A 144,179-nucleotide genomic window follows, 5' to 3' on the forward strand; every position below is an offset into this window, starting at 1 on the left:
ATTCTTCAAAGACTTCCTCTTGCATATCATTTGAACACAGGCTAGTCCCTTCCAACATAAATTCTGATCCCATGGAAAGAAAGAAAAATCTAAGGCAACACTTTGTAGAACAGATTTATTGTTTTATTTATTTATTTGCTACAATGATGATCAAGGTCAGTTGGGGTAAATGCTGGCTATACAGTTATACAAGTAGCTGAATTGCTGTTACAATGGGAAAGAGTTACTAGGAAATCATAGTCAATGGAACTAAGCTTATAACTGAGATGACTTATGCTGTTATAATAGCTGAAATGAAAGAAAATTACTGCAGCACATTTGCAATACAAAAGTGCACTTTTAAGTGAACAAAACATCGATGATGACATTTTTCAGACAGTAATTTAGAGGCTTCTTTCATTGCAGTTATGTTACTGACAATCATTTTTTAAAGTAAGGTAATATTTGAGGAATAAACATGCATCTACACTTTCCACACAGAGCAGAAGGAACAAAAACAAATACGGTGCAACTTTCAGAAAATCTGCCCCAGGGTCATGTAAGCACATGTCGCTATTGCTATAACTTTTTTTTTTTGTTGTTTTTACTGGCACAGCATTAATCCATGCTAAGGGACTGAAGATTATCAGACAACTTTGCTGACCATTGCTATTGATTCTAATGTGCGAGTACCTACTTTAAAAATATTTAATCAGCGTAAGTTCTTTTTCTGCAACCTAATTCTATTCAGAAAATAAGAAGGTTGCACTATATCTATGCTAATCCTAGTCATTTTAACAAACATCTGTCCTGCATGATTTTTGTAGTATAACAGCTGGCCACATACAGTTACTTTTTTGAAAGTCCAATAGAAATGAAAGCATTTACTCTCCAAAATGAACATTTGAGTACCGTAAAATCCCACAAAGAACGAATATTCCTGAAGAAAATAATGGGATAAGTTCCACAAGGAGGAAGATTAATGTACTTCTACTTAAAAAACCAGACAGCACAGTTAACACCACCACCCTCAGTGATAGTTTAGTATAGCTGGAGAGAATATGCATGTTACCTGCTTTTTCAGTTAAAAGAACAGCCCACTGAAAGACAGTCTATTGAAGTAAAAAATAAATGCAGATTTCTATTTTAAGTTAACATGTCTGTCAGACACGAGACACACACCTCGTGTCTATGTACCATGTATATGCACCGACATATACAAAACGAGATATAACACATTTAAATATCTCTATGTATGAGTGCATGTTAATATATGTAGGTAGGCAGACATAGCATAGAATCAGAGTGGTTTAGGTTGGAAGGGACCTTAAAGATCATCTTGTTCCAACCCCCTTCGATGGGCAGGGACACCACCCACTAGACTAGGTTGTATCAGGGGAACCTCTATGGGTGACTCTAGAATGTTGTATTTATAAGTGTGTTTAAACAAATACTGTCAAGCCTGATGAGCATTAGCATTAATCCAGTCAAACTATTTTCTATAATGTAGGAAATAGCTGCTGGGTAACAATACCACAGCATTTTAAAACAAAAGAAATTTCTTTCATCCTATATTTAAAATACTACCAAAATTTTATTCTGCAGCTCACAACAAACATTTGTTTCAGTGTTCTTCTCTGCTGCACTCATTGCCTCCATCTTTAACTAACTGAATCTTTTTTCTGTTTCCACCCATGAAAGGCTGCGCTCCTTTATTTCTTCTCAAGTTCTGGCAATTTTTCCATGATACTTATTGAGTAGTTAGGCTACTTGGTGCTGTACTAAACCAGTTGATTGGACGAGCAGAACTAATGCCTCTGAGAACAGAATAGATATTTTTTCTAAAATTCCATTTCTGTTTGATTGCAGGTTAAAATAAATTGCAGAGTTGTTGGCTTCCTCAGGAAAGTGGAGTGACAAAAAAGGACAACATCTCGGTATTCACAGAAGGAAGCAGAGGTTTCCTCAGTGTAACCACAGAGAAAAGAAAACCTAAATCTCACTAAGACCAGCTATCATCATTTATGCAGCCAAAAAAGATGGCAAGTATCCTAATATTTTTTAATTAAGGGTAAGTGGTAGTCATACTTCAACCTTTTTGAAGCTAGTAGAAGAATCTAGAAAATTAACCTGTTTGAAAATTCTTGCATCTGTTGACTGCAGAAATGTCAGCCAACAGAAGTACATAAAATGAGGCCAGACGTGATGGAACTCTGGGATGTGGCCATTCCACAATGCAGTTCAGCCATGCCCTGAGAAGACAACTTCCTCTCATGCCAAAAGATCTCTTCACCTTCAAAGATGGTATCAGGATTTCATAACCAAATACCAACCAAGCAAACAAAAAAATGGGGCTTAGGAGAGGGTATCTCTTGGTCACTCATGTAAAGAAGTTATTTAGTAGAAATCATCAAGATCCAGAGAGGATATGACTTAGCATGCTGGGTCTTTCTAGAATGGAACAGGTACACCTATTAACTTCTGATCAAATCACTCAAGGGAATGAGAAATGAAACATGAGAGAAGATACATTACATAGGATACTTTGTACAACTTTCAGAAAAAGCAATATCCACAAATTTAAAAGTTATCTGTAACTAGAAAACCTAAAGTGCATTTTCTTTCACAACAAACAAGATGAAGGCGGCTTCAAAATGCAATTTTTCACTTTTTAGCACTCAACAAATTATATGGAAAGAGCAGCAACTTCTAAGCCTGTGAACCTAAATATGCTTGACGATACAGGTATCCTGCATACCTGAACAATAGAGATTTTACCTTGCACGTTTCAAACTTAGCTACAGGTCAACTAATGGCTCTGCTGATCTTCAACATACACTGTTCAACCAATACTAAAAAAAAACCCTCCAATAATGGTATGTAGGAGACATAGTTTTAATAATGTTGATCAAGTAATTTGTCACTAGAAGTCTAAGTCCGTTCCAACACTATTTTCTCTTTTATGCTTTTTTCCTCTTACCTACATCATACTCGAAGAATAGCTACGACCCTCTCTTCGATTTGAGCCTCAGTCATTCATTTACAGTTCATAGGCTACTTTCCCTATTTTACTGAGATGTTGTAAAACATGAGGTGAAGTTTGCAAAAGCACTTGGATGGGAAATATGGGTGCTTAGCATTCCTTCAAGAATCAAAGACCAACAGTCAGTGTATGCTACCTAAAATTACCATAACTTACAAATTTAATAATAAGTTACCATGTCGCAACACATTCATTTTTGTTTAGAAGAAAATCTTTTCAGAAGGAACCAGACTTATACTGAGGTGCATTCAACCATATCACTGGATCTCCCTCTCACTACACACAAGGGCATTTGTCACATCATTACCATGTTATTCCCAGATAATTGTCCCAGCAGAAGCAGCATACAACCCAAGAGGTGTTCATTTGTTTTTACCTGTATTGTCAATAGTAGGAAAAATACATCAAAAATTTTCTAAATGTTCTGACAGAGAGCAACGGCAGGACAGATGTTTAGAAGAGGTTTAAAATGACAGGAGCTCTTTCCAAAGAGAAACAGCAAAGCTCAGTTTTTAATTACTTTATGTAGCAAGCTGTTAAGATTGTTACGGGGGAGTAGGGCGTAAATAAAACCTTCAATTTTTAAGCCAACACAGTGTTGGCTATACATGTATAGAAAAAAAAAATCTGGCATTTCATTTGAGACTAACACTAATTGAAAAATGTGAAGAGAAGAAATAAACAAAATAATAAGAACAAAAATCTACCTACTTTTGGGCCATGAGCTCATATATTGCAAAAATTAAGAGTATCCAAAAATCCATGGCTGCCATCATACATCTGCTTAGCTTAACACATGAAATGAGTCAGCAATTTAAACCTAACATACTTATCTAGCATCCCCATCACAACTGGCACTAATTAACCTTGCAAAGAAGTGGAAGATATTAATTCAAGTGGAGAGCCATGCTAAAACAACTCTGCTGCTTCTCTGTTAGTATAGTTACAGCCTTAATTGCCTCTGTAAGCCCTAATTGTGTGTACAGACTGAATATTCCAGGGAGAAACACCAACTTCCCTTTCCATTCAGAAACACTACTCTCAGCAAGACCTTGAAGCTGATTAGTACATATATTTTTCTACTCATGATGAATATGCTTTCTCAATACTGGAAAGCTTTTGTCCTCTATGAATATTATCTAACAAAATTTAGAAGCACTACCTCCAACTTGAGGATTCTCATGTCTTCCAAATGAGTAACTGGCCAATGGGTTGGGATATCTTTTTATAAGTAGTGTATTCATTTGGTTTGGGGATAGGGGCAAAGTGGATACGCTTTTTAATGTAACTTTTGTCCTGGAAGGGCAAAAAAAGGGCTGAAAAGCAAAAATCCCACCATTATCAGAACCGAGTCCCTCACTCTTTCCTTCTAAAGGCACAAGTTTTGTTGCATCTGCAACATCTTCCACTGATAAATTTTCTCATCTTTCAAGAACTACCAGAGAGAACATGAACAAATCCCCAGACTCATCTCCACACTCTCAAGAGGTAACACAGTCCCTGTTTCTCCTCCTACTGCTTACGTTACAGCTGAATGCAAATTTTATGCTGCGTCCCAAAACGTTGAGTCTAATAAAAACAGCACTTGAGGTCACAGCTTTGTGACACGAAAACTCCAGCTCACCCCTGGGCCTCAGTGAACCCGTACACAGCCTTATTTACTCAGCACCTCTTGCTGTGCAGTTCTCTACTCCACACACTAGAACTATCATCAACTGAAAACTGTAACATGCATTTTTAAAATCTTGGACACAAAACCGTTTTTGAGAAGCCCGATTAATATCTATTGTTAAACACAACAGTATAAATTGAGAAGCTTTTACCATTCTGGGTGTCCGTGCCCAGGTTTTGGTAGCCGGGGGCTGCAGGGGCCTCTGTGAGGTGAGGGGGGCTGCCCTCTGCCAGACACGACTGGTTCCAGCCGGTTCCAGCCGGTTCTGGCCAGCTCCACCAGGGCCCCCCCTCAGGGCCCAGCTGGGCCCAGCAGTGAGGCTGGTGGTCTGGGGGAGAGATCTTCGAGTTTTTTGTCTTTGCTTCTCACCATCCATTTTTAATTGGCAATAAATTACATCAATTTTCTGCAAGTCGAGTCTGCTTGGCCCATCACAGTCATTGGTAAGTGATCTCCTTGTCTTTATCTCAACTCATGAGCTTTTTTATCTTCTCCCCCTGTCTGTTGAGGAGGGGGAGTGAGAGAGTGGCTGGATGGGTGTCCAGGAGCCAGTCACCGAAAACACACCACAGAAAGACAGCAAAAAAATTTAAATAAAAAGCATACCGTGCTGTTTCACGGCATCTTCTGGAACAACAGAAATTCACATTTCATCTGCTATTTTTCAGTCAAGGAAAAGCCACATGCAGTTACGCATCGCTGTTCTCAGCTACCCTCACTTCTCCTCCACTGACTGATGAGTATGCTGCTGCCACAAAATCCTTCAAGCTGAATTACGAGAGAGACATTTTTCTCATTCCTACTTTGCTGATTTTTCTCTTTTCTCCCTTCTTTTTATTTTTCTTTCCGATTTTTGGAAAGACAACTTCTGTCAAACTCCTCTTCCCTTTTTTTTTTTTCTTTGCCACCTATCTTCTGATAGTTCCTTTTGTTCAACCCATTTCATTCATACCTTCTAAAACCAACTTTTACAGGAATAAAAACCAAAAACCAAAATTTATCAACCTGAACTTCGAAGTTAACCTTGTTTGAGCAGGGCATTAGATTAGCTAACCTCGAGAGGTCTCTTCTCAACCTGAATTATTCTCTGATTCTGATATATATATATATGTACACACGCACATATGCGTATATAGAGCTGCTTTTTGACTAGAGCACATATTCTACCTCACACTGCAAAATAAACGTAGGTTCATGGCATCCCTATTTCTGCTGGCCCACAGAACAACCTTGAATTTTTAACATTAGTCTCTGCTGCCCACTCCCAAGCAAGACGCTCTTATTCAGGAGGATTACCAGAATCAGTAATGGCCTTTGCTCCTGCATGGATTTATAGTATTTGCAAGTATAACTTGTGCAGCATTGAGATAGACAGAGTAAACAAGGCTATAACAAAGGAGCAATACCAATGAGTTCAGGTTATCAATGTCAAGCTTCAAAAGAGACATTTCAGTGCTGAAAAACTGAAAATCTGAACAACTGAACAGTTTATCATTAGAATAGGAAAAAATGCAAAGATGTGAAAACTTAGTTATGCTTAGGATATGCTCTTTGCTATTTGTTTTCATGCAGTAAGTTTCTTAAGACAGTAGAAAACTAATTGCTTACTAACATAAATAAGCACTGTGTGGCATGTTTGAGTATTCACTAAGATTTACACAAAAGCCAGAGAGAAAAAATACTGTGCTTTCAGGACATAGCATGACAGCGAGAGTCTGTCATAATGATAAAAGCTCCTAACCTTGCTGTCAGTTGATGTCTTGCTTGAAGTGGCTTTGGAGTTCAAATTCAGTGGAAACCAGTAAGATTAATTCTAGTATGCACAGTTCATTACCTCTCACAGAAAACACCATCAACAGAGTTTAATAACTTGTTTCTAACTGTTTTTGATGTCTCCGATAATAATTATTGATTATGTCAAAAAAATTACGTTTTGTATAAGATTATCACACAACACATACAGTAACTAACTGCCAGCTGATACTTTGCCAATTTGATTTATTAAGAATTACGTATACACAAGTGGCAGCTAATGTGCTGGCTGCCTTCCTGCTATGCCTATTCTGTCCTAGTCCCTCCCCTTCAATGCTAATCAGTAAGCAGAGCATAACAAGGGGATAATTACACATTGCTGCTATTTGTGCCAGGAGACTTTATGTAAATATTTTTAATACATTCAGTTACTTTTCTCTGTCTACAGGTTGTATTTTAAGGCAGAAGTTTGGAGAGATGCCCGCTTATGCTTTGTTGTTCGGTATTAACTTTTTCATACCATGTTGAAAATGATACTATTAATGTGCAATATACATTTTTAAAATTTATCTTTTAGCTTAAACCACATAGGAAATTTTTCTTTGTAGGCAACAAAGCAGTGAAGATACAATCACTAAAGGAACTTTAAATAGCGAGTGTCTGAAACTGAATTAAGATACTACATTTTTGTAGGCCAAAATTTGCTCAACTATTCTGTTACTTAAAGTAAGTCCTGTGTGAACTATTAATTTTTATATTTTGAAAATATCCATACGAAAATTACTTGAGGTTTTCATCTTCATTCAAAAAAAGCTCACAAACTCTGAGAACAGTGCAAAATTTTCTCAAAGTTAGACGTATAAAAAACTGTCAGAAAATTAGCATGTACGACTGAAAATATGGATAAATATGACAATGAGCTTAGGAGAAGAAGCAATAAACCTAAAAAAAAAGCCTAAACAAGACACTAAAGAGTCAGGTTATTACTAGAAAAGTTTGTTCCCTTTCTTTCTCATTTAAATGTTAAAAATAAGTTAGGAAGCAAATTAGATTCCAACACATCGCTTTTAAAATTATGATAAAATGTAGTAACTGAAAAAAAAATCTCAGAATAATTCATTCTAATTTGTGTCTACCACAAACAACAAAGTCACTTGGAAGCAGACCTTTATATAAAGTCATTAGACTGTTGCTATTTCGATGGGCAAGGTTTTTAATGAACCAATGGCAGCTCCCTGGTAACAATTAGATGAGATGAAATTAAAGCATACACACTCTTTAAACGATCAGTGGTGCTCCTAGAGATAACAGAGACTTAATCATTGTGTTACCTAATCGGCCGCCGGTCTGGGATTTACTTCACTGCAGGCTCAAATTTAGTATTTAACGTCCATCAATAATAGTGTGCAAATAAAAAAACATGTAAGCAAACTGATTTAATGTCAAACTAATAAGATTGGAAATTCCGCTTAAGGAATTACATGTTAGCCTTTATCAAATAAAATGCTTAGAGGGGAGGGTGCTTCCCTGCATTTACTGGAGTAGGAGATTTCAGTGGTTAATGAGAGGATCAAGACTAAATGTCAAAATAAATAATACCATAAAATCTTTATTTCTGATGCTTGCCAATTCAGAGTCACTGCTTTCATACAGCCTGTTGTAAGCAACAGGTTCATTGGCCAAATCTGAACTTCCAACAACAGTAAAATCTCATCTATCAATGTTCAGACATGAATCTGAAATCCCAGCATACCAAAAAAGCTTAATGCAATACCCAATCGCAAAATAATTACACAATGGTCAGAGAAAAAACAAATTCCTAAATTCACAGTTACTAACAGGTTGTTATGGAAGCTATAAGGAATATTTTTTAAAGCTTGAGACATAAAAACCTACAAATATACTAACGACTGCAGAGATCTATCCATGTTCTGTATGCAGCATGACAAACTACATTAAGTAAATGATGGATAATACGAGTTATCCTGTCTGCCTGATTATGACAGTAACTTTTCCCTTAATGGGGATCTGCACCTGATCAATGTTCAGGCAAAACATGGAAACTTATAACCAGGTTAGGAATTGGATATATTTAGCTTAAGTACTTAGTTTTCTTTCTTTCTTTGTAAAGCAACACAGTTGCTTGATAATTTTGGCTGTTTGCTAACTTCAGAAAAACAGTAAATTTTTGAGATTTGATCATCCTTCCAAATACTTAGGATGGAATTTCTGTAATAGGTTCCTACTTAGCATCTTTTGATTTTCCATTAAAAAAAAAAAAAAATCCAATAAAAAATCAGAAACAGTATGAAGTGACCTAGCTATGCCAATGCACCACCCAAGTAGAAATTATGTAAGTAGCAAAACTAAAAATTTCATTTCTTCTGTGTCCACTGTGCTATGGGACACTGCCATAATGGCAGCACGTGCATGCCATACATATATGTGTATATATGTTATCTTTAACCTAATAAACATATTGTGAAGACACAAGATTTCAATTTAATGGGCCAGAAGATACCTACTATAGCGGATTTAATGCTGAAATCTATGCCACAATGTCTTCATTGTATGTGTTACACAAACTATCTAGATAAAAGCCAGGTCAGGTGCACTCATGTGCTGACGTGCAGGTATATCCAGAAACCAAACAAGTCCCCTCCAAACATTTTCACGTCTTTGGATCAAATGCAAAGAAACTCTACAGCGAACCACTAGAAATAAGGGTATAGTAGTGACAAATATTTTTTGATGAGGTGAAGAGCTGATTCCCATCTAGAAGACAAGGCCTCTCCATCAGTAAAATCTCAAAGGGAATTCCAGGAGCTAAGTGGTGCTCAGCACTCAGGATATGGTCAACTTCACCAATAATGAGAGATTCCACATATTTTACTGCTAGCTAATACCTAAACTGCAAAAATAGGCAAACATTTGAACATAAATAACCTTATCATTTTACACTACTACAGCTACAACTCTATTTCTCAATAATTTTTCAGGCCTTCTCGTTTTACACTTCAGATTTTCTCTAGATACAGATTTACTCCAAAGGTACTACGCAGGACATTTTTAAGGATTAACCCTGGATAAGATGGCCTTTAGAAATAAACATTTTTTGAGATTATCAGTATAGTGGGAGATGATGAAGAAGGGAAGGAAAATTGCAACTTTCAGATTACCTTTAAAAATGCGCAAGAAGTCCAAAAGGATAAAAAAGAAGTATTAGAAAATGCTGGGTTATTGCCCTCTTATGTTTCAGCAAGATTTTCTAAATATCATCATGAGATAAATCAATTTGCAGCAGCTGTGGACAGCCTTAAGGGCTTGAACAGCTTAATTGGAGAAATGTTTTAAAAGTTAAAAGGCCAGAATCATGTCAAGTACATGAAGCAAAAATTCACAGATGCTTCTGAATGTATTCATTACACAGTATTACAAAGGATGGAATAAATGTAAGAAAAATTGTTCAAAAAGGATCATTAAAAACTAGTTTTATTGATGAATTCTAATCTAATACCTAAAATATCAATATAAGCATGTATATTGTATTTAAATCTATTCTAAAGTTTGTATTAGTAATTCTTAAGAACTATCCTGTAATATGTATTTAATGTATAGAAGCTAAATTTTTAGGTACTTAGAAATATAAGAGCCACTTAATTAAAGTCAGGATTGAAATTTAACAGTTCACTTAAACCACTCATCTCCTAATTTAGTTTTCTTCTTTATGTTGAATTTAGTGTTCATGCAGGGAGACAATCTGACTTTCATGAAGTTGAAGCCCAAATGCATAGAATATGAATAGGCACAAAACCTCTGGCTTTTAACTTCAGAGTTAGAATGAATATTTATCCTTTAGCTTAATTGCACATAGAAATAATGGTGCCTTTAAACGTATCTGTTTGCTAAGTAACTCAGACCTTCAAGATGAAAGCAGTGCAGGAGGAAAATAACGTCCAGATAAAGTAGCAATTTTACTGTTCGCTATTCCCTTCATTAAACGTGTGTTTTGCCTTTCCCATCGTCATCCCTCAGCAGTGCTGCTTATGAAGGAGACCAACAATGTTCATTACAAGCCCATCACTCCCAAGAAGGAGAGGTTCTTCAGCTACTGCTCTCTCCAGTGAAGTATGATCTGAAGTGTGGATAAAATAATAAATCAAAGAAAATGCTACTGTCTGGAACTATTGTAAGAGTATTAGAGGTAGAGGAGGTCATGAAAATTTTGATGTTTGGCCCCATTCTCACACAGCAGCTCAAATAACTTCAATGTACTATTCCAGAGTCGAGAGGCAATAAAAAGATCCTTGTTTACTCTTTGGTAGTGTAAATTTACTGCACCACAGAAAAAACAACAGGTAAGGAACAATGACATATATCTGTATCAATATTAATAATATACTTTCTGAATAAATACTCCGTTATTTATCATACAAAAAGGTATAACGTAGATTGCTCTAACAATGATTAGATTTATGTAGTATTTGTAGGTAGTTTGATTGAAAACGTTACCAAGGACCTCAGTTAAATGGGGTGTAGACTGTGATGCCCTCATTGGTCTACTTACAGTTTGTCAATCTAGTGCCAAGTACTCTGGTATTACATGGGATTATTTTTTCAGTAATGATTGTAATATTGACTTCTGTGCTATACTTCCATGTGTTGAGTCATCCTTGAGGCATCCTTCTGCTGGAGTTTGGCTGGAAGCCTGCACCACCGAAAACTCCTTCCCGAACTCCAAACCGTGACACAGGAAAGCCACCCAAATCCTGTTACCTTCTGGGTCTTCTCCACATCTCCAAGAATTATTGTTATGTGCTTTTGTATAAACATCAGCATATGATGCTGACACAAACTAAATGCAAAAGAACCAATCCCGGTCACTTTTTAACTAGTAAGGTCAACAATTGCTTCGCTTTAGGAAATCTTCCAATTGAGGAGCCCATTTCTACTCAGGAAATACCAATTTAACAGGGATTTAAGTATTTGCCTAAATTCTGTTTCCCCACTGTAGCAAGCCAAATTTAAGGTCGATCTCTTTTGTCATCTCCCAATCCATCTGCTTGCCAACTTATCTAGTCTCTATCAAAGGCCAGTAATCAAAAGCCTTTGTTGTTCTTTTATGTTGTACAATAAATAGCTCTGAAGCTGTTATAAAAATTATGAACAGTTGTAAAGCTATGACATACAAGTCCTCTACAACAAGAAACTAGAGTTAAAAGATGAATTTGTGTTCTAATTGAACTAATTATTGGCAAAGGAGATTGCAGGAAGCCCATAACATTGAACTAATTCTCTGTGGAATATCTTCTGCTAAAGAGGACATGAAGAGAGTCCTCACCTCATGTCACCAATTATTTTGGAGAATACAGAGCTGAATGTTACATAACTGTCCAAGAGTCTGCTTGTTTAAAGAAACACTTAATTAACAATTAAAAAAAAAAAAAAAGTCCTGTTGTGTAGAGCTGAAGTTTTAGCCTTTTTCAGAGACACAATCTCAACTGCAGCTGTGTGGCCTGTCTTCTGTTCTAGGATATATAGGTCAAACTCAGTCACTGCTACAACTTTACACCTACAGTTAGCAGGAGGCTGAAAAGATGTAGGGTGGGAATCGGGTGGTGCAGAGCAGCACCACTCCATTATTTTAGAACAGATGAGGATATCACTTTAAATCCTTATTAATAGATACACAGGGTACATACGATGGACCTGAGCCTCTGCTATGCTACTCCCAAGTTTCTGTCCTTGAAATTTCTTATAAGTAATTATTTTAATAGAATGATGTGTCTAAAGTATCTCAATTATAGCAATAAAACCAATCAGTATTTCCACAAAGTATTTGTACATTACATAACTGTTAGAGTCTCTCCATAGCTAATTCCAGTGCAAGCCCAAAAGCATGGTCACAGTCAGAAATACCCCTGAAAGCTTTTTCCCCCCAAAGAACACTTTTTCTCTTTTCCCATCTCATTCTAAGGAACCTTGAGCATCTCTAGCTTTAGGGGGTTTTCTGCATTTAGCTTTCTCCTTACTAAGAAATGCTACAAAATATAATATATGCAACCTCAGAGCTAAAAGGTGCACTTGCTTTTTTGTCTTCTGTTCGTAAAATCAGACACACACACACCTGCCATTTGCTTAAAAGATACAACTGGAAACAAATGGTTATGTTTGCAGTATCCATCTTTCTGTATTCAGACTATTAATCGAAGTGCACACTCCTGTCATTCTTATTTAGCCCTGACTAAGTTTGTACTCTCTGTTGCTTCCGTGGGCACTAAGCCCTTTGCATAACTTGCTGGGGGCAGTCCCAAATTTGCAGCCTCTGCTGTTGTAGTCATTTGCAGGCGCTGCCCAATTTCCACCAAAGGAGAGAGCAGCTGTGCTGCAGGCACCCTGGACAGTCTGGCTTCTCGCCCCCAACAAGGACAACTTTCTTCTGCGGGCTGGGGCAGGAGCAGCTAGCAGGAAACGTACGTGCAGCAGCACTTCCAGAACTGATCGTTTTAATTTACTGGTTGCTGTTTTATTTACGTACCTTCAAATTTGTTTTATCGTTTTCATTTTCTACTCATAATACACACAGGAGGAAAATGAGTCAAAAAAGTCGTATCAAAATAACCTTTCAGGTTTTTCATAGGTAGATGGGATATTCTGATATGGAAGTCCATTATTTTTCCATTTAGGTATTACAATATCCTTTAACTTACTCCCATTTTCCCTGCCTAATTTGCCATCTAGTTGCCAAAAATGTAGAAATCTCTGAGGGGCGTTTCTCTCATCAGCAGAAAAGGAACATTGGAATAATGACTTTCAGGCACTGGTGGCAGGCATTGTATTCTCAGAAGCATAAAATCAGAAATGGAAAAACTCCTAATAGGTCACCTAATCTATCTTTCTGCACAAACTGAGTTCTGCATAGTTGAAATATCCTCAATTTCGTTAAGAAGTTGCCTGCTTGGGATTCCATACGCAGATTTCTTTCCAGTAATACAGTCATACGCTCTTCCCCATGTCCCCTTTCAATCTCAAGGAGGAGTTGAAATTCAGAATACATAGGGAATGAAGGACGAGAGAGTTGTTACATTAAAAACACCGACTTCGCCTGACATAACCCAGAGTTTTTGGCTCTGTATGAACAGGAAAAAGTATTAGACTGGCATAACATTTCTATGGCAATAATTACTTTCTAAATGTACTGAAATAAATTTAATATTGATGAAATTCCATCTGATGCCAATGCAGTGACTACTGCCTCTCTAATACACCTCTCTAATTCTCATATCAGGAGGATAAGATCTTGAAATTCCTAAATAATGAACTTCCTTACACAGTTAGATGACTACTGGTATCTAAAGATATGCTTTAGCAGTTCCTCTCAGAAAAAAATAAAGATCTGTTTGCAAAAGCTAATAGGTCTACATTTGCTCTCTGCTTTGGTCTGCAACTTTTCAGTTACACCACTACCTTATTTGTGCTACTGTCATAAGAACTTAAAACATTAAATGGCCTCTGAACTGGACATCTGTTTAATCAAGTTACACTATTCAACCACTTCCACCAGCAGAAGTTGTGACAGAGTATCTACCCACATCCATATGGTGTCAGCAAACATCTCTACACCACAGATCACCAAAAGCTTTTAATACTGTCAGGAGTTCTAGGCCCCAGCCCCATGCCACCAGTGGAATAGCTCTTATTTTTTCATGTGCCTTGAGGATGAAGGAATGAATTGAGGGTGAAGGAACTAAAAGTCTTATCTTTCATTCAATAGCTGTTCCATGGATCTGGAGCAAACAGACACCTCACATGTTTAGCTGAGGAGCAAACAGTCACAGATGGATGAGAAGCTGACCTTCTAAAGCATCATTCAGCAGAGCTGAATTAGCAGAAAGGTATAAATAACCAGCTATTAGTATTGCAGCAGAAGCAGTGATTCTGTCATACTGCAAGGCAAGACAATCAGATTTTATTATTTGCATGTAATCACAGTTGCTATGGGTTAGACAGAAGTGAAGAGAGACAAATAAATTATAACCTTCTTGCAAAAGTAAAATCAAAGTAGTTTTGTGGAAGCGTTTAAATCAATGAGAGTTCTTCCCAAATGGGGCTTCTTGTATTCATTTTGACAGCACGGGAATTTTTTTCCAGATCACATAAAAGCAAAAAAGAAAAAGTTTCTGTCATAGCTTAAGCCAGCAGTTTTCTCCTAGAAATGTGTTTACAGTTTTAGTCTCAACAGGGAGGCATGTTTTGCATGTAAATAGCAGGTGGTTATGGAGAGTTACTTTGACAGCTAATGTCTTGAGCTGCCTTGACATCTGTGGTCTAATAGAGTGGCCCTGTAGTAAGTGAAGTTCCTGATGAAAGGCAACCAAATTAAGTGGAGTTTTTCATCTCAGCTTCTAGCCGGCTATACCACGACCATTCAAGAGGGAATGAAGAAATGATTAAAAAGAGATTGCACTCTGGCTCCAGTGGCAACTGACATAAATGAACTTGAAAAGACAAATAAGACAACACTAATTTTAAAGCCACAGTGGTTCTTCTCAGTCAGCATCACTGGAAATTGCATTGCTGAAAGCAGAGGTGGTCTGACTCTTGCCCAGAAAACAAACAACATCATGCTGTGGCAGAGGGCGAATGTCAAATGCACCCCAAAGAGAGAGAATTAAAATCTTTGTCATATTTATTTTTCTGTGTAGAGAATTAATTGCCACAGTGTTTATAACATCTCCTGGCTCCTGTGCTTAGGCTTAATTCACATTTTCTTTCTATTTCCTAAATTATAATCTGAAAATTACATTGCAGATCTCAGGAAGGTACATGATTTTCGATAGTAATGTCTCTGTGCCAAAGAACTGAATAGGCCATAATTTTTCCACACTGCAACCGTGAACTCTTCCTTTCCAGATGATGGCCTTTCCTGCGCATCTTTTCCTAGAAAAACTTAGGAATCCCACAAAGATGCCTGGGCAGAAGTATAGTTTACTCATCAGTCAAATGTATTCAAGGAGTATTAGAATACTACCTAATCGATGAGGCTCTATGAAACTACATAGAATGTACAACTAACTCATCCATAAAGGCATTTACTTATGTTTCTCTCATATGCAGATTAGGACAAGAGGTTTGCAGCCATTTCAATGATTTCACTGTTCAGCTACCAATCCATTCAGGTCCTTCTGACTGGATCTTTGCATTTAACTGGACAGCATTATTGTAAAAACAAAACTTACTCTTCAAAAGCATTTGGGGTACATTTGATGCTAGAGCTGCCCAATACATTTTTTAAGCATAAAATATACCTGAAAAAAAGCATAGCTTTTTGGCAAACATGGATTATTTTTTCCTCTCAAGAAAAGGTATTACCAAGATACTGCTGCTATCTGATTTTATGCTAATGTTTCAAAACACAAAACCATATGGTTAAGCATTACATTTTTCCTTGGAATTTTAAGAAATCTGGATGTTACATCCTATACAACTGTGAAATGAAAGGGAGTCCATGGAGCAGCTGCTGTGTTGCAGCACATTCCTCACATTTCCAGGGAACCCTCTCTCCAGAGAGCTTGTGAAAGCCCGAAGTGCAAATGCGACCATCTCCCCATAGATTTGCACATTTCCACGCCACCAGACCCTGCAGTGGTGTCAAATATTCTTTGCAAGAGAAAGAACAGTGTCACTGATAATGTTTTCTCTGAGAAACATCCTAGTTGAACAGGACCAAAGGTGAAAGCTGCATTTGAAACATGTAGGATCCATCAGTCTGCCAAGCTATAAACAGAATGACAGTCCTAAATATTCCTTAATTATTCTGATTCTACTTTGCCTTCATATTGGTTCTTGGCAAGTACACTCTATTTTGCCCTACAGTTCTGCTTCAGAGAAAAACTGTGTTTGTCCTGCCCCCTCTGTCTGTCAGAAGGATGCCACCATAAACACGGTGGTCTCACAGGGATCTGTCTTGACGGGTAATCTATTAAATGCTGCATCTATTAAATCTATTAAATGCTGCATTTTGGGGAAAGAGGCTATGTCTGCCTCTTTCCCCAAAATGCAGGTAGAACTAGAAATCAGAAGAATATCATACTAGCCCCTTCTTTTTGTCCCTGTATGTATCTGTTTGCATCAGTTGTATTATGTCCAGGAGCATTAAGAAGCTATGTACATGTAAGGCTTAGGATCTGTGGGGAAAGGAAAAGAAACACTGATTAGATTAGACTCAGCAGAAGATTAAAATACTGAAGCTCCATAGCAAAATCCTGAAAATCAACTATTGACATGAAGATAGTCCATAATAATCTCTTAAGTGTTTCTGCTCTGCCAATTATGCGCTAAAAATACTAAGAGTCCACATTTCACTCGAGGTAAAATTACCATGCAAGTGACATTTCTTCCTTTTGCATCTCATGACAAGACTTTGACTTAGAAGTCACAAACAATCATACCAGTTTGTTAAATCCTTGCCATTTCCTTTTTACTCTGTGGTCTTGACATAACATCATTAGAAATGATACCACTATAAATCCATTGCTCAGCAAAACAAGGTAACCATGTATCTTCCAAAAAGCAGGAAGTCACAATGGAATATTCGAATGCAGAGAAATAAAAGTGCTTGAGAGCACTAACAAGTTTCTACTCCGCTGAGAAATATAGAGGTGGTGGGAAAGTTGCATTTGGGAATTCATACAAACATGATGCAGCTCATGTGGCTACACAGAAACCGCTTCTGGGGCGTGATTTCACTCCTGCAATGTGCTTCTTCAAAAGATAGCTCTTGTATTGATTCAGATTCTACTACGTACTTACACTACCACCTTCCACAGACCCTATCAACCTTCTCACAAATCTGCTAATCGCACATGTCCTATTCAAATTCCTTCTCCAGAAAATTGTATGATCCCAACTGTAACAATAGATTCCAGGCCTCATCCTTCCTGAACATAAATAAATTTGAGCACTCCCAAGACAACAGATCTCTATTCATTTTGTAGGAGCAGATGGCCTTCACTTTGGGGTTGTTTTTTTTTCTCCTCGTCAGATCTAAAAAATCTAATCCTTAACAGATCATTGTGAAAATACTTTTGCATACTTCAGTCAAAAACTCAGCTATAATCTTAGATAATTCCTCATGTAATGAATGGTATAGGATGCATATACAATCATGTCTTCCCAGGCCATAGTGCAAGTTATATTTTAACAGCAAACTAGGATGTCAGTAGCAGAAAGCTGACAACTTTCTCCATCTCTCTCTCTCAAAAAAATCTGGGGACAAAAATTTCTACAGGGTTTGCGGAACTTATACCTCAAATCAAAACTAAAATATTATGATTTATTGTAAATATTATGATTACTCAGAAACACAGACCATGCAGACCAGTATCCTGCCAAAAGCATACCACAGTCACCTGAAGTTATTTTGTTATTATTCTTACAATTTTAAATTAAATTTCTCACTAATGATGAAACAAAGTATAACATCAGAGCTACCAAAAGAATTCTTTGAGATTATAACCACCTATGGGAAAATACATGTATGTCAGGTGTGTAATATATATCTGCATGCATAGCTGTGATTTATTAGAAATCAGCTATTCATCACTTAATGCAAGTTATCTGTTTAATGAATAAACAGGAAATAAAATAGAAAATACTTACTACAGAAGAAATTAATAGCTGTTTGTAACAACTTAGTGTATTCAGTCCAGAGCAATTCCTTTGTTAAACTATACTTCCACTTTATTAACCAATATTTGTCTTTCTTTGTGCCAAACACGCCTAACAAAAACAAATAAAACCAAAAAGTGAATGTTGCAAAGAGCAACATAAAATTCTGAATGAACATGTCAATACAAGCGTATCATTTCTGCAAAATCAAGACTCAGGTGGTACCAACTCTTCTTTGACATGCACAATAATGTTTCAAAAAAGCAATGATGTGCTTATACTAAAATAATTTTAGAATTCTATTTATTTTTTAAAATGCTATGGAAAAGATAGGATATTAAAAAAGTGTAATAATTTCTTCCTCTAGACTACAACTGCAAATACTTCTCAGTATAACACTGATTTAAAACCACTGCCATCTAGCAGAAAATCACTTACCTGAGAAAGTGAGTAGAGTGAATTCAGACTAGCTCTGAGGGAATAAAAATCTGTATCAGAAAAAATCAGTTCAAACCCACATTAGATAGGCTGACGATTAATGAGGCTAGAAACTAAATGCAATTTTGTTCCTAGAAATGGTCTTTGTCTGGCATATTGACAAAACAGTATATAAATATTATATAGGTATTGTCCTTGATGTTTCTTTTCCCTACAGAGAAGACTTCTGTGCTCAAGTGTAGCAGTCAATTATATTCGCATGCAGTTAAAACTAATCTTAAAGAGGTGTGACAGATTTTAACCTTAATCACTTTAAAGTTTGTTAAGATTAATGAAGCACATTTCCAAACCTGATGATGTATTTACTTTTTACATTAATGTACCATATTACTAATAAAGACTACATGTATTTATTGCTATTACTATACACTCTTGTCATAAAACCAAACCAGAACCCTTGACTGAAAGAGTTGGTTGACTTAAGATGTTACCAACCTTCGATGTTTTCACATCTCAGACCTCTGAGGGGTTTTTTTGTTTGTTCGTTGGTTTGTTTTAACAAAGGGCCATCAGAATATAATGTAGTTTTAATCACTTCAATGTCATTGCTTAATTAATGTTGAATTAAAATGTAGCATTTGTTGCCTATTACCAGTGTGTGGCATGTGTTCATCACATAGTGTATAAGATGAAGAATTTAGTACATGCAATTTTTTCCTGCAATGCATTCCAGGTACTGTTACTTCCTCTCTCTTGACAACAGCCAAAGTGAAACATTGGACAGAAGACAGGAATGAGTAACTGAACTGAGGCCAGCCTTCAGCATTTCACTTGGCATACTTTGCTCTTTCTTGATATTCCTTATGAAATTAATCCATCTCGCTATCACATCATGTTTAATTAGTAGTGACAACGATTCTCTGAAGTCCATTTTAAAATCAGAAGTTTCTAGGATATATCTGCACATTCTGACCACATGATCTATATTCCTTTTCCTTTACACTCCATTTATTAAACCTTGATACACAGTCTATCAAGTAATCCAGAGATGACCAACTTTTACATTATTTATTCAGAGTTTTATATCAGTTACCTGATAGTTTCATTACTGTTGCTCTATCCTGCAGAAAAAAAGTACCAATTAAACTGCTGATGATTTGTAACTACCAATATTATCTCAGATTCAGCCACAGAAAGCTTACTTTCACATCCCAGGCATTAGGATGTACAGTGCTGTTCCTTTTGGGTTAGATGAATGAAAACAAGAGAACTAATTACCAGCAACATATTACAATTATCTTAATCAATGTCTCCTTCCTAGTGCCTTCAGCTGCTCCATTAGTACACTGTGAAACCTAGGAGCGTCTCTCTTACGAAAGCTTTGTGAGGCAGACGGAAATTACTGAACTTCCCTCTCGGATCTCCTCAGATCAGATCCAATAAATTAAACTCTGCTTTGTGTACTGGGTTATGATGTCATCGAGAATTAACACACGAGTAACACCACCTATAAAGCCGGCTGCAATGCCAGTTGCCAAACAATGCCAGTTTGCTGTCAAACAAATTGCCACAAGAAAACAGAATTCTCCCAGTTATTTGGGTTTTTTTAACAAAATCCATTGCCATTTAGTAATCATGGTTTAATTGGATGCAGCAATTGCTCCATGTGGACTTTGTGACAGTTATAGAATGTTGTTAACACAATTTGAACGAAGCTGTTGCCCCACGAGGCCTGCAGAAAGGCAGCCTTTAATGGTAGTAACCTTCTGTACAGATTTAAGCAGGATCCCTTTTATTCTTTTATTATTACATGTGTGTGCAGAAATCACACAGTAGGACTCCCAGTCCCAACTGGGGGCTTCTACTACTCCAAGATAAATAAAATATGTGATTAATAATAAACACTAGAGCAACATCAGTACTTCATAAGAAAATGGAAAATACACTCCTGGAGAATAACCACGTACTTTACAATAACTCTACTTAGCATTCAGTTTTTCTTTTCACTTATAAACAACAGCAACAGCACAAAAGACGGCAATTTTAATTGTAAAGCAGCTTAATAATTTTATAAAGGGAGCTGTACTCCTGCTGTACATCACAGCATAATGAATTCCTTTTGAAATGGGAGAAGGAAAGAATAATCCCAGAAGCTGTAACAGATAAGATGAAATGCCATCCTAATGCAATCTGCATCTTGTTCCCGCCACAATAAGTAGCTATTTTTGTTTAGCAAATTGAATGCTGTGTTGTTCCCAATAACCAGAATGAGTATGGATGGGGAAGAATCTGCTTACATGGGAATAATTTTTATGTAATTATTAATGAAGTTGTTTATTGTTCACATTGTCTGTGCAGCCTATAAATGCCTATATTGAACATTCAGCAGAACTTAGACAAACCATTAGTCTAATTAGAATAGTGGGAAGGGATCAAAGAGACAAGAATATAGTTTCAGCAGCTTTTTGAATTTTACTTTAACCCAGTGGAATCCAACCTACAAATCTCAGGTGATTTGACAGACTTCAAGTCTCTTCTACTTATGTATCTCTACCTGACCTCATAAATCCTTCATATGTTTCTGCCCAAAACATTAAGACTTATACCTTAATATATGCCTTTTGATGAGAGTTATTTATGGCTTTCAATGTTGAAAAAATGGGTTTACTCTGAAAAAAAGAGACTTTCTGGCAAGACAGCTGAATTGTGAATGAATCTTATGGATTCCTCCAATTATAATTTTTCCTCCGAATTATAATTTTTTAATGCAATATGGCTGTAGGTGTGATATTTGAGTCTTATAGTCCAAACGTGGCTTATAAGCAGAAACATTGCCCGTACTTGAGAAGAAAGCTACCAGATTCAAAAGAGTAAACGGCAGTGAGCCACAGAAAAATCCTGCGTTTTCTAGCTGAGATTCCAAAAATGCTCTACTGTGCTAAGAAATTAAAACATGACTTGAAGATGGGTGCATGTTTTTCTTTTCTGTATGTACACAATACTTTTTTCACATAGTGTTTGGTGGTTAGAAATTTAATAATTAAGTCCATATATTTACTGCTTTCGATACCATATTCTTCACAGAAATAGCTATTGATTGTATGACTAAATTAACGTTCTTAGCAGTAGAAACATCACTTCGGCAGTAGTGGGATATAAAAAACAACAGTGGGGCATTTCTGTGGGGAGAGAAGCTGCGCTATGTGTAGCTGCACTCCTACATGCTACTATGCATGTAGGAGTGTATGCATGGGCCACCAGGTGAAGACATAGGTGAAGACTGGGAATCTTGCAAGGGTCTTAAGATTTTAACAATACGCTGTCAGAAGGATGATGGATGCCATCCCAGAGCTCAAAGAACTAGTAAGCCCATGAAAAACATGAAAGACACTAGAGTTCAAAGCACGGCTGCAAACAGAGGGATTTCAGAAGGAACATCAGTTATAAGTGTTCCCTTTCCACCTATTTTGCAGAGGTTTTATTTGTTTTGTTTTAACCCAGATGAGTTTGCTCATCCAATTCACAACATGACTCCATAAACAGTTGTGTTAGTGTAACTGAGGGAGCACTATGCTACAGCATGGCCCAGAGATGAATGGCTCTGGATGTGATGGGAACTCATGCTGAAGTCATGAGATTGTCAAACGAGGGCTTCTCTTCCACCTCAAGGAAAGTGCAGCACTATTTTCATTGCCTGTGACAAGTGTTTAAACCAGAATAAAGGGAAGCTGCAGCTTCACCTAGAGCTGAAAGGTACTTTGAATTTAAACTCCACCATGAGGACAGAAGCCAAAGCTAGCAAGAATGTTGTCGAGCTTCATAATATAACTTCAAGTGAAGTAAAACAATTTGGATTATGACAATAAAGCTTTAACCTGTTATAAAACTGAAATTGTCTTACTCTATGACAACGCAAATGATTCTGTAAGGAGTGGAACACAAAGAGCTCCTTGCCTCTTATGTGACTGCCACAGAAACTGGATGCAGCACTTGAGAGGGCGCGAATAGGTTCATTCTTTGCTGGTTCTTAAGAAGAAACTCAGTGGATTATCAAATGGACTTCCAGCCACGGCTCACCAGCCGAAAACTTGTCTTTAGAGATTCTTTAGAGATCTGCCATATCTTATATATACATGCACAATTCCTATAGATTTTAGTGGGAAAGCTAAAGACCAAATGTAAAGAGACGATAGCATCTGTGCAAGTTTTCGTAACAGCTATGAAAAGGTAGATTCAGCTGTACTTACACTTGCAGCTCAGTTACAGATGACGTACTGAAGTTACAGAACCGCTTGAAATACCAGGAATGTTGAAATCCTAACTACAAATATATAATCACAGAATCATAGAATGGTTAAGGTTTGAAGGGACCTTAAAGATCATCGAGTTCCCAACCCCCTGCCATGGGCAGGGACACCTCCCACCAGACCAGGTTGCTCAAAGCCCCATCCAGCCTGGCCTTGAACACCTCCAGGGATGGGGCAGCCACAGCTTCTCTGGGCAACCTGGGCCAGTGTATATCAGCATACCTTTTTGTAAATAATTTTGTAAGTTAACAGAAGCATGGGATGTAACATACCCTTTAACTGTGAAAACAACTGCAGAGAAGCACGTAAGAAATAATACCAAAAAGCATAATCCACTTCTCTCTCTTCTGATATTCTTTTTCTTAAAATACAGTAACTTCAGTCCCCATTTGAAACTTTCTCTTCCCTCAAATTAGCTGCCTAGTGCAGGTGAATTTCTTAGACTCAAAGTTTTCACAACTTCTATTGCTGATGATTTTTATAAAAATGTGCTATAGTTCCAAGCCCTAAGTAAGTGTTTTCTGATCCAACACTTCTACTATTAAGGATGAGTTTCTGCAGTTTGGGCAACCTTCTTTTACTGAGGCTTTCCCTGCAAGTCTAAATGAGCTTAGACTTCTGATAAAGAGTTTATCCCTATTGGACCCATACAAGAGCAGGTGTTTGCAGAGACAAAGAACAGCCTTTTCCAAATGAGCTGGCATTGGAACACACTATTTTAGTCAATTGGAATACACTATTTCAGAATTCTTAGGTTAGAATAGCAAAGCACTGAAAACCCATGATAACAGACTTGCTTACCTCTTGCTTCACAGTAGCTATAATTTCCGAAATTTTGCTCCAACCAGACAGCTCCAAATTCAGTTCTGGAGCAAACAGTGCCAGTTCAGTGGCCCTGTACTGTGTTCCACTGACCCAGAGCCTTGCCAGGACACTGGGAGCTCAGAGTAAGCTGCAAAATCCATCTAGATGCAGGCTAAATTACCTGTGCTTAGTTTTGTCCTCCGATGGCCAAGATTCCTCTTGGCAGAAAAAGAAAAGTGCTCCTAGTCCATGCTAAACTGCATTTAATACTGCAGCTAGCAAAGTCTAACTTTATTGTAAGAGAGGGACCACAAAGAAAAATTAAGTAGCAAAAGACTTAGGTTAAAAGTCTGGAATTCGGACAACAAGATTTCACATTTATGATGCTCAAGTGGATCTTCATATTTTTCTCATTTTTTAGTTCATTTATTAATTTTCACCTCGTTTTGAATATTTTAATAACCAATGTGAAAGAGACTAATGGTTTGCATTATGATGAAAGTACCAAAATAATATGCATCTCTGTTTTCAATGTTTAATTTCCATGATTTCAAAGGCATAAACTTTGTTAAAATCAGCCAAGACTTCACCAGGTATTTAAGCCATCTCAATTTTAATTGCAATTAGTTATTAAGTGATAGAATTATCTTTGTATTTTCCTTACTGTCAAGGCAAAAATAATCCATACATTACTGAATAAACCAAAACTATTTCAGCTTAGACCTCAAACAACAGATAATGTAATCTTTTAAATTCTTTCAAGAGAAACACCACCCCAACAAATCATATATTTTTCACCTTTAAATTGATTTTCAATATTGTTCTGCTTTATTTGCTATCTCTCCATGTTTTCTTCTGTTTCCTCTTTCTATTGCACTTCTTTTTCTGACATGTAATTTCCTTCTTGTTTTTATTTCACTTATTCTACTATTTTTTTCCATTTTTTTTCTATTATTTAATCTTTCTGTTTGTCAATTTTATGCAGTTTTTTTAGTGTGGCTTAGTGTTTTGACATGCCTTTATTGTTGCATTTATTTTTATTTACTTTTTTGCTTTCATTGTTCTATAGATGAGACACTATGCCAAGTCAAATCCCTTTTCAAATTTTCTTTGAATAAAAGATGAGCTCCTCTGGAATCATTCCAGATGTAGCTGCCAAAATGAACTGGTCCAGCAGAGCTTTCTTTGGATAGTGATAGTTTCACTACCACCCTAGCTGTAAGAGGAACACAAGAACTTTCACCATGAATCTCTTTTTTTTTTTTTTGTCATTTTCACTACCTTTAATTATCTCAGTCTATTGCATTTCAGACTCAAAACTAAGTGGAAAAAAGGCTTCCTTGTGCTGACTTTTGACAAATACCTACTGAAGGAGATCTTCAAAAAACAGTACTAGCGTGAACAGTAAAACTGAGGAAGACTGAATTCTTGCAGTTCTTGTCTGTTGGGATTCTCCCACGTCTACCGCTTTGGGTGTTTTGGGGTGTTGGCTTTTTGTTTGTTTATTTATTGGTTTTTGGGTTGTGTTTTTTTTCCTCTGCAGCACTTTTGTTTCCAGCTCCTACAACCTGAATATTTTCCTATTTCTGCCAGTGTTTCAAACCTGTTTAAAATGTGACAACAGATTCTAAAGTTTTGATTCTATACTCTTTTCGCCTTATCCAGTGCCTAATGGCCGGTAAACTGAACACTCCTTACGTTCGTACATACACGATTATTTTCCGTTCTGGCTTAAAAATCAGTTATTCCATTACAGATTGGCAGGATAGATTTTTTTATTATAAACAGAGTAATCTTTCTAGTAGTATTAAAAATATGCATAGTTGGATCAAAAAATTCTTTATTTCTTATTTATTATTCCTATTAATTATTCTTCTTATTATTTATTTCTTATGTAAAAGGTCAGACCTGCACCTAAACATTTTAATAGTTGCAAATTACCTGTGAAAACTTATGGCACCCCTGAATGAAAATAAATTACTTAAATGCTTTTATTGGAACTTGAATTATTACACTAAAGCTACCACAAGTAAAAGATTTCCACTGGGTTTCTGAATGTCCAACATGTTGATGGATCCCTCTGCACGTACTCAAACTATTATAGCTACACAACACCTGGACGTATTTAGTGCCTGTGTACAGATAAATTGAGGAATTCTTTTAATGCAACTTCTTTTATTGCTGCGTCTAACTGATGGGCATAGAAATCTCTAACAAGATGTTTGTGTATCACGAAGCAGAGCCTGCTGGAGCTGGCCTGAACCCAACAGAGTAGCACTAACCCAAGTGGGAAGTGTTGGACACATCTACCAAGCATCCTTTATACTGCTTATTTGTGTACATGGAGGGAGTCTAACACTTGTAAGCAGTTATTCAACTGACTTTCACTTCTGCAGAAAGTACAACACATGCACAAGTGCCAGAATTACTTAGTGGGCACAGAATAATCACATACAGATGCCACAGGTCATTCGTACAAAATTTTGTCCCAGAAATTCCAGACGAAAATGTGTTAGCTGTACAAACACAAGTCTGATTTGTGCTCACAATCCTAACCTCTGCTGATACAAAACAGGTATATGGACATGTATTGCTATATGATTTTGCGGACGCTTGAACACCGAATCCTATGTAGCCTCAGAAGCATAGCTCAGAAATAAAGAAACACCTGAGCTATTTTGAGCTGGTCTCTTGTCAAGGTAAAAAACCCCTCACAACGCCACAGCAGCATTCCGCTTTGATTCTGAAACATGTATCACTGCGGGTACAGGCACTGCCTTGTTCAGATCTAGCACAGTTATTTCTGCATGGCACCACACTGACACAGCTTTACATCCTTATGTTATGGAACATTCAAAGAGCGATTTCAAAATGGCGTAATACAAGCTAATTACGTTTTCTTTTGCTGTACTTTCTCTCCAGAGGCAATAATTTTCTTCTCTTTTGAGTTGTGATTTCCACTGTGGAGGTATCAATTTACATCGGCTCTATCTTGTGCTATGTCATGTTGTGCAGACTTCGAACACCATCAGAGAACTCTACGCCCATCAGTTAATTTATCAACAGGACAAGTGCTCTTGGGTGAACTGAACATTTAAGGATCAAGACAGTGGTTGCTCTAAACCTGAAGTGATAACTGGCTTTTTAAGAAAAAAAAAAAAAAAAACGGAAAGGATTTGAATCCTACACTATTTGTATTGTATTGCTATGCTGTGCTTTAATACCACTGAAAGGCACAATGAAAATTAATTGGTAATGCTCTACCACGAATGCCTCCAGGTGTGAGAAACAATACTAGCATAATGTCATTCCCAAGGTACTTCAGGAGAATAACACCAGAGCTAGTAGTCAGTAGAGCCAAATCTCCACAGTATTTAAAAACACTTTTATTTAGATTTGGCAAAAAGCTTCTTGGAAAGGAAAACACCAACTGTACTAGCAGCTTGTACCTGAATGTTTCTGAATCTATTCAGCCCACCTATAATGAATAAAAGTGTCAGTCAATATATTTGTATGTTAGTTTTTGAATAGCAAAAAAGAGAAACAAATTGGATGCAAGACACTACGATGTTTATAAATGCAATTAACAAAGAACACCTATATGCAGCCGATCATCATGCATCAACACATAGCACTGGCAGATATGAATTTGCACACATGGTACAATGTGACATAGAAATGAATAGACATGTTCAAATATGTACGCAGAAAGTAAAACAGAAACAGTATGTCTCTGCATCTGATATTCAATACTAAATCAAAACAAGGTGTATGGCTACATGACTTGAGGAAAAACACCTGTTAGCTTGCTTTTAGCCTGTTCTCCTCACCAGTTCTATCTTCTTCTCCAATGAAACTTACAGTCTTCCGGGTCACCAAATCCTGCTCTACTTTGCTCTAAATCCTGGAAAATTTCTTCCCTTGGAAAAAGTACTTTTTGTATTTATTTTTTAAAAGAATGGATTTCATCTCCAAGAAATATGAAAGAAAAAGAAAACTACTTTGTAGAGGAAAGCTATGTAACACAACAAACTTTGAGCACTGTTGTAATTAATTGCTGTATTTAAAACTGATAAATTGAGTATTAGGTTCTCAGTTAAGTTTTCATCTACAGAAACTCTGAGTTTTTCTCATTCATTTTTTAAAAACTTCACTAAAGCCTTAATACTAGAAATGTGCATTCCAGTACTCTTATGTTCACCATTGCGCGTGTATTTTAGGTGCCAGGTTCAATGCAATGAAACATGACAGATGCTGCCACATTAGACAGAAAACACACTTCCAGCCGGAGGAGCAGGGGGGACAAAACCCATTTGTATTCTCCTTTTTTTTGCATGTGGAAGACACACTTTTCAGAATGTAAATGGATCCTGTCTTCTGGGCTTCCATGTCCCAAATGCCTTTTCTTTCTTTGGATTCAAGACAACTGTTAAGGCTTTCCACTGCATACAAGGAAGAAACTCTTTTTCTTTTTACATCCCTCACTTTTTCCTTCTTCCCGTCATACCTCTACCCAGTGAGTAGTTACAGATAATGCAGGTTAGCAGACAAAGTTTATACTTACCAAAATTATATTCTCCTGAGGCCATATTTCAAAATTTTGTTCATTTGTACTGTTCCCTAGATTACAAATAAATGCATCGTGACATATTTTGTTGCCATCTGACTCCACCCATTAAAAATACTAATTAAAAAGAAATATGCTACAGGATAAATGTAGTAATTTAACATGTTTATTTTTACAAGCCAAGTACTTGAAGGATAGGTTGAGCAGATTCCTACTTACAGAATTTGACTTATGGGACTATCACACCTCCTGTGATATTACTGAAGAAAGAACATATAAAATGGTCTAACAGATTTACATGAATTTTTGTAGTGGCTCTGGCCATTATTGACATTCTTCAATTATCATTGACCTTTATGTTCTAGGACAAATACTATTCCCTAGAGTAGCCACTTAGAAGAAAATCTAATGTGCTGTTCCTGAACATGTCATTTTTATGCTACTTTAAAGAAGAAATGCTGCTTAACCAGCTAATTGCAGAAATTGCATGTCATCTAATGATAGCTCTTCTCTCTAGGAAACCTACAGTAAATTAGCACTGCAAATGGGATGGGGCGATTCCACTGTTTTCTAGTAGACTGTAAATGATAGATGTTCCTGGCATCTAGAAACATTTTTACTTTGTTTCCCAAAAGCCATAAACTCATTAGCATCTCATCATATTCTTGACTGCAAAACCCCGCAGCATGCACTGGACATCTGGGAAAAGCTGTAAAAGCAGATTAATCACTGCCTTTTTGTGATATGATGGAAACACAGGAAGGATCTCTCTACTCCTGGCAACTACATTTTTGTTATATTCTTCTAAATCTTTAATCCCTTTCTCTATCTGAAATAATGTTATTAACAAGATGCCTAATTTCTCATGCAGGACACTTTCCAGGAAGAAGTGAATTGATCAATAGATGATGCACAACTGAGGTGGTGAGTTTTCCCTTTGTCACCACTGTATCTACAGTGATTTTTTGCCAGACACGACCAGTCACGTAAGGGCCTTCTTGTGGGGTAACCACCTCAGGTACGTGTCATCTTTCTTCAAGGAACACCCCGTGTCTTTGTCACTGAACACAGGGAACTCACTTGCCGGCCATAACCAGAATCAAGTTCCCAGACGGGCATTTATCTGTTACTTTCCATTGCAAATGACACAAGTATCAGAGGATTTGATTAATGAAGAGTGTAAGACAGAACCAATGCTGAGATGTTAAGACAGAATAACAGCTAATAAAACCGTCTCTTTAAATACGCTTTCTAGTCTGTTAAATGATATACCTGCTAGCAGCAACAGATTTTTAAGTGACTTTTCAAATGACACCATCAGTTATCAATGAAAAAATGTTAGAAACAGCAGATATGAAGAAACTTTATCTACTAGATCCTATCCGCTGAGCTTTGGGTCCATTTCTGTATCATTTGCACAGTCAGTTTCTTATCAGAGGACCATATCACCTATTCCATCTCTGAGTCTGTATGCTGAAAGTTTATACCACACGTCTATGTCCTTCATATAAATACAGAATTTTCATTGTCAAATTATGCTCTAGATGGTCTTAAGAAATTGTGAACTGGTTTCTGTTATGAAAAGTCACAACATATTAAAATGTTACTGATGGAAACTGTGCATAAGAAAGAAAACCTGGGTTGCAAGTTCATTCAAAGCCTACACTATATTTTAAAACACATCAGACAATACTTCCTAATATATCTTTAAAGAGCATTTATCAAATTGTGGACACAACCCACCCAAATATACTCTCAAGCTCTGAGCTATGCCAAGTCAGGCTTCTGGGACAGGTTTAAGAAGAGAAGTCAGAAAATAGTATCAGTTTGTATATGTAACTGTGAATTCACATACAGTGGAATTGTAAGGAAATGATATTTTGAAGAGCAGAGGCCGGAAATCTTTAAACTTTATTAGAATTTCCTAAGAAACATTAAACAAGACACAGTACAAAGTATTATTTATCTAGTTCCTGATTCCAAATATTAATCACATAATTACTAAAAATGCAAAGAAAAGCCTGGTGAAAGAATACAAATATGAAATGATCTGTGGTTTTTGAGGAAACAATAGACAGCCAACAGCCCTATCTAATTTATGCCAAATAAAATTTTAACAAATCGTTGTTTCCTTCCAGTCAAAACAGTTGACAAAATTATCTCTTGGAGAAAGAAAAGACCTTCTCATTTTTTGACATGTTTATCTTTAAGACTTCAGCTTTAAATTCAGGAGACTTTAATTAAGTATCTAGAATTAGACTGAGCAGAACTTATAGCCCAGTTCCTCCCACACACTACTCCTCCACACTAATCACCAGGCATACCCTTTCAGCATACACTTATCTTCCCCTAAAGCAAACTTTCTGAAGGTATTCTGTTGTTACAACTTAAGCTGTACAGCCAGAACAAACGAGAAGCAAATCTCTAAACCTCAGAAGTTGACACTGTTGAGGATCATCCTGGTATCATCTGCTTTAGTTTCAAGAATTATCACACCATTATCTGCACTAGCTTTAGTCTCCAAAATACCTGAAAGAAAAAGCTAAGAAGAATCTTTGATGCTTGGGACTTATGTGTACATAATGCAAAAGCTTCCTTTGGTTTTAAAAAGGAAAGGAAGAAGACATCCCAAATGTGCTAAGGCTGCTTTTCAAATGTGGAAAGAAAAAGCAGAAGACATTTTGACTTTTCTGAAAACCTGCAGTCACCGCTCATTGGTTAAGCCTGGATATACATTCATTGATTTACCAAAACAGCAGCCTGTTTCCAGCTTTCACTGATTAAATAATAGCAGTGGTCGTAAGCCGGGTTTCTTAAATAAAGCAGAGTGTTCTTGGCCTCATTTTTCATTTTGCTGAAAACCTCTGCTATCAGATCTCCCATTTCAGCCCCTAGTATTTACATTAGTCTTGCAATTTGAGGTCATGTAGGAGTCTTCTATGCAAGTATCAATTACAAAGAGAGAAAATAAGCCAGATCTACATCTGATGTACATCAGGCTACACTGACTTATACCAGATCACTGTCTGACCTCGAAACACGTTAGACCCCAAAGCCCTGTTCATGTGTTAGAGAAAAATTACACAAATCCCTGCTTAGTCAGTATGGTTATGTCCAGCAGACACTTTAAAAATAAAAATAACAACTTTTTTATCAGATAATTTCAAAGAAAAAAAGCCAGTGACCAAAGAGATTTTGACTCAGTTTTACCTAAGCCTAACCTTTCATACATGCAAATAAAAATACGAAATAAACAAAAAACCCCACCACAGTGTATAACTGTAAAATTACTGAAGAGCAATTTCATATCATAAAATAATTTTCAGAGATATCCTGATGAATAATTACTGTCATATTTCTACAATGCAATTCAAATCAATATTATTACTGGAACTATAAGCCAACATATTGCCCTCTGGTCATGCTAAACGCAAGTTATTTTTCAAACTGCTGAAGTCAGAAGAAAAAAGCTATGCCTTTATTAAAAGAGCCCATTTTTACTAAATAGTGAATATAACAGCACCTGATTCTCATGTGAGTCTTTTGAAGTGGAGAACTCTGATCCTCCAACAAAGCAAGGGAGGCAGACACTGTAATCATCAATTACATCGTCAGAGAGAGCAAATTACATATTAGCAACCAAACCCAAATAAGCTGAAGGAAAACTGACACAAAAAAGGAAACCGCTCCCTTCACTTGCTTCCCCTGCTGCAGAGATAAAACAGGAATTGATCTTTCATAATTTAAACCAAAAGTAGGAAGAAGGGAAAAATCATGACATTCTGGGAACATTCTCCTTTGACTTGGATTACGCAAAGTATTTTACTCTCACATTAAATAGAGGTCACTCCTTATACGGTGGTAATATTTAAAACATGTTGAACACTTCATAAGCACAGAGAAAGAGATGCTTTAGGCAAGATTTAAATAAAATAGAAATTGATGGAAATAAACAGAGAAATCTAATATATACTTGCAGAGGGAAATGCGCTGTCGCCTTTACATTACATATTTTTCATTCCACAGGCAGCTCCATTTAACTGCAAAGAATTAGGTATTGCTCAGATTGAATAAATGATCTCAAGTCAGCAGTGTCATCATTAGTCCATGTCTCACCTATTTTCCTTTTTAGAATACAGCTCCGATATTAGAATCAATGAAAGCAGTGTGGATTTCTATGGACTTTGGATGAAGGTGGTTACACTAAGCATGTCAGAAGAAGGATACTGGAATCCATATGTAACACAACATAGCTTTTGATGTAAAACTCCAGTATTACTGAAGTCTGAAACATAAAAATTGCCCTTTTCCCAGCCCAAATCATCCTAGTCTGTTTCCCTATAGAGCATAGTGCAAGTATTAGATTATACGTAACAACCATTATTTATGCTACATATTTAAGTAATTGATCTTGAACTCTTGGCAAAATCACCAGAACCTGTATTTTATCATGCACTAAACCTGCCCGAATGGCAAGTAACGCTTGAGCGTTGTAATGTGCTTCTCCCTTCTGTATCTCTGTAAATCAGTAAACGGTGACAGATCTTTGTGATGGCATTTCAAAAATACAGAAATATATACAAGGTAGTTTACAATAACAAGCTCTTGGAAAGAAAAAAAGTGATAAGCCTAGACTTTACTAGAACATGGATTAATTTGGTGAGAAACTGTGCCATTTGCAAGCAGCTTGACTCACTGCATATGAAAAATGGAGTGGTGCTTGCTATCTGCCTGAATGAGCTTCTTGTAAACAAAGCATGGTGTGTACAGGAGATGTTCCCGTCACTGCTTGAGCTCTGTCTACCTTTTGGGGTTTTCTGAAACCTGGAAGAATGCAGAAAATAAGAACTCACACTTGAATGTTGAGTCCCACAGGCCCAGAAAGCTTATATTCTGTCCTGAACTAAAGCTTCAAGACACACCAAGAGGAGATGCTGGACAGAGTGAGGCCTTTTTTTAAAGAGTTCAAGCAGACTAAGGTGTGTGGCTCATAGCTACTGACCAGCTCTGTTCTGCAGATCAGTCTACATCTCAGTAATGTTCACAATACCAGCTTCCAACCCCGCCAACATGAAACCCATTGGGAAAAACCCCATGCCATTTGCCAGACAAACGCCAAATGCATATAATGCAAGTACCCACAGCGCTCACCCCTAGTACACAGAGTCAGCTTCCCCTCTGTTATTTATCATCCTGCTCCAAGAAGCTTATAAAGCTCATTCCTTAGGGTAAGATATTTTCTTAATGGGCAGCAAGTTTTGCCAGACTTGTGCTGTTTCCTAGTATTTTCCCTGGCATTATGTCAAAGAAAGGTTTTTAAGGCTTATATTAAAAAATGATGTTTAGAATGATGCTAGGCCAGGCCCTGAGCTGCTCTTAATCCTTCATATGTCTGTCAACTCCCACAGAGCTACGCTAATGCATACCAGCTGAGCAGCTGTCCTGCTCAAATAACGCTTTATCCCTTAATCTGATATAGGAGTTCTTCATCTAAAGCCATGCAGAGGCAGGCATGCGGCCATAGGAAAAGAGAAAGTCCAAATTCAAGATCAGGAACTAAACCTTTTTTCTTCACTGTAGTCAGACTGCTCTCCCAGCTTACATTACTGAACTCCCTATGATCATTTCAGTTTGACAACACAAAGAAAATCAGCACTTACCTCCATATCAGAGGAACACATCTAACAAGTACTTGACAGTTAATTTCAAATAGTTGATGTCAAGCATAATATCAAGAACTGCAGGCCCCGTGGAGCCCCAGTGTCTGTGTCCAAAGGAAGTCTCAAGGTCATCCCGACCAGCTCGTCAGGCAAGAGCTCCACACATGTACAAGAGCGGACCTATGGTCACCACTCTTCATCCTGCAGTCCAGCTGAGCCTTGCTCCTATGCTGAAGGGCCTGATGTAGGTGTCTGTGAATCAATAAGGTGCAAAAAACTGAAAAAAGTAACTGAATTTACACTTCAAGGATTTGAAGCATTTACTGGAAGTCATGGGATTGAAAAACCTTTAATCTTTCCTTTCTAGCCTATATATGAAGAAATTCTTGGCATGAGCCCTGTCGTATTATGGGGTAAAGTCAGTGGAAGGTTCTAATTGACTTCAGCTGTAGAATACATATGGGATGATGAAAACACTCCAATGCTACAAAGAGAACTGATGAATTCTCTTTTACAGATTGCATAACAAAAAGGTTTTGTGGAAAATCATCTCACATAATGCTATAAAAAAAAGAGAAGAGCTCAGAAAATATTCCTTCTCCTGGAGGCAACTGAATATTTGTACCAGCAAGGAAAAGGAGGAGAAGCCATCTTCTTTCTAAAACATTAAATCTGTTTGACCTTGGACACATACCACTTCACCTTTATCAGTCCAAGAAAGTCAAATCTATTTCTGTGGTGTGGTTGAGAGTGGGAAGTTTTAAGAGCTTTGAGATTCCTGCATGAAAGCCACTATAAATGACACTTGATACTCTCAGCATTTTATTAATTAGCTATTGATCAGAAAGTTCCAGGCTTTATGCAGCAGAAACTCACCGGACCGTGTACAGCTATACACTGAGGGAATAGCCACACAAACATACACAGCTATTGGTTTTTCTCCTCTCTTGGCTCCCTGGCAGAGAGAACTGCTTCAGCAATTTAAAGTTATGTTATAAACCTTATCTTCCTAGCTGCAAAACCAAATCATTTCACTGTAATTAAAAGAAGTATTGAAGATAGCACATCTTGTCTTTGTGAACTTGCAGGACAGGGCTTGAACTGTAGATGCATAGCTCCATATACAGAATTATACAATATGCAGGTATATATACAGAAGTAACGGAAAGGAGCAGTCTAAACCCTATGAATCATGACGGCTAGGGACAGGGAAAACTCTGTCTTTCCATATGCCCGACACTGGATATACTGATTAATGTTATGCAGTAGCTTATGATACATGATAATGTTTATTTACTCAAATTATGTTGCCCTTTGACCATCTCTCCTATTACATTTAAAATATTTTAAATCAAATAAATATTTTCTTTTTAAATTGAAAAATATTTTTTCCTAATCATTTTGTTTTTTCTCCCTCATAAACTTAAGGTGCTTCATATTAATAACATCTATCTAGAAAAATAATATAACTTTTTGACACATTCACATTCATTGTGATCAAATGTAAGACATTTTCTCACCAAAAAAGTTGAGGGTTTTCACAAAGAAATGCCAGATCACAAATGTTTCTCATATGGCAATGCTTTCTGCCTATAGAAAAAAGGAAATATCAGCTCCCAAAAGACATCTTCACTTTTGATAACTGCAATCATTTAGACTTAAAGTGGCTGACCAGAGATTTTCTTTGTGTGTGTGCGTACATTGTTTTTAAGCACTCCAACCCACAGATGATTTGAGCCAATATTGACCTTTAAATATCAGTTATACCACTTTGAGATAAATGAGTGTTGCTACTTGAGAGCTGTGTGAGGCACACAGCAGCAGGGGGAATGAGTGGCTGAACACAATCAGTAGTAGCTCTGATTAATGAATAAATACAGGTGGGACAAATGAGAAATAATTGAGCTTTTTTTTTCTCTTAAATGTCTCAGTCTACAAAAACCAGTGAAGACAAACAGTGACATTTTTAGCCTCTTTTCCATTATCAGGAATCACTGAACAGTGGGCTCAGCTTGTCTACTATTCAGTGCAGCAGTAAAGCCATAATGAAGGTGATGAAGAGGATTTTAACCGCTGTTATTTTCTCTACTGCATTCCATCATGAATATTTTAGCTTTGGCCATTGCCCAGGCTTGCTTGATGCATTTGTCGGACTTCTAGCCCTTCTGGGACAGGCCCCAATTCATGTGGGCAGCATGAAAAATAATCGGCTCCTGGAAGAGCAGAGAATCAAAGGCGGTTGCCATTCACTGCCTGTGGTGGTCTTTATGCCGCAGACCTACAGGCTGTGTTCCTTCAGCACACATCTCGGAAATGTTCAAATTAAATAAGCCATAGATTATTTCAAATTTACCTGAAGTATATGAGGACTTGGATTTTCAACTTGACTCTATTCTGTACTTCTACTGCCCACACACCCTTATCACCCTAGTTTCATTACTCTCTGCATCTGAATTATTTTTCTGGACAAATTGATGAAGCAATTCCTAAAAAGGAATGTATTTTAAATGTGAAAAGAGGTCTTATATTGTACAAAATTAAGCACTAGAATTGCTTCCGCTACTAGAACACACCACCACTAAAAACCACGACACAGCATGACAAACTAAACAAAAAAAATTTGGACTTCTAATAGCAGGGAGTCTTCCAAGAATGTTTTTTTTTTTCCCCAATAAAATGTTTCTAATTGAAGTAGATGATTATACAGGATATCATCAATCAGCAACATACTTGAGGAAGAAATTTACCTTCTGGGTAATGGGTGCCATTATTATTATTCACTTAAGTATTTATTGCCTTTTTCTTTAAAATCTTTGGTACTGGTCACTACCAAATGGAATACTAGATCAGGCTGATTCCTCAGCTAATCTGGCACAGAAACTCATTTAAACTTAATATCTGTATATTGTAGTGAAATATGGTAAAGTACAAAGGTGACCATAGGAATGCAAATAAAAAATAATATTCCAGGAAAAAAAAAAAAAGAAAAAAAAAAAGAAAAGAAAAGAAAAAGTATAAAGTTAATTGTATTTGTGAGTAGGAAGTATTATATGTAAAGTACTCCTACTGCCATCTGCACTTAAGATTTAATATAGTTTAAGGTCAAATCATCTTTAATGTGATGTGATGTGTGGATAACATGCAAATTCTCTAATGTAATGTTACAAGAATATACATAAATATTTCAAAACTAAGTGGAAAGACAAACACAATTCATCTTGTCTAAACACACATTCTCTTTTCCCTGCATCATCCTCCGTAGTTAAAGACTATGATCTACCGTAGACATTTCCAAGAATATAAATCTTGCAGTAGTTGCTAATGATTCTCTGGCAACAACAACAAAAATGAGAAATCTAGCTTTTAAAAAAATTCTATGAATGAAATGCAAATTCTGTTTTCTTAAGAATCAAGAAAGTGCTTCAGAGATTTGCCTGGAAGAAACAATTTATAGCCCTGTATGGAAGTAATAGTGGAAACGTTTTACTACTTATACAGCATTAATTACTGCTATCAAAAGGCATACCTATAACAGGTTATGGAACTTAGTTCATATACCAAATTATTCAAATAAATCTTTTACCACTTAAATCCTACTCTTCAGGACTATGTATAAGAGAAGAGTATATGCTGACATCTCCGATAAGTGGAGTTTATGAGAGTTTTCATGATCATGAAAAAGCAAATATTTACACACTGAAGTATTTACAATTCTACGGAAATCACTAAAAGATACATGCATATTTCCGAAGAGTTATTCTGGAGATAAAAGAGAAGCTATGACAAGTAACAGGCTTCATACTGCAGGTATTGCAAAAAGCTCTTGGCCCACGATATGTAGTAGGACGGAAGAATGATACCAATCTCCTCTGGGTATGAGTGTTTACCATTGATGGGTTTTGGATTACTATTTTCCTTCACAGTTTTCAGGTAGATGAGAATAGTGCATGAAACCGAGTAGGCACAGGTACATTATGTTTATATCACAAACTACTTGCACATATTTCCCAGGCAAACTCATTAGTTGTGAAAACACAATAAAATAGTATTTAGTCAATTTCCACCTATTTTGTATCTCGCACTTTCCTATGCCTTTCTTTTAAAGAGAGGGAAAAAAAAACCCCAAAGCTGTAAAGTAAAATTATGTGCAAAACCTGAACATGACTCCGATTTAAGAAGAACATACACCGAAGATGCCATGGCCCACACAAGTCATGTACTCTACTCAATTAGAAATTTAGAATTTGGCACACCCAACAAAATGGACTGTCTCCATTACACTAACCCAACAAATTTAACAAAATGAAAAATATTCCATTCCCATGCAATTGTTTGATTTGAGCGTGAAAGTTTTATCTAAAAGACATAATATTCATCTGTCACATACAATTAAGTATCTCTCATGTATAATACTACTTTTATATACATTAGCAAGTATATGGTACTGTTATGAATTCAGGGGGTTGTATATCTCTTGATCTAAGTCTTCGTTTAAGCAGGAGGGAACTCGATAAATATCTGACAATATGTAATGCTAATGTGAGGAGGAGGAGAAGATAAACTCTTATACTCTCTTTCCAACTTCCCTATTTCTCCATGAACTGATACGACTGTCACTTTCTCATAGGAAGAGGACCTATGAGCTGCAGCTGATTAGCACTCTAAAGACGGTTATTTCTTCTTTGTGTTTCAAAACAGAGGTTCACCTTTCAACTATATGTGAAGGAGAGTGATGGGTTATAAAAGCCTTGTACTTAAAATGAAGAAGTAGCTGCTGAATGGATGATAATGGGTAAGAGAGAAGTACTTACATTTGGGGGCTCAAGTCAGATATCTAGATAATTCAGCTATTTCAGTTGTAACTAACATGCATTACAGATGCACGACTGCAATTAGTTTTAAGTAAACCTCTACTATTTGTGTCTTTTATGAATACCAGTATCTGAATGCTGATATTCACATCATGTAACTCGTTACCGCTGACTGACTGGCAAAAGGAAGTTCACATAAATAAATGTATCTTCAAGCAATTTCCAGTAGAAGAGTAACAGATTTCATTCCATAGGTGTAGGAATATGCTACAGACTGGAGCAAGAATTAAGACAAAAAGGCAGTGAATATCTTTTCTAGAACAGCCTTCCAAAACAGAGAGTGGAAGAAAAAAAACCCCATATAATTACCTAAAAGAAAGACTTTGGAGTTTATCAAAGAAATTACATGTCAAAGGTGTTTGCAATAAGCAAGACTGAACTTGATGGTCAGAAGATTTCAGTAAGCCTTACCACATATCTTAACCTTGTAATTAAAATGTAATAAACCTCAGAAAGATTAGATGCAAACGACAAATGATTAATCCAAAAACTTATATTTGTGCTTTCCCCCAAATAAGGTATTTGCTATAAATTACGTATCAGGTATTTGGCAGAAGAAAGCTGCAGAAAAGGTTCTTCAAGGTCTCAAATTATACTGAAAGTGATCTGTTTTTTTTTTTTTATTTGCAATCCAAGCAAATCTTGTTACTCCACAATCATTTTATTTCCACCAATAATCTGAAAAGCTAACAATTGAAATTGAAATTGAAATTGAAAGAGCCTCATACAAATAGGGAAAGGATCCACCTAGACCCAACTCATCATCAGTATTTGAAAATGTAGTAAATGTGTCTACTAGGAAAATAAAGGCATTAGCTAGAAATCTTTATTGAAGAGATCAAAGACCTTCATATGGTTTAGAATGATCGATCATAATTAATCTAAGCGTTTATAATTATGCTGATTTTGGGTTTATATAGTGAGATCTAAACTGCTCCAATGTATTCTGTAACCAGTATCTGTCAGATAGTTGAGCAGAGCACCAGTCACATAATCTTTCTGTTCTTCAATGGTTTCTTTCCCTTTCCTGCTTGCATTTCATTCTTTCAGCTACTTCTTCTATTGCCCTTCAGTTTTTCTGGTTTTATTATGTTCATCATAGCTATAAATAAATAAACAAAGCACAATACTCACTGATTGCTATTTTATATGCTAAAATTCTATGACACAGTATTTCAGAGACAGAAAAAAAAGCCTGATCTCCAGGATGGAACTTGTTCTATTTCTGGAGTAACCACCAATAGCAAAAATCCCATTACAATAACAAAAGCTACATTTTTTTCAACAATGATCACAACAAAAGAAATATTCAAAGTCCTCCCAATAAAAAGTTTTCTTAAACTGCTTTAGCCTTCTATTGCATTGATGAAGAAATTTTGTATAAATTCTCCAAGGAGTACTTACATTTCTGGAGCAAGTTCACACAGACCTGCTCTAGTGGAGGTGTCCCCACCCATGGCAGGGGGGTTGGAACTCGGTGATCTTTAAGGTCCCTTCCAACTCTAACCATTCTATGATTCTATAGACAAGAAAAAAGAATCTCACTGTTTTACCTTCATCTTTGAACACAAAATATCCCAAAGTTTCTGGACATTTTCACCTCTTCTTTTCTCTAACAATAGAAAAAAATTACTGTTGCTCTCTCTGGCCTCTCAGTCTTTTGGTCAACTGCGGGACCTCCTGAAGAAAAAATGGCTGCAGTTTTAATGCATTCATCAGATTTCATCATTAACAGGCCTGGTGATTTTTAATTGCAGTGGTCATTGCTGCTCAGGTTCTCAAGCTTGACATCCAAGTCTTGCCCAACTACTACCTGTAACTTACCAGCTATGGATCCTCTCCCAGGGAGAATATATCTACACAGCTCTCCAGTGTGGCAACATACATACTGTTTGATGCTGCTTCTCTAAATATATCTAAAATAGCAGGATCAGAAAATAATCTTGTGACTGTATTCCAACAGAGGAAAAAAGAAACCCTCTGAAACCACGTAAAACATGCTTCAAAAGAGATCAACAATGCGAACTTCAGAGCTCAAGGAGAGTTTAGAGTGGATGAGTTCTCATGGGGACCTGAGCTGGCCCTCTAAGTAACTGCAATCCTTCTCCCAAGCCCTTCTTTTTCCAAGGGGCAGTCATTCTTGGATACACTGCTGGAAAGCTTAGGAAAGCTTAAAGAACTCTGGAACAACCAAACCAATACGATGGTGATAATATTTTCAGTTCCAACCGTGGATGACGTCTGGAAAGCAAGTGATAAAAGGCAAGAAGGAATGGCTAGTATATCGAAAACATCATTTGAAGAATACAATGTCTTCCCAAGTTTGTAATGTGCAAAAGTCCTGAAAGCAGACTCTGATTTCAGGTTTGTACTTAAGCAAACCTCAAAACTATGCTGATGCAAAACTAAGGCATTTTGGAAAAAAAAACCCCATAAATACTAGGTTTTTTGCTTTCTGTTTTCTCCATCGTAAATGTTGTATGTTCAGACTTTCATTTTATTTCAGGGCCTTGTCTCTGGACTTTCTGGTTTTTTAAATTAAAGACACTGCTCATAATACCTCAGAAGTTCACTTGGATTCAGACCAAAATGAAAAAAATTTAGAAAAAAAAAAAACAGGCAAAAATTTAGAGAGTGAAAACAAACTCTAAAAAATTAATAGCTTCTTTGCAGCAGTATCAAAAATGGAATTCCTTGGCCTCTGATAGTGTTGTTTTGATATGTCACAGCCTATTACATCAGTCATGTTCTGTTATGTTAATATATTGAGATGAATCACAGTAATGCCACAGCAGCCAAGAAATGTCAAACACCAATACCTTGACACTAAGTGAGAAGCAGGCCTTATGTACGCTTAGGCCTTTTGACTCTCCATTGCATATTCCACAAAAACACATTATCCAAGTTCCATGAACTTACTGGAAGTAGAAAGTGAAGAAAATTTTTCCCTCAGATGGATTTTAAGTAAAAGAATTGTAGAACTTGAAATACTGTAAGGTTTAATCTTCTTGGATTATCACCTCCCCGTTTTAAAGACAGCTGTACTAATTTATTCACCCTGTTGTGATGAAAAATCTTGTTAATGAGGTATGTAAGAAGGAATGATGGAAAGTCACTGAGAAAACGCAAGCATGTTTTGTTTCCATGATGTAACATGGACGTTTTGTTACCTCCAACGAGGTAACAAAACTACTGCAAGTGTGGAATTCTCTCTCCTATTTTTCCTAATGGATTATCAGCAATGGCTAAACCAGAAAATAAAATACTTGAAATAACGTACTCAAATTTAGGTGACAAAAGCACCTGTAATTTTAACACTGAGTCAGGTCACTGACCCGGCTTTTTCTTTTCAAATATCTGCAAAAAAAACACCCATAAACAAACAACTGGTTTGTGGTTGTTTTTTTTTTAAAAAAGTAGGACTAGCAAAGCAGACAGACTTGTGATTAAATTCAGTGACTGCTCTTACCTTTCAATACCCAGCAACTCTGCTAGATACAATGGTTCCCAATATTACAACAATCCTGTGTGCTGTACTGACACCACTTCTAATTTAAATATCTATCAGAAAAGCTAAAAGAAAGTCTTCACTTGGTCAGTTTATCAGATAATTTACATCTGTAGTCAAACCACCTCTTCACTTTCCTTTAGAGGATGAATACATTAATCTGTATTTTTATTGCTTGCTCTGGTAGACCTGAAGCACAATTTCCCTCTCCCCAGTTTGAGTAGGCAGCCATGTAGATGTTATCCTCTTTTTGTAGCACATCTTCCAGGAAACCAACCAGTAAGGTGTCAATGGCAAAGACTGGGCAATAGCAACTTCATGGACTCTTTACATTACTCCACTGCAAGTGTTAACCTCACACTGCATTTATATTTGGAAAGTTAGTCCTCTTGAACTCACTGCAGGCACTAAACAGACTCAGAGGGCTAGATTTAATAAGAACAACTTGGTCAGAGTAGCTTAAATTTATACAAGTACAAAGGGAAGTCGTTAGAGATGCAGTTCACATAAAAGCCATGCATTTATGCATTTCAATTCTGACCCTTGTTCTACTTTGGCAGAAGAACATGAGGAGAAGAAAAAAAGAAGATCAAAAGCTATGGAAGTTTTGCAAGAAGCCAAGTTAGTTCGTAAGACCACAGAACAAAGTAATGTTATTTCCTAAGCTGATGTGGCCTTAAGTGTCTTAAAAATGCCTCGAGCATGCCAGAGGCGAACGTCTCCTGCAGACCATCCTACTTCTTGTCTACTTTTTGTTCATTCATTAGAAGTTTTCCATGTCGTGTCTTGCCTACCTCAGTCTTCCCCCTGCTCTGAAAACACTTTAGTTATTTTGACAGAGTACGCCTGCAAAATGTGCTCTCGCTGCCACGCTCGCTCACCCCACACACGTGTATGCACACTTACCCATGGACGTGCACTTTTGTTGTATAAAAATGGGGTCTGTTTAATCTTTTCTTAAAAATGGCTGTTGTGATATCCTTTGCCTGTAGGTTTGCTATGCTTAACAGAATTACCAGCTGTCACTAAATCCATGTGTTGTTCATAAATCTAACTGAATTTTTTGGACAGCTGTTCATCTGGGCATAAACACATTCATGCTAATAGCTACATTAGCTCTACAAGTTTATTTGTTTGGTTGTGGTTTTTTAACTTTCACTCAGTATAATTACTTCTGACACTTCTCTCATCAAGTAAGTTTTTGTGCGTTGAGAGTTTTCTTACTTTCATTTGTTTTAAGCCAATCAACTACATTTTTTGTCGTAGCAGATGCTGTAACATGATGGACAGTCTGTCATAAACAGATGGACTTGGTCTAAATCCATCCTCAAAAAAGCTCCCCATCAACAATGAAGAGCTGGTCTCCTGGGAGTACCAGTCACCCCTCAGCACACCTTGCCTAGCGTTTAGTCAGCACAACTCCTGGGCAAATTTCAAACAAGCGACGACGAGTGTGTCAATAATAAAGGGAAGCAGTAGCAGTATTTTACCCAAAATATAGCAGTCTGCTTCTCTTCAGGCATAAGCTATCCATATTATGGGATACTGATAGCATAACAGATAGAGCATGGAGATAGAGCAGGATAATATTGGAGGGAGAGAGCAGGAAGGGACTGGGTTTGGATCACAACTGCTACAGTCAGAGAATCATTCAGCAAATGAAATGTCTCTGTCTCACATACCTATAAATCCAAAGCCAGCAAGAAATGGTAATCTATATTCTGCACAAAAGACATTCTTCCCAGCACTAAGGGGAATGGGGCAAATTTCAATTCTATTGAATTGAGTGATCTTCTGAAGCAGATTGCCTTTCACTTCTTCCCCAGGGCCGCTATCTTTCATTGTTCCCCAGACCAAGAATGACTATCCTGTATCATCACTGGAGGCAGCACAACTAACTACTGGCCACAGTATAGTTAAAAAACTAGTTATTTGTTTTGTCTGAAAATTAACTCATTTTGATTCCTTGAGATTATATCTATTTGATCATAAGGCACCCATGGGCTTTAACCCATTGCTTTGGATTTATGGATGCTCCGAGCATCTATGAATCAGATCCAATGTGCTTCAACATAAGCATCTGAAATAAATTCCTATGTATTAAAGTGTGGTTAACTTCTCTATGACGATTTATCCACTGCCATAAAACATAGTACAAGTTCATAAACTAGAAAAATTATCATTATTAATGATTATGTCAGACTACAGCAGAATGGTTAGGAACCCCTGGTTTGGTATATTTGCCACTTAAACTAAAGCGAACAGACAAAAGGATGAAGGGGAAAAGACGCAGAACACAAACGAAACGCCTGAAGTATGAAGGTTGGCTCACGTTTCTGTATACTTGTTTCAATTTCATTAAAGAAGCATGCACAGGTTAAAGAAAAATGAAAGTGGGGAGGTAGAAGAAAAAGGAAGAGGGCGGTGAAATGGATAAAAGAAAGGGAGGAGTAATAGGGAAGGATGGAAGACTGGAAGCAGGAAATGTTATGAGCTAAAGGCTCAATATAAGGGAAAATACCATTATGTGATGTTTATACACCAAAATTCGGACACGATCAATCAACCTGCCACTGGATGTCACTGTTCTTTGAGAGCTCAAAACATTTTATGGGAGAAAAAGGAGGAAAAGACAAATGAAAAACCCCACCTGTTTTCTACAGATTTAAGATGTAGAACGTTCAAAACTCTTAGATGAAAAAGTATTTTTTACATTCTTCCTTATAGCTTTACATCCAGAAAGGTTCTGTTTAGTAGGTGGATATCTGAAAAGAGCTCTGCAAATTGCTTGCATAAAGCCAACCGAACAATTGTACTGTAAAAGCATTCCTCAGGTATTTCACAGACATTATCTGAAAGAGATGGCACAGAAAAGAGCAAGTGGATTTTCCATTATTCCAATGCATTTACTATGTTCTGATGGACTGTTGTGATAAGGAGGCACAAATCAATTTGGATTTTACATTCCACTTAATTGCATATACATTGTAGTATTTTGAGGCTTTCTGTGCAATCTGTAAGCTGCCATCAGCACAATAAAGCTGCTTCTATCAGTTGCACCGCCATAACCAATTTTTCTAGGAAAGATGTATCTTTGTGTCTTGGAATCAGAATAAATTTTTGGTCGAAGATTGCTAGGGCTTGAATCAAGATCCACTAGACATTATAATTAAAGCCTTTTCTTCTAATCTGCCAGAATGAAATGGCTTAAAGCAGGCAGAAATCTTCCCATATACTTTCTCTTGTTAATACAGAGATGAAGTAAATGTACTGCATCAGAGCAGAATGAATTTTACAGTATTTCAGGATTGCCTGCCGCTGTAATTATGCTTTGTTTTACTCTCCAGGAAGCAAAGCAATACAGAATCTCCTGTTTTAGCAGTGAGGGATCTGGCAGCCATCTGCACAGTTCCAGAACAGAGCATGACTCATACATGAGAGAGATACATAATTCATGGGATGTTCCAGGGCTGTTGCCATTCTCTTGTGTAAGAGGTGAAAAGCTGTGTCAGCGAGGGGGGCTGCTCAGCAAATTGAGTTCTGTGTAAAGAGGCATCTTAGCAGAGATGTGGGTCCTTAGACGGGGCTCCTAACACCACCAGGGGACTCGGCAATCCAACAGCACGCAATGCTCAGCTCCGTGGAGTAGCAGGTTGCTTAAAGAATTGTCATCTTTCGCTGCAAGGTATTCCTAAAGCACTCCTTATCATCTCTATGTTTCAGGTATAAGTATCCTGGGAGTCTTGATGGTGTTTTATGGTGTTTGTGGAGTCAAAAAGATACATCACTGATACTGCACATCGCTGAAAATTTAAAATGAAATTTCAGAGGCAGGCAGGCAGAGGTGAGAATCATGCTGTCTGTTTCTAGTCACTTTTTTAGGTTTCTCCACAGGATAAAATGCAAAATAGAATGACTATGTTCCAAAAACATGAGTTATTCATACACGGTAAAAGATGTAGTGGATTCAAAAAGCCAGAGAAGGAAGTTCTTGAAAGCCTCCTTGCCTCTTCACTTGGGGAGCAAGAGCAACAGGGATAGAGAATATTGTCACTAAGATAACTGCCAGATCTTCTAGAAGTTGTTTTAGATTTTGTAGACACCTGTCTCTCCCTTAATGGCACCAGCTACCCACCATGCTTCCCAGAACTGCAGCAGAGGTGAAGTAGCAGTAATTATTTTGCTGTTGTCAGCCCATAGTCTCATAATTCCTTGTGAAAACTGGCATTTCATGTTCCAACTACCGAGAACATAATTTTCTAACTATCATCAGCTCACAAATCTTCTTCAGTAGAAGAACCTTTCCAAAAGTTCCACCATGGCAGTACTCTAAAGTATCCCTGGGTGACTGATTTTGTCAAGTCTAATCATCTTGGATAAGATAGCTGAGATTTCAATTTGATTATCTCTGGACTAGAGTTTGCTGAGGCGTGAGCTTTCAACACTAGGGAAGATTGTGTATAAGGGCACTGTGTTGACTGCAAAGGCTTGGTGATTAAATCAACTTTTTCAGGACAATTTTAAACTTTGCCAGGGAGACTCCCTAATCAGTGATCCATATAATTACTTTTCCACGTAGACTGAATGTTCACTAATGCTCTAAATATACAGATATCAGTGTTTAAGTATCCACAATCATAAATACTGCCAGATGCAAAATTTTCCAATGGGTTTTGTTTGGATAGAATGGTGTAAAATATGAAGGAATATAAAGACACTAGAAATGAGAAGACTCCTCTGCAACAGAGAATACATATTGGCGGAAGCTGCTACAGTGCTTGATTTCTACAGGGGAATTAAAGTTGGTGACACCCACACATATCCCCAGATGAATATTCTAGTCACTGCAGTATTGGTTGTTCTTGCTTCAGTATTTTCCAATGAAGGGAAAATTATGCCACAAACATAACCCATAGAAAGTAAAGTACTAAAGTAATTCCAGGATAAAACTGTACAGATATAATAAAGTCAGGAACAAAAAAATCTAAAACCTCCAAGGTTTTTTTCTCCCTGGACAGATAATTTCAAAATGTCATAGGGTACCTTTGCTGAGCCCCAGAGACAGAACGGTCAATCTGAGATGCCAAAGTGGCAGGTCAACACCACTCTGTCTTTCATTTTAGGTCACTGCTTCTGAAAAAACAAACACTTCTTTATGCAGATATGAAGTAACATAAAAATGTTAAAAGCTTTATGAGAGATATGTCTTTTTTATGTATGTTTTTTTCTTAATTAGCATCTCAGTAAAAGAAAGAGCAACCACATGAAACAGTAGACTTTTCAGTACCGCTAATACACCTGATTATTGTATTTGTCCATTTAAATCACCCAAATAACTCATTCACCCCTGTGGCCAGTATTCATTTTTATCTGTACCTAAGAAAGAATTTAACTTGAGAAATAAAGGCTTCTAACTTGGAGCGTTTATACTGTGCAAAATTGATCAACTGGTAATGAATTTTTTCATATGTGATAAGGAGCTCACACCATCTATTAGTCAATGCCCAGCCTGAGACCATTTACATGTTGGACATAGTATGCAGATTTAACTATGGGACTTCTAACACTTCAAATATTCTAACATTCCCCAATTTACAGGTATTTTAAAAAAGCACATAGAAAGTGTGTACTCCTCTTGGGGGATAAAAACATATTAGCTCCAGTCACTAAAACAGTAGAGAGAGTAGTCTATCGCTGTACCCGAGCTGCTAAACTGTACCTCCCAAGCCTCCAAGCTCCCTGTGCAAGCTCAGCGGTATCAGCACCACACGCTAAAAATATCCAAAGCAAACTGCCTAAAGAACCTGCAACGTTCTGTACCCAAATATCCCAACTGTACTCAAATCTGCTGAGTATGAGCCTAACAATCACAATAAGACAATTCTTCTGCATTAATTCTGTTCTTTGCACACATGAACTAATCAGCAGGGGAATCCCACACAGCCTTTATCTCTTGGCAATATTAAACTTTGGTAACACAGTTTGATCCTTCAGAAGCTTCAGCAGAAACATTATTTAAACTTATTGCCTTGGTCTTCTAGCTTTTATGTGTGCAAAGTAATAATACAATGCCATCAAGTGCAGTTCTAACACACCTTGCAATTATGGCATCAAGCCCTAATTACAATATTCTTGTCATTTTTTATGATGAGATTTTTTTGTTGCTTGTTTGAGTTTTTTTAGTTTAAGGGAATAGAAAACCACACAGAAAAGCATGGCTATGGATTTTAATTGCTGAGCCTTAATCACAAAAAATAGTGAGAAAGGGAATTAGCCAAATACAGTGTAGCAGAAAAAGTTACTCATACATATCTATGCAGTTTGCCATAACGACATCTGGGACTGTCAAAACTGGCAGCTGAGACTCTACAGGATGAAACTTTGAAAAATATGTACATTCTGAACTAGAGCTAAGTTTAACAATTTTTCTGCACTTCTAATTCTCAGTACCAAAGTCATTGCAGTAGGTAGTAAAACAAAATACCACCCTACCCCCCAACAAGGTTAGAACTTCAGCCGATGAAAAGTCCCCACTCCACTGACTTCAATGGATAATATAAAGCAAGTAAAAATTCAGTCCACACTATTAAATATGGGATTTACCAAATAACGTGGCCCTAAATTTGAGATTCAAGATAGTAAATAACTGAGAGACTATGGTATTCGTAGAAGAAATCACACTTATACAAGAAATAGTTCCCTTTGAGGAGTTTTAATTCATTCGATAATGCTTTTTAAAAGCATTTGTATTTTTCTATTTTTAATGTGGTGAGCTGCTTTCTGTGAACACCAAAACCTGAATTGAATTGTAGTTACAGAAATGTAAGACTGCAGCTGCTATTTCTATGCAGCATGTCACTTCATATTTTTTCCCTGTTATATACTGAACTAAACCAAAATTAATTTTAGAATTGTGCACATTTTTTAAATAACATTTTAAAACCATAACAGCTGACACCAGTAATTTAATTTCACTTTTCACATCTTCCAAAACGCGAGAGAAAATTTAATTCAAAGTCCGTTTCCTGAAAACTGTATCATTTACTTTTCTCAAAAGGATGTTTTTTAGAAGCAATCTCCTTGGTACTGTTGAGTATTTCCTGTTTCTAGAAAATTCTCTGTAATTCAGAGCAGATTACAAACTTCAAGAAAAAAAAGAAGAAAAAAAAAACAACAAAAAAACCAAACCTCACAGTAAAGACGAGGAAACAATCAAAATGAAGCCAAAAAGGTATAAAGTCAAGCATTACAGAAATGACTATAGTTCCTGTGAGAGATATGTTCTCCAGATGGTTTAGTATTGAAGGCAATACACTACTATTTAGATGTATTTTATGCTTCTTCAAGAAAAGTAATCCAGTGTTTCCCCCCCTTTCTGCATTGCCTGTTTCCCAAGAGTACTGCTCCAGGAGTAGCGCTCTCAGCTTCCGAGCCATCCATAATTGGTCCTCCCCCTCTCACGCTTGCTTGCATTCCCCCTCCGTACAGCACATTACCTCCATAACTTCCACCCATTTACTGACTCATCAAACACGTTGTCAAGCCTCATAAGCCTCACTAGAAGTAAACTATTTCCTTAGTACTCTTTCAACCTTTATTGCATGAACTGTTTTTTTTTCTTTTCTTTAATCATCTGCATTTGGAGACACAGATATTCATGCTATTGTAGTAGATATTATTTCTCTAATACATTTTATAGGTAAGAGGTGATTAACTGCTGGAACATTTCTACATAAAACTGCTAAGAGTTTCCAAACAAGTATTACTATTATAACCATAATATTCAGGGACAAAATGGCCTTACAAAATGTTTTCAATTAATTGTTTCACAAAAGGCCTGGATATTTTTTTCTTATTTTACACTGTACAAGATAAAAAATATGACTTGGGCATCCAAATATTCTTTACCATAAAAGTCATTAAATGGTATGTTGTTTTTACTAGTAGTTTGACCCCTTTCAAAGACTAGCAAATACTGAATTTTTCATTAAATTTTTTATCATCTCACAGTATGTTAACAGAGGAAATATTTATTACTTTCTTGTCCTGTCAAACATTCTGCATATGAAAAACAAATATAGGTAAAAGGGACAACCTGGGAGGTCAGATATGAGACAACAGCACTTGCTGGTGAAGCCTGAGTTGCGAATCTTTATCTGGGCTGCTGTTTAGAGCTTCTCTTGTGTATCTTGAATACTTTAGTCTTGCTTATGTATTATCCATACATATATTCATTACAACTATTTCACTGTGAAAAACTCTCTGATGCTGAAGCCTTCTGTCCCGAGCAGACACTGCAATCTATTATATACAATCTTTCCTAATGTCTAAATTTTACTCACGAGACACAGCGCAGTCATGATGTAAGCTGGCACACCACCCTCCAATGAAATCTATTTCCAGCCTCTTACCTGAGGGATGAATTGAAATCCAAGTGTACTGAAGTGCAGCTCAAGAGAGTCTGCTGGGCAAAATGATCAAATGATTTCTTCTTCAATCCCGGTCCTTTTTTTTTTTTTCGCTTTTGGGTCTCAGGAATAGTGTATAATAATAAAAAAATACATTATTAAGCTAGATTCAGATCTACATTGAGATTTTATTTCATGTTCTGCATTTCTTTTGCTTCTTCATTGTGCAAATTTAACAGTAAGCCAAATGCTTTAAGTTTCAAAGACGTTAGTTGTATAATTATACATCAGAGCATGACAGAAATCACACAAAGATCAGAAGAAAACCTCAAAAGAACTCATGTGAAGGAACACAGTTTCCAAACTTGGCAGTATTTTACATTACAAGACAGTACATTAATAACACGTCATGGGTGAAGTGCAGGTGAAGAACTTAGATTGAAGGGTTAATAACATCATTTCCACATCGTATTAGGCAACCTCGGCCAACTTCAGTTGTGCTTGTACAGCCACAAGAGGTCAAGTATTTTAGTTTTTACAAATAATGAAACACACCCTGAACACTGCTCGTTCTTCCTCTACATGGGAAACACTTAAACGAAAGGATGAAGTATTTCTTATGGCTAACGAGGATATTGTGAAAATACAAATTGTGTCAAATATTTCACCTTCTCTTTCCTCACAGCCAGTATGCTAACGAACTTCTGAGTAAAGGTCTTTGCATCTGAAGACGTATCTCCTTGGACTATACAAGATTAGGAAAAATAGAATCTACCCTGTGTTACATCTCTGAAAGAATCCAGGGGTCTAAAACCATTTTGCAATGCAATTATTGTACAATAGGCACCTTCCAGATACAGAAACTGATTTCACTACACCGCGGGGGTGGGCTTCCTTTCCAGTGTGCTGATACTTTTGCTGAGAAGGACAAGGCTTTAAAGAACTGGACTTTGTTCCGTGACCCTTCCATAGTCTCAGTGCCCTTCAGGGGCCAGTCCTTCTGCTCCCACAGGTAAGGCCCCATCATGGGACACCAACCACCCTACCTCCTGTCCGAGCTCTGCCACACAACCATCAGCTGAAAACTCACTTCTCTGTGCTTCAGCCCACCCACCTGGAGAATGGGAATAAGGGTAACTAATTTACTGCAGAAAATGCCACATTTCCAAACGATTACATCAAAATCTCAAAAGCAAATGAAACTAATCTCACAGCTAACTTCTGTACTACTGCTTTTAGCCTGGTGATTAAAGCCTGCAGGTTAGAATGGGAATTGTTCTAGCTCACTTCTCTAGAGACAACAGCAACCTCTAGCCATGCTCTTACTAATTTCCAGTTATTTATACTGCATTTCTCAAAAAAAAAAATGCACGTAATAAGTACCTGGGCTTCAATGGACCACAGTCAAATTTCAAGCTCTATGAATCTCAGCACAATTTTTACCTACTTCAAAATGATTTTATTAGGTCACTGGGGTTCCAGTCATTTACATCAACTGTAAAATGCTGAGGGACAAAACTGGGAAAGATCTGGAAGGACCTTCAGAAAGGACACAGCCACAGCAAGACAGACACGTTACATGGCCTCACCACATTTTGACAAGAGGTTAAATCCAGTCATTTGAACATACTTACAAGGCTTCTTCTAAGCAACTGTAGGAAAATAATGTGAAGGATGACATTAGAAATTGTTGGATTAAAAAAGTAAACTGAAAGAGTACCTTTGCACTACTCTATTCTAACATGGCGCATGGAAGATGAACACAACATGAAATGCTAGACAGAAAAAGTGGGGGATATGGAAAATAGTTCTTCAATCAAAATAAGCAAGCTATGCTGTTTTCCTGAAAGTACTCCAGCAGTCATGGTGGGTTTTCCTGTATTTGATGCCATAGCAACAATAATCCATTTTAAAAATTGTAGTAAGAAGGTAATATATTATCATGACAGCTGCGTTAAATGACTGCCTCTCCTGTGTTATGCTCTTGACTTTACACAACAATGTTAAGATGTTTTTTAACCAAGTTTTCAAGATGAAAATAACATGGTGTCAAAATATTTTTTCTACCCAATCAGCACTATTGAAAAACATCACTGAGCTTTGCGTTTCCATGACAACTAGTCTCAAATGTTACAAAACTGCACCAAATTTACTTACAAAGAAAGGTTCTTACAAGAAAAATTGGTTCATGTAACATACTATACCATACAAACTTATGTATGTAATGTATGCTCACAACAAAAACTGTTTTGGTGATCTTTTCAGTTTTCTAGATTTACATTTCTTGGAGGAACTTTTTGTATTTGGTGGGGACATAATATATTTTGTTTCTTCTCTGTTTTAATAAAACATAGATTTAGCTATGGATCGCTGCTTACAAAGTAGCTGCAAAACCTATAAACACAAGAATTTGAAACCATTACTTACCTCCATCAAACAAAGCAGGGGCAAATTTGGTCTGCATGGACAGCCATACAATTAAAAGGTAAAGAATATTATTCTAGAGTCTCCCTGTGTTTTTCCACTGAGTTTTTGCACCACCATCAAGAGCTGAGAAACTCAACTTCATTGCTTCTGCTAAAGACAGTCATCTTGTGATTCCAACGATTTGTGGTTAAGGAAAATAATCCCCTTAATAAACTGGCAGAGACGCCTTATCAAGCACAGTCTGCTATGGGATTAATGATTTGTTATCAAATCTAAAATCACTCAGATTAGTGCCATAGTGTGATTAGTGGAATAAACATCATTAGAGTATTATAAACCAAAAACTCAATTTCATAACCAATTACAAATTACAGTCTGTTTACAATGGATTACTGTGCATTTTAAGTGGGTTTTTTTATTAACAGTTGGATGGGGAAAAAACTGGATTTCCAGTACTATTCCACCTACCCTGTTAGTAACAAACTCTTAAAGCACACAGAAAAATTATAATGACAGTGCTTAAGTTAGGTATCCTTTGACAATTAACTAGAACTTCTAATAAATAGTACTACGCTTTTTCAGTAACTGCTATATGCACATTCAGGGACTCCGAGAACTACAAAAGGAATCAGAAAAAGGGGGGTTATAACCTGTATGAAGTGAAGTGGAAAGTCAAGGATTTAGAATAATGATTAACTTTTAAATGGTTATAGAATATTCTTCTAACTCATCTTTCTGCAGATATGGCTTTCTTTTGATTAAAAAAAAAAGAATTTTGATGTCACTAACAAATGGGTTCAAAGTCAGACAGAATCTCGGTTTTAATTGGTTGACATAACCCAAGCCGGTACTTTATTACAATATGGACATCAAATCAAAAATAGAAGAGATGTCAAAGAGTTGCTACATATTTGATTCGTTATTAAGAGACTTTATTACATCTGTCATTCTTGTGACCTCCACTATAAACATTAAAGAATAGTATTTTTCATGACTAAAATAGAATGAGAAAACTCTGAATTGGTGAGCTTTACCCAGAGGTGTATTTCTTGACCAGCATTGCTTTGAGTACAGTGATCAGGCTTTCAGAAAGCGCTTTAGAAGGCGCTGGTGAGACTGCACTGTGGCTAAGCCACTTCAGGAAAGATTGCTGAAAACCCTACCCACACTGCAAAGCAACAGCTCAGAAGAGTCATTCCAAATTACTTCTATGCAAATCATTACAGGAAAAAAGACTACCAAATCCACACACTTTGAAGCGATTTGTCTGCCTCGTTGTCAAGTTCTGGTGAAAGACAATTCTACTGCAAAGAACAGGATTCAATGAAGCACACCGTGATCAATCTAAATGAAGTATGAAACATAACATTTCTCCGCATTGATCTCACTACATCTTGCAATAATCATTCCAGCCTCCTTGATTGACTCTTAAAATGACAGCAAACATTTTTCAGAGAGACATGTCTATAGCATCAAATACGTTCTGGCACAAAGTACCCGTTATTAAGTATCCTTTAGAAAGTGATATTAAACCCCCATAAAAATAGACCAGATAAGACATATTCAGGTTCTGTCTAGATGATAGAAAATAGCAACAAACAAACCCCCACACAGAAGGAGAAATTCTGAGGAAATGACATTACTTTGTAAGGATAAAAGGAAGAATGTGCTACTGTAACTTGGCTTGACAGTTACTGACTAACGAATCGGCCTCTCTTGCCAGACGTGCATGAGGCCCTGGTACTCACTCTAGGCAATACTCTTACAACCATTAAGCAACAGCATTAATTTCTTTCTATTTAAGACTTACATCCACAAACAGTTAATTATTTACCAAGCAACTGAATACCAGAACAGTCACTCTAAGTTAGCTAAGTATAACCATATGTGCTCTACAGATGGAAGAAACAGGTAAAGAAACCTAAGCATGCTTTTTCACATGATGGCAGCATCAGAGAAAGGTGAACTTACTTTTGATACTCCAAAATCTGAAGGAATTATAGTGAAAACAATTAGAAATTTTTGCCTTTTTTCCTAACTGCTTTAAGTGCTTTGGATGCCAAAACCAAATGAGCGCGGCTTTTCTTTGTTTAGATGCAAAAGCAACCTCATTCACTCCTACACACAAGAAATCAGCCAAGTCAAGTGTCAACAGCAATCTTTCAATAGCAGTTCCTGAGTCACTCTCACAATACAGAGCTTCCATTCTGGGGTTTGAAAGGATAGTTAGGAGCTTCTGAAAAAAGCTACTTGAGAAAGCAAAATTGTTTGGGGTTTAAAAAAACATAACAAACAAAAAATCCCTGATACTGCAGCAGCAAGCTTTTAAATCTATAAGACCATCTCAATTACAAACAAACTCTAAGACCATGCAAAATAAATATTCAACCACTGATAATGATACAAAAAGTAACAAACATTTCTGTTAGTCAAATCAACCTTCTCACTGCTTTGCTAGCACATGTTTAGACCCCATTAAAGCATACCAAGGGCTGTCATGTAAGCAGATAGCACTGAGTCAGAGTCCACATTCCTCCGTTCTGTCCTCAACAGCAGCAAAGTGTGATTTGACACCGTGGCTGCAGAAAAAGGTGAGTACACAATGACATTTCTCTAAAGCAGGTCTCCCAACCTCTGGGGAACTGCAGGACAAGGAGGTTTTGAGCCAGAAGATATTAGTTAGCTCTGAACAGATTTTTCTGTGTTTGTGTACACCACTTTTGACCCATGTAAACTTTCATCATGTTCTTGTGGCAGAGTTCCCCCATTTGACCATACTCTTTTCTTTCTCCCGAGCCTGGCACCTCTTAATTTCAGTTGACGTGCCCTACTTCTTGTCTGAAGAGACAACGAACAACATTCCCAAGAGGTCTCATGTGGTGCATGACTTAGAGACCTCTGTTGTGTGTCTCAGCCATCCCTTCTCCTGGCTTATGCATCTTGGTGTGTATCACCAGCCCTAGGATGTAAGCCTTTGCACACGCTTGAACATCAATTTCAGCTTCCTCTGATGCTTTCATTATACTATGCTCTTTTTCAAATGGCAAGCAACAGAGGTATGTGAAGTATTCAAAATGCAAGTACACAAGTACACCACAGATTTACAAAAGAGCTTAATAATGTCCTCAGTTTTATTTTTTAATTCATTTTCTGATAAATCCTAACATTTGAGACTCTTTTCTGGCATTTTTTGAGAATTGAGCTGAAGTTTTCCAAACATGCTTGAATCAGTTAATTCATTTTACTGGGTTAATGATTTCAGAAAAAAAAAATGCCATCCTCCTGAACCTCCTATGGCAACATGGCACCTATTCTCTGCCTGCACTGCCAAGAACAAATGTGTTGTTGGGTTTATTAATGTTACCTGAAGCAATCTGTTGGCCTCACTGCCTCCAGAAAGTGGGCATGCCAAATTCACAAGAGAAATAATTGTTTTAATGTCTTTGTCTTGTTTGAATCTTCATTTCAGTAACTGCCCCCTCAAAATCTGAGAAATAATTTAACTAACTGATCACTAGCTTAAGAAAAAAGAAAAAGAAAAAAGAAAAAGAAAAAAAAAAAGAAAAGAGAAAAAGAAAAAAGAAAAAGAAAAAAGAAAAATTCCTAGCGTTCTTTCTCAACCTTTTCAGTAAGATATTCTCTACCTTCACTGATACATAAGCAAACAACAGGCTTTGTTAAATCTCTTTTATATGCAGGCCATTTAACTTTCTTTTGCATTCCCCAAATGACTTGGCCCCACCTGCACCCTTGCGAAGCCACTAGGACAAATTAAAGAGGGAGGGACTCATTTTCTAGGAGACAGTTTAATATATTCTCATCTTTGCCCTGTGCAAGACTTTTACCACCTTCTTAAAATTACTCTTGGGGATAAGACAGGAGCAGAAGGAAGGGATAGGGGCTTTTTGCCTCTACAAACAGCACTGCAAACTCTTCTCATCAGTTTGGCCAGAGAGTCTGGTATCGAGGATTATATTTCAAATATGATAATTAATTCCCTGACATAATTACAATCACCCTGACATAAAAGGTAAAGCCAGATGCTCCCTTAAAAATTATACACAAAATCATGTTCAATGCTATCTGCTGTCCAGATTTTTGCCAAGGTGTCGGGAGGACTACCCACTCCGGTGACTGCCCGATGCCACCACCTCGGAGCTGCCGCATGAAACTTTGGAGCACAGATGGAATTCTACAGAGACACAGAAGCACACATGAAATAGGCTGAAGTGAGCTTAATGCAGAAACAGATGTTTTGCAGTTCAAGACAATGATTGTGTGGCTTTTAACGCAAATTAAGCACTTCTCAGGGTTGATTAAAGCTGCATTTGTAGAGAATTCATAAAGACACTCATGAATAAAAATCATTTGCTGGACTTTGGTCTAGGGTAATCACTGAGTCTCTGGAGAGACAACTGCAGTAGAAGCATGAAATCATCTGGAATATCATGTTAAGCATCTTCAACATTTTAAAACTCAAAATATTCTTGATCCCATGTGTAGAATCAGACCCACACTGAAGTCACTCTTCTGCCTTTCTCAGGCCTTTAAATATGGCCAGGCAATTGAGAGAAAACAGTTTCAATTAGAGCAATTTTTATAGGCAAGTTATAAATCCATGAAACCAGGAGTTTATAATAGCAACACTGACGTAACTGTAATACAGCTTCACTATAATAAATCAGTCACTGGTCCTGTAAGTCACATGGTCTATAAATCAGAAATTTGGAATGTAAATCTCAGCACTTGTTCATAAATCAGTAATACTGATCAACAGTAGGAATAATATTTTGGCAGTAAATCACATTTGACAAAGATATTCCTCTGTGTTAGTTCACTTAACAATTGCTTAAAGTTTTATTTCAGAGATTCTCCCTGTGAGTCTCCTGAATGCGCCTGCTGTAGCCGGTGTTAGTGCAGACCCAAAAACGCAGCTGCCTCCCCCCAGCCTGAGACAGCTCTGGCTGCTCACAGTAACTCGTTAGTCCAGGGGGATCCTTTGTAAAGACATTTCTGTTACTAATACTAGTGTCACAATAGCAGTTAGCACCTAAATAGACATCCGACACTTGACCAACACCCCAGGTTCCCGCAGACTCTGCACGCCTACTTCAAAACCCAGTGCTCTTGCTGAGCCGCTGAAGCCCATGCAACCATATTCCCACCACCCTGAGTGTCCGAGCAGCAACAGGAGGTCTCAGTGATGCCTCTGCTGGTACTGCAGACCTGTCCCCAAAATTTTTTTCCACCTGAAAGGTAGACGGGTACGACAACTGGCATGGGATGTATAGGGAAATACATGTAACATGGTAAAAAAAAGAGGCTGAAAGACAGAAATATTCTCTTACTGGTTTGGGGTCATTAGTTACTACCCAGCTTAATGCTACAGCTCTGTAATCCCAGCTCTGCAGCAACAACTACAATTTTCAAGTGCATAACAAAAGTTTTGCCTTAAGAAGAAGAAAACAGCATGAATCAAGAAGTATTCTGGTTTATTTTCTGGTTTGCCAGTGCAAATTTGCCAATGGTTTTATTTAAAAGAAACAAACAGAAAAAACCCTGTGACATCGAATTTCAAACTTGTAAAAACCTTTTCTAGTGGAGTGAGAATGGCACTTTCTAGATAACACTTCTTTCTCGCACATGCGTTTATTTCTAAATTTTTCTAAAGTATATTTCTAAGTGAAAGCTATTTATCTCCTCAGTGCAATCAGTAAACACATACATGCACATGTTCGTTTAGAGCAGCTTTAACTTTCTGTGTTTACTGAACTCTGGGAGGGTCATCAGGGTTCAAGTTAACTTTTCTTCCCTCTATCCTTTGATACACACAGAAAACGTGGGAAAAGTTACTTGTTATTTATTACTGAATTTTGAAGAAATTATTGCTGAAAAATACCATTCTGCATCAATAAATAACAATGCAGAATGATATACGTTTCTTTCCTTGGTAGAACTAACGGCCTCTAATACAAACCAGTGCAATCACTGAGAGTCAGATTAACTTGCGTGTTTTCCTAAATTACACCTAATTCTGTACTTTCCAAGGACTTGAGATAGAGATTTCTCCTGTGGAAATATGTAATTTCCAAAGCCATACCTGATATCGCGACAGGAAATAATACACCAGAAGAATACAGTTTCTACTCTTAATACTGTTATTTCTTCAGTTTACAGGAACAGCACCCACCTACTGACTTGATAATGGAACTAAGTTACAAACCCAACTCATCTCCTCTTAATCTACTTGCAATTCTGGTGGCTAAAATGAGAAAATAAATTAATGCCATTAAAAACACCCCTCCAGATCTCCCAGGAAATTTGTACATGCAGAGTGAGATTCCAGGAATGACAAAGTGTTTGTCCTTGAAGAGGATGCTCCAAACCTGCCTGCCGCTGCCTTTCCCAGGGCACTACACATCTAACGAAATGAGCAAATAAAGGGCGGGGGAGATTCTGCGGAAACATCAATCTTAATAACATGGTCTTGTGCAGTCAACCAACAACCGAGAAGGCCTGATATATTCCTTTTGCTCTGGTACCTTCTTCCGAGGCTTCCTGTACAAGCACATGTTGGGCATAATATTTCACAGCAGTTATCAGAAAGCAGGAATTTAGACAGGATGTTGCAGCTCCCACCTCAAATCCATGGAAGTTCATGCTCTGGAGGCAGGAGAAGCATACTTCTGAGGCATTATGGACTATGAATTACCAATCTGTCTTATCTTGAAAATTAATATAAAAAAAATAGAGAAAGACAAATTAACTAGAATATCACGTAGAATCCTTGTGTAATTACAAGTTCAGATAGCAAGACTGATACAAAGTCCCTAGTTAAGCAGTGTTTTCATACTGGATTTTTGAGTAGCGGACAAGCCTTGTATGTTGTGTTAAAAAAAAATTCCTCTTTTTTTTTTCCCTAGTGACTTTCAGAGATTTTCAGATGGTTGAGGTTCTAGTATTTGTAAGAACATTCTTCCGTAACACAGACTGCCTGTGCTTGAATGATCTTACCTTCACAAATAACTGAAAAAGGGGAGTTATAATGGGAAATGTTAAGCAAAATAAGCGTAAAGCTTGCCATGCTATAATGAAGTAATTATGGAGTATCTATAGTTTGCCTTCACAATAAGCAATTTAAATCACAACACTTGTGATCTAACAGCTGCTGCTGTCTATTAATTGCTGAGAAACATTTTCTCTGATTTTGCTAGAACTTCTTCCTGGTGCATGTTGGTTTCTGGAGAGCTGTGGAAGAGGAGCAAGCCCTGTAGCAAACAAATGTTTACATAACTCAGGTTCCTACAAAATTTTAGGAAGTGTTAGCAGTTGTGTTTGTGTCTTTGCAACATTTCAAAATATTTTGAAATGGTATTAAAATCTCTGCCAAGCAATACATTTTAAAGATTCACACAGTCTGACAAACTGTAAAAAAAGTATTCCGAAGAATAACCTTTGATTCCAAAGGGAGTTTGTAACTGTGCAAGGAAATTGAAAGTATTCAATAGTTATTTGTAAAGAACTATGCCCAGACTTGTGAAGGATTTTAATAGCATGATATAATGTAGATAAAATATTTCTGCCATATAGGTATTTCCAAAGAATCTGTCAAGGATTCGAGACCAATCTCTAGTAATTTAAAAGATTATAAAACTGTTTCTGAAGTACACTTGAAAACTGTTAAATGCACGCAACTGTGAACAGGTAAAGTAGTTCCTTTTACAAGCTTATTCCTCTACCAAAGGCTAGATTGCTCCAGTGCATACTGGTTTGACACTCCAGAGGTGACTCTTTTGAACACAGCACCTAAATGAACCAAAGTTTGCATGTATTTGAAGGAGAGGATAACGAGGATAATGAAGGAGAGGTACGCTTCTTGTCACCAATGTGTTAACTTCACCTGAGCCCATCTCTTTTTTTTTTGCACAGGTGATTATTTTTGCTGAGTTATTCCTCCAGTGGATTAAAGAAATTAAATACAATTTATAGAGCAAAGCAAAAGAAAAGATGGAGAGTTTTCTGGAAATCAGATATCCACTTTTTTCCCCCATCTCTCCATGGCTTTATTGTCCAGGATACATTAGGCTTTTGAAATATAATGACATAAGCAGGTAAGAATTGTTGAGATCCGATCTTGAAGTTTAATATTAAATTATAAATAAAACTCTGAGGCAGATGCAACTCATGTCCTTCTCTGAATGTAAAGTGGGATAGGTAAACATTGGTAAATGTTACATATTTCAAAACACACGAAGTTTAATCAAATTAAAGCTCTATTTCACATTCTTTGGCTCTACTTCCAAGGAAATGTTCCTATTCTAACTAGCTGTATATTTATTCTAATATACAACACTGCAAAGTATCATCTTACTTCTGTTATTTGCCTGAAGGAAATTCATTTCAAATATGAAACTTTTACACAATATTTACTGTTCAAGTATTGCAGCTTTTATTAAATGGGGCCAGAGAGGATGCTGAGGGATTTAAAGAGAGAATTAATAACAACCATTGCTAATTTAGGCTTATTCACTACTTTATTGCAAAACCAAGGATGAAGATAGGAAACCAGGGATAATCCAATTGATACTAAACATTTTGAACCTATTAACTGTATTTGAACAAAACATTTTTAAAAAGAAGGCTACATAGCTAAAATAAGACACATAATCCGTCAGAGACAGCATACAAAATTAATCTTTTCCTTTCTAATTTGTGTTAACGGCATGCAGATCTGTCTTCCTTACCATATGATCTACCATGATATCAGTGAGATCTCCAATATGTTATAATAAAGACCAATGAAGAACAACTGTAATTCACAGAAGCTCAGGAAACAGATTTCAATTAACAATTCTTTAAGTAAGAACACTGGAATAAAACCAGGACCACGAGATAATTCAGATTGGAAGGGACCTCAGGAAATGATCTAGTCCAATCTCCTGCTCAAAGCAGGGCCAACTCATAGATCAAGTTTCTAAGGGCTTTATCTAGTCCAGTTTTGAAACCTCCAAGAAAGGTGGATGGCATAACCTCTCTTGGGCAACCTGTTTGAATTTTCAATTTTCCTCATCATAAAAAAGTTTTTCCTTAAATCCAGTCAGAGATACAAGGACTGTAATACAGGTATAAGGACTATAAATTTCCAAAATAAGATATACCTCCTTTATACAATCAATGGTGAGAAATGAGTCTCTGGTTTCGTTTCACAATTTAATGAACTAGTCTGCTATTTTAATACCTCTGTACAGAAAATAGAAAAGGTGAAGGGAAACCCTAAGTTATTGGAAATCCGTATCATTAAGGTGTCTCTTCCTTTTTCAGTAGACAGGGTGGATGCACTCTCTTTAATCCAACATGTACATTCTGAACTCAATCCAAAGTCTGTTGACTTTATACAACAACCATTTTGACTTAACTTATCCTTTCCCTAGAGTTACCAGTAATTCATTAAATGAAAAAACAATTTTGTTTCAGTGACCACCACAGAACATTTCATTCAAAACCAAGAAAGGCCAATAGATTAATCTAATTTAAGTATCTCATAAAAGGAATATGTAACTCTATTCATGTCAGCAGAAGAAACGAAACATTTGGCACATGTGCGTTACAGCAGTGCTCCTTACCATATAGATAATGCAGTAAAAACATCTCTACATGTAAATAAACAGAAGAACGCTATGAAAAATAGATTTAATGGACTTTGACCATTTATGTTTCTTACTCAATTGTTGTCTTTGTTCTTCAGTCTATCTGTAAAATCCAAATTTCTGAACAGAAAGCCAAAGCAAAAACAGAAGAGGAGGAGAGTGAATCTAACTGAAGCATTCAAAAGCCATTTAGGCGTTTGCAACATGTATGGATCTAAAATGTTCTGATTTTATGAAAATACTGACATAAGAGAAAATATTTCTCACGCAGTTGCTACTACAAAAATTCTCCATGAGTTTTCCTCATTTAAAAAGTTAATATTTAATTTTAAACATCCAAAGCAATCTGTAATGGATATCTTAATAGTAACTGCTAGTTCATTGCCACTTCTTTGCACAGTTCACATTATGCAGCTCATCTAACAAGCTCAGTACTACTGCCATAATTTCTGAGAGCATCTTCCACGTATACAATACTGTGTATAAATGCATCTTTTACATACATCTTCCAAGCATCCTCCAAAACACGTTAACTAATTAAAATTTAGAATCAAGCACTTGAAAATTAGTGTGTGTCAGAATTAGATCATTACTGCAAACTTAACAGTACAAGTTTTTATCATTTGTCCAATTCCATGATCACACACCATTTTTCCCCACAGGATCCCTACCTCACTGAACAGAGAGTTATTCAATATTTACTTCTAGCTCACCACACAATCCATGCTCTCATTTCTAATGAATTGCTTGCTAACCAAAAACTCCACTTAAAAACAAGAAACAGTTCATCTCCAAAGATTATCTGTAGTATTAATCAAGGTAGTATCTGAATAGTTTACAAATAATTAGTTAATTTTCTTCATAGCACTCATAGTCCATTTTAGAAATAAGAAATAGAAGCACAAAAGGTACTACTGTTACAAATCTTCACTCATTTTCTGTGCTGTATTAGTGGTATCTAACTGTGTAGTACTGCTGCTACTAATTATGTTCAAACCAGTTCCCGCTGTCTTGCACTCCAGAAGAGCCACCTCCATCCTCATGAACCTCCCAATGAAGTTGGCCACCATCACCTTTAAATACTCCTTCTCTAAAGAGGGAAGACTATTACTGATGGGAATGGACTGTTCACACACACAAAACCTGTTTTGTTCCTAGCCTGGAGAGCAGTGCTGCTTCTAGCAACTCGTTGCCTTGTACCTCCTACTCCTTCCCAAGCTTCCTGTGCCATTGTTTACCCTTCTATGTTTAAGTCAAACCATTCCCTCCAGCAGCAAGAGCAGAAATTCCTTCCTTTTTTTTTCTTACACTTGAAACCATTATAGTCTTTCATGTTTAATGGCTTCAGAAGACAACAGGCTGGCAAGCAGAAGTTTTGCAGGACTAGAAGGTGCTTTGCACACACTGATTTTTGAACAATCTACTTTTCACTCACCCTTACAGAACATGTGTATGAGATGTTCAAAGATCTGCTAACAAATGTGCACGACTTCTTATAGGAACAGCAAAAGGCATGGCCCTACACTAAAATAAACTTATGATCAAGTTTCAAGGTCATTCTGCAAACTATGAAATTTTTTCTGCCTGGATCACAGCATCACAGCAAGGTAACACCGCAACATACCTGAAAGTGGTAGAGTTTCTAAATTCTCAGAATCACATCTCTCTCCTATGATCCTCAAAGATGTTAGACTAAACCCCTCAAAAGTAATGATTCCTATACTTACTGTGGAACCTAAACGGAATATAGCAATTGAATTTTACCCCTAGTATTCTATGCAAGGCTTCTCTTATAATAAGAAGAAATAAAAATCCTGCAAGAACTTAAAAATAACCCTCTATGGCAGACTCCTTGCCATAAAAAAAATAAAATCTACAGTGTGAATTCTAAACCTGGCACCGAAGATGGAAACCTAACACAGAAGGTGTCAGGAAATCTTCACAACAAATGGAGTTACAGCTCCTTTAGAAGCAGCATGTGAATACAGCAGCACGAGTCCTATGGCTATTCTGTGGGTGATTTCGCACAAAGCTCTATATAAACTGACTGTAATTAAAGGCAGATATGCAAGACAAAACCGACATCATACTTTACCTTCAATTGTGTATTTCAACAAGGAACTTCCATGACTTCCATGACATTATCAGTCAAACAAAAAGGTGGAAAAGCAAACTTAACACTTAAGATTGACAAGGTACTGAACTTCAATGGAATTTGAAAACTTTTTTATTTTATTAACTAAATGAGAATATAAGTGCCTATGCTTCTTTCTTTCTACTAACAATCTAAACAGGTTTAGTAAGCAGTTAGAAAAGGTATTGTTAATACTAGTTATGTATCTGTTCTTTGTTATTTATAATGCATAGTAAATATATAACATAATATAATGCAGAAATACACAGTTGAAATAAACATATCCTTGCATTAAATAATTTAAAAATTACCATCATCATAAGCCTAAGCAATGCGGAAGAGAGCATCTTGTTCACTTTGTTGTAAAAAATCTTTTGTCGAACAGATAAATCTTATGTATTGAAAACTAGAACTGTGAGTTTTGTAATAAAGCTGTATAATATTAACTATAGTAGGTGACAATGAACTATATTAACTATTAATGGTTCTAATGACCCTTAGCTGGAATTATGTTCGAAGCATTAATGAAGGCATAACAGGTAGCCCAAGCAATAAGAGAAACAGAAGCCTGGACACCCGTGCCTAGGATGAGTGGTGTGAACTGCTTGAAGCTTATTTTGCCAAAGAAGAGCTGCACAGCACTGCAACCTGTCATAGCCTGGGCATAAAATCTGTTATTTGAGGCCTCTGATCTGTAAAATCTCAATTTCTGCACTGGTTCAAAGAATCTCAGTTTTTATAATTTAAAAATCAGGTTTTAGTTGCTCCCATCTTATATAAAACCTACTTTTGGGTAATTTGTCTTTTCCATTCATCTTTCCAACTACACCCCATTTTTCTTCTCCTTTTACTCCCCGTAGTCATCGATTGAACTATTTCCCAGTTACTGTTTCCCAGTTGCTCTCTGGGAAACAAACTCTTTGACTCCGTTCTAGACAGTCTCCAGCTCTGCCTCTGCTCCCTGCACTGACACTGCCTTCAACACAGTCTCTAATTACATCTCACTGTTTACACGTCAGAATTGATACTTGTTTTATCCTAACTGACCTGTCAGCCACTTCTGACACCCGTCAAGCCACCTTCTTTTTCATGATAACTTATCATCATTAACTTCTGTGTTTCTATCCTCCTTCTATTCTTCAAGCATTCCCCACACTCACTGAGGGCATTGAATACAACTCTGGATTTAGTCCCTGCTTTTTCTCTGTATCCTGGCTCAGGATGAGATCTCTCAAATGAATTATCTGCTTTATGTGACTACTATAGCCCCAAAATTTCACTCCTCTGTAGCAGTATGAGCTCAGATCCCATCATCTCTGCATCACACTTAGTTACAGGCATTATTGTCTCTATCTACTTAAAAAAAATTCAAGCTCTCTGATGCAAATATGTGGATGTACCGTCAAAAGAAAACCTTCAGCTTTTCTAAAGCTGAGTTTTCATTGTTCCCCAAAGCTTCCCCAAATACTTAACCTTTGGTGGTCACTGTGGCTTCTGATGCTGCTCCTGTTCACCTCTGATTAATACTCCTCTGTTTCACAGACACAGAGCACGAACACGTTATTTTTATGACTCCATTCTCTCTCCATTTGCAGGGCCTTACTGACTTTTCTTCCATGGTACTAAACACAAACCTATCTTCACTAGAAGTCTTCCAGAGTAGGAGTGATTCTCAGAAAGCAAGAAGCATGCTAAAATGGGAAATGCTGAGGGGATGAAATCTTTCTTACCCCACTGCTGCACTGAGAGGCTGAGTTATGGGAGAAATGGCACTTTTTACACAGAGGAATAACTGCCTTTCAGATGATCTGCCCATTCTCTCATTTTTTTCCTTCCTCTTGATTAAATGGTAGGAAGGTGTGATTATTCTTCTGTAATATGAACAAAAAAAGCCATACTAATGCATGAAAGCACATAAAAATACAGTACAGGCAGATAGTCCTCCACTACAATGCAGCAAAAAATCCCAAACCAAACCGAACAAATAAATGCCTACCACCACCAGATCAGATGATTCCATTCTCTCCCCAGATACTGCTAGTTCCAAACACTGCTGAATGGTTAAAAAATAAAATAAAAAAGTGTTCAGCAGCACTGTGAACCATCACAGGGGATGGGGATCCCAGCCCTCTTCAGGGAAGAGACTGTAAGGTGCTCTTCTGTGGTGCCATTTTGTCATCCTCAGACCAAAAATGTTCTTATGTGCTTATGTAGTTCCCTATGCAAAGAAATTCTCTAGATTGACGTGCAGAAACAAATCTTACAACTCGCAGAGAGTTATAAAGCAGGTATGTTTATAGCGACGCCGGGTGCAAGGGGGATCGCTCCTCCAAACTTGCACACCGGTTTGTAAAACAAGCGTCTATTTATAATGAAAAGCATACATATTCATTAATGTGGGCTGGGTTATTATAATTGATTCTAAGAAAAGGCGTTACTATTCTAATTATTTCTAGGAACTCATTCTCATAAGTCTCCTCCCCTTGCCGCATGCATACTGTCGCCTGGTGGTCGTGGGCCGGGGTCTTCTGGAGGAAGGCTCGCAGTCTTCTTCACCATGTACTTTTACCTTTGTCCTAGAATGCTGGGTTGGCTGGACCCCAAACGGCAAAACTGGTCCCGACCAGATGGACACTTTACCCAGACAGTTAGGTTCCTCCTTAGCATGCAGGCTGTTCCCGCTATCTTATACACGAGGCCATTTCTTTATCTTGGAATGCTGGGCTCCTGGGCTCCGAGCTCTGTTCTTTGCCAGGCTGTACTAAATCTACACTAACAACCTTTAACCATTCATTCTCTGAATCAAGATAATACCGTAAAATCAAATGATACCACAACTGAAATGACCAACAGCAATTACAAGACTCTTACATTACCACCCCCATTCCACAGCCTCACTTCAGTTTTGTGGTTTTTTTTCCTAATTAGGCTGAAAAGAATTTAGTTAAAAATGATCTACAGTTCCAGCATCCCCATCCAAAAATGTCGGCTTCTGGTTTCTCAAGAAAGAAATGTAAATCTTCAGGATGATCAGACATTTTCCATTAAAAATGTAGTTTTCCTCTGTGTTCAGTTTCCTTCAGTAAGTTTCAGCGACAATTTTTAAGCCGGTTATAACTACAACTAACTCAGAACAGGAATGGAACAAGTTCAGTGAAGGCTGATAACTAGTTTCCTTTAAAACTTTCTAAAAATAACCTGTGCCAGTTCTCACCATATGAACACTAGCAACAATACAAGAAATTCGTATTTCTACAAGAATACATAAGACAAGCTGTATGCTTTTGCTGATTAAAATATTTTCAAGAAGCAGTCCTTACAAGCATAAAGTTGCCTTCTTTGATGATCTTCTAGTCTGTCACCTTGTATAGATGTGTTATAATGGGTGTTCATAGAAGTTGTAATGGGTGGGATCATATACTAGTTTGAAACATTTACATCTCAGATCATGAATCAAAGTGCTGGTGCTCTATAATGAAAGATCAATAGTGTTTTTGTAGAAAGACCCTATAGAATTTTATAAATAATGAGCCTTTAGTAGACTGTGCAGACAACAGAGAACAAATTACATCTTCTCCAGAGGGTTTTTTAAAACCACCTCAAACGTGATAAATGCAGTGTGATGGAAAAGACTACAAATGTTAATATGCTGTGCAGCATAAAGTGCTCAAAAATTAGAAGCCAGTGCATTTACTTTCTCCGGGTTAATGGTTAAGCAATCATTTCATCAAGACATTTTCTCTTGCTACAGTAGCAGACTTTGCAGATGGCAGCAACGCATAATAACTGGTGGGGGTTTTTTCCCCAAAGGTGTTGATCGGGATATTTTAGCATACTTGTAGTTAGTGGAAATGCACTGCGTGTGAAACATGTAAATACCTTCACACATTCATTACACTTTACTCCTAAAAGTAATGAGGTAATATAGTCTTCAACTAAGACACCGTCTGTGAGTCACAGAAACAGCTTTTATTACTGAGCTTAACTTGCCGCCCTTTGGCAGGAGGGCTGTCAGAGACACCAGCCCTCAGCCAGCTGCCCTGGTGCAGGGTAGCACCTCTTGCTCCTAATGGCTGAGGATACATGTTGAACATCCTCCCTTATTTCTAATCCGTAGCTCTCTGCTGTTACCACCGTTGCTGCTGGGAGGTGTTTGTAATGACCATACACCCAAAGGGCAAAAAAATCATCCTTTCTGCCTCTCTTCTACCTCACAGGCCTCACATCCTTCCTCTCTCTTTCCTTAGTAGAAAAGAATCAAACTCTGACCTTGCTCTGGTCCCTTTTCTCTCCTCTCGCTAATGATGCAATATTCCAGCAAAGGAGAATGGGGCAGAAAGAATAGACCTCAGCAGAAATAGGGATAGAAGCAACAGCTCAATTACTTCTTCACAGACAGAAAGTTCAACTAGCAGTCACTCGTTATTCTTGAAATGATCCCTTGAATCATGAAGATTACCAAGAAGCCTTGAGAAAACGCCTAAGTATTACAACCCAAGGCTAAAAAACAGTCTGAGCCTTCAATCTGGGCAATAATGTCTGGTTAAGGAGTTTTCCTTCAGTGTTTCCCACCCAGCCATCCCAACATACCAGTGATACTCACTCTTACATCTCTTACAACTTGCTCTTAGCAAATACTGAAGTACTCAAGAGAAAGGGAACACTTGGGAAATAAAAAGGCTCTTCTACCATTTCAATCTTTGATTCAGATACTGTTAGTTATTAGTCTAGGATTATAACAGTTCCCTCATATTCCCTTCTATAATCTCTTGCTTACTCTAGAAATCTAAGATCACGTTAAAAGGTACAGGCCACTTGGTAATTACTGCATGAGATGGCTATTTGCCATTTGCCGCTTTCCAAGCCCACGTGGTTTTGTCTCTCCCTCTCGACTCCGTGCCTCCTCCCCATTCTGCAGGAGGAATCCTGCCCCCAGTAATCCACACCGGACTTTCTAGCTGAGCACACATTAATAGCAGATCACTGACCTCCAGGACAATCTTTGCAAGTTCAGGTTTTCAAATGGCATTTGGAAAGAACTAGATGTTCTCTTTGAGTAGACTTTTATTGGAGAAAGTCTTAGTGGGTTATGCAAGGCATGCAGGCTGACTGGAGTTTCTTCTCAGAGGTATGCTAGCAATCCAGTTTGGAGTGCCTTGCTATTTTAAATACTGTCAAGGAGGTTCAGAGTAAATAATGGGTGTCTTCCTATGCCACCTTAAATCAAGGCAAATAAAGAATAAAAACAATGCTCCAATTCATAGAGTTAAAGACCTTTATATTCTTGTAATCAATTGTAACTCAGAAAAATATGAATGCAAAGACTAACTCCATGTCTAAGATGTTGCAAGATTTAAGTAGGGGAAAAAAAACAGTGTTAACCAATAAACAAGATTCACCTGACTGCTGTATGGCAATGGACATCTGTGTTTAGTAGCTTAGAAGCAGCAGGGAACAAGGCATTCTTTTCTTGGTTCTGTCAAGGTCATGGTAGCCTTTATGCTCTAGACAGTAGTAGCCCGAAGTCATGCGGTCAAGTTTTAAGTTACTGCAAAACATTGATGTTAACTCATCTAAAAGAATACCTATTCATTTTGATTTATTTCTGGAAGGGACTTAGCCTACTTGGAGGCTGCAGTAAGTCACTAAATTTCATCAGCGGTTATAATCTCTTGGCATGGACTGAAAAGATGAACTAAGAGATACAGAGAGAGTCAGTAAAGTGAAGGTGCTAAACCAATCTTACAAATCTGCCCATCTACCTGCCTCAGATGAAAAGAGATACAGTGCTCACTTTAGCGGTTACGAATTTCAGTATTTTTGCTTTGCTAGTCAGTGTAACTCATGGGACCGTCTACTCTCCTTACGTTTCAGAAAACATAGCAAGCCAGATGTAAAATTCAGTAAGTTAATGAATTTTAAAATCAACTAACCCTAGCCTGAGTTGTTTTATATCTATATCTATGTATATTTACATAGGAAGACATATATATATGTAAGCACACACACTTAGCAATGAAAATATTTAAGTAAATAGTTTTAGTTTGCTTATATGAAGTCCCAAAGTTTGCTTTCTTCTTATAGAATAAATTATATTTTACACAATGAAAACAATACCAAATTACAATTACACAATATCAAGTTACTTGGGAGCTTCTGGCTACATATTGACAAACACAACGTTTTTCTTTTTTTAAATTTCTGTTTCAACAATAGCTGTCTGCCAGTCCCAGCACTTCCAATCTAAGGATAAAAAGTCTCTTATGAGTGACAAGCTGCATGCTCTGGTTACTTATGAAGGGATTTTCCCCAGTTATTCCTCTACCTGCTGAGTCTGTTTTGTTAAGGAGCTCTTTGGGTCAAATCTTCATGTGATACACCACCAAACATGCAAACAAAATTTCTCAAGTTGTTAATAGTGCTCAGTGTTACTCTGTCATACTCATGAGACCAAAATGCTTATGATACTTTCCTGTTACAGAAAAGAAAATTTAAAGATATCCTCAGTAGAGAGAGGTGTGATAACAACAAGTTTAATGAAGTTCAGGTTTAAAAGAACTACAGACTCAAAGACCAAACCCTTTGAATGAGAACTAGACCAAACTAGCTTCTGTGATTCTTCTATTTACTATGCAAACTGCACACATTTCTGCAACACTGCAGGCTAAATTGCAACAAATCCATAAAAGATACTCATTAGAGTTAGATATCGATAGAGACTTTCAACTGTTGCAGTATTATAATGTTTATCCATGCTCTGTGACAGAAAATTGACTTTACCGTCCGTTAAGTACTGACTGTCTATTAATGTTTTTGATTCTTAAACCACTACTACTTAAGCAGGTACCACACGGATACGTTAGACAGCTTAGTGGAAATTAAGGCAAGTCTTTCAAGAGATCACGTCTCTATATTCATCCTTTACAAATGCTGTTCTTTAGGTCTGTCATCTTCAGCAAAACAGGAAATCACATTTGTTTAAAGGAAAATGAGTAGTAAAGCCACTAAGAAAGCAGTAGGGGAGTATCTTTACTAATGCTGCTATTACCAGAACAGTACTCAAAGAATTTGCAGAATTTATTTAATTATGTCCTGAATAATTTAGTTTAGAAGGGCAAGCTAACAAACACACACACAAAAAAATAATTTTGTATTTTTAAACAAAAACAATGTGAATAAAATAATGCACAGGAAATTCTTATCATTGTTATTACCTAGTTTTTGAAATGTATTATTTATTTTATCATTCTGAAGAGCCTGCAGAACAGAATAACATAAGAAAGGGTAGAACGGAAATTAAACAGTTATGCTCATGGGCAATATAATTCTACGTGGGAGACTAAAACTCCATTATTCCACAGAAAAAAAAAAAATGTTGTTTAACCTAAAAGACAACAGCCTTTGCATAACCCATCTCTTCAATATAATCCAGGTCTAAAAGACCTTCACGTTCTGCTGTTACTATACAGGATAGATCCTTTGCACTCTGGAAGCACTTTACATCCATTTTAATCACTTTATACTACTAAGTACCGTCTGTATTTCTAACCAATAGCAATCAAAAAATTTAATAAAAAAAAAATCTCACTGAGTCACTGAGTTACTAAGGTTCAGAAAGACACTTGCAAATGAAGGTTCGCAAATTTTTTGTTAAGATTAGAAGCTATTCTAGTCAGTACAGAAAACTGGCGTTATACCTCTACTAGCCACAGTGAGTTATCAGTGGAAACAAGGTCTTGCAAATAAAGAAAATAATACAGTTCTTCTCCACCTCTAACTTAATCTCTTTCTCTTCCTTTCTTGTTCCAAGCAGTTCACTAACAAGCAGACCCTGGGGAAAAAATATCTGAAAATTCATCTGTAATTTCATGGTAATGTTGTAGTTCTTCTAGCTGAAAAAGTACTCTTTCTGCTATTTCCAGGACAACTGTTCCAATATTTTAGAAAGCACTGCATGTAGACAGGGCAAGTTTCACCTCTCAGACAAAAGTATGGCTCACATTTCAAAGCTGTAGCTCTCCCTTAAGCGGTGAGTGCATCCGTCACTCCTGAGAGTGCAGTAAAACTCAACATAATCTATGTGGCTTCATATTAATAGTGGAAGAACAATAAATAGTTTCCAATTACTACTAGATATAAGAAATATATTCTTTCAGGAGATACTTTATCACTTAAAGCTATGACAAAAAATTTAAAGACATTTTAGTATGTGGAAGGAATGGATGCATAACATGCATGTGGCATGAAGAAGAGTTAATATATAGTAACTTATATTTAGACAATAAAAAATTATCTGCTTAGAACAGGTAACTAACCCATTAATTATACATACATATTTAGGTTGGACATTTAGCTTTCAAGTTAATTACCAGCAAAAAAAATTAACCTGGGGTGTCAGCAGGAAATTAAAAAAAAAAACCCTGATGTGTTAGAAACACAAAGCAGAGCAGTCTGCTTCAAGGCTCAGATCAATTTAATTTTTTAATCACTCTCTCACACGTTCATTCTATTATTCATACTCATAATTTATTCATCCCAAGATGCACTTGTGAAACTGCTAGATACTGAAATTTTGGTGTATTAGCTTTGGAAAAGGTGCAATATATTTACCTCTGAATATACACAAAAAATAAATCGTTAAGAAGTTTATCTGTTTTGATTTGAGTGGTACATAGCTCTGTGACCACGCTGTTCAGTTTCGGGTAGCCATACTGGTATCTGATTTTATACATTCTATTAAAACCTTTAATCAGTGAAGCTGTTTCTGAAGACACCTACTCAAATTTACTGAGTATGAGATCCAAAGCTCCTGAAATTAAAAGTTTTCAGCTGTCTTTCAATCAGTCCCTGTAATCCATGAGCACCATCAAGTCTCCGTCTCTCTTAGAGCAACACAAGCACTCCATCCCACTTACTTCAGCTTACTGGGGTATAGTTACCCTCCTCCTGTCTATGAGACATAGCATGAACTAAGTAAGATTCTGAGGACATGTACATCCCTACCTGTAAGTTTGATCCGATTCCTTTGGTTTGTGTTTGGAAAAAGATACCTGAGATGTATATCACAGCCCTTTCATTTTCCAAACGCATTTAGATTTAAAGAACAGGACATCAGATATGTCAAAGTTGTTAAGAAGAGAGGCTAATTAGATCTTCAACCCAAACCAATCGCCTTCAAGTGACATGTACTTTTAGTCCCAAGGTTCTCATACAATGTGTTTATGCAGCAATCACCATCCCCTCCTCCTTCCCCCCTCCCCCGCTTATAATCAGAATTCTTCAATTACACACCACTGTAGCCTGTCTTTGGGATTCTCAAAGGTGCTTTGAGAGCAGAACTGAGAGCAGTTTAACAAAAATCATGCCAGGGAGAGGCTCAATGCAGATAAAAGGGCTCCTCCACAGTTTATCAAGAATGGACTTCGATGCAAATCATGCCTATGATTTTTTCTTTATCCCCCTTTACTCCCCAGACTCCTACCTCATGCACATCCCTAATCTCACTGTCCACTAGAAAATACTTTAAGCTTTTGTAACATTATTTTTCTAGAATTTCTTCCTCTAAAAACTAACTTCTGAAGAAAAGGATGAGATACATTTATGGTTTAAATACAGTTATTTTCATACAGCTTGCAAAGAAAGGCTTTAAAATTACTTGATTTTGCAGCAGAAGTATGCTCAGATCCAGAAATGGAGATCCATCTGAGACGGGAATTAGGAATTCTTAGATTCTGATCTTATAAAAATTTTTGATCCCCCAGAGGGGGCATAAGTAAAAGCTTGACTCAGAATTGACTCCTGAAAACTAAGACAGATAGATGTAGTAAATGAAGTCTGGAAAGAATTTCATTTAATTATCACATTATGTTTTGTCAATTATTAAGCTTGTCAACTAAGTGAACCAAATCACCACTTTTTCCTTTTTTATTTCATATTAAAATATTTTATTATGCTGATACAGGTCCACTGCAGGTGATTACTCAGTTTCAAAGCATTTACTGAACAACCAAGGTGAATACTGCTAGCCATGATGTGAACAGCTTCAGTACTTCACCATAGCCTACTGTAAAAAGCAGGAGGAGTCCTCTTTCACTGAAATCCTACTACTACCCAGCGCGCTTGCAGAATATGCTGACAAAATTTAAAATCTTTGATCTGTAAGCTCTTTATGTACCGTCACTATATAATAAAGCAGAAGGCACCGAAGTTTAAGGAGATTTTGCATCAAGTTCTGTTTGGTCAGTCCCCCTTTCTCTTGTTGGCCCTTTCAAAGGCCAACTCTGCAAATTCTTCTCTGGGAGAAGAGGGATACAGGAATATATCGCTGTTATTTCGCTGACTAGTGGTACTGCTAGGTTCTCCCGAGAAGAACAAGGCAGAGAACCTGCAAGACTGATGTGCTGCGCAAGAGCAGAGCGGAGAACCCACCAGAGCCCATTAGTTCCCTTAGCACAAGTCAGCAGTGCTGGCCATGCCAAATATTAAGAGTTAAAAATTTGGCCAGAGGCTATTCAAGTGTAATTCATTCTCCCAAGCTTTGTCACACCTGCCACATAAACAGAGCACTTAAACTAGTAATTTCATCTTTCAACAGATTCTTTATTGAAACTACAATGTCAGTGACAGTCCTGGATTTTGCATCCCTCCTTCCATTTGTTTGGGTTTAGTTTTTTTTAAGGCAAGGTAGTGCATTACAATTTTATATTACTGAAATATGTTACCCAGAAACTAGGGTTAGGACCCAAGATGTGAAGGTACTAATTCTGCTTCATAGCTGTAATTAAGATGCTACAGATGCACTACTCCACTGAGAGCACTGAAAAGCATATGTGGAAAATGTATTGTTGAACATTCAACAATGGGAACTCTTGCATTTCAGTGCGTTGAAAAAGGTGGTAATAACAGTTTTTCTCACATTTTGATGTTGTTGTAAAGAAATTTTAAATATATAAAATAACAAGAAATGAAAATCATTCTTAGCATAGCAGAGGTATAAATTGTCTTTCACTTCATTTACTGTTATTCATCCTAAATACTGAATTTCTCAAACGCAAGACGTACATTAAAAAACTAATCCACTATTGGATTAATTCATTACTGTGCAGTGACACAGTTAAAAGCAAATTGAGAATTACTAGCATCCAGAAATGCTTATTAAAGGAAAAGTATAAACGTGATTATCACAGATGTTGAACATACATGTTCATCACTCACACAACCAGGTTCAAGAAGAGTTCAAGAGATACAGGTAGTGCTTGTTCCACCTGCGTAACTGAATTCACTTTTTGAGTGCTTTTTAAAATACCAGCTTTATTATTCTCAGGATTTTTTTTTATTTCATAAAAGCAAACCTCTTCAGGAATCAAGGGGCTGAATCATTCCTTACACAACAAAATCTGACATACAGCAAATTATTCTGCCCAGACAGCAGTGGATAGAAATAGGTCATATTGAGGTGAAGGCTCAATATTCTATTATAATAAAATAATGCCAATACTTAGCATGGCCTTCCATCTCAAAGAATTTTAGAAACAATTATTAATCTTCATACTTTACTATGAACCTGCATGGACAAAGTGAATAATTTCACTATTTCTTCTTTTTTGCATTTCCTATGTCTTAGGATAAACTTAAAAAATGGTATTACTCTGGTGGAGAAGTAGAGACTGTAAACTAATAACGGGTATTATTTTTAGAGGTATTTTGGATCTTGCAGCTTTTATAACAACACTACTAGAAGACCAGAGAAAATGTAAGGTAGAAAAAGTGTCCTGTATCTTGTTCACCTGTCTGTCCTGTAATTTTGATTTTAAATATTGAATTATAAGAAAACTAATTCTAAAAATAGCATAGAACATACTTCCGTAACTCAGTAAAGAAAGGAAATTAAAATCCTCCAAAATAACCTTCTTATTGGCAGACTTTAAAATGCATAGATAATAATTTTTATTATTCAAAACCTAGGAGACTGGTAGGAATACCTTAGAATACCAAAATAACCAGAGCTCTTTGTATGAGATTCCAAAGATACTTCCCACGTTATGAAAATAATTAACAGAATTTTCTCCAAATGATAGAACAAGCAGCAGTAGTTTAATTTCCCTGAACTGTAACAGGCACACACCCAACACCCAGGCATTATATTTCAAAGAATTTTAATTAAATCTATGTAACAAAAAAAGGAATGTTTCACATCTTAATTGAAAAATCGCCAGCTAGAGAACTGAGACAGTGAAACAATCTGGAAAGCACTGAGATATAATTGAAGAAAAGAATAGATGAGGATATTTCAAATGGTCTCACTAGTCGGCAGCTAGTATAAATACTGCAATTCAAATAACAGCATTTTAGTGATTAAGAACTAATTTCTATTCTATTGCTCCTTTGCTTTGAGAATTATCCCTCATCTCTGAGAATCCCAGACTGAACACAAAACTTTGTTGTATGCTCTGCTGAAGCAGAAGGCTTACTGTTGATACAAGCACTTTACGTGACAGAGTAGGACACCAGCCCATAAGCAATCGGAGATAAGCAGGTATTTATGATCACTATTGGAGCTTCTATCTGCATTACAAAAATCACCACCTTATGAGGGGCCTTTTGAAATATTTGGAAGAACAGGGAAAAGAGTGGCATTAGTGGGCTTTGTATCAGGCCATGCGTTCTGTGCAGTTACCCCAAGTGAAAGCTGTAACAACAAGGTAAGGGTTGAGCTTTACTCCATGGTGTGAACTGAAGCAGTTAAGTTCTAAGATTTTGACATGGGAAACCTGCCAAGGCCAGATGGAAATCTCAGCTGTCATGAACAGAGGTCATTCTGACCTTCTCAGCACAAGGTGTTGCTAAAATCCTGTGTACTATTCATGCATGTTCATCATACCTATCCTTTTTATATAACAAGCTAAAACGATTTATGTTATATATTATTTTCTCGTTATTCACTGTCTTGTCTTTGTTTGGTTCTACCTCTTAATTATAGAAGTCCACCAGAGATGACACCGAGGTAGTGCTGATAATCTAGGTTTATATTTCTAAAGAATTTGTTTAAGGGCAGCTTGGATAAGCCTTAAAGGGATTCTTTGATAAGCCTTTGTTCTTTCAAATTATTTTATCATAATGCAGCATTTTCAGAAAGGGAAATTCTTGCTGATTAAAGGAAAGGTTTATTGATAACACATTTACAGTGAATTTTTAATTGGACTGCTTCTAAAATATTTTTACAAGGTCTATTTAACCCTCTGAAACTATCTATAAACAACTCTAATTACCAGACATGCTTAACGTTGATAACATTGTCCACCAGCGAAGCATAAAGATATAACTCTTATATAATTAAGCATTATAGGGTGGTTTGTACCTTTTATTTAAAAAATAAAACACAAATTCCAAGGTTTTTATTATAATGAGCTGAGAAAAATAACATGTAGCAAAGACTGCTCAAGTTCTTCAAGTGCTGATGAAGACATACATATGTAAAATGGTGAAGAAAATTTTAGACAATACCACCAGTGGCACAGTACAAGAAATACTGGATTTAAAAGGACAGCAAAAAATGTTAGCAAAAATACTAGAAAACCTATTTCTGCTAGAAATAACTAAGTAATAACTGAACATGATTTAGACCTCCTGAACAGATTAAACATACTACTGTAGTACGTTTGAGTCCTACCGTCTACATTCAGCTACACGTGAAATTATAAGAATATTCCTAGATTTGAGGTTTTTTTCCACACACTTATTTCCCTCTTGACTCCTCTGTAGGTACTATTGTATAGTAAAAATAAACTACAGTGTGACAGTTGTGATGTGCTGCCAGATATTAGAGCTTAGAGTGAAATCAATTTAACAAACTAACCAAATAAAATCTGAATGAGATTGAAATTCCAAACCTAGATTGGAAGAATCTAACGTTAGTTTATTTTGTTTGCCAAGGGGAAGCTTTTTGTAGGGTTCTGCCTTACGAAGTCAGGGATGTTGTCTGCAGGGGTTAGCACTGACATTCCATACCTTTAAGCCGTGTCCCTTAGACGAAGTCCTAGACCAAATTCTGTCAAGGCAATTACGCAGATGTAGGAAGAAAGGTCCCTGCATGGAAAAGCAACTGGTAAAGGCAGGAAAATGAGACTTGGAGTTTTCAGAATGAAGGAAGGACGATGTAGAGTTGGTGGTAGCTGAGCTGGGGCCTACAAATCACTTAGGGCATGGAAGAGGTGGGTAGGAATTGGCTGTTCTCTCCCTTTCAGTACAGAAACAAGAAGGCTTCAGAAGGTGGCAGTACTTGCTCGGTTCAAAAAATAATTAAACAAAAGGAAATTTAAGAAAACAAAACACACCAGAACAGAAGAAGGGCTTCTTCAAACAAGTACCATACCTGACCTCTTGTACGTCTGCTGAAGGATGCTGCAGATGCTACAATTCACACATATTCAGAAAGCCTAACTTCTCTTTTCATAAAGTAACCAAATACACAGAAATGAACTGAAGTTCAATGTTCAGGTTGAGGTGAAGACAGATGTAACATGGTTGATATCAGATGGATGTATCTTTTTGGGATGTATCCTCCCTTTTCCCCAGACTTTGATTTATGGCCACTTTCAGAGAGAGGATACTGAACTAGATGACCTATGGTGACATTCCTATGTTGTCAGGCTTACTTCAAATAGTTTTGCACAAATTACTTGTCTAACTTAAGTACAATTTTTACTACTTCATTTTTAGCACATTCAATCTGCAATTATACTCCAACTATTATCTAGAGCTTAAGCAGTGTAAATGTCATACAAGGACTATTTCTAGACTAGCTCTAGCACTGTGATGACACAGACTTGAAACAAAGTACAACCCATCCAAACCCATAAAATGTTTTCTATGTTCTGTCAGCAATAATCAGCTAGCAAGTTTTCTCGGCTTTCACTTAAATTGTTTTAAATTGCACTGAAACTCCTTTGCAACTTTACACACATTTACTTAAAATGTTAGAAATCACTGGACACATAATGAATGCTTTGAACAACTCCTAAGTTAGATTCTTGGGTTCTGTCAAAAATCTGAGACCCAGTAAAGTTGATCTCAAATTTCATTACAGGACCTGAAAAGTTCTAACAGTTCACTGTAAGTGACAGAAAAAAACCCAATCCACTTATGAAATGAATTACTCACTGGTCATTAATGGTGGTGTATTTAAATGATGCCTGAACATCGTCATAAGAAACCACAGTGTCTCCCCTTCGATGTGTGAAGAAACACAAACCAGAGTTCTCTCCCTGCCCTGCTGTCTCACAGATGAAAGGGAAAGATTTTGAAAACCCACTGGGTCAAAGGAAAAAAAAGGCAATTTATCTACAAGAATCTATATCCTGTCTCTCCTACCACCTATTCAGTAACATCAAACCATGTTACTAATTACAGTATCAAGTAAGTATTCATATCGTCATGACAGGAGGAAAACTACTTTGTATGAATTTAAAAGCACTCACCATATGTTCTCCTATTTTTAAGCATCTTTTCACTTTCCTTCTCTCCCCAATCCTGTACCTACAGCTCACCTAGTTAGGAAGTGCATGGTTAAGTACCTGACTTGAACACTTGGATTCATGTTTGTACTAACAGAATGTATGGCATTTTTCAAATGAGTAACAAAGTTTGAAACATATTACACTCCATCTCCTAAAAAGAGGAAAGGGAAATTACCTGGGTGCAAAACCTTCTATTAGTATCAATTTTACCACCAAACAGTTTATATACTTAAAACCAGCTTGTGCCAATTTGAACGTACTTGATGGCCATCGGGTAAGAAAAGATAAGAAATTATGTCCGTGATCATAATTATCTATCACACAGTCATCAGTAAAGTAATACACCAGAATAGGTTACCTTTAGTGTAAGCTTACTATTTTACCCATTATTAGTTTCACAGTTTCCTATTTCTCCTTCCTTTCCAATATGAACACATCTACATAGTAATATGTTATTTTATGTATTTCTAAGCAAAAAAAATAATAAAGAGAAGTCAACAGTCTTCCTTGCAGACTAACACAAAGTAACGTTCTGCAGAGGGCACCCTCGGTACAGTTACATCACCTTCTTCCACTGCATCTCTCCTTCTCCATAACTAACTACATAATACCACATTCACAATTGTCAGAAATATACAATAGGAAAAAGGCTTTCTCTGATGTTAGCATTACAATGTAGACCCATGAAAGAGAACAAAGTATACCTATACAGAGTACAGTCACTTTTCTTTTCAAATATCATCAATGCTTTCGGGCTTAATAACTTACCATGAATTAATTTGCTGCCAAGAACTACATACTAATACTAAAGACACTGTCTATCTGCTATTATTATTTTCATCCCATTTTCTTCTGTATTGTTCCTTTGAAGGCTTTTATCTATTCACAGATACAGGAAGAAACTTCTACATTAACTGATAGGGGGATTGCAAGCAAACATGCTTACAGCAGCATGTTTCCTACGTGGCATAATATTAAGACTTTTCACTATTTTAACAATAAGTTTTCATAATCAAGACAGAAGCTACTGTCTACACTGGAGGTGCAGGGAAAGGCTTGTTTAAATGGTATCTAAAAGCATATTCTCTCTGTGTTGTCTTACTGTTCAGACCATTCATAGCCAATGCAGTGTTCTTTCTGCTGACACAGCTGCTTCTTTTCCAACACTGCTGCTCATATGACCTTCTTTCTTTTTTTTTTTTCCTCTCCTTCAGAACCATTTCTGGGCAGTTTCACAAGAATTTTGATTGCTGTTGTAAAGTTTATATCATTGCCATCTGACAGCTCTTTGCCGGCCTTTGTGAAATGAGTTGATGGGCTGAGTTCATTTCCAAACAGGCAGGTGTTCACAACTTAAAAACAAAACATCACCTCCACTGGCACAAAGCCTTCCAGCCAACAAAAAACGTAAGCATACGCTCACCAATGGGGAAAATACATGCTTACAGTGAAACACATTTTTAAGTGCTCTTGTGAGTGAGAGAGGCTGAATTTCGCAGAGACTAAAAACTAGCAGAAAATGAACTCTAGTAGATAAACCTATTACAAAAGATCTGAACGATACTGGTGGGTGACTCATACTTACTACAGTGAAGCCAGAATTTCAGTGAAAGTGTATGTGGTGACAAAGCTGTGCTGATACAGCTATATCTATAGACACACAGTAAGATCGCTTGTGAGCTGGGGAGAAGAACATATGCAGACACAAAACTTAAATACTCATCAATGTTGGGAACCCTTATCATGCTAGCTACTCTAAAACTGAAAACACTTCCCTGTGAATTAAAAGATCCCCTATAATAAAACAATCCATAAGGTTATTACGTTTTCCCCCTACACGTTTTCTTTACCCATTTAAAGATCAGGTTCTTCAAGAAAACAGGAAAATATTGGTAAAATTACTTAAATTCACTGTGATAAGGCAGTTTACAGATGGGCACATTACAATAATTTGCTAGTAGGAAAAGTACTAACCAACAAACAACATGTGGCAAATATTATTTAAGACTTCTATAAGAACATTGCAATCTGAATCTTTGAATACAATTAAAATCTGACTCTTCTTGCAGAAACGGTCAGGGATCAGAGTTGAATTCCCCTATAAAACCACTAGGATGTGTGAATTCAGATGAGTATCTGTAAGAGACGGACAAAGGGCTTATGAGATACAACCATTTAGTATTTTATCCAGACTCCTTTTTATTTGAAAATGAAAGCAACTTTACACTGATTACAGAGCATTCTTGTGAGAATAGCTACTGTCACTTAGTTGTATTTCTAGTGTATTTTTCTTAGATTCAAGGAAAATTACTTGCTCTTACTTGTTGATTAAATCATGTCCGCAAGTGTTTTAATTTATGTGTTCTAGCTAACAAAGTAGAACACAATTTTCATTTTTAGTTAAGGATAATCATAATTAAAAACACATTAGGTGATCATACCAAACAACCATTCTAAAAAACAAAAAATTCTACATCATGATTTATAAGTTATGATTTGTTATCTAACACATTTTGAAATTATACAACTTTGTAAACTGATGAACGGTTTTGACCATACCCCAATGACTCAAAATGGGAAACCTAAGAACAGCCACTAGTAACTCAGATTTTAATGTAGTCAGATCAGGTTAAAAATGCAGATAAAAAAATATTCCATCAATATCATAATGAGTAACCTAAATTGAGATTTCTGATTTCCATTTAAAAAAAAAACCACCTGTATTTTCCACAGCTACTGTTACAAAGTTTTCAGGAGAGGAAAATAAATCTTAAGTACAAAAAGCCTGCACTTTTCAGTTTGGGGGTTTGTTTTTGGAATTTCAAACAAGTTAGGACTCACTTCTCGTCTTCACTTATAATTTGAGTCAGCAGTATCAGAACAGACATGAATCTTTATTTTCATAAATTCCTACTTATCTTAATTCACTGTATTTCCTATTGCACCCTGGTGCCTGTGCCCACTAGAGAGAACAGCGCTAACACTGGGAGAGAAGGAACTACATCTGTAACGCTGCTGTGCCATGCTGTAGCATCAGATCTCTAAATATCCCAAGTACCAGGGAACCCAGAGAAATACAAAGTTCTTCAGCCTTTATAAAAGATCTTTATGTAAAACAAAAGACTTGAGACACAGACTTGAAATGACAGCTTCTAAAATAAAGACTGAAATACTTTGAAGCTTGGGTGATGCTTTGCTGTCCAAGGAAGAAGGAAAATCCTCTAAAGCAGAGTCAGTATATTCTATTTCTGTATGGTAAAAATACCTTTCTGCTATAATAAAGAGCTTCTTCACATATCTACTTGCTTGATCTCACGCTCAAGTTTTTGACATCTTCCACAAGCAAACATATCCCATATAAGATGCATTGCTTTAGCAGGTATTCATTTTACTGAGCTCCACTATAATTTGTTAGTCTTACATGATGCCTCAAGATTTTTCACACATGCTAAAAAGGAAGCTAAAAGGGAATAATTTGCATATATTACTTAACTTGTACATGTTGTAAATATTGATCTGCTGATAGAGAAGCAAGAGAAAAAGTTGTTCAAAAATTAACGCTTGCATTTCTATAGTTTTTAAGAATCCTTTTTCAGGATCAATTTTTAAACTCGGTGAAGAGATTACAGCTCTGCTCAACACTGCACCTAAAGGCTACTCGATGCTCTAATTCCAGTCTGTGACATTCAACGTATATTATGGTAATTTACAGATCATGAAAACTCTTACTTTTACTCTGTTGGAGTTATTACCAATTCATCACAAATGGTTCAAAACTTAACTGCTGCTGTCTGTGTTACACAGAGAGTGAAGCTGCATTTCACAATTTTGACCTGATATTTTAGCCAACTCCTACTGACTCAAGGATGATGCACAGATACTTTTGTGTAATGTTCTGAATAAATTAAGTCTCTTCTCCCCTCACAAGTGAGAAGCTATAGTTTATCTAATGCCTGAGAACAAAAAGCAACATTAAAAAAAGCTTTATCCTACCTTCATACCAACCTTCACAATGACTATCCATTTTGGAAAGATTCTGGTAGAGAATTACAAATCTCAGGAAACATGAATAAGCATAAATGGGATCAAGCTAGAGAAGTGACCATGGTATGTATTAGCTGAGAATAAAATGCCAGTCATTTAAAAAAAACCTACTGTCAAATGTGACAAATACATGAGTCTCGGAAGCAAATGTTCCTTCCCTTTCACAAACAGCACATGAAATTGTCAAGGCCAATGTCCCATTCTGGTTAGCAACGCAATTGCCAATGGTAATAAAAAGCACACTAGGTAAAATGTACCAAATATTCCACACATTTCTCACATGGCATCAGTTTCTTAATCACAAAGCATGCAAGAAGGTGAAAAAATATCTTCAGGATAAACGTGTATCTCCCAAGCGGTAAATGGCTCCTCACCATCAGCCCATGCCTTGGCCACCCCAGTGCCACACACTTTTTTTCTTTTGTATTTCTTTCCTTCTGTTCTTCTCAGTTTTCTGGCTGTTCTCACACTTTTCTATGCATGACTTCTCTCCTCCTTAAATGACTGCCTATGCTGAACTTCCCTAACATGTTCACAACTCTCCACAAAGCCCCGTCTTGTTTCCTCATTCTCTCTCTCCTTTCCCTAATTCTCTAGGCAGCTACACAGAGTAGGAGAAACACCTCCTAGCTACCATCAAGAGATTAAGTTTTGAATTTAAATTTACATTTCAACAATCAAATTAAAATCCAAATCATTATAACCTTGCTCCACACAGGAGGGCCACACAAATATACTAAAACAAATATAATCCAAAGAGGACCGAGTGCCATTTCAGAAGAGAGAAGAAAGTCACATTGTCCTGAATCCAAGGGATTCACCTCAACTAGCACTAGATAGATCACTAAAGTTCCCAGAGGGAAGATGAATCACCTTACAATTATTCACTACAAAGACAGCCCCGGAGAGGACTCTGCTCTTACTGGCATATCTGGTGCCTGTAATTAGGTGTGGTTTTGTATCCCTCATCTCTTTTAAGCACACAGAGAACCCTCATCTGAAAGACCAGACATTTCTACCTTCCAGGAATTGTCTATACACTACGAATTTTTAGACACATATCATATTTGCCTCTGAAAGTAATTGGATTTGTCCAATTTGATGAAAATGTTAACATTATATTACCAGTAATGAAACACCCCTAGGAATAACTAAAAGTTATGACTGATTCAACTGCAGGGCTGGACAGCAGTTCCATACAACCTTGCCTTTGGTTTTCAATCTTTGTTAAAAAATGCATTGCCTCTTTGCTGAAAACTTCCAATGTGCTATTTCACATTACAACAGAACAAAACACTTTCTTCAACCAGAGAATACTGTTGGGCCCAATTTTTCATTGCTTGGATTTTTATTTTTAATGTTTTTTCCACCCAAGCAAATGCTTTTGCTCTGACAGCATTTAATAACAAGTTTGACCTTGGAGTGTCTAAGTTTAAATCATTTCAGAGTACGCTGTGGTAGAAAATCAGGGGCCAGGGATTCTCTTCCTTATTTGAATTTTATTATTTTGGGAGAAAGGGGAATCCCTTGTTTCACAGAAGAAATTACTTTTGAGCCACAGAGTGAAGACTTTTTGCATGAGTGCATGAAGAGCCATAACTTTTTATGCTTACTGTAGTCAATATATGATTGTCACCATCGCCAAAAGTAACTTAGCTACCTACTCCAGGGTAGCTGCATTTACTTTACTGCAAATACAGTAAAGAAAGCTGAGAAGAATTGGTTTGTATTTAGTGTGTACTGGAGAAGGAATATTATCCTAACAGGCAGGACAGCTTGAGCATTGTCCCTTCCTGACTGTCCTATGGCCTGGAACAGCTTAATGAAGCTTTGTGAGGCTGCAACCCAGCCCTTTATTTTGCTACTGTATTCATGTCCATTCACCATTCCCTCTGGGGAGCCCATCCTCATTACCAAGCACCATTCCCAAGAAAAGTACAGGCTGTAATGAACAACACTCTTGACTACAGTTTGTTGTGGATTGAAGGCTGAATATGCAAGTATTTAATACAGATGCATAAACTTCCAAAATTGATCCTATTCAAGGATTTTGGAATTTTTTCATTTCTCAATTTCCTATAAATGCCACACAAACTTTCAGAAATATTGAAGACTCACACAGAGAGTAACTACTTCATTTTAATGCTAAGTAAGAATGAAAATTAACTTTTGTTGCTGAATAGAAAAAAATCTACTGTGGTGCAAAAATACCATTTGGTATGTTTGCCTGAGTTATTACATAATTCAAAGATTACTTTATCTTTGGCTAGAGTTGCATTAATCTTTTTTCCCCCTAAAATAATACCATCCCAACTACAACAGCGTAGATGCAACAGTGGGACATGGTTCCTGACAGTCTAATTACTGGTTCATCTAACAATATTCACAGGGAGTCAAAATGTTGCTGTTCAATCACTGCCCTTCCCTATTCTAAAAAGCCACCAGGTGAACTGTTTCAGTGGTAATACAATGAAAAACACCACAAAAGACTGTACTGTCAACACATCTGCAGAGAAAAGCAACACCGCAGACACAATATTGATCGCTGTAGGAAAAAACATGTCAGATGTACTCTGCATTAGACCTATATAAATCCACTTATGTACTGTGGAATAATGTTACATTTTATGGACATCCTATTTTCATGAAAAAACTGCTCTCTGAATTTATGGGTTATTAATGTTCTGTACTGATCTAAAGCAATTTGAATGCTTATGACATGTTCACTATGCTATTATCAAAGAAAAGGCACTGATCTCCACATAGGATCCCTTTTTTTCACAAGCACGCACAAAAGTATATACAAATTCTGCAAAAAAATGTTTTCTTGGTGCATCATACGAACTCACAAATAGGAGAGGAGAAAAAGAAGAGAAAAGGAAAATAAAAACAGAACAAAAGACAAAGTCAAGTAATTTGACCTTTTTGTTCTCTGTCCTGGAAAATAAAGATGATTAAAGAAATTATACTCCTTTAGTTGTTCATAAATCATCTTCTAGTTGATAATGAGATTTCCCATTTAAACCTCTCAATAATTGTGATTTACATTCAGAGTTACAGTTTACCAATGACACTCATAAATGGCAGATAAAAAATATTAAATTTATAGTGACCATCACTGGAGATTTCTGTTTCTACCAAAAGTATTGCTCAAAAAAACCTCAAATGCCTATGCATTTAAAAATAGCAACATAATTACAAAGAAAAAGCCACACATGAAAAAAAAAGGGATCAAAAGCATTGCATTTAATATATATTATTAATTTTGTATTTAACTCACAATGCTTGCAAAACCCACTAAAATTCACAAATGACAACTAGTAGCTTTTCTCTAAGGCCTCATAGGGAAAAGTGCACAAGGACAGGAATAGTCCACATATCATTATCCTCACCAAGAGCAGGTGGCTTCTCTCCATTTGTTGTCCACTGTCTCCTAGATTTTACCAAAATGTTCAATCTCAAGCTAAGAGTCCAAAATACAACATGTACTGTCAGGTTCTGACTATTTCCAAAGACAGACAGACCATAACCTCTCCTCTCTGGGCAACTTGTTCCCGTGCTTGGCCATTCTCAGCCTAAAACAATTCTGCCTAATGTTTATAGAATTTCTTGTATTTCAGTTTAGTCCCAATGCCTCTTGCTACCCTCATCTTTACCCAATTTGGTATTTAAACACATTGACAAGATCCTCCCAGAGCCTCCTCTTTTTGAGGCTAAACAGTCCCAGCTTTCTCAGCTTCTCTTCATGTGACAGAACCAGACACAGCACACCAGATATACGGGGAAGAATCACCTCCCCTGACCCACTGACAATGTTCTTCCTGCTACAGACAAGGATGCTGTTGGCTGTCCCAACTGCAGGCCAACAGCTCTAGATCGCTGACCCACAGACCACTCGTCCACCAAGACCCCCCCAGGTACTCTTCTGCAAAGCTGCTTTCCAGACAGTCAGCATCCGGCCTGTACTGGTACATGGAATTGTTCCTCCCCGGGTACAGGACTTCACACACACCCCTTTCGTGAACTTGGTAACATTCGTGTTTGCCCATTTATCCAGCCTGTCAAGATCACTCTGAACAGCACCACAACCATCTGCTGTATCTTCATTTCTGATACACACAGACAACATACAAGCCTATGACAGTAATGGCACTCAACTTTATGAACAAGCTTTTCATCAAATAAATGTTACTTTCTGCAGCAGAGATAATTTATTCTTTGTGTATAATTGATTTGTGCCTGCACTTAAAAACTGTCTTTTGAAATCCATATTATAACTAACACTGTCACATAATAAATAGCAACACTTTTAATTTAAAGTTAATTATTTTCCATTATTCAACATTAGTAGACAAGGCAAGAACTCTAGCTTAGCACCAGAACATAAAAGAAGTTATTCTGAACTTATAATACATGGGTTTAACAGCTTAATGTCAAGAAGCAATACTGTAAATTAAAAACTAAGTAAAAGGATTATAGAATCTCATATTTAGAAATTTCACATGACTACAGATAATTAAGGCAACTGCAATATTTTTTCAGCATTGTCCTGGAATCTGCAATTATAAATAAAGTATTTTTATAGCAACCGCACAGTATTCTGTAATAACACTTTAGACATAACGTCACTATGGCATTTGAGAGACTCACTGCAATATACCGCTGCATTTTTCAAGGTTTTGTAGGAAGTACTTCTATTTCTTTCTTCCTTTTATCATTGCTATAAGACAGCTCACTGCACCTAGCTTATCGAAACCACAGTTGGTATTGGTAAATCATAGGTACAACAAAGAAAGGGGATCTCATTCACTGCACCAATATAGAGGTGCTACTTTTGAGGCCTCTATCAAGCAAAGAAATAGAAACCGCATGTGGGCAACACATGATTCTTCGTGACTACTTCAAATTTGAAGAATAAAAACTCTTCATAAGACATGTGAAATAATTTGAGTGTTAACTCTGCAAACGCAAAAAGTTTTCAAAATGAACAAAATACGTGTAAATGAGCACCATCTCATCTTGAAGGTATTTATCCTCCAAAGAAAAGTCACCCTCACAGTGGAGTACAAGACAACTAGTATTAAACTTTAGAGATGGACAACCATGACCCCTTACGGAGATTATACAAGAAATTTAAAAGACAGTTGTTCAGCCTTCATGTATTCCTTATGCTTCAGATTATGCTTATTCAGAAACCTCTGTCAAAACAGTCACCCACAGGAAAGAGGTCCTCCTGGGAAGTTCCCAGAGAACGCAATTAGAAGTACTCCATGATCTGCAATCTCATGTAGATTTGGATTTGCACTTACCCCTTTTCCCTTACCCCTTTTCCCTTACCAGCTTGGAAAGTATTGAGTTTCATGTCTAATCTTCTCTTTGAAGTCTTTGGAGTTGTCCAGAAGGCTTTAACATCCCCATCTCCTCCAAGAAGTATTCTATTCTCTCCTTAAACAGATTGTCTGGCAGTCTCCTAAAGATAAAAACAAAACAAAACAAAACAAACAGGTAGTTTCACTCACTGAATTATGCAAGTACGTCCTTGTTAGACTAAGGCTCATCTACAACAATTAGCCCCTTGTCTCAATAAGATGTATGCCTCAATAAGATGTATGACGTTGCTCCTCCCTCCCTTCCCCTGGCCCATTTGCTACATTTTGGCATGTTTCACTGGACCTTAGTGTTCTCTTATCGGTGTGAACATTAAAGACACATATGACACTTGTGCATAATTAAATAGATATACACCCCTCATTACTGGCTGTTATCTGAGGAAAGACATGATGGCACTAACTGCTTTAGGCTGCCTGACTGTATAGTTCTCGTAGCATTAAGGGATATTTAAAGAAACCAGCTCACATTTACTTCTGCCAAAGCATAAGCCCACAAATCCACAAACCTCACAACATCAATTACTACATTCATGGCATATGGTTGCTTTTTTTGACAGAATGTGTTCATATCTATTCAGTCACTCAATCAATTCTCCCTTCATAGTGCACAGATTGTCATCATTTGATAGCCTCGTATTCTACATCTAGTATACCATAACTGCTGATTAAAACAACCAACTCCAAAAGATTTTCAACTTATCTTAAGAATACACACACAGGATCACAGAATGGTAGGGGTTGGAAGGGACCTCTAGAGATCATCTAGGTCAACCCCTCTGCCAAAGCAGGGTCATCCAGAGCAGGTCGGACAGGAATGCATCCAGGTGGGTTTGGAGTATCTCCAGAGTAGACTCTGCCACCTCTCTGGGCAGCCTGTTCCAGGGCTCATTCACCAGCACTACAACGTTCAGTGTAACAGACCACTGGCAATATACTTAAAAAGAACTTTCAATCACCTTAATTAATAACAAATGAACAGTACAGTTACATGCCTACGGAAGTCGTAACATCCCTGCACACAGACAGATGAGCCATTGCATCGAAGTCCCTTCAGCAACACAGGAAGTTTTCAAAATAATTGCCCTTTAGTCATTACAAGATTACTTTTATTTTAATGGATGCTGGTGTGTGAAGGAGAATATAGAACCAAATTTTATTTCTGAAATGTCTGCATCAATAAAGGTGCCTAATTAAGGTATTCATTAAAGTATACAAAGTTAACTTAACAGGAAAAAAATCTAGAGAGTACTATTACATTTCCCCATTAAACTAATCTAATTTGCTTATAACGCAAATTCTAATGAGATGATATTATTAACTAGTTCAATTTCAAAATGTCTTATCATGTTTATTTTTATTATGTTACTAAGCAGAGTAGCAATTGACTTAATTTATTTTATTAAATAACATTTCTCAATCCATTTAAAAAAGGGACAATGGCCTATTTCTTTCCTTAGACCATTAGTGTGCTGCCATTTTAAACATTGCATTATAGTTAAGGTTTTTACCAATTTCACAGACTAGTGTTCAAAACTGTATACTTTATTTACTCAAATCAGTCATTTGGCCTGCAGTTATATCACTTGTGAGTGTTAATATCTACTGTCACTTATGAATAGGGAAAAGATCTGCATCTCAGTTGGTCACCTGTCCAGTCGGTTACTTTTTTCTTTCTTTCAGCTTTTACAAATAGACAATATAGACATTTCCACTATTATTTAAAATCATTATTGATGAAAAACTACAAAGCTATGTTTAATATTCCTCCAAAATGGAAAGAGAAGAAATTTCCTTCATAACAAATCAAGGTACTTTCTGACTTTCTTCCATGATGTTATACTCAGAACACAGAAAACGTTATATATATATATATACACACACACACATATATATAAGGTTCCAGTGGCAAATTCACAGCATCCTTGTCTAAAACCTGGACATAGCTGTCTAGCATTAAACGGTTATGTGAAGTTACGCACAGTTCGTTAATCCTGGGGCTTCAGGGCTGCTGCATTTAACCCCAGGAGTCCTCAAGGTATACTGTGTGCCCCACCAACAGTGTCCAAAGAAGCATTCCAAACAGTGATCCATTTAGACACGCCATTCTCAGTGATGGGAAGGAACCGGCCATCACCACAACCACTGCAATTGCATTGGCTACTAAAGGGGTTTTTAACCTTGTCTGAACACCCTGGAGCAGGATCTAATACTAATGCACATGCAGAAAGTTGTCATCCCTGCAAACTGTACAAAATTAATCCTGAACCCGCCTCTGTACCTTAGCAGTGCTAATTATCACCTCTGATCCCTCCCTTTTATCCCCTATTGCTATTAGCGTATTCCACCATCACTTCACGTGGTTTTTTCCTTGCATATCTAATCTCTCAGCCAGCCAGCTCCACATGGAGAAGCTTCATCATGTTCTCTGTATTTGACCTCATCTGATCCGCTAACTATTGATCTATTTAACATAGTATATGCATTAGAAAAATCAATACTGACAAAGTTTTGAAGTCCAATCTATTGATATAGTTGAAAACCCAGAATGCTAGCAAGAAGGTTATTCAGTGTCAAACTAGGATGCAACCTGGTAAAAATCAAGCTACTTCTGTCAGTAATGGAGAAGTCATTTTCCTACCAAGACTTTAATCAAACAAAAAAATTAAGACTTTTCTAATAGCTAATACAACATAGAGGCATATTTCTTTTTGAAAAGTTAAAAAAATATAAAAAATATACCCGAATACATAAATAAAAATATTTGCATAAGCCAAGGTTGTCTGCTATTCCTACATTCCTTTTTATTTCAGTACAGAAGATCTCAAAACTAAACATTTTGGTCACAGAGGTCATATCAGTTTAAAAGCTTCCATCTGCTCTGCCACATTGATTTCCTAATGCACATAACATGTTAAAATGAATATAGTCAATAGTTCAGCAGACCAGACAAATCAGAGGCCAGAAATGCTGCAAAGATTATCTTGAGGCTTCACCAATCACAAGCATGGCCTAATGTCAGGAGATTAAAGGGATTTAATTTAATGTCAAGGGATTAAGTTTTATACTTTATTACAAGTAAAGTTAAACACTTCATAAGAAATTATAAGCAGTGGAATACACCATCAAAAATATAAAACTTAAAATAATAATTTTGAAAAAAATAGTATTTTAAACTTGAAAGCGTGAATCAACAGTAAAAATCTCAGGCAATCTCACCTGTACCTCCCCTAATGCGGCAGACAAACAGGGAAAAGGCTAACAATGGGAATGGTAAAGAAGAGAACAGCACAAGATCTCACCAGGCTTGTAAGAAAACTCCTCAGAATTCTGTTCAAGCAGCCAGAGAGGGTATTTTTTGATACTATGGTACATTTACTGTGACTCATGCAATACATCTATTATTTATTGTCAGAGTTTAATTTCTAAATAAAAATGTAAAAAGCCAACATTATGAACCTGCTTCAGCACAAAGTCTTAAGACCGACCTTTTTCTGTTACAAAACTAATTGATAATTTTAAATCTAAATATAAATACTACTCAAAACAGGCATTAGTTTGTTTGTTGGTTGGTTTGAAGGAAAAAGGCTGCCAGCACCAGTGTTTATGAAAACTAAAGCACAATGTTTTCCTGGCATTCAGACACAAAGCTCTAGAACACCCTCCTCTGAAAGTGAAGGTTGACTTCAACAGGCTTCATCAGCCCGTCTGCATAGAGAATCCTCACAGCTTATTTGCACATAAAAGCCAGAGCAGGAGATTTCATAGTAGTATTTATTATCAATTTAGTTTTGAAGCTGTATGAAACAGTTAAGATTTTTTCCCCCAGTGGAAGTTATACTTTTTAGGTGTCTTTCCCCTACTGTTACCTAGCTCAGAAAAACATTATAATGTAAAACACGCTTCTCTGAAAGAGTGGTTATCTGATTACACAAACTTCTTCACATACTCTTCTTTAAGCAAAGACTCTAAAACTGCAATATAATGCCACAACCTATAAAACAAAGACTGAATTAAAGTATTTGGAGATGAAGAAGTTCTGCACTTTCAGAAACCATGTCCATTAAAAAAAAAAAAAAAAAAAAAAGAATTCTTTGAGCATATGATCCTAAATCCTAATTGTGGAAGAGTAACCTGGGTTCCTTTCGGTTTAAAGATGCTTTAAACTTCAGCAAATCTGAATCTGGTTTTGCTATTAACTCTCACAATATATGATGACTCTTACAGTACCTTCCTGCATTTCTTCTCACGTATGAAAGAGTAATGAGAGAATTTGCTTGTTGATGCATTTATCTCATAGTTCATTATCATCATCAGGGTCAAAATATTAATCACCCTCATGTATGAGGAAAAAAAAAAGCACTAGTTACACAAAGTAAATACTAGTAATTAGCGACACAAAGACAAAGTACATGGATATAGTGAAACTGTCTCTTGTTCCACTGATACACGTATAAGTACCATAAACTAGTACCTAGTTACTGAATTTAGAATAAACCAGAGTAAATATAGACTAAAGTAACTAGAATAAATCCATGATAGTAAGTTTAAAATTAGAAGCGTAATTAACTGAGTGGCTTACATTATGTATCTGATTGCTAGATGTACCTGCAGTTCAAGCATTTGTCTTACTACCTCAGGGCAGTATCTCTAAACTCTCACTCACTTCTCACACTTGGTTGTTCAGCCTGGAGAAGGCTCCAGGGAGACCTCAGAGCCCCTTCCAGTATCTGAAGGGGCCTACAGGAGAGATGGGGAGGGGCTCTTTATGAGGGAGTGTAGCAATAGGACGAGGGGTAATGGTTCTTTTCTCTGAGTGTGGTGAGACGCTGGCCCAGGTTGCCCAGAGAAGCTGTGGATGCCCCATCCCTGGAAGGGTTCAAGGCCAGGCTGGATGGGGCTTTGAGCAACCTGGTCTGGTGGGAGGTGTCCCTGCCCAGGGCAGGGAGGTTGGAACTAGATGGTCTTTAAGGTCCCTTCAAACCTTAAGCATTCTACGATATACTGATGCAGTGGTCACTGCAGATCTAACTAATTTGTGTCTGCTTTTTTCCCCGAATAGACAAGCAGATCCAGAATTTGAGAGCTTACTTCAGAACTTAGCATTATGTATCTGACTACATACAGTGAATAAATTGCTATTTTACTCTGTCGTTATTTTTGTTGGTCACTGAGTAATGCATAAGGAGGGCCTGTTTTAGTGATCTCTGGTAAGAAAATACAGACTTATTTTGATATCGTGTATGATCAAGACTCCAATTAGTTTCACTGATGCAATCTACATGCTCATTTCCAGGACTGGTGGAGCGAAAAAATTTGCTCACAAAAAATCATTTGTGTGAGCCAGTGATGGACAACACCCATCCATCACAGTGCTAGATTATTTAAAACCTTAGAAACAAATGGCAGAGTCTATAAAATACCACAGCAAAGTACTGGTAAACGTTTAACACTAGAATACTGCAAATGCTGATTTATTTCCACGGCAGGCAAATTCAGCCTAGAATATAATTCATTAAGTAAATGCAAGGCAATATGAATGTCAAACTTCCAAAATACACAAGAATACAGCCAAAAAAATGGAACCACTAGTATATCTTAATCAGAAGGTTATAGAAGTATCAGTTCTACCTGGATCCCCACTCCGAGCTCTCAGTAACATCAGCAGGACTGGCAGAGGTGCCCATTAACATCCCACTGACTCTGTACCTGTGTAAGCAATCAACATAATCTGGAAAAGAGGAAAGCCAACAGACTGTCTGGAGGAGAGGGAGGAAGAGACTGGCTATTACCCAATGAGATAGTAGCAGTAGTAATAATAATACCACTTCTCTAAGCTTCCTTAGAAATTTTGCTGAATTTAATGCTAGAGATCCAATTCTGATTCTAGAGATGCTGCTGTCACTCAAACATTTTTATTTGGCATAAATGCAGTTTAGAGGAGAACCAGATTCAGTGTGTTTTAAATGACTGTTTAATGTCTTCACTGTTTTCTTATGTGAAGAATGTGTTTTCACATCTAGATGTGTTTTCAAATCTAAGCTTTCTCTCAGTTTCTCCCTAGAATTTTTCCCTGCCTTTATGAGTATTGGGAGAAAGTACTTGAAACTAGTAACAGCACAGAAAATATTTTTTTATTGTTGACATAGCTGTCAAGATGTCTCAACAAAAAAAAAGAAATAATTTTATCAAAACAAAAAGTATCTTTAATGAAGCTACCTACATTGGAAACTCACTTCTTACCCTTTAGTGAACAATTTGTTATGGGGACTTCATGCTCCTGTCTTCTAATTGACACATTTTTTATAACGAGAGTGTTTTTCCTCTTTCTTTGAATATATCCTGTCAGGCAGGACTCACATACAAAACAAAATTAATTTGGTTGAATCTCTAATTTGATTCTGTTGATACTTTTTTTTTTTTTTGGTATCTATGAAATAATTCAAACCATTCTATAAACAAAACATTCCTGGGTACTTTCAGATCTTTTCTGCAGACGTAATTTGCAAAAGAATATCTTTTCCTGAAAATTAATCCATAATTTAAAAATGTATAGTTCAAGAGCATTATCTCCTAAAGTGCTGAATGTCTTTGTTGACATCTTCAACTTCCTCTGAAGGCACAAATGTGAGGGAAGTTGTGCATTTGCAGATTTATATTCTCAGCCATCACGTGCCTTACAATTTGCTCCATTACACACTGTCTCTTAGTCTGTCTCTGTCAGTTCTAACTTCTGTTACTATATATCCTAGAAAACGGTTTATCGGACAAAAAAGATTCTGGTTATTTATTGATGGTATTTAAATAAAAAGCCAAATTTACAAATGACATTGTTCTTATAAAAAACAGAAAGGGAATTTTACCTAAGCATTCTTGTAAAATTTCATAGGCACCCTTTAGCTTCACAAACAAATTGCTGAGCAAGAGAATTAGCTTTGGGCAAAGCAGCAATTCTTTGGTATATTACTATGATTAAAAACTTTACAGAAATGCACTTGCAACATATTTTATAGAAAGTTTTTTTTCCAATTTTGAAAAAATTATATTAAAGAAATTCTGCATCAGGAATTCATAATAAAGATAGAAAAAGATAGCTGAGATCAATGTTACAGTCATTTCACAAAGCCCAACTGTATTATTGGAAGTAACAATTTTTCTTCCTATAGAGGAAGAGTCTGAAAAACTAAGCAAATTCATACCTATTTATACACAGCTACAGTGTATGCTCAAGACATTCTCATTCAGTGACATTTCTCAATTTCTTTTTTTTTTTTTTTTAATGCTATATGGGGTAGGTTTGAAGGAAATATAAAAAGGAAAATTGATTGCACAGTGCATTGAAAACCTCTGCAAGCAACATTTGTAAGGGCTCCAAGATTGTTTTTTAACTTTATATATGTCTATAGTATTTTTTTGGCACAAAAAGAATAGGCATATAGGATATATATGTACCTTACATAGTTTCAAAAATTATTGTTCAGTTGTTAGACTTACAGCTGAATGCCCTGTTATTTTTTTAATGTTCCTTCTCTACCTTAAAGTACAGCAGATACAGCTTAATTCTGGCACTGAAAGGACAATACATTACCCTCCAACAGCAATTAAACTCTTAAATTAAAGATGTGCAGTAAATTCTCATTGGCAGGCATTATTTTTCTTGTTTAAGAACAAAATGCCCCTCTACACAGTATAATGAAACCACGTATATAATAATATACCACCACATACTTACAAACACAGAGCCTAGATTTTCAAATAATTCTCAAATTCCAAAGTCATGCACAAGGAAATAAAGAATTCCTTCAATCAAGGGTATCCTGGTCTCCATACCTGTTTACAATATGGATTCTACACATCATAGCACTGACAAAACCCCATTTTTTAAAAAAATGCTTGGCTTTTCTGTTTTTAGGATTTTTTTGTTGTTGTTACAGTTCCTAAATGATTGGGAACACAAGTGCCAGGGATTTCAATGAGGCTTCCATTCTTAAGTCTGTGGACTTACAGAATGGAACTTCCTGTGCAAACTACACGTACTAGAAATTTTACGTTCCTGTAAAGCTAGTTTCTGTTGGCACAATGAACCCTTCAGTTAAAAAAACCTGTAAAAAAAAAAAAAAGTCAAGATAAAAAAATACACAGAGCTATTGAGGTAACAACGCTATGTAAATCAAAGTAGTTCTAATTAATCCAGTGCAGCAAAGCTAACTCAGAGAGGCTAAAAATCTGTCCAAATACGTTGAACAAATCCATCAATATGGAGTGTTGTTTTCTTACACATCATAATAATATGATTTTAAGATCAGCTGATTTATGTGCTTAATTAATTTAGCTATATCTCAGCAGAGCACAAAACATGTTTTCACTCGAAAAAAAGTACAACTCTATTGATCATGAGATATTGAGATACTGCTACTTGGACGCTCCAGACAGAATTCTGAAGGACAGTCTATATTCTCCTAGTTTCATGAAATAAAAATGTCTCATGCAATTCAGTTTTCTTCAGGGCTTTATCAAACCCCTAGATCCCCAATAGGGCGCTCACAGCCCCAGCAGAAGATACGAAGGCTCAAAAGAGGTATAACACACACCCCTTCACAAAAAGCCCATTCACTTCCATGTTCTGCCTGCAAGGCAAAAGAGGGGAAAATAAATGCTCCATGGAAGACAGTTGTGCTGTCCTCTTCATCCTCATCATGACTTAAGAAGAGAAGACAATAATAGATGGGAAATCTGTCAGGAATTCTCTAAGGTGGGATTGTGGCCAAAGATGAAGTCTTACACCATTTATACCATCCTCTGTTTCTGGCCTACTTCCGAGAAGCTCAATGATTGTCGTAACACTATCTAGAGCATTACAGGTTCAAGGTAACAAAACCAGAAACTGCATAATATTTCTTTCACCTTTACATCTCTTTATTTCAGGATTCCCTAGGAAACTTTATCACTGCTTTAAAATGTAACAAATCTAGAATTATTTGGACAACAGTAACTCTTGCAGTTTTGACCTCTTCAGCTAATTTTTCAAAACATTCTCCAAGACCTTATTAAAAATATTTTTTATTTTAATCAGGCTTAGAGTTCTTTGCCGTGTCTTTTTTCCTGTATTTTAACTATCACCATCATTAACCACATTAAAAATGTATCAGCAGACATTACGTAATTTTCAATATTGAGTAAATTTAGTGCCGTGGCTGTGCTTTAAGTCACTTCCTGCGCAACAGCCACATCTATAACTGTGACACTTCATTCACAGACCAAGGACTACGCTCATGAGAATTTACACTCATACCTTCACATGGCTTCAATTTAAAAATAAGGGATCAAAAATGGCAAGCATTTCAGTAAAAGATTCACAAAATACCAGTCAAGATTGCCCATATATATTGCATTTATTGCTTGAAGCTTATTTTTCTCTCAATTCTGGGATGCAGAGAAGGGCAAAAAAAAGTAACCTCTCTGTTCCTGAGAAGAACTTCTCACAGAAACAGAAACAGCTTCAAGGGTTATGGCAGAGTTCAAAAGCTGTAAGTGTAGCTCAGAGAAATACCATTGGGTTTACTATTTCAGACTTCATGACCAGAACATGTTAACCTGACATGGAGTAGATGATCTCACTGCTAAGAGACTGAACCCATTTATAAGCAAAAAAAAGCTGTCAGGGGAAGGGGTGGGGGAAATATGAAGAGTCTTCATTTACCATACAATCAAAATGATTTCTATTCACTGAGTTCCGGGAATAGAACTATTTAATTACAGTGGTGAAAAAGTTAGGCACAAGAGTTTTGATTTTTCAAGACACTGAAACTTTGGGCATAATTTATTTTTGTTCAAACTGGGTTTGAAACACCCATCATTATCACCACCGGATCACAGAAAGCGCAGGGGTTTCCATATATTTACAACAGTTTAAATACTGAGGCATGAAGTCTGTTTACTAAAAAAGCACCTATAAATGTATTTTTTTAAAAAATAAAGGAAAAGCAATGAGGTAGAAAGGAAACTAAAATAAACATTAAATTCATTTTACTATATATCACATCTTTACTTACTACAAATGAGTAGTTGTACCTAAGTAACTTTTTAATCCAGAATATCAGAACCATAAAATCGAATGTAACTTCTAATGAAACAGGAGCTTTGCATCGTATATAGCAAGATAATTCATGCTCTGCAGGGTAAAAAATGTAGGTTAGGACCCACAGGCTATAGTCTAGCTATGCTGCTGGGAGTTTAACATATTATCCTTTTGTGAAAATAATAAAATAATTCAATTTCACACACAAGCCAATGATCTTCACACATTTGGGTTTCTGAAGAGTAAAAGGAGACGGACACCTAACACCTGAGTGGTATGAAAGTCACCCTACTAGATGCAAAAATTTTCAGTAGGAAGCACATGGAAAATATTAAAGTTTTGCCTTACTTGTAAATGAAAGACATCAAAATGGATCAGGAGAACCGTAACTGATGCTGATAGCTGACAATCAGTTCACCCATCTGTACATTTTATACATACACATCTCCTTTCTGCTCTAACAGGACTGCACTCTACGGGTTTAAATGAATGGCTCCTTAACAATTACAAGGCTTATCACTATCTCTTAATCTAAAACATCTTTTCTTCTTTTAGGGCTCTCTAACAGTAGTGGTCGCACTGTGTTTTGTATTCATTTACCAAATCAAGTAATTAAGGTTATAAGAGTGATTGACATAAAAAAAAGAGAAGGGAGGCCAGCACAACTAGGCAGTCTTCATACGGCCCAATGTATCGGTTTAGTGTAGTGAATGATCCAGTTCTGTGTTGGACACATGACATTATAAAAGTGTTGGAAATGTTACTTGTGGTCTTACCTCCAGTATCTCACCTCTCTGTCAAACCTCTCAAACAATGGGTCTGTATCAACCTTACCATTACAGGAAAATACTAATTACTTTCTCCTGGAAAATTGGTGATGTGATAGTCAAATCAGCAAGCCCTGCACTACATAACCAGCTTTGACAATAAGGATGCTGCTCTATCTTACAGCACAAAATTGTGATCTAATTTCTCCAGGGATGACAGCTCAAGGGAGAAAACATCAAGAGCAGGAAAGTTTTCATGAGAATTAACACTGGAACCTGCCTCTGCAGTTCCGTTTAAGGTTCCTCTCTGCCTACCATTTGTATAGGGTTACACTCAATTATCTTGTACCTGTAGAGCTTTTGGTGGGTAAAGGTATACACATCGCAGAGTTGCAGGACAAATCATGCTATGCTAGGGAAAGAGTTATTTTACAGTGTTTATGGCTGCAGCATACTTAAACACAATACCTAATAATCAATATTGTATCCTTATTTCATCGGCACTATGCCTCTACACAGCAAGAACACTATATATAGTATCTGTTCCATTACATCAATATGGAAAGGCGGCAAATGACATTTTGGGTGTATTAGTACGTAATATCCCCAATACTGCTTGTGAAAAATTACTTTAGTCATAAATTATGGTCACATATTTAATTTACAGTTTTCTGCCTACCCTTCTGTCCATCCCATAAATGAAATCCGTGAATGATCAAAGATGTCTGTAGTTTCACCTGTGGACAAGAGAGATGAATCTTACTTAAGCAAGATTCCCACTAACTTCCCAAAACCAATTCCAATAGAAGACTAGTGACCCAGCCCTTCTGAACATGATCTAATACTTCACTGACTATGGTTACACTCAGGAATAAGATGCATTCTCTATGAAGCTGGAGAAAGCCTTCTCTGCTGAAACACAGCACTTTGAGAGCTGCTAAGAAGTTGCAGGCACACGCATTGCAGACAATTTTAGACTACCGACATCAGTGAAACCAACACAAAACACACTGCGCTCAAACTTACAGCCACACTGTTCACTAGGAAAGCTTCTGTTTGGCCATAAAAAGGCTGTCAACCTTTCCTTCCTCTTAACACCCAAAAACGCTTAAAAACTAGTGCTGGATTATGGCAGCACTATGCCTGTCTTCACATGGGTCACACAAGTTGAGCCATACAATAGCAATCAGCTCAGAAAGACACGGCATTAAGAAAATTTTGTTAGACAAGATCCATTCAGAACCTGATTGATATTCCTCACCTGAATCAAGCAGCTGTACCGCAATCTAGACAACCCGCCTCTTGGTGAATGCTCCATTTAATCATCAGGCTACATATTGGTGAGAAAACCCTCTTCAAAAGACCTTACCCTAGCTTTAATTTCTAACGGAAAAATTGAGAAATACATAGTGAACCTCATAAGAAAGGTCCATTTGAATTACAGATTATAAATGAAGTAGTTGTAGTAGATAATTATTATAAAACTTAATGAAAAAGAGAAACTTGTGTAAATAATGGAAAACTTTTGAGTTCAACATTCTCTCATCAACAGTAAGAAATTATCTATTAGCTTTTCTCAATAGGCATCCGCAGAAAAACACCCGAGTACCGATGAGCAACTCACAATTTGATAAATCACAATTTCACAGGTAGAACAGGGGGTGGTTTGGTTCTTTTTATATCTTCATTGATTTAAAATATGCTTGCTCCACTTGTAAACTCTTGCAGTAGATTTCATTTAAACCTCAAAATGTTAGGATTTATTTTGATCTTAAACCAACAGCGGTGCAGAAGACAACTGAAAAACATAGGCAAGAGCACAGTAATGGCAAGCAAGAAAGGCACTGAACACATTGACAGTGCCAAAAAGCCATCCGCTACCTGAGTTCACATTAAGGCTCGTGGATCTGACTAAATTCCCGTGTTTCTCAGAGATCCCACAGGAAAGAGAGAGGGAGAGGAAGAGAAAGGAAGAACACCTGAAAAACAGATGGTCACATCTCTTTTTCTTCAGTTAATGCATAAATTCAGATATCTTGTCTGTGATTCAAAACTTTTGGGCACTTTCATGTTACAAGTGCCAGACAGTATGGGCTGGCTACTTATGAGACCACGTCACACTAAATATAAAATAACTTCCTTCACACCATTCAGTCAAATATTGCAGTACATTCTGGAAATCAGATCAAGTTAAGCATACGGCTTACTCAGCCATTACAACAAACAAGCTCCCCAATCTATCCACTCAGTAATTTAAAGCCACGTCATTACAGCAATGCCTTTTAAAAAGTAATAATATTATGAGTGCTTCTAGCTAAACTATTAGGTTTGTCTTTTCTTTCAATTAAATTTACTCACTTACAAAGAAGAGATGAGCATATCTGAAACTGAAATTGTCCCCATCCTAAGAACATTTATGCAGTTCCTTTTCTGAGAACGTATTTTAACACTTCAACAAGAAAAATCTGCTCATGTGAAGATAAAATGTACCACCAGAGCAGCATGAGCATGTGCAAGGTCACTGTTCTAATATGATTCAGTCAGAGCACTGCAAATTATTTGTCTAATGTGCAAATTGCTGAGCTGCTAATGGCAGGATTCTTAACACTTTTAAGCACTGCAAAACTAGATCTCTGGCTTCCCTAGTCTACAAGCCATAAGCGGCAGTCAGATCATCTTCATGTATCCTTAAAAATTTCAGTTACATATACTTCAGTCCTCAAAACACAACAAATCTTTTGGCCATTTTCTGAAAGTACAAATTTTAAGAAAGGTTAAAGCCTCAATTCACAAAACAAAGACTACAAAAAGAAAAGAAAAAAAAAAAAAAAAGGAGGAGGAATGCCTGAGGCACTGCTTTCATTCTGAAAGACTAAGGAAGAAGGAGGCTCTTACAAGGACAGGCTCAGTGACTATGCTCTCACAAATAACAGGCTGTACAGGTATCAACTCCATTTTAAACCTCCAAATCTTTTCCTGCTGTTTGCAGAAACAGAAGTACCTTAAAACTAGATTAAATATATCTGAGAAAAAACTTTACCTCCTCTACTTTTATTAGTCTTGCCTTCAGTTTTATTAAATTACACCAACCCCAATTTAAATGGTTTTTTACATTTAAGAATGCTACTTAACCATATTTCTTTCCTAATACAAGTGTGCTTTTCATCATATATATATATTGCACTCAACACTTAGACATAAGCGCATTTGCTCAAAATAGCATCAATTATGTATATGTATTTATTTAATATGCTGAACACAATTAAATTCACAGAATAATTTGCTAAAAGGATAATCACACAAGAGCTCCAAAAATTAATGGTTACTAGCTGAAGATCTGACAGCATAAATAGCAAGTACTGCTTTTAGGAATGTATTTTTTTAATGATGACTTGGAATGCCAGTAGAACCCCATACTTTCTGTAAAGGACAGAACTTTTCTTCCAATATTTTTTAAAGCAGGATTAGCTTCATTTTACAGCAAAGGATGCTGACATGAAGGACATGACATGATCCAGAAAATTTCACATCACTAGTCAGCAACAAAGACAGAAACAGAATCCAGTTCTTCTGAACTTTATGCTCCCATTCAACATAGCCATTTATCCCTCGTGAACATTAACAGGAGGGGAAAAAATTTTAGAAATCATGCATTAAAAATATAGGCAACAACAAATAGGAGAAATCAGTTTCCCCAAGAGGCAAAAAGCTTCTGTCTGGACTGAAGATAGGATTTCATTCAGTGTATTTGATTTCTAACACCCAGAAGTTTGCCTTCATCCATATATAAAATGAACACTACATATTACTGTAGAAACACTTCAAGATACAGATTTGGATCAACATATGGAATTGCAAATAGTCAGTCATACGTACAAATCCAAGTACATAGCCAAATTCAAGTTCCCTAGCCTTCAGTCCTGAGCTTTGTACAAAACAGAAGTCCTACATTTTACATAGTCTACATAAAGACAAGTAGATAGATGTCATAATTTCAAGTTTTACAGCAGTATTGGCAAATGAATCGATAAGTTGATATATACCAAATTTGTTCTTCCTGGCCATGTTAGAATTCAAATACTGGAGAGGTGGAAACAAGTCATCTACAGAAAATTTTATTTTGGCGTGGCCTGAAAGCTTACAGCCAAGTTAGTTGTTAATATAAGCAGGAAATATCTGCTGACTGCAGCACAGTTTTGTCTATATTCATTATATGTCTATGTAATTATTGTCTAATATTATATAAGTATCTATTTTTATAAGCAGAAACTGGGCTTCTTAGTCTCCTAACTCCTTTCCTCTCTTATTTATAGGATCTACTTATTCTAGCTAAAGAAGTAGTAGACTGACAATCAGTTTATTCCAAGCTGTTCCAATTATGTAGTCACTTGATTTCAAGCGTGAATCGTTTGAATATGATATAAGAGAAGTGCTGGAATGGAAATAGCTGTTGACAGGCTCCCACTTATGGGGAACAGGAAACATATCTACTGTTTTAGGCTATTGTCATGAACCAGCCACTCAGGTCTCCAGAGACTCTTTCAGGATTCCAGAGAAATGTTAGAAGGCTCAAACTTTCTTTTCTCCAAGATTTTTATTATTAAGTAATTAATTCAACTTTAATAAACAAGCAGGCAAAGCAGAGTTAGCTACAAGTCCTCAAGGTACTACAAACCAAGTGAGTGTTTAGTGTATCTCAAAACTATCAGATTAAACTCAGCATAGATGCATTCTTTTTTGTCATGTAATACCTTCCAAGAGGATATGTCCAAGAAATTTCTGTTACACAATAATCATTATCAGATACTGGTCACTAAAAACCTGTTGTGGCTAACCAATTACATTTGAACCTTAGCTGAACTGGTTTATACTATTTACGACTCCAGACACTTATGACTAACATTAATCGAAGCAGCTCTGTACTAAACAAGTATGTTCAACTGGATTTCTACAACAGAAATCTGGTAAATGTTTGGCATGTTTTTAGACCAGGGCATCTATTTAGTTTCTAGGCACACATACTAAGAAATGTCCACCAAAAAAATATCAACATGTCAGAGGGTATTTGGCTGTACTGAAATATGAAAGAAAGCGTAGAAATGCCTTTTAAGCACCTTCAGTGTTTTTTCATAATAGAATCCAGCTGTGGATTGCTCAAGAACTACACAACACTTTTTAACCTTGCAATGGAAATTTAAGTATAAACATCGTCTCTGCCCATCAGATTACTGTACTTGTGCAGGAAATAGACTGAAAAGCATTTATTGTGGCCACTATATTTTTTATTTCTTAAATCCCAAAAATGCCACAGCAAGCTAATAAAGAATAAAACCTGGGAACAAAATTTCCAAGCAAAATATCAAGGTGATTTTATTCATCCCATATTGTTCCTTTAAAAGAGCCCCGGCAGCCAACTAGAGGACTGCCTCCTTGCTGGCCTAGTGTCTTGAGGAACCCCTTTAAAGGAGCCAGGATGATGTCTCCCCTCTGCAGAGGGCCTGCCAGGCAGCCACAGCAAGGGAAAGCTGACTGGGCAAGGACAGATCTCCAACGCAGTAAAGAAACACTGTGGAAAGGAATCTGGAGCCAAGAGAGCATTAATGCAATCCACAAAGCCACTGAACATTGCAAACCTGGAAAATTGCTAATTAAGCAGATGTAAAAACAAAAACCACCAATTAAAATAAATTCTTTCTCAACCTTTTCTTTTTATTTCGACACTCTAAAACATGTGATTCAAGTTTGCATCTTAATCTTAATTTTAAATCTGAGCTTTAGCTCAGCCCTTGAAAATCAAAATATTTTGGTATCCTTATGAAACTGGAAACAAGGAAACTCTTGATCTCAACACATTTAATTTCTAACTACCCTGCTCATAAGAGCTATGACACTGGATAATCAACTACTATATATTGAATGCAAATACGTTTTCACCTTCTCAATTAAACTTGCTCACTGTAAAGTTCACCTACAGCCATCCTTTTACTCTAACCAGAGTGAAACAAAAGGAAACTAAACCAAATCTCAAAAAATACCACAGCAACAGCTCTATCTCAAGAAAACATCCACAGGTACTAAAAAGAGGAGCTATAAACCTTACAACAAAAATGCAACCATCGACACGGTAGTGCATTCTTTGTACAGTTTTTGTTGCAGCCACTGACATGTCTCAAACATTTGATTTCAAGTTTTGTTCCATGTCCTCCAGAGGAAAATGGTGCAGCAGAGCCATTGCTCCCAGTATCACTGTTCTCACACCGCCACATCAGCTGAAACCATCAGGAAAGCTGGACTGGGAAACTGCCAGACCCTCTCAACTTTGCAGCACAGCCTGAGAATGAACACACTAACTTTAACTATTGCCATACACTATATCCAGATCTCCAGAGCCCCTAGAGTAGCAACTTCTGTTTATCTAAATCAAGAGTGAAATGTAAATACAGCAATACGCAAACTCTGGAAATATAAAGTTGTTTATTTACTCATATATCCATGGCGTAACTGGAAGCTGGTACATAAGAGGCTAAATGAGCAACTAAGAATCATGAAGTAATTTGTCCACACAGAAATATCATTTAAGATATATCGTTTTAATTTCTGCTAACAGTTGTTCAAAGAGTCTTATTTTTCTGGAAGGGGAGGGGAGAAGAAGCAAATATTATCGCGCTCTTTGCCACACCACAGAGGAGAGAGGCAGAGTCAGCCATTCACGGAATCACAAAATTGTCAGAGTTGGAAGGGACCTCTAGAGATCATCCAGTCCAACTCCCCTGCTAAAGCAGGATTGCCTACAGCACATTACTCAGGACTGCATCGAGGCAGGTCTTGAAAATCATCAGGGAAGGGGACTCCACAACCTCCCTGGGCAGCCTGTTCAAGGAGTAAGAGTTGGCTGCTGTGGGGCCAGGGAAGGCACGACACACCGACTGGTGGGTCAACTCTGTTACACTCCATTTTGTCTCTTTTGCAGGAACTTCGTAAGGAACCTTTCCTCTGTCCTGACAGCCACAGGCAGCAGAGCTACCATCTCACCCAGCTGCAGTAAGAACAAAGAAACATTTTAAAGAAATGAGGATAAAAATCAATAGGCATAGAAATAAACCATTGAAACAGGCATTACGAAAACTACTTTATAACCAGTAGGGTATTTTGCTAATAAATAAATATGTTTACTGATTAGAAAGCATCTTTGCTGATGTTTCTTCTCAGTTGCTTATTTTTTACTCTACAATTGCACAATGTCTGGCATGATGTTGTTCTGATCTCAGCTGGGGCCTCTCAGCACTGCCATCATAATAATCTAAAAAATGATGACAGAAATGCTCAGTATCGGTACAGAATATATGGCTCTGTGTGTGTGTTTGTGTATATATATACACACATATACATGTATTCCATTTTCCTAAACCTTGGTGACCTCCTCACTTCGATTTCCTGAAAAGATACCATTTTAAATGTGCTTGTTTATGAGCAAAACCCCAATTATTTACACTTAAAAGGTTCGAATCCAAGGTTCTAAAGGTATCAATAAAAATTACTCTTACAATACATTAATGAAGTCCACCAAGAACAAACCACTAAGCTGTTTGGCAGGTAGATGAACTTAAACAGAAGGCTTTCCCAAATATTATCAGCAGAACAGATGGAATCACAAAACTGTTTCTGTTTCCGAAGCTAAATATGTGAAAGTTCTGCTTTTAACTACCTCCTATCTTATTCCTTATTAAAAAAATTATAAATAACAATAAATGAAAAATCTTTCCACATATAAAATCAAGTTGAATTAATGAACAATAAATATTATACTGATTAAGATTTCTGACGTAATGCTTTTTCATTTAGTTTTCATAATTGCTTAAAAAATTCCAGTTGATTCACACTGTTGTATTATTTCAATTAGTTTTTCACCAAAAAAATTGCATTGGCATAATGAACTCACATGGGTAAAGGTGAATTCAACTTCTTTGGTTTTGGCCTGAAGTCATAAAGCCAAGCAAACATATAGCCAGAGAAAGTGTTTTTAAATAATATAAAAAGGTAAACATATTCTTTACATAAACTCTCTTTATCCTAATTAAATTAATGTTTATATATCTGCATAAAGAAATAAATCTATGCGTAAATACAGTTTTTTTGCAAAGTATAGTGTGGTATCATATCCAGGGATGTGCTGCCCTGCAGGCTGCTACTTAAATAAATATTAAGGAAAAATTGGAGCTAATTCAATATAAATCTGAGCTGTGGTGTCACACGTTCATGTCAGTTCAAGTATCTCCACAGTCCATCTGTTTGGATGACAAATACTCAGAATACAAAAGTGCTGCCCAATGAGGAAATCATCACCACCAGCTGGGAACCAGATCTGTGCTCAGAAGAGAAAACTAGAAATTAAAGAGGTAAACTCTGATCAAATACATTCAAAATCCAGATAGTGCGGGTTTGCCACAGTTGTGTCTAAACAGTTTATTACCTCTCACCAAATGAAGCACCAAATGAGCTTAAAGACCAAAGCTCCATACATGACAGAGGACATCGGACAGGGATTTCTTCATATAGCTTCATGCTTACCTTAACACCCAATGTCTAGTGCAGGTTCTCAGAGATTACCACGTCCTCTGCAATTACTACAATAAGCCCCAAATAAACTATACTTCTTAGCAGCAATGATCTGACAGTGCAGATTAGCTGATGGTGCTGGCATTTAAGCTACAACACAGCTAAAACGAGCAGTGGATTAGAGAGAGGCACAATGGTGGGACAAGAGAGCCTCAAAACAAATACACTTCCATATAATGCCGCAACAAAGCAGGGACACACACTGACGCATTGGTCACAGCTGCACAAAAGGCACAGTACCCGACTTCTCTTTCCTCAAAGGAGTCTTTCACTTGTTACTTTCTGAAACCTTAATTCTATGATTTGGCTGGTCATCAAATTTTTTATCTTTTTAAAATTTCAGGCAGAGCCCAAAGCCAACTGAAGTCATTTGTTACCCACAAAGACTTTCCCAAGCCTTGAATAATCCCCTTTGTGGACAGTTATTCATTTTACATGATACTGTTCCGAAGCAATACTGAATGAATGATATTACGTCCTAATATATGCCGGACTGAAGAAAGCTGGCTGCTTCAGTCAAAGAGGAGATAATGACATAAAAGAGAAACCTATGCTGCAGGAATAAGAGTCAGAAACTCAGGAACTAACACTGTATGAATTCCAATACTGGAGTTCAGAAACTGAAGTACGGAATACCCTGGATGTGGGGTTTCTATTGCCATTCCACAGAAGTGTTTCTTATTTTGCATAGATTCATATTTCTCCTGTTCTGTCTAAAACAATGGTTGAACAGTTTAGCAAAGTCTGTCTCTTTATGGATGTAGTTGTCATACAGCCCTGGAAAGGACAGACTCTAAAGGAGAATATCTTTTTCAATGTGTTTTAGCAAGTGGAAATCTTGAGAGAATGGCAATCTTGTGCAGTAGTCCTTTCAATCATAAACTTCTATATCAATACTCAGAAAGTGAGCTGAGATGGGGAGAAAGAAGCACCTGTGATCAGGCCACAACCTGGGGGCCCAAAGCAGATCTGATTTTTGGATTATGGTACAGCAACCTGGCGGTAAAACCCAGAAAAGGAATCTTTATTATACTAATATGGTAACTGAAATCTCTGTATTTAATGTATTAAGACAATAGACATGCATGCATCAGTGCTTCCTTATGGGATAAGGGCAATATTGGTTGGCTGATCGTTTTGCAAAAATAAAAGCCAAAATATCACTAACATAACTTCGAAAAGATAAATATATTCTAAATACAAATATGCAGACACTGATCTTTTCCTACTACAAAAGTTTAGATACAAATTCAATAGTCCAAAATGACATACTCCAAAATATTTGTAAAGCACTTTTCTAATAAATGGATGCTGGATCAGAACACCTAGAAGCCTCACTTTTCTGCTTTTCTACTGGTAGGGTCTGACTATAGGTAGGTCTTAATTTTGCAGGATACACCACTGACTGTTGAGTATACCACAGTGTACTCACAATAGCTTGTCCCTGCATTTTACACAACCAATTCCATGACAACTTTGCATGTTAAAAAAAAGGCACAAATAATTTGATAAAGTCCTCTAAACATAAAGCCTGAAAATTCAAATTACCGTATATATGCATAGTAAATACATATATAAAAAAGTATATGAAAACAAAAGATTGATATTGAATAAATCTAGATTTATTCAATTTAATGACCATTTGCTATATTAGAAATCAAAATGAGTACTCCTAAATTTTTAGTATGAGAATCATAGTAAGGCTCTTAATCGCTCAAAGCCCACATGTCAAACATTCACATCAACGTTTATGTTAAAAGCTATTTGTTAACAAATCAGATAAACTTTTCCAATTTTGTTGATGGTAGCTTTGCCATCTGCATTCCAGGTATCTTACAACAGTACAATGAGTGACGTTATTGCCAGTGGAAATTTTTAAAGGAACTATTTTTGAAGGAACAAAAAAAAAAAATGTATTTTTTCTTCCATAAATGTCCTTGAACTACCAATTTTAAGCATATGTTAAAAAATTTTTATCTCATGTTTCAAGCTTCTGTGTTGATAATGTTAATCACACTTTCTCTACTTCTTTCACACTATTGAATTTTGGTTCCTTTTTCCAATTAGTTTGCAGCCAATGTTTTCTTTGATACGTTATTTGAGTGTATCAAAGTAGAACAAAAGCCCATAAGTCAACAGGTAGAATATTTAGTAATATATTTTTCACTTTTTATTTTCTGTATTGAATTATGTATTTACAGTGATTTATTTCTGTAACAGAAGACTTATTGATAAATTGGCTATGTATGTTTGTAGATCAAGTCAATAAATTAATTTTTATTTTGTTAACTTAAATGCTGAGTTTAAGATCCTTTTTTTCATAATATAAATGCCTGAAAATCATTATTAGATAAGTAGCAAGATCAATTCAAAATAAATTTAGATAACAAATCTAATCAGCATGTACAACTCATTGTTAACAATCTTTAGAATTTATTGTGAGTTGTTAGGGCACAAACACACACCTTGCTTTCTTTATAAAAGGAAAAAAACTTTGTTTTACACTTCTGTCTAGATATGCTGCTCAGTCTTAACTGCTATGAGCCTTCCTATGGTGTGCTCGCAGAAGATTTCCTGCTAAGAAATTTGCTAAAATCTTACTGCAAGATTAATGTGCAAATAAGTTAGTAGATAATATAGGCATACGATAGCAACAGCTAATAGCAGAAGGATAAGGAAAACATGTAAATAAGAAATACATAACAAGATTAGAAAAGAATGGTTTGGGTATGTATCTTGAGTCAATTGAACATAACTAGCAACAATGAGAGCACTACAGAAAAACAAAGACTGACAATAGTGCTTCTCCTCTCCTAAATTGATACTTCATTTCATTAGGTCACAAATGAAATATATAGTAATTGCTTTTCATATCAACACCTAAATGCTTTAAATCTAAAATAGCTTTCTGGTCATAAATTGATAATTTTACAAAACAGAATAACCTTCATTATTCTTAGAGGTGGATAACAGGAAAAGAAAGAAGAGGGAATTAATAATGAAACTATGTTTGCTATTATTTTTGCAGATTTATGTGAATAAGGCTATCAGTTTTAGATACTTATTTAACAGGCTATATACAGAAAAAAGCTTTTTAGCCATTTTCAAATCCCAACATTACTTGCCAATGGGAAATTTATTAAGAGAGGCCTAAGAAAGACAGTAATTACTGGTAGTGTCGAACAGATTGAAAAATATATGGGAATACTGGGATTTCAGTACAACATTTTACTTACCTGAATATTGGTTTCAGCATCCATTTTTACAGGCCTGTAAATAACTAACCATAAATCTTAAATTTACAAAATAACCATTTAACATTGATGAATTTTAATACTGCATGATCAATAGTTACTACATTGCAATTGAAAATTTTGACATAAATGCAGCTTCAAAGACTTTATCCAAAATTCACTTTTCCTGATCAGTAACTCACACCAATAAAAGGACTTAAGTGGAAGTTTACAAAAACTTGATCAAGCCTCTTGTTTCACTTTGGGGCTCTACATTTACTTCATTGAAATCAATACAGACACTTCATCCATACAAAAGAAAAGAGAAAAAAACCTGAGAAAGCCAATATGAAAAAGTCACTGCTGAAAAACAGTTAACTTAGACAGTAATGTATTTGCAGAGAAAATAAAAATCTTCTCCACTTATACTTTACAAATACTCATTAACTCTAGCAACTAAAACTAATTATTAGATCCATGGAAATTCCTACACCATATCCCTTTCACTCAAACATTTGATTTCAAGCAATCCTACTCCATTCTGATTCTCCTAGCCTTGGCTGAGCTGTGGAACCAGCACAGTCCATGCTGCCAGGACAGGCTGCTCTCCCTGAATATGAGACGCAGCATCAAGTTTGAAAGGGCATAACCTTCCTGCGTTATGTGGCATGTGTTAGTGTCCTCTGCCACTGGAAACTGGAAAACAGAAAATCAATCTTCTATGAATGTTATAAAAATGATTAACATTTTTTGGTGAAATTATATAAACTGCTTTGATATTTTAAGCTTACGTAGGTACACTAAGCTTTGCACATTCACTGTGCTGGTATCAAACAGTGTGCATTCGTTTCTAGTGAACTGCATTGCAAGAAATCACATTAACCTTAGAATTTGAAAGGAATTAGAAATAAAAACTGGAAGACTTCAAAAGAGTCACTTATATAGAACTCCTACACAGAGACATTTTTCCTTCAAATTTCTTCCCCCATGGAAACATACATGTTCAGACTGCAACCAACTGTCTGACATCCTTCTTTCTGATTGTGCCTTGTTAGGCATCCCTGTAAATCTAACTCTCCCACTGTTACAAGTAAGCTTTATACCCCTTTCTTTGGTTATACAGCACTTGTGGATTACAGAAGTTAGCCAGGGAACAATAAGAGCCTCCTGGAATGAAGCAGAACTCCCTAGGGCTTGTTATTATCAGAACATTGAATTGGAATAACTCAAGACGTGAATCCAAACCATTACAGCAAAACTAGCAGAAAAAGATCAAGATGGTTATGTATTTCATCAGGAGCAGCCTACAAAGAGATTTACCTACACAAAAAATACTAAGTCTCATACAAAAATCAGTGTGACCACCTATACATATTCATTCAAATCTCTCGCTGCAATACATCAGTCCACAACTGGCAGGTGGTACCCAGCTGGGGAAAGAGGTAAGCGGAGGACATGGCTTATTCAGACTGATTGAACAGGCTGGAGAAACAGGCTACTGGGCAGCTCAGGAAGTTCAGGTCAGGGCAAAGTCTGGTATCTGGGATGAACAGCCCCACGCAGCACTGCAGGCTGGGCAGCGATGGGGAACTGGTGAACCACAAGTTGCTCATCCCCTCTTCATTGGTCTGCAGTTCCATGTAACATGATTTTTCTCCACTGGATACTTTTTCTGTTCACTTTGTTACCTCTAAAACTGGTTATACTCTGCTCTCCAGGTTGCTTTGATTTAACAACCAGTTATTGACTATAAACGTGACTCTTTTATAGCCCTGGGGCCTCTGGTATCATCCTGTGCTTGATAATGGTCAGCCCAGAGTGTACCATATTAAATGTCAAGGTACATGCGGCACCCATGCCCTCATATAACCATACAGCAGAAATAAATCCACCAACCTACAATTTCAGGTAATTTCACCAATTTGAAATGAAGGGTTTTTTTGGAGCATCTCTGAATTCAGCCTTAAGCCACAAAGGTGCATTCAGCTGCTAAAGAAAGTTTCCTAGCCGAGGAAAATAATTTACTCTGGCATCATATTTGAGGTGATGCTATAATCATTCTCTTCCTTGCATAGTGCGGGCCTGACTACATATCCTGGTTACAAGGGTAAGCAAGAACTGAGGGCACTGCCCACTCTTATGTCCCACAGCCAAAAAAGACCTCTTCTAAATATGAGAATCTGTCAAGACTAATGATGTCCAAAGAATGGATGAGTCTGGCTACATTAGATGGTGAGAAGGACAAAATTTACCTAAACCAATTTCATTAAAGATATTTAAAAGAACAAAGCACTGCTTGTAAAAGCAATGGAAAGGGAATGTAGAAATGTTGCTAAGGCAGAATTTCAAAATCTAATTACTAGTATGTAAAAGGTAAGGTTTCTTTTTGCTTTCTCCAGTTTTACCCAGAACTGAGAATCCATCAGGTATAAACTACCCCTATAGGAAACCTGAATCATCAACACAGAATTTCATTGCAGGTGATGCCATCTCTAAGATTTTCTCTCATGTACCTTGGAATTGAAATTTCTGTCAAGAAGAAATTTGTGTAGTGACTTGGAATCTTAATTTGATACAGTGTATTCTAGAGCCATTAAAGATTGGGCTGGGTTCTCTGTATGTTAGGAGAAATTTCATATTGGCTTTAAAATTGTTCAAATATAAGGTGTTCTTAAGTATCACGAAGTTGTTCTTAGGCCTCCTCTAATGTAATACAACTGACATGATCCGTGTTATGACTAGAAAGATGCATACATGAGCGTGTGTACATCCGTATATGTGAAGTACATGTAAAACAGATTGTTGCAATTTCAGAATTATCAAAGTTTCATAACTTAAAAATGTTAGGTGACAGGTTCCTTGCATGTGAGGGAGAATCAGCTAGCTCTGACCCAGTGCTGCTTGTGAAAGAGGTGTTTGTCATGATGAAAAATCCTATTTGAAGCAGTAAATAATTTATCTTCTAAGGCTTAAAAACAAGAACTTTATTTCAACAAGAAATAAAATCCCACTTCTCATACTTGGAACTGTAAAACATAATATTATGTTAAAGACACTGGTTTTCAAGAAGTTTTTTAAAATACACAAAAGTATTCCTTTTTTCTCCCTTACATGGCGACAAAACAGTGGGACACGCTGCATACTTAGTAAAGGAATAGGTAGAAAACCACTCCCATTGAAAGAGTTACGTTTCTTTTTACAATAGGGGAGGGTTTTTTAAAACAGATGGAATCCAGAGTGAAGTCGTAAAGCTTTTGTCAGTGCTTATTTCAAATGATCCGAATAGTTCATCACAGCTTTGTCAGTACTAAGCAGCAATACCTATTCCAATGGTTTGTTAAAACCCTTCATATTGTACAGCACTACCAGGCATTTCATATAGACCACCTCTTTTATAAGCCCAGTTAGTAGATAATAACTACAGTGGGTGAAGGTAACAATGCCTTTTTTTTCCTGCCATATGCCTGTGAAGATAACAATCACACCGGGCCAAATTCCACAGGAACTATGTCATAAATAGCCTACAAATATCACTATTTCAGCTCTCCAGTGTACTGGGTTTCTTTAATAAATTCAGAAGTTTCCTACCATTTGTGTCAAATGCAGTATTTCAAAGAAGCCCTGCATTACAGACCAAAGCTCCAAAAGGAAAGTATACTTCCCTGTGTAGATAGGAAACCAAGGCTGCCTAGTACAGACTGAGCTGTACTTTGATGTAGTTTTATGCATTCCTTTCTCTTTCATTTACCCGAAGTTAACCAACTGATAAACAGAAAAAATGTATCCAGGAAACCAAAGATTATTCACCGGGGAGAACAAATTACAAAACTGTTTTTCATGCCCAGTAATCACTTAAATCACAAACCATTAGCAGCAATCGCATTGATCACATAAAACAACTTGCAGCCCCAAGATGCAGCTAACCGTAATCCTGCAGAATATAGACTATTAGCAGCTGTATGATTTAGTATTGCTAATAGAAAATGACTTAAAATGGCTATTAAAAGATAATATCAATAGCCACCTTACTATGAAGCTCTGACCTCTGACTACTGAAGAAAGTAATACTTTAACTAAACCATTTCAGTGAAGCTCTTTTCTTAGATAATGAGGGTTTGTTAAAAACTTAGTGTATACATACTGCAGGGACTTTGAAGAAAATCTATCAAATGATTGTAACAATCTGTAAATTAAATGTTCCACCTGAACATGACAAACTAATGGTGATCAAATCACTATTTAATTAACTGCCAAAATACATACCTGTATACACATGAAATTACATACTACTTTCAGCATCTCTGGAAGCCAGAGGACACATCCACTGCCTTCACTTCAATGCTATAAAGAAGTTTCTTAAGATTTTGGTAAGTATCCAATGAGATCTTCCCCAGACATCCTTGAGAAATTCAGAGTTTCATTGCATTACTGACTTTTCTGTGTTCTTTAAATCGCTGGAATATAGAATACATGAAGCGTTGAAAAAGATTATTATAATTTTTAACATAACAGGTAAGAGTGTTTGTCTATTCTCTCCCTCGTTCCCTTGTTCTGGATGCTGACAGCATCCATCTCTGCAGTAGGTATCTATGCAAGTTCTCTAACTTAACAGCAACACACTTGATCAAAAAGGAAAGCAAGAAAATGGGCCTGAGGATAAGGCAACATAAATAAGTGCCACTGTAAGTGAAAAATGGGGAAAAGAGAAAAGGTCAGGAGAGAAAAATAGCAATGACTGGTAAGCAACCCAGTATCTGGAACCAGCTGATATAACTATACAAAACATAGCAACTTCCTTTATATTTCTTTGAATACTTTGAAGTACTTTAAATTAAGGTCTGGCTTCCCTGCAACCCAGCAGATACAATAGATATAGATTATTTAACATCATTTATTAATACGATATTTCATTGCTACATTCAGACATACACAGATATATATATAAAAAAAGATGTAACACGTAGTTTGTAAACCATTAAATAATCTTTGATAGTAAAAATGTGGAAACAAGAAGTCAGATGCAGGAAAACCTACAAGTCCATAAATAATAATCATAAGAATCAAAGTTTAATTTGTTATCTTTGACGTTTCTGTTATCTGATTTTGGTCCTAGACTGCTCTACACAAAAACAGAATTTAATATTAAAGATAAGACTAATAGCCTCCTATAACTACATTAAGTCAAATTAATTGGTATTTCTGTACTTCCTGGTATATAGCCATTTGTTACCGTAAGCAATTATAAATATACACAGCTGAACACATTGCATTCACTGGCCTTTGTAACCCTGGGAGAACAAGTTGATGACAGAAACAGTCGCTTCATCTGGAATCTCCCCAGCACGTGTGACCTGGGCTGCAGGATGGGGAGGGAACCCTGCCACAAGTACTCTACAGATACAAATGCTCCTAATTCACCTACCCCAACGGACAGCAACAAAGGCAGCAGAAGCTATTTTGGGAGAGCATGGGCAAGCCTAGTCAGCTGCAGTTTGTTTCCCTCACACACTCCCCTAGCATCAATAATCACTGGATTAGGGAAGTCCATGCCCATTCTTTCTCTTTAGTGTCTATCCAGGATATTTCTCCAATCCCTTTGTGAACCAGCTGAAACTATCTGTCTCCAAAACCTCCTATGCCAACAGATTTACAAAGTTATCTGTGAAAAAGTACTTTATGGCATCTATTTAAAATTGATCTCTTACCAGTTTTAGCTAGTGCCTCCTAGTTCTAGTACCAAGACTTGGTGAGTAACAATTCTGTATTTACTTTACTGACTGCCTTTATGATTCTGTAATCCTCAATTCTCTCCTATTTCAGCCTTCTACTCTCCGAACCAGAAGAATTTCAGCCTCGACTTAAAATGTATCTTTATCCATCCTCTTGATTACATTATCTGTGATTTTCTATACCCTAATTCTTCTGTGTCCTTCTAAGAGTGCTCAAGATATGGGCCTAAGGTCTTAAATAGCATTTATCTCCTCCTCAATACTTTTCCTGATAATGCCAAAGACATCGAAAGCTTTTTTGAGAAAGGTATTCAGTGAGCCAGCGATTTCAGAAACTTAGCAATGACTCCAAGTTCTGCTCTCTGAAATCTGTCAGCATCTTATCAGGTTTAGATAAGATTTTCCCCCAGATTCATTACATTAAATTTATCTACACTGAAACTCATATGCCACTTTTTTGCTCATTCGTTACACTTTGTGTAGTCCGCCCAAAAGAGCTTGTTCATCTGCAGCCTTGGAGACTTCACTGCATACAAAACCACTAGAATTTAGTTTTCATCTCTGCAATTCATGGTCTATTTTTTTCTGTTAATTTTTATGAAAGATGCCCACTAAAGAGCCTACGCTACTTTCCACTATTATGCCTATGGATTAGAATATATTTGGATTGGATATAACTTTTTAACTATTTACCTGCTATTTAGGCTACTAAACCTAGCTATAACTGCTATTAGCTAACATTAAGTTCTGCAGATAACCAGACTCTTTTATAAAACATCTCCTAGTTCTTCGTTTGAACCTCAGACTATGAAGATCAATGATGGAGATGCATGCTCCTGTCCCACAGGCACTCTGGGGCGGAATTCCTAGTGACAGCAAGGTCTCTAAATATCTGAAGTTGGGGGAAGGCAGACTGCAATTATTCTGCTGAGTATCTAAAGCACATTGCAGCTATCCAAACCTCTTCAATGAGGAAATCAGTCAAGGTATGTCAGCACGTTATTTTTAAGGAACAATTTTTGCTGCTGTTTTCTGGAAATTTAAAAACATTTATACTGGCTACATTTAAGGCTGGAGAAGGTAAATAAATACGTATATACGTATTTGTTGAGAGAAACATCAGGTTTTTGAATTGGGTAAGTAAATCCTAACAATTTGAGTCTGTCTTTTTCTCCTCTCCATGCCTGGACTGTAAAAGAGCTTTTGATTTTATTTTTTGTTTGTTTGTTCAAGGAGGAGGAGAGTTTATTAATCATTCCTGAGTCATTCCGACACTTAATACTTCAAAATTTCTCACTGTCTTTGTTCAGTGAAGTAAGAGGAGCATTACAGCAAAGATTTTATATCCAGAGACATGCTCAGTTTTCACCAATGTTGATGTTGCAACCCAGCCCAAAAACAACTCAAAACCTAATTCAGTCCACTTCACAGAAGGCACTCAACTCCCTGGGTCCCTAAGTGCCTTTACTCTTACGATCACTGCAGATTTGGGAATATGGTCATGTTGTTTCCCTTGGACTACATGTAAACAAGCGCACAGAACAGGCACTCAGATAACAATTAACTAGATGCTCTCCCAAGAGCAGCAACAACTAATTAGATAAAGTTCCTGGTGATCAAAGTTCCATAATAATGCTAGGCGACTTTTAACTTCTTTATATTAAATCTTAGTGAATAAATGTAGTACAGTATGTCTCCCGAAAAAAAAGAACATATGCACATCCCCTATCTTCATTTTGTAAATTGACAACAAAGCTTTACTTAATCACAGGAAGGCAGCAAGACGACTTGTGCACTTGGAACAACTCTTGATGAGATACAAAGCAGCAACAAACATCTTCACCATTACAGCATATCACATCTTCTCAGAAGGTTATTTTTCATCTTTTGGATGCTGTAAAACTCTCCTGTGCAGAGCAAAATGCCCTAAAGCCCTCAGATTTTAGCAGTGATTCATTCATGTGGTACAGCTTTGTTGTCTGTGACTGCAGAATCACCCAGTGATCATTACTGCAGACAGGATCTCTTACTGCTGTTATTTTTTAGAAGGAATGAGGCTTATCCACTGCTAAAAAAGGCACATTTCCCAAGCTACCCATATGAGAGATTACTCTACATTTGATGTTAGCATTCTATGCCAAGGTTTTTAATAGAAGGAAATCATCCTTCAGTTCAATAATCCAGCTGGGTTACTACTAATGAAGCAAAATAAATACAAGCATGCATGGTTACATCGAAATAAAGGTACAGCTTTACATCAGTACAATGCAGTCACAATGCTATATACACTTCTGTGGTTTAGGACCTTTGGTTTTTTACCTTCGATAATGGACAGCTTCTTCAAGAAATCAAGCAGCAGACAGTAAAAGTTATTTCTTCACAGCTGATTCATTTCACATTATTTTGTATTTCTACTCTAATCTAGAAATACTGATTCACGCCATGAGGCAGTACTACTTCAGCAAACAACCACCACTGACAGAATGGTACCCAGCAGTGAGAGCAAGGGACGGCTACTCTCAAGTCCCGCTACAGAACCGTGCCCCAAGTAATAAGAAATCTTAATCAAAGTCATTAGGACTACCTGAGTATTCAGGAATTGGGCTGAAATGCTACCTAGATCATGGAAATCAGTATCAATTTTGAAGTTGTCACAAGAAGCTACCATTTACCTTATTCGCCCTGCTCACCATGGAACTGGCAGTGCATTTAATGTAAAGTTCAATAATGGAATAAAGTTGACTACAAAACTCTTTCCTCTGTGACCACTATCTTCTGGAATGCCTACAAAGCACCACTAAGCACAAATAGCTGAATTAACCATCACTCAAATTATTCTAAAACCACTGAAAAGTGCAGAAACTGAAGCAATAGCTTAAAAAAGCTTGTAAAATGTAATGTGTAATCATCATCATCTATTCTTCTCTGCAAACCATACCAGATTCATATGCAGAGACACTAATGCTACGCAAAAAAACCCCACCAAAAACAGATTTCCAGTAAAATACATACAGTTTTCACAGAACTACATGTTCTGTTCAAGTAGTTTTATCTACCTCCCCCAGACCCACAAATAGGCAAACGTTACATTAGTCAACAGATTTAAAACTATAAAATCAACACAAGAAAGCTAACACTTTCAAAAAGTATGTTTGTTAACCACATAAGGTGGGCAAGAATAATTATTCTCACAGGAAAAATTCATTTTAGAAGGCTGAAATCAAATTTCTTTCCCCAGAATCTAATGCACTAAATCATTGAATTGCATTTTGGCTGAGGGCTAAATTGCAGTGTAGGTGGACACTGCATTACTAATTCTATCTTAAAGAGCTTTTTTGAAAATGCTATATAAAAACTGTTAATTTTTAAGCAGAAGTTCTAGAAATGGAAGATTTATTTAAATCTCACCTTACAGCAAACTATGATGGAAAAAAACATGGTATGTTGCAAAGACTTCACTGTATATTCACCGGAACATTTCTGACTATACTTGAGACAACTTGTAGAGAATTACAGTCAAGATAACTGCAGACAACTCAGAAGTCAGCCTTGTATTTATAGCCATCCCTCAGCTATTGCTGATGGCATGACACCTTAACCAACTATATAAAGATGTCATTGCTAGAAACAATCCCCTGAAGCTATGTATCCAGTCAGCTCTACTCATACACTGCTGGGAAGAAGGAAGGGAGGAAACCACCTTTGCCAGAGCCAACTCAAATTATTAATACCGACTTAACTGCAAGGTTTAGATATTTGCTACATCAGATGTTTTTATCATCTCTTCCAACGTTATGTTCTACTTAAAGGTGAAAACCCTTCTTACTTCTAGATAAGTGCTCTGTGGAAGGGAGCGCTGCCCTTTGGGCTTCTTATAAAGGACAGCACAGTGATTCCTGTGGTCCTGCACACTACTACAAGCACAACTGCAAATCAGAAATCGGGGGGGAAATTATTAGTATTGTCTAATTTTGTTCTAATGTTTATATTAGGAAAAGTAACTTCTTCAACTCTTTTTGGCCACCACTGCAAACTGGCAGTTGCAGTAATATGGTTACTAGCATCTCTCAAATAACATTATACAGCTCAGAGTCCCAAAGCATTAAGACTTAAGCCAGTTACAGTTCAAACCTAAATGGTTTCCCACTGACTTCAATGTGAAGGGGGTAAGAGCGCATTTTTAAAATTGTTTCATGCGTGCTTTCATCTCATTGTCAAAGATGAAATGCCAGGCAAAGTATATGAATACTCTGTTGCAGAACAGGAAAAAAAATTCCAAACTAATTTAGAGAAAAGACCTTTCAGGTGCTGAAAAAAAAAAAATAGGGCTTCGTGTTAAGCTCTTGTTTTGGATGGATTGCAATAGATTTTTTCACTGGGCAAACCTTAAGACTTGATCAGTACCAAAAAGAAGTGATAAGAGAAACAGAACTTGCAGTACTAAGCCTCCAAACTGTGGTTAAATGCTTTTCCACTTTCTTTTGTAGATTTTTCTATCATTTTTAATTAGACTTTAAACTAGACAAGGATCTTTCTTCATCTTTTTCACTTTTTTTCCTTGCATGTAACTTTACATTCATGACAGGAATACACAATGCAAATTAAAGAAGATAACAATGATGAAAACAAAGCAAGAAAATATCATTTATAAAGATATCAAGTTCCATATAAACCCTTCAGATGTTACCATGAGAGGTGATATTTCATCTTTAGGAAATGTTAACTGTATCAAATGTTGATTGCTTCATGGATAGGATTTTATGGCTGGCTTTATTAGAAGTGTAAATGAGTTGCAGTGATGGGCTGGCTGGCTTTGGAGGCAAAAAAAGCACTCTTGTTGAAATCTGTGCAAGGAAAATAACTCATACATAAAGAGAGTAACTACTCATTTGGTGATCTCTAAAAATGAAAGTATCTAAAAATGTTCTGTTTGCATTAAAATGAAAATCGCATGTTCAACAGCAATAGCTTTTATCATAGGCAGGGAAAACCATTCTTGGGCAGACAGGGAGTCCAACATCAAGCTTGGCAGTCTAGAAAGGGCAATGCAGCACCCAGAAATACCAACAGCCACAGTGCAATGGCAGCACAGTCACATGCCGTTATCTCTGCTGGCTCCAGGCTGGCATTTTAACCCTCCAAAAGGGCCTCAACAGCACCTTGCCTTGTGCTGTGCCCAAGCAAAGGTGAAATGGTTTTCACTCCAAGAAGTGATAAAAAAAATTTACCTTTGGAAAACACATTCAAGTTTGATGCACATATCATGTGTACTGGTGCATATGTATGTTTATCAAATTGACTATATCCACCTTAGGAGAGTTTATATTGCTTATATGTTTCTTTCAGTAACATTAGCGTTGGTAGAACACAGCTTATGGACCATGGATCAGAAATGCCACAAGCAGAGTTCGTGCCCCACAATCAAAGCTGATCTAATAACACTGTATCATTGTGCAGAAGTCAAAGAGTACCAACAGCAACATGGACTACATTGCCATGAGATAATTAATTAGGTCTAGATAGCTATCCAGACCTTATTCAGCGGCTATCTGAAGACAGAAGAGGCGTGATTTAATGTCCATTTTGTTACCACAAATTTTGCATTCCTATTAAATCTTATTATTAAAATCTGGCAGGGGACAGAAAACTCAATAAGGGGAATAAAATAAATAAAATAAAAACCCCACATTTCCTCTGTAAAGCACATATTCTCTCCAGCTGTCTTTCCTTCTGTGGTGCTATAGTGTGACAGCACAAGAGTCCCCATGTTTGGAGAAAAAGGAAAAGCGAAGGGCTTACTTCAAGAGATTATAGCAGTACTTGGGGAAAAAATACGCAAGGAGGAGGGTATTGAAAAGAATTTATATTATTCAGAGGCTAATTTAGTCTCCTCAGAATCAGTGCATGAGACCCTCCTGATCATGAAGACATGGATAGAAGGGTAGTTTCTCTCAAGATAAAGTTAATTTTTACAAACGTTCTCCCTCCTCAAAAGGAAAACGCAATCTTACCTGAAATTAAGAATTAAAATATTAACAAAACAAAGAGCCAAACAAAAAAGAACCTAAACCAATTAAATATTCCTAGAAGCAGTATTAGAAAAAATAGGAAAAGCTGTTTTACATGCTGCAAAGAGAGGCTAAGCAAAGACTCTTCTAACCTTGACTTGAAAGATAATGGTATCACAATACTGAAGTTATTCTTAAAATGTGAAAAAAAAAAAAAAAAACAAACATACAGCCCCTGCACGGATCACTTGTGTCACTCTTATTTCCCATGCTGGGACCAAATGCTACCCAGAATTAGTTTTACAACACTGTAATTTACAAGCCAGACAGTCCAACTGTGATCTCTCTCTTCTGCAGTGATTACTTCAAAAGTCAAAGTTTGCTGTGACGTAACATAAGAAATTGATCTCCACCAAATCTATTCTAAAATTCTAAGTGAAGGAGAAACAAACATTAGTGTTGTTTGGAAATTACTCTTATTTTTTAATTTGTGAGGCATGGAACAGTAGCAGTTGTACTGACTCCTATAAGCCACTTGTAATGACCAAGCAAGGAAAATAAAACTGAACAGCTTCAGTGGATTCCACAAATGCACACTCCTCTTCCCATCCCCAAGCACTGTTTAATATGCAACTGGACTACAAAGTTTCTTGTTAGGCAGACAGCTCAAAATTAGAATTGTGGGAGAAGTGATTGATGATCAGAGTTCCCACAGCCCTTTCAATGAAACATATTCCACTTCCATTTCAAAATATGTTTATTATGAATTATTGGTTTGTCATTGGACTTGATGAAAGTGAGTTTACGTGGACAACTCGGACCTCTGCAAGGGGAAACACTTTAATCAGGTAACCTTTTCCTCATTCTTTTCCATACTTTACAGAAACAGACAACCTACCTAGAATTTTATTCTTTGCATACAGAACCAGTTTATTGATTGAGTAATGTTTCTTAGTTTGGAAGCCATTTACTCAAAGTCAAAAAATGTTGTGACCTCAACCCCGTACTCTCAGAATAAATCATTAACATCAGTGTCTCAGAAACAGCTTTATACTATTTGTGCAAAATGATGAAAAGGCATCTGAATACTGGATGAGAGAAGAAAAATTCTTTTAAGAAGACAAAATTCAAGTGGAATGGTCCTTCAAGTACAACCTGATGGAAAATTTTTGACAAAATATGCTTCAACTTCCAGAAGTTTGATTTTCTAAGTAGCTCTAGTCTGAGCTTTACTAATCAAACCCAAGACAAGAAAAGAGAACATGTCCCTGTCAAGCACACAATCATTCCACTGCTTACCACTGCCTAACCAACTAGCATTGCCTGGAGCACAGGGACTCCCATCATTCACAGTAGAGCTCTTACACTGCCTGCATTAAGGAAGTAGTGACACAGTTCAATAAGGCTATTATCATCTCAGTCACAAAAAGCAGCACTTTATCAACAAAATAAGGTAATGAAAACATTCTTCCCTGTCTTATACAGCACTGGTTATGCAGGCAAGCTCTTTTTTTTTTTTTTAATAAAGGAGCAATAGTTATCCCCGGCCCTCTGCATAAGAAGCTGACTCCGAGGGACATTCAATGACAGGGTGGTAACATTCAATACACAAGAGCCCCTGCAGCCATCCTCTTAAAACCCCTCAAACTCCTTGGCATCAGTTGTTAAGTCAGCATTTCAGCCGACCATAGATATCATTTAAAGTAGAAGCCATTCCTTGCCAGAGTGTGATGACATGATTGCAAGGCCTGTAGCAAAGGATAAATGAGATTATAATTAAAAGCATACAGGAATCAGTAAAATGCTCCCTATGGAGAAATTAAAGGAGCTTCTGAAGTCTAAGGTCATTGCATAGTATTGGTTGAAGGTCCATGTCAGCATAAACACTGACACATCCACACTTTCTTTATTATTTTAATATAGGCTTCTGAAACCTCCCTGTCCACTTTTGACAGTTACCAGAAGGAAAAATAAAAGGATGGAATTCCCAGGACATTTTTGTAGAGGATAATGCTGCCATGTTCCTCATTTCACCTAACAGTAACCATAGTACCTCAACTGCAATGAAAACAACTTCTATTTGGAAGATCAATGCTGGTGTTGCCACTAGTTACCATTTGTAAACAACAGCAGAAATACCAGAATTGTGATACATCACACAGTATCCTTCACATACAGGGATATAATTTACATCAGTGTATCAACATTTCCATTGCACCTTGCAGGTTAGAATTAAATCCCAATGGCAGAGAACAAAACAGCAGGCCAGGGTTACATTTGTTATTAACTTGACAAGAGAAAAAAAAATTGTCGGTGCTACAATTAATACATCTCACTGGTAACTGCAAAGCTTCCCGATCCAGTCTACATACATTCATCTAGTTTTGCCAGCACAGTAATACCTAACAGCTTGTTCAAACTGGTCTAATTTTTTTCAGTATGATGGCCCTTCAGCAGTCATTCTCATTTTGAAAATAATACTCTCTCATCCTAACAGTGAATTCACTCTATCTTAAGTCAGATTTTCATTTATATTGTTCTTTTTAGTTATGTTGTACTGCTATACTCTTCAGTGATTCATGCAAACAGTGAGTTATACATCTCTCTCTCTCAAACAGGGTCATACAACATTCTAAACTTCAGACCAGTAAAAGCAAAAGTTATCCCTACCCATTTGACTGTCCTTCTGATTAGTATAAAATTGATAACATAACAGACATAACAGTATTAAGAATAAAAAGTAACATCCATCAAGTATGAAATCAACTCAGTAGAGACCTTCAAGACCCAAACCATTCCTCTTTCCTGTGCTGATTCCTATACCTGAGGCAACTTAGAAACTAAACCCATTGTTTCTGCCATCTGAAGAATTCTAGATCCAAATCTAACATCTGCCTGTATTTGGCACTTCCATAACTGGTTCATGTATATAACATAAAAATACATATATAAGTATAAAGTTTGTTATACATAACAAACTTTCCTGGTTTTGTGGGATACCACGACAATCTCAGACAGAAACCTATTCTACTTTATTTCCCAGTAGTCTTCTAACTCATTATATATTCTTCCTACTTAATTCCTAGATAGGTGGTGTCTACAGAATTTTATTAAATCTACTTATTTCAAGTAGAAATACACTAAATGATCATTATCTTTTATAGAAAATATTCTAGAACACCACTGTTGGAAAGAATATTTAGAATACTCAAACAGCAGCAATATCTGAGCTCCTAGCAGTAGAAATTTTTTCTAAAGAGTTAATTTGGACTTTTGTTTCATTAGAACTGCGTATGACAGTTTCTACTTAGAGTTGATTTGCTTAAGCATACACTAGAGGATAGCCAAGCCAAAGAACAGCTTTGAGAATGCTACTAAATGGTTCAGTAATAGTATGAGTACTAGCAAAGTGGACGTGATGTATAGTAAATAGGCAAGCACTTATTCCACAAACAGCATGACTTTAATTTTGTAAATCACCATTTCTGATATGAAAAGAATATGTGTCTTTATTCATTGGCAAACAGCTGCTCTCAATTAGCTTAACAAGTATGTAGCATGTGTTGTCTTCTCCTCCATTACAGTATAAACATATAATCAGACTGATATTTCATGGAAAGTCTGCGTCATTCCTGTAAGTACTGAACATTGCTTCCATTTTCGCTCTTTGTTTAAAGCAGGCTTCATGGTGACAAACTTTTTCCAGATGAAGCTACATTCACACTCAGGTAGTTACATAGGGAAAAAGAGATAGGAAAAATTGGAAATGATAATCAAAAAGGTAGTCAAAATTTCCTTGTTCCTTTAATTATTCATCTGATTAGAAACATATGTGTATGCTGGTATATTCTGAATAAGTCTTCTCTCCATACTCCAGACAAAGTAAGGAATTTAAGATTCTGTCTGGCTCTGCATTATTATGTACCACCGACATGTTTGATTTCAGTTGTCTTCACTCCTGGGTTTTTGGCCAGACAGTGGTTGTAATCTGATTTACTCCAGAGGGTGATTTGTAGACATCTAATCTTATTTATCTAAAAGTTGCACAGTGTGTAATTTTATCTTCTACATTGTATGCCAGTAAATGTACAACTAACAAGATATTCCATAGCTGTATATAAGAGATGAAATTTGTTAATACATTACATGTAAAACTACCTGTTCATTAGAAACAGAGTTCAAATTATCTTGGTTCCAAAGTTAATCTTCTCATCATTCATCCACCAGAGAAGCATGAAAATTAAGCCTAAATCTGTATCATTAAGAAGTAATACAAAAACATTAAGTAAAATATAATGTTCAAGAGAAAACCATAATCTGTTGGATAACTACATACATGTACAGATACAAATACAGTTTAGCTCTATAGCAGTATTTTCCATTAAACAGCATCAATTTACTTTGCAAGATGTAATACACCTTAGTACACAAACCTCAATACTAACACAACATTAAATAAGCATTGCCTCCTATTTTGTAATGACTAGATGTGAAGAAGGCTGAGCTTCTCAGTTTGAAAGCAGAAAGAACAGTGTGTGGTTACAGAGCGCCCACAGGACTTAGGCGCTCAACTTGACAAGAGCAGCTTAAGTTTGACACTTAAAAATGAAAATATACGGCTTGCAGACAATTTCAATCAAGAGACATGGAGTAGTTCAAAACTCTGAATGAGATTACAGGTCTCCTAGATTACCCAAACTCTAAAAGAAAACTATTTTTGCTGTATTATTGTCCTACCTTTTTTCACGGGTAGTCAAGGGTAGAAGTCAACCAGGAAGATATTCATGAGTTGGGAAAAGAAACGCTGTATTTCACCCCTTCCTCTATGATTTTGAATTTCTTATTGGTATATACTTATGTGGCTTCCAACATTACAAGATTCTAGAATATTGGTTTGATTTCAGTTTCAGGTGTCAGCTTTAGCAAACATGTTTTTCTCCAGATAAGTAGAAGACTAGATGAGCTACGGTGTAGTGCAGAATACAAGAGGGATTTGATATTCCTGAGAATACTATCATTAGAACAAAGAAAATACACTTCGCCTCCCTGTTTTTTCCTCTTTGGCACAGTGGAGTAACTATTAAACAGATTTATTGATGGTATGAATGATTATTTCAGCAGAAATGTGAGGGAGCAAGGGATCAGCATTCACACCCCATTTCCCATCACATCCCACCAAAACTGATGACCTCTCGCACAGTATGCTCAGCTGAGCGATAGTACCAGACAGTGCGAGAGAATACATTTCTGAATCAGGTTTGATTTTTTTCTTGCTTTGTCACAGGTAAGAGCATAAATTTGTTTCCCATATGAACAGAAGTGTTTGTTTGCTTTGAATGTACAAAGCGATACTGCCATATAATTACCATCTGCCACTTCATCAAGGGAGAGAGATACAGCTATTGGGTTTTTTCTTTTGTTTTGGTTTACAACCTTTTTTCATTGATTTCTTGCAACATAAAGTAAACTTACATAATATAAACTATTACTAAGCAGTTTTCCAAGCAAGAGTGAGCAACATCTTTGCGTTAAAAGCAGGCTCAACCTTTCATAGTAAAACTCAAGTCTTCAAGTAAACACTGCATCTCAAGCGTTCACATGTAAAAGGCAGCGGTAGTGGGACAGGACCACTGAAAGCCTATGGAAAGAAGTGATATTGCCTGGCGGGGCACACATTCGCACGTCCATGGACCACCCAGCCCTGACAAAAATCACGTGCCCACCGACCACCAACACGCATCATCTTTGAGCAAAGGCCCTCAATTACTGCACTGAACATTTTCTACACCTGACAAACATTCTTTAGTGACCAAAAGGAGAGCACCTCATAGGGGAAGTCTTGGAGTTTAATGTATATAAAAGGTGTTTTACACTAATATTTATGTTCTGTAACCTGTAGAGTTAATTAGAAGAGTTACAAAATACACTGCCAGCACTGACAAGAGTATTCTAGCTGTAGAGAAGGGCTTTTGGATTATAAGCCAGGTATTGTTCAATACTTGACAAGCAAGTTTTATTTATTATTTAACTAGTCATCCCAGTTCAGTCATGAAGCATTACCTGTGGTTGCTATGATCTAACTAGTTAAAGCACACTTGAAGTATGTTTTTTGAATGTCGTATACTTACTTCTTATGCAGCATCACAATTCAGCAAGTATTGTAAAGGGTTTGTCCACTCTGTTAATTTCTTGTTCCGTTCCCTCTGAAACAGTGTCCTTTTCAGACAGAGCAGGGGCTGAGAAGAAGCATCAACCCCCCCAGCCACTAGCTATTAGCCTGTACTAGACACCAGCCTGCAACACAAGTGTACTAACACGTGAAGGAACTGCACTTTCTGGTCCTTCAGGGATGCTACATTTCTTTGTACTTTAAAGTTAATTCTTTACAGTTATCTCTAGCCTCAGACCTGCACTCTGGTTGGAGGTTTTTTTCATCAATGGAGGGGGGATGTTTCATCCCCCTTGATGTTCTTTGAGCAAGAGGTACTTAGAACAGCAGTGCTGTGTATCAGCACAGTCTGATCAAGATGGTAATTATCCAGATTATCTCTCCCTAGCTTTTTTTGGTTGTGTGGGGTTTTTTTTTTGTTTTGTTTTTGTTTTTGTTTTTTTTATTATTTTAGTATCAGGAACTCCAAAAGTATTAAAGCTAAACCAAAACCACACTGAACCCAATGTTCCCTCCATCTTCTGAACTTTCTCTCATTAGGGAAAGTTAGAACTAGAGATCTTTGAACAAATTAACTTTCCCAACAGGAACTGCAACCGTGGAGATAGGTAAGTACTGTAACGCATCTTTGTAGAGACTGATCAAAAGTAGATTTATCACTAGGGCATCAGCCTAGGCATTCAAAACATAGGAAATCAAAGAACTGGTAATTTGTGTCTCTTTTTTATGTAACTGACATCAGTGAATTGAATTATTTAATTTAGATAAGCTTTCAGGAAGAGCTACCTCCAGTCCAAACAGCAGCTGTCTGGAAAAGGTCCCCAAAGAAACTAAAGGATTGTTTTAGGAAAGGAAGTAGTATTTCTATGAAACTTGTATCAGATGCAGCATGGAACTGTGCTCTATCTTTAAGAAATATACACACACACATGTGAAAAGAATAACTGTGATGCTTCAGAACAGGTTTTTCACCATCCCAGCCTTCTGCAGAGACATGACAGAAAAGTAGTGCACCTTGCCTGGACGTACTAACCTCGTACACGCATACTCCCCCTAATCATGAGTAAGGTAAGAACAAAGAAGTAGTTTCATTTTTGAGTGGTTTCTACTCATAATAGATTTCTTCTGGAAAAATTCTGCTTAAAATGAATGGAGAATTTCTCCCAAGGGAAATAATTTAGACATCTACCAGCTTAATTTTCACCCTCTTAATCTACACCCTTCAGGTACCTCAATCCATCAATTTCTTATATAAACATTTATATAGTGCATTATCTCTCATAAATGAAATCCCAAAGCAATGATGAGCTTGTTATAAGAATAACTTGCTATAGGTTTATTCAGCATGATAAAGCCAGCAAAATAAAACCATCTTAAAACCAGCATTTGGCAGTGGCTATCAAATCCAGCTTGTTACACAGTGTTACCATCATTTATAAAAGTGCACTCTAATTAAGGTAAATGAGATAGCAAGAACACAGTGACATTGTTAACTTAACGACCCATAGCCAAATTATTTGAAACTTCTTTGAAGTTCCACTTAATTGTAATGGATATAATATTGAAGAATTTAAAGAAGCTCTGGATGCCTTGTAGAATAACCTTATTAATTTTTCTCTCCTCTCCCTTGAATTTTGGTGTTTGTGCTTAGAACACTGCTTATAATCCATGTACTTAGTATGGAAGTGAATTCCAGTTTACAGCCGGTGCCATCCTCACAGTAAAATGACTTCCATGTTCTCCAAACCAATCACCATGTCATATTTTAAACTAATGAGGTACAAGAACTTGGCAGCTGTTATGAGGAAACTGAGTTTTGATAAGATTTCAATTCTGTCAAGTGAGATTTTGTCAATGCAAAGAAGGACACTTTTGCAGATTCTAAAGGCACTTTTAAAAAACGTTTTAAATACAAAGCACGCAAAAACACACTTCAAATTAATTACCAACATCACTGTATTTTGCCTTGTTCTAGAAAGCAATCTCAGAATCACCACAGCGTATTGTGGGCTTCCAACCAAAACAAAACCCATTAAAAAACGCAGCTTTACTGCAAATGGCAACTTTAAGTTACTCTGGAGATTGGTAGTGAAATCCAACATACTTACTTTTCTTACCTGAATTCAAATTCATACCTGAATTATGAGTGCATTGTTTCCATCTGCAGAGCAAGACTTGATGTCTATTATGAACTTGTTATAAAACAGAAATAGGAAGAACATTTTTTTTTTTTCATTTTTTTCAAATTATTTGATTATGAGCTCCAGAAGGAGAGTTACTTCCCACATAATGCAGAACAATCAGATCTGTTTAAGACCATTGGTACAAATCACAGAAAAAATTTGGAGCATTCAGAGAAGATGTGCAAATTATGTTGCATTTCCATACTGGTTATTAGACACTAAGAAAACAATCAAAAGCGCATATACAGGAAGTATGACACACAGAAAAAAAAGGAAAACTTTAATCAGCTATGCCTGCAGTCTTTTGGTGCCAGACCGCAAGAGAACTATTGCACACAGCAAGTCCACCCACTAATGAAAGGCACTGTTAATTAGCACATATTACTGTTAAAGACAGGTTTTGGATGCCCTTAATTCCTTTAGAATAATCTTTGTTTCACACAAGACAATAAAAAGATCCACTACTACTGGCAAAATCCCTCTGTTAACATTACTTTCCATCTTCAACTATAAATGCCAAAGAAATTAGTCTAAATGCTTTGTAATTTACCCACCCGCTACATGATGTGGGTGACAATTTCATAAGCTATATTTGCTGCATTACCTCACCACCCTGTGCTTTGCATCTCAGCGTAGTGTGCCAAGCACAAGGGGTGGGAGAGTTTCAGCTTTAATTCTGAGCGCAGGCCTATTATGCAAAGCCAAGTTCTACAGAACAGGATTCAGAAAGATCAATGATAGTCTGTACTTAGAGTTTCATGAATTACCACTTTCAGTCCTGTGTCATAGTGCAATTTTTTCATGCTAGGTCTTGTTAATGAAAACATTTTTTTTCCCCTTCCCATTTGAAAGCTTCTTGAATCATCTGTATTTTATTTCTAATTGGATCTTATTCCTGAGTAACTTCAACACAACTGAAAAACATGGAACTGCATAGCAATTTTTCCCCTTAGTAACATTCCTGCAGAGCAGACCAGTGGATTATAGGACAAAAATATTAGTAGTGAGAGGGACTACCTGGATCAACAGCCCAGGACTGTTTGTAAAAGTACTTAAAATTACTTAAAATTTCTATAGGCTAATCAAACTACACTATAATACTAGTTAATTTTTTTCCTCTTACACTTCTACAAACTGTTACTCCAGATTGTCTTCAATTACCATTTATTTGCATTACAGAGTTTATTTCCTCTGAAATAGTCATATTTCAAAACCATAATTTACGTACAAGCAACATGCGCAGTGAGGACACAGCAGTCAAAATCTCAGCGAAGCCTGTACAACACATCAAGGATTCTGGATTCGTACATGGGTCACTGGAGTTCCGATTGCTCAATTATCACATATTTTCAAATGCTAGCTAAAGTGGAATTAGTTTGGATTTGCTTACTTACACTGCTAATCATATTTTCTTCAATACACTAAAAGATTACTAAACCTAAAAGATTATTAAACCGAGCCTTTCAAAGTGTATGTTTTATTATAAATACATAGCAAATGCTAGGGCAACTGGCATTTCCAGACAACCAGCAGGAGATTTCAGTCTCTTGCCTCTGTCACATGCTGTCTGGATAACCAGTTAAATCACAACTCTCTTGTGTTCTGCAAAATGGGGCTCTGGTCTCTGTGGAGCTCCTAAGCCTTCATCTCACACACAACAGGATCAACATCTCCATGCACCTGATGTAAATTTTCAAATATAACTACTAATGCTACATATACAAAATAAAAATGTATTTTAAAAATCACATTGGATGAACTAACAAGTAATATGACCTCATGTATCTTAGTAAACTCATCTGGTTTTTTTCTTTGCAGAATACCTGGCCATATATAGCCGCAATTCCACTACTACGTACATGATGATTTTTATGTGGGCTCTGCTTTCCTCTCTTGTTAACAGCAGACTTTTGTTTTGGAACAGAGCAATGCGTTCCCTTGGAACCATTATAATCCATCACACTGAAACTGCCTTCAGACTTTCACAGGCAACAGGACTAGAAGCAGGTACCACAGTTGCAGCGAGCACTTGTCAGTTGCTACCGTTCTGTATACATGCAGTCTGCACAGTAAAGGTTAGCTAGAAATACTGCTAACTGCTCTTCACTTACTAAGAAGCCAACAATAAAAAACTATGGCACCATACTATTAGTTGAACCATGAAAAATGATTAATTCTAAAGCGGTCCAACTGCTAACCAAGAGGTTGTTCTCAGTCTGTGGGAATTTAAGAGTTGTTTGGCTATTAAATTTGGATAGCGTGCTTTTTGCCTAATCAAGGATCACAGAGTTATCAACCACTGGTACTGATCTTATGGCCTGTATTAAAGCTTCTTCCTCTGTGGAGTTGGTTATGGTTGGTAACAGGCTTCATTTTAAGCTGATTCAATGTCTTCCCAATAATAAACCCCTTCTCATGTGGGCTGAATGGTGACCAGTGATTCGCAAGTTCCAGCTTGGGCCTAAGAGTGAGGATTTCCTCTACAGAAACCTATGTTAATGAGATCTGTAGGTATTTCAAACTCAAGCAGTGTCTTCCTCTGCCTAGTTCTGCTGAAATCAGTTCATAGCTTCAATAGTTATTAGAAGCTTTTCTTTAACACACACACACATATTAAATGAGTACTCTCATCTTAGAAAACTAAGCTGAAAACAAAGTGCTAGAAAGCTGCATGTTTACAAATAACATTGATAATTCTTGTATAAATTATTGACAAATGTAGAGAAATTCATTCTACTTGCTTCCATCTGCGAATGAGCTGCCTTTCAAAAGTAAAAAAAAAAATAAAAAATATATATATAAAAATTCTTGTTTGTTCCTGTAAATTTTTCCCAAAATTTGGATGCAACAAATGGAACCTTCCCTTTGCTATATATTGTCTCATTTTATCAATCTATGCTGGTTTTAGCTCCAAATCTTACACAGATGTTTTTCATGCTATTTGCAGATTAATACAAATAGATTTGTGCTGCATTAAAAGAAAAAAAACAAATCCCAAACCAAAAAAAAAGCCCCGCAAACCACCACCCAAACAAAAAGGCAACCCTACCAGTTTTGTGTTTAGGATTTTCAGGTTTTAACCACACAGTTTTCAATCTTTCTACAGTCAATTCAGCAACATAACAGATATTTCCTAGTATTCTCACCAATCTCTTTTCTCTTTATTCAGACCAGGTGAATTTTCTAAAATGCCTCTGTTGGAGGAAAGATACTTTTTCTAAACTGCTTCTGAAATTTTATAGAGACAAAGTGCTTTCGGAACAGAGAGCCTTATTGTTAGAGGTGAAAAACATGACAGCCTAATAATATGTTGGGACTTCAGAGACAAAAGCAAGCTCAAAAAACTACTGGAAACAACTTAGAAATTATTCTCCTTCCAAATTTTCAACACAGATGGGAAGGTGCTGTCTTGCTAGATGGCCTCATTCTGTTTTCAGCTATTTCAATGATATTTAAGGATTAAATACAGAAAGAGGGATTTGCCTTTTTAGACAGTATCCAATGCAGTGCTGTCAGTTTCCCTCTTACTGCCTTTTAATAGTATTTGTAATTTAGCATGAAAAAGCCCTATCGCTTGTAACTTTAAGTTTTTACTTAACTAAGTTGTTTTTTTTTTTTTACTAAACTTTTTACTTTTAAACTCTAAGTTTTATATTATTTTAACAAGCATGAACTCTCAAGACTGGTTTTGTTATGTAAGTAACTGCACATAAATAAGCGGACTGGAACCCCAAATTCTTCTCTCCAACTTTATCTACAGAATCAATAACCAATACCTGAAAGTACTTCTCCCCAAGTAAAAGCCATTCAATTCCACCATCCTAGAACTATGTATCTCAAAACTGCTAACTCTGAAGCAGCAGAGAAAGCACAGGCAGATATCATTTGCGTTCTTAAAGGCAGGTGTGGATGTATATGTAGTACAGCAACAGCACAACAGGATGTCAGAAGATTGAGAAAAAACATCAAGAGGTTACAAGGAAAGAAGAGTTCCCATTAAACTTGCTCCTGGTCATTATTTTCTACAAAGCAGCAGCACACAGAGACCTAGAGAAGGGCTTCTATACCACAACCATCAGCCTGGAACGCAAGAAAGAGCCTGCAGCCTGATGTTAGAGCCAGCTACGGGATCTGATAGTGCTCGCCATAAGAAGAGCTGAAAGTTGTCTCAACGCCAGCACGCAAATTCCCTGTAAGAAATTTGATCTTCCACTATCTAGTTACACTGAAGTATAAACTTTATATTGTTTATGCACTCTGGGGTGTTAAGACAGAAAGCACTGCCATTTATTTAACTTCTCAAGCTTGTGGAATAGTATCCCTCAAAACAAACCCATTGTGCCTTCCTGTTCAAACGTTTTTGACTTTTCCAAGACTCCTATACCAACCCTGTTTCTATTATGCATTTGCAGTCTATTTGCTACTATGCATGGGAAGAAAGTTAAGACTGAAGACCAGTTACTCACTTCCTTGACTTTCAAGAGCTGGGTCTGCTAAGCCGCTTTAGTCACCCTTTTGTAGATATTTTAATTCCAATAATGTCGTTTCTATAAAGATAAAAAACACACTGCACCCACTCTTTAATAGGCAGTTGGATAGAGAGTTATAATTTACTGTGGAGAGTACTTATGCTGCACGATCCAATTCATTGCAGATTCTCAGATCCGGCTGAAGCACTTACGATATATTGTTAATTTTAAAAAAATAAAATAAAAAAAAGAAGAAAGTTAAGTTTCTTTGCCTATGATTTCAGAATGAGTATATCCGAATATTTCGGTATGATGACAGTTCAGTCCCTATATCCAATACTAAATCTTGATATCAAGTCTGAATTTTTTCCAAACCATTAGACAGATGTTTAATTAAGAATCATTCAAAACAAAGAGTAAAGATAGTGACAAAAGCAGAAAAGACTGTGTTTATGAATTAATAACAGAAAAATAAAAGTTAATTGCTGAAGAAAGATTAGCATTTATGGCCCATGCACCTCGTACAGAATAACTCTGAATTTTCAGTTAATCCTCCTCCCAAATAGTTTTTAGATAAGTATGTCAAAAACCATCAATATTAATTTATAGCAAATGTTGGAAAAAGCGAAATTCTAGAAGACAGGAATGTTATGACAAAAAAATCCATTGGTATTGATGTATTCAGCACTGAAACAGATTTAAATTGAGGATTTGGGGCATTTAGCTTCTGTACATACATTACTTGTTGGTAACTGTAAGTCAAAACTTCCTACAGTTACTATACAGGAAAATTTATTGCACTTCAGCTTTTGCTATTCTATACACAGAGAATGTTACAGTGTGTCAAATATACATTGTGACAACCTTGTAGCAAATGTGGAAGCCTTGACAGTTGTCACTGTGGAATCACCTGCAGTGTACAGCTGGTGTAAGCCTTATGAACTTCTTTCAAACATTTGTTTAGACTGCAGTTAACTGGCAGTAGGTAAAGCATATGAAAAGCAGTTTAAAAACATCTTAAAAAAATAAATAGCCCAAGGTTTTGAAAGAACCATCTACACCATAGCTGCTTCTTCAATCAGTTCTGTCTTGAAATCCCACAGTGAGCAAACAAAATAAAATCAAGACAGAACTGCTGAGAACTTGAGTACTGACTTCACCATCCATTCCTTTTCCATTGAAACTGGCATTTCAATATCCCCACAGCAGAAGGGAGCAAAGGGCTCCTGATGACTGAATAAAACTCAGGGAGCATTAGTGGTAACACATATGCATTTACACCCTGATTTCTAACATCACATTTAATCTATTCCTGCTTGAGAACTCTCACTTTGAAATACTCCAGGGATTTGTTCTTCTATTTCCCTGAGCTGGTATGAATCAGTGTTATTTGTTAGTTCCAAAATGCTCTCTGTTGTAAAACCTTTTAAAATTTCATGCTGTATAACAAAATTTATTTCATATTCTTTAATCTAGCTACTTATTCTGCCTGATGATTGATCTTGTTAAACATGCTAGTTTCCACGCCCTTTGCTGAATTTTTTTATTATTTCCTTTTAAAATTTTCTTTTAAAATCCCAATATTCCTTTATCTGATGTCTCTGCAGCCAACATGTTCTGTTCATTTAGACAGAAGATACATTTAGGGCAATGCTCCTTTTTAACTGAATGCCTAAGCAATCTTTAGTCTGTTTCCACAGTAGGATGCCAGTCAAAACATAAAAGAAATCAGGGTTTAGAGACAGAAATGCATATGGATAACTAAAACAGAAAAGGTAAAATGTAATCAATGCTTATGAACTTTCATATAGGATCTAGAGACTTTTTACTTTAAATTTGTTTTACGCTGACATTATCATTGGCTTCATTAGTCTTGAAAATTGTCGCTGCAAGTCAGACAGGCTGACTGCCTGGCTCCTGCAGTTAGAAAATAACATTAGAAAATGCTAATTGTTAAATGAAATTTCAAGCTAAAATATCCTATATGGAAACACATTGCCTTTAAACACACAGATACAGAGAGTTTTAGAGTAGACAAGTAGAACAAGGATTTTAAGATACAAGCTCAAATAATCACCAAAATGGGAAATAGGGTGCATTATAACTTTTAAGATTGAAGCTTATTTGAAAAAGCACACACAATATACCCAGGAAGCACTAAAGCTTTTAATGAAGTAATTCAACAAAGAAACAAACCTTCCACGCTCTGCTAAACAGTTTATTTGGCACTTCTCACTTCTAATATTGGTAAGAAACACCACATAGTACAAATTTCAAGGAAAAGTTTTTGTTTTCTGTTAAAGACAGGCATTGTGAAACAGCAGAAACATGGAAAAAAAAGCTTTCTTCACAAGCTTTGCTTAACATACATTTGCATTCTTAAAGTACTTATTAGTAAGAAGTCTCACCAATGCTTTCATACAAGGCATATCTATTGGGAGGAATGAGGTAGGAAGCGATTATGAGATCTAACTAATAAAATGGTTTTGATGAACTCTTTTTATGCAGAGTTCTAGATCTTCATAGATTTCCCCTATTCTATTAAATACTTAGGTACTGAAGCTTGCCTCCAATTGTTATATTTTCCTCAGTACTTCTTCATTAAAATATTAGCACAAGTTGAAAATTTTGTGAAAATAAACCATACTCTCTCCTATACACAATGGTGACTCTAAAATGGGCTCTTTTGCCTAATTACTCCATTGAGGCTCCTTCAGACTGTTGATACAAAATTCCTGTAAAGTAGTATACTAAGAAGCATTGCTAAGTTGAAAGATAACTATCTCCGCATGAAATGCAAAATTGGTAAAAAAATTACTTTGAAACCTGTCATTTACTCAGTTCTTCAGTCACATATGATATAAGAGGGGGGAAAAAAAAAAAAAAAAGACGACTTGAAGAGAGAGTCTCCTGATCCATCACATAGGAGAAGATGCATGTTAGCCAAGAAAAACTTCACAGGTCTGCAAAGCCGGTTCATAGATCTTAACAGACTTTCAGAGCTCTGCTTCAAATTCCAGATGTAAACATCATGACAATCTTGGCTAGAAACTGATATTCAAAAATCTGCACAGAGGAGGATTTTATTAGTGTTGAAATCTAGAAAGCGGCAGGAAAAATTAGTGAAAAAAACAGTGCTCCTTACTATTCCTCCCTCCGAAATATCTAAGGAAATACCTATAAAGAGCATTCCAATGAACACTCATCTTCTCAAAAGACTCATATATATCCATAGAGCCCCACATCTCTTAGCACTCAATCTACTAACAGAGGCACGAACTATGGAATATTCAGAAAAACAGAGATGCAGAAAATACAAAATTTTCTTTAAGACATTTTATGTGGATATTCAATCTGGAGATAATAAAAATGGTGCATGCTACAGAAGACATTTTCCTGCTTTGCCCAAAGAGGTCTCAGATTCTGGTTTGTCCATCTGAAGAGGATATGCAACCAGCAGAAATAACTGCTAAGGGTTTCACTGGGGAGACAGCACTTCTCACTATACACTCGAGGCCCTATACTAGAAGCAAGAGCGGACAAGATGTACTTGCTACAGAATCCAGATGGAAGGAAAAAAAAAAAAAGTAGGATTTGGAGAATCAGATTCTGGCAAATCTTGCAGGAGTTTACAATAGCTACAGTTGGCTATCTGCTCCATGCTCTTCCTAGGAGTGAGACTGCTACCTCCAACACAGGCAGGTATTACACGAAGAACCAAACTGAGAACTGGGTCACAGCTGAAGTGCAGGAATGTATTCCCGTACCACCATGAACAGAGAAGGGAAACTTGAGCAGCCAACAGCCCCCAAAGATACTGTCAGGGAAGGTGTCATCACCACCCTCCGATCACTCAAATTCTGTCACACTGCTACCATTTCTAAGATGACAGGGAAAGAGTGGGTTTTGGTTTGGAGGTTTTGTCCCTAAATCTTCTTAGCTAAGAACAGGGAAAATTTATGCCCCAGTACCTGCACCTAGCGAGGAGGAATTATACACACATACAGAGATGCACTGAGCTATTAGTTACTGCTTAGGCTTAAATATAATCAGGACGCAATTACCTGCTGGGGAAAGCTATCAAGCAGTAGCACCTTTGACACTTCTGTAACATTCTGTGTTCAAAAGATCACAAAGAAATTCACATTTATATATTATGTAACACAATAATCCAGCAAGATGCATCTTCTCTGTGTTTCCCCATGTGCTTTGTAAGAGATAACAATTACAAATGCTATTTTCTCTTGTAAGGTTAATGTAGTTCTTACAATAATGTTTATGTATTACTACAAGATATGTTTTCCTGCAATTGCTCAGATAGCTACTGGAGACAAAAAAATATTTTTTGCTTATTCCAAGATCCTCATAAAAAAAAAAATAAAAATCAGCGGCAGACCATTATGCTGTGCAAAGGAACCATCCTCTGGTTTTCTGCCTAGCCTTAAATAGCAGCAGCTGTACTCTGTTGAATCAAAGTTCACTGTAGCACCATAGAGTTTGTAGCATTGCAGTCTCTCTCCTTTTTTCCCCACTGTGGCATAAAGCAGATGCCTCAGAAGAGTCTTGGAGCAAAACAAAGAATATAAAATTTTTCTCCTCAATTCTGTTTGCGTTCAAAAAGTCTGAGCTAGAAATGGTCCGTGTATTAGCTCTCACTTCATTAACCTTTTCAGTCTCTTACTGAACCCATGCAGAGCTTTCATATCCACAACATCCTGCAGCAAGGAGTTTCAGAGTCTGTAGATTCTTCAAGGTTACATGGCTTCAAATCATTAAGCATTAAGTAATCAATAACAGACCCTTAAAAAAACCTGCTGCAGAGTTTTTTGACTTTATTCCTTATAAACTCTCTTAATGGTACAAACTACAGGCCTCGGAAGAAGTGTCTCAGATTCAAGGAAGACTGCTTTAAGACACAAATATTTAACATTTGCATGAGATAAGGACTTTGGTAATCGGCATCTTTATTTCAGTGAAGCTTGTCTATTTGATGTTACTCTTAACATTTGGTTTGAATGTAGGTTAGTTATCAATGGTCTTGCTGGACTAGAATAGGCCTTTAAATGAAAATCAGAATACAGAAATACTGACGAAGCTCTGTCCTAACTGAATTCTATCATAGAATCAGTGTCAGCAGGCAGGAACATCTTGCAGAGACTGTAAAAATTTCAGAGCCTGGTGAGGAAAGCAGTCTTAGTTTTAAAGTACCTGACTAGAATAGTGTGATAATTCTAAAACTAGTAACTTAGGCATACTAAAGATTACTAATAAACACCACAATCTCTTGTGAAGTATTAATTCAAAATCATCTTATTTATTGAATTCTAGCACTCAAAGCCCAGGCAACTGCTATGACTGTGCTTTCATACTGCTATCATAACTCAAACAATCGTTCACATGAAGATGAAAAAAGTGTTGACAGTTAAAGTAGTTTGAGACTTCAACAGCTGACTACACCCCACCTGTGCAGAAAAATCATAAATCCAACAGTCTATCTTACAGAGAGTAATAAAGTTTGATGAAACTGCTACTTAACTTAAAAGCAGAGCAACAAGTAACCAGAGTGGAGCAAACGTGACTGTATGCTGTGCGACAGCTCACTGTTACCATGAGATACTCATGAGGTTCTTTAGGGAAGGTTGAGCACTGGGTGACTGTCTTGACAGTCTGTAACAACAAAAAACCCCAAAAAACAACAGTATTCTTTTGACACAGGGAAGCAGTTGAGTCCCTTTTGTTGGTTTACATGCCTCTCTGATTCCATATTCAAAAGACCTTGAGGCTACCACTTAGTCTGATGTCTGAAGCTTCAATCTTGATTTGCAAATGGCCACTTCTCTTGGTAGCTCAAGGCGCCTAGCTGAGAAGTACAAATATTTAGAAAGCTAGCTTTTTGAAAGGAAACTATAAATATGACATGATTTAGTAAAAATTTGATCCTGAATTTAAAAAAAAAAAACAGATTGGAAAATCTGATGCGTTCATTAAAGATATGAATATAGAACACAAAATATTTAAAAGCCTTCCTAAATGTAGCTGTGTTGGTTCCTCCTGAGAACATCCACTGCCCCTCCTGTAAACACATCATGCAACAATGCTCACAGAACTGCAGGGAATATTTTCTTAACTGTGGTTTACATGCAATTGCACCATTCACCACAAATGAGATACCACAGAGGTAACCATGAAAGTTTTAACATTTTTAATGAAATGGATAAACTTAGGTGGATAGTTGAAGACTTAAAAACATGGAGATATGCAGTCTAGTTATTTAGGTGATGTATCATGTAACACGATCATAACAGATACAAAATAAGAAAGTGAAATGAACTCTCTATAACTTAAGATTAGCTGTATGGCCTAAAATACTTGCATGAAGGGTTGCTCGAGGTTCCCCATAGCTCTTAGTGAAAGGTAGTAAGATGTACGTCGCATCAAATCTGATAGAACATGACAGCTCCCAGCAACAAAATCCACTTTAATCTTAAATGTGTGCAATGTCTATTAGTTTATTCACATTAGAAATGTGTATTTTTCCAAATAACCACCACAATAATGGTTATGGTCCTTGTCTGGAACTGATTCTGAGGAAAAGTGCTGTGAATTCCTATAGTGTCATCAGTAAATGAACCTTGCACTACCTGAAAGAAAAGGCATTGCTTTGCCTATGACAAACGTTTTTCTCACCCTCTTTGAACAGACAATTGATGAAGAACACAAATAATTTCTAAGCAAAAGTTAATCAAAGAAAAACATTTAAGTGACACTTTACTGCCAAAGAGGACTTCCCAAATTTACTTGGTAAAACAACAAACACCACACAACACACCAAAAACAAACCACTGCATTAACAAAGACCAAAAAAATTCAAAAAGAAAGCAAATGCTCAATAACGAGAGCTGGACAGGTAAATGAAAAGTGATTTATATGCTTGCAAAGCTAAATGTTCTCTAAACAGGCTTTCTTGTGTCTTCTACACATCAACAGGAGGTTCACAACCTTGAGCCCAGCAAACAGTTCAACTTGGCAAAAATGAAATTCTACTATTCAGACTCACGCCAAATAATACGTTTCTTCGAAGAGATCAAAGTTGC

This window comes from Numenius arquata, chromosome 5 (assembly GCF_964106895.1).
Source record: "Numenius arquata chromosome 5, bNumArq3.hap1.1, whole genome shotgun sequence".
In the NCBI taxonomy this organism is placed as follows: domain Eukaryota; kingdom Metazoa; phylum Chordata; class Aves; order Charadriiformes; family Scolopacidae; genus Numenius; species Numenius arquata.